This window comes from Cibotium barometz, chromosome 14, assembly GCF_041138505.1.
Source record: "Cibotium barometz isolate CiBa-2024 chromosome 14, ASM4113850v1, whole genome shotgun sequence".
In the NCBI taxonomy this organism is placed as follows: domain Eukaryota; kingdom Viridiplantae; phylum Streptophyta; class Polypodiopsida; order Cyatheales; family Cibotiaceae; genus Cibotium; species Cibotium barometz.
In genome coordinates, this window is record NC_141059.1 from 5,812,588 (window position 1) to 5,956,766 (window position 144,179).

Sequence of the window (144,179 nt, forward strand, 5' to 3'; positions counted from 1 at the left end):
CTTTATCGCAAAAAATTCTCAAATGAAAATAACTAGATGGTCGAAATTGCATTGAACACCAACTATAACTAAGAATATACATGGTGCACTTAGAAGAGGACTTATGAATATGGGTCTTCCTTGTTCATGAAGCTCTCAAGAGCTTCATTGCGTCATATGTGATTGTGAATACATAAAGGATAAGCAATTTAGAAGAGGACTTATGAATATGGGTCTTCCTTATTCATTTCATGAAGCTCTCAAGAGCTTCATTGCGTCATATGTGATTGTGAATACATAAAGGATAATCAATTTCAAAAATAGATCTCATGAGATAGATATTATATTTTTAATAGTCTAATAGCACTTATAATAGTTTTATATTTATGCATTAGCTACCTTCAGATGATTGTGAGCACATAAAGAATAACCAACTTAAAAAATAGATCTCAAGTGATAGAAAACATGTTTTTAATTATTAGCTAGATCCTTCTATGGTAGATGGGGGATGCCTGAAATACCATTGCATCATGCTAGTAGTAGTTGGTATCGTGGGTGATTCCATTATTAAATACAAACAAGCTAGTGTTATTAGTGTATATAAAGACAATGCGGGGGAGAGGGAGAGCTTGAGGTCCTTGCAAGCAAAAACACACACACAAGATAGAGATGGATGGCTAAAGTTTCTTCTATCTCCTTCTCTTCTCTACAACCATAAACTAAAGAGATAAGAGTACATACTATATGGGAAAGTACTCTCCTACCATAATTTACAATGGTTGGTCCATAGTGTGAACATGACTATATGAGCTGGTGTTATAATTGGGGCCATACTCTAGTAATCTAAATGTGGCTGTCATAGCCTGTCATCTATTGGAGCAGCATAATATCAACCATAACCTCACCAACATTGCCAGTGACATAAGTGCGGAAGCTATCACCTAGGTGGGTCATCAATGTCCGCACAAGCATTAGCTGAGCTCAATGTCTCAATACCCCCCCTTGACCTCAACTCCACACACTATACTCCAAGTAAGCTCCTAATCCTGCGGAGCTTACGCAATGCCTTTGTGTGAAGATGTCAGCCACCTGATCCTCTATGCTAACATATACCAGATTTACATCACCTGTTAAAACCTTCTCCATCAGAAAGTGATAATGCACCTCAATGTGCTTCATCCTAGCATGATAGAATGGGTTACTAGCCTAATTGTATGCTACTCATGTTGTCACAATAAATGACAATAGCCCTATCCACGGGCTCACCTATATCACCAAGTAGCTTTTGAAACCAAGCTACTTGACAAGCTACCATAGCAGTGCCCCTATACTCTACCTCTGTTCGACAAGCAACTGTCGAGTGTTTCTTGCTGCTTTAACTCACAACAACACTCCCAAAAGAAGACATGATTCTACTGGTAGATCTCCTATTTGCAACACTACAAGCCTAATCAACATCTATGTACCCATGTAGTTGTATCTCAGTGCTAGATAGAAAAATCCATAATCAATTGTGGACTTTATGTACCTAAGAATCTATCTAGTCACATCTAAGTGTGGCTTCCTGTGGGGGCCTATATAAACTGGCTTTCACAAGTCTAATAGCATAGCTAAAGTCTGGCCTAGTGGTCATATAGATCAAGATACTCACTATGTGTATGTACATAGCGGGATCCTCCAAAAGCTCACCTATATCTATAGAAATCTTTGTGTTGGCATACTCTAATGGCACTGAAATAGGCTTATGGCCTATCATACCATACTTGGACAACATGTCTAAGCTATACTGCCTATGTAACAACAAAATTCCATGAGGTGATCTCACCACCTCTTTAATAGCATGATCCCTCTATCTGTCTTTTTTAGATAAACTGAAAAATCTGCATTCATTGGATATTTGAGATCTAATGGTAACAAGATACTCCCTGATCTTGTTTGACCATGCTCGGGGTGGTGCCTGTTTCAAGCCATACAAGGCTTTGCGTAGCCCCTGCACACAAAATTTGGGCATGCATCACTGTCATAACCCGATAGCTACATCACTGTCATAACCCGATAGCTACATCATGTATACTTCTTCTTGCAAATCACCATGCAAGAAAGCATTCTTTACATCCATCTAATGTAAAGAATCACCCTTCGTTGAGCCATATCTCTGGTTCACCTATGATGAACTCCCAATATCCTTTTCCCATAAGGAAATTTGTCATCCTGAACTTCCATGCTTGAAAGTTATTCTTTTCTAGCTTCTCGCTCTCACAATCTGAGATAGACTATCAGATAAGATTATCTACAGCAACTTACTAAATAGTGCTTTTAAAAACCTTATACACTTGCAACAAAACTGCAATCTCTAACAAAATTGCAATCTCCAACTGTTAATACTGCCAAAATTAGAAATTTGCCATTTTGGGCTTTTTGGGCCAACTAGGCAGAAGAGAGCTACTATAAATAGTAAGGGGGAATCCAAATCAAGAATTTAGGGTGCCAAGCCTATTGACAATAGGGTGGACTACAACCATGCCTAGCCACGTGCGGATTAGAGCCTTTAAGACCTTCGCTTAGTGCACTCCAAAAACGGACCTTACACGCTTACTTGGCTGAAAATTTAGTTCAGACCCATTTTTAGCCCATGTTCACTTGATTGTTGTTCCCGGATAAAGTATTGTGAGGTAGCTTGGTTAAGAAAGCTACTTGCAGATTTGGGTCTATCTGTGGATAGACAAGTTGTCATTTTCTGTGACAACATTAGCAGTATACAACTGGCCAGGAACCCATTTTTTCATACTCGCACGAAGCATATAGAGGTCCACTACCATTTTGTCAGAGAGCAGGTTTTGGTAGGGGAAGTTGACCTTGTTTATGTCAGCACACAGGATCAGGTCGCTGACATCTTCACCAAAGCATTGGGTACACAGAGATGCTCCGCAGATTCAGGGCTTTGCTTAGTGTACATGAGATGGAGTTGAGCTCGAGGGGGAGTGTTGAGATATCGAGCTCATCTAGTGAGGCGGTGGACACTGATGACCCGCCTGGGGGATAAGCCCCACACTTACACCACTGGCATGGTTGGTGAGATCATGGGTGATATGCGGCCAGTGGGATGACAGGCTGTGTGATAGCCATTCTAGAGATTGGCATAGTTATAGCGCCAGCTCATTTTAGTTGGTTTCACACTATAGAGGACCCTAGTATGTATTTGGTTGAGTACGTTTTCATATGGTGTGTACTCTTATCTTTGTATATGGTGTGTTGAGTGTTGTGTGAAGAAGAAGAAGATTTTCAGCCTCTCACCTTGTGTGTTCTTTTTTAGGATTTTGTGAGTGTGTGTGTGCTTGCAAGAGCTCAAGCTCTCTTCTCCCTTGCATCTTTTCATCCTTTGATGAATTAACTGAAGCCTTAGGTGATGACCTAAACCAGCTCATTTCAATTCATAAAATAGAGGTGGCACCTCTTATTCTAATAGCTAGTTCTAAGTCTGAAGACTAAACTTCACAAAAATTATCCAGGTATGCTAGAAAGAGAAGGAATAAATGTCTCAAGGAAGCTGAAATAGAAATGAAACGAAAGGCCTAAGAAGAAGAACAGTTGAAGAAGATGCTTCCAAGATTCTTGATTATTTCAAGAATTATAATTTGGATGAATGCTTCGTGCAATGTGAGGAAGCTTGACGAACAAAAGACGAGGGCTCTGAACCATCATTTGAAGGCCCCGCCCGAGATTAAGAAAGTGTGGACATTGCAGACCTTGGTGAAGATCCCAGATCGGTCTAAGAACCATCATTTGAAGGCCCCGCTGAGGTTAAGAAAGTGTGGACATTGCATACCTTGGTGAAGATCCAGATCGGTCTACATCACCACCAGACTTGACTAAATAGGAAGAGAAGGATCTCATTGATCTTCTCAAGGAATTCAAAGATATTTTTGCTTGGAAATACTCAGGCATGAAATGGGTTCCTCCTAAAGTCTACAAGCATACTATTCCAATCATGGATGACACACGATCAGTGCGGCAACGATCTCATCCTATAAATCCAAATTATGCCAAATTGGTTAGAGATGAGATTGATAAATTGATCAATGCGTGTTTTATTTATGAGATAGAACACACTAAGTGGGTTTCTCCTGTTGTGGTTATACCTAAAAAGAATGGAAAACTCTGAGTGTGTGTTGACATGAATAAGGTCAATGCTACGATGGTTAAGGATCATTATCCTTTTCCATTTCTTGAACAAGTATTATAAAACGAGTAGCAAGAAAAGAAGGCTATAGCTTCTTGGATGGTTTCTTGGGCTATAATCAGGTACAAATAGATCATGTTGATCAGCATAAGACAACATTTATCACCCCATGGGGGGAACTTATGCCTATAGGGTCGTGCCTTTCGGTTTGACCAATGCTCCGGCCACATTTGAAAGACTTATGTGTATGGCTTTTAAGAACTACCTAGAGAAATTTCTTGAAATCTTTATGGATGACCTTGGGGTGCACTCATCTTGGAAGGAGCATTTGAATTGTTTATGTAAAGTTTTCCTAAGGTGTAGAATTTATCGAATCTCTCTCAACCCTGAAAAGTGTTAGTTTATGGTCAAACATGGCATAATCCTTGGACATATTGTGTCTAAGAGAGGGATCTCCACTAACCTCAGCAATATCAAAGTAATTCTAGAATCACCTCCTCTTACAAATTCCAAAGGAGTACAAAGGTTTATGGGTGCCCTATTGCTTAGAAAGCGTTAGCTATGGATTGCATAATGATACACGTGGATGCTTTTATTGTGGTAAGCCTGGACATGTGCAGGCAGATTGTTATAAGAAGGAGGCTGACATGCAAATGGAAAATTGCAGCAAAACAACTATGCATTCTCGAGCAGAAACAATGAGGATAATGAAAGGTTGTTTGTTATGCAGCATGTCGTTAATGCCATGTCTGAAAATGTTGAAGCAGCACATAAAGATAATGTATGGTATGTTGATCAAGTGCTTCAAACCACATGACAAGTCATGGGGAGTGGTTCAAGGAGATGAAAAACCTTGAAAGACCAGGTTTTGTGGAAACAGGGGATGACACTGCTCATCCAATTGCCCATGTTGGAGATGTGCCATTGTCTATGCAGGATGGCAAAGTGAAGTACCTTGCAGACGTACTTCATGTTTCGAACATAACAAAGAATCTGGTTTGAGTTGGCCAGATGATTGAGCAGGGTTTGCAGGTTCGGTTTAACCCAGATGGTTGTTATGTTGAAGACTTTAAAGACAAGTGCAGGTTGGTTGCAAAAGGCAAAGTGAAGTACCTTGCAGATGTACTTCATGTTCCGAACATAACAAAGAATCTGGTTTCAGTTGGCCAGATGATTGAGCAGGGTTTGCAGGTTTGGTTTAACCCTGATGGTTGTTATGTTGAAGACTTTAAAGACAAGTGCAGGTTGGTTGCAAAAGGTCACAGAGTGGGCAGAATGTTTACATTGAATGTAAACATGCCTGAAGTGAGTACTGCGATGTTTGCAAATGGTTCAGGAATTGTTGCAAACACAGACATTTGGCATAAAAGAATTGGACATGTGAATGTGCAGAGAATGAAGTCTATGCAGACTAAAGGAATTGTGACAGGGCATGTGAATGTGCAGAGAATGAAGTCTATGCAGACTAAAGGAATTGTGACAGGGCTGCCAAAGTTTAAAGTTGAAGGTATGTAGAAAATATGTAAAGCATGCCAATTTGGAAAGCAGACAAAGCATGTATTTCCACGTGACAGAAATGTGAGCAGAAATGCACTAGATGTTGTGCATTAAGATATATGGGATCCTACGAAGACCATGTCTATGGGAGGCTGCAGGTATTATGTGACATTTATTGATGACCACACAAGGAAAGTGTGGGTATACTTCATGAAGGAGAAGGGTGAGGTGTTCACTTATTTTCAGAATTTCAGAGTTATGGGTTGAAAAGCAAACAGGGAAACATGTAAAGTGCCTAAGGTCAGATGGAGGGGGAGAGTACTTCTCCAATGAGTTCTCTGAATTTTTGAAGAAGAATGGAATTCGGAGACAGTTTACATGCAGATACAGTCCGCAGCAAAATGGAGTTACTGTGCAAAAAAACAGGCACATTGCTGAGATTGCGCGAGCATTGATGGGAGAGAAGAATATGCCGCATAGCTATTGGGCTGAGGCTGTTTCTACATCAATTTACATCATGAACAGGACTCCAATTGCAGCCATACATGATGTAACTCCAGAGGAGAGGTTTACTGGTGGCAGAAAACCAGATTTGTCTCATTTGAAAGTCTTTGGATGCATTGCACATGTGCATGTGCGAGATGAGTTGAGATCTAAGTTGGATCCAAAAGCTGAAAAATGTGTGTTTATTGGGTATTCCCTTGAGAAAAAGGGATACAGGTGTTATAACCCTGCTACACATGAGCTGAGGGTAAGCAGGGATGTTGTTTTTTATGAGATGAGCAGCTGGTATGCTGCTGAAAAAGAAGCTGTTGGGGCTGATGTGAGTGGAAATGTGGTTGCACATAATGCAAGTCAGCAATCACAGTCTTTGAGTGGACCAGGAGAGTCCTCATCTAGTGGTTCAGTTGGAGTGGCAGGCTACGTCATAATACCAGTCCTGCAAATGTGATTAGTACATCACATAAAGGCAAAGAGAAAGTGGTTGAGCCCCTTAGTATGCTTGACATTTCTGCAGGGCATTCTCATGGTGATGGAGAGTCTAGTGGCTCAGAGATGAGCCTTGATGAGGATCTTGGGATACCAGCTATGAGAACACCTAGTGTAAAGAAGGCTATGGAAGCCATGAATGCAAAGCTGCGAAGATCTGGGAGAGTGAAGAATCACATGCATTGATGAGGCTATTGGAAATGTGTGTTAGGAGAAAGCTATGGATGAGGAGATGGATGCACTATATGGAAATGAGACTTGGGATTTAGTGACATTGCCTGAAGGCAAGAAAGCCATTGGATGCAAGTGGGTGTACAAAGTAAAACATAACAGTGATGGAAGCATAAGCAGGTACAAGGCTAGATTGGTAGCCAAAGGATATGTGCAGATATATGGCATTGATTATGAGGAAACTTTCAGCCCAGTTGCCAAGATGGCAACAGTGAGAGTTGTGATAGCAGTGACTATGTCAAAGCAATGGTCTTTACATCAGATGGATGTAAAGAATGCATTCTTGCATGGAGATTTGCAGGAAGAGGTGTATATGTTACAGCCACCTAGTTATGAGGATGTGAGTCACCCCGAGCATGTTTGTTGGTTGAAGAAAGCCTTGTATGGCTTAAAACAAGACCAAGAGCATGGTCTGACAAGATTTCTGAATATCTTATCACTATTGGCTTTCATGTAGCCAATGTAGATTTTTAGCTGTATGTGAGACATAGTGATAGAGGGGTTGTGCTTGTTGTCATGTATGTAGATGACTTGATCATTACGGGGGACCATGATGCAGAGATCTTTGATGTAAAGATCTTGCTTAGACAGAAGTTTGAGATGAAGGATCTGAGGGAGCTCAGATATTTCTTGGGCATTGAGGTGATTAGGTCACGACATGGTATTGGATTACTACAGAGATAGTATGGCTTGGACATGTTGTCTAAGTATGGTATGACAGGCTGTAAGCCTATCTCAGTGCCATTGGATCAGAATGGCAAGTTGAGTGCAGATTCAGAAGAGATTTTGGAGGATCCTACTATGTATAGGCGCATAATAGGAAGCTTGATCTACATGACGATCACCAGGCCAGATTTGAGCTATGTTGTTGGGTTGGTGAGTCAATTTATGCAGGTTCCTCGGAAGCCGCATTTGGATGCATTTAGACGCATACTGAGGTATGTGAGGTCTACTTTGCATTGTGGACTATTTTATGAAATTGGGACAGAGATATGTGTACATGGGTACATAGATGCTGATTGGGCTAGTAGTATCTCAGATAGAAGATCTACTAGTGGCTTCATGTTTTCTTTGGGGAGTGTTGCTGTGGTGGGGGTACACAAAGCTAGAACCGAGTCTATGAAAGCCAGTTCCAAAGACATAAATAGTAAAACAACTGTTTAACAATGGAAGCCAACATGCAAGCTCAGAGCAAATACATGGGATAACAAGGAACAAATGTGTCTAGGAAATCAAAATGACAAGGGAAAAACAGTAGTGGATCAAGAGTTATTGGTAGATGACATGAAGATAATTGATGAGCTATCCGCAAGCTACCCTCCAGTTCAATGCCTCTTTTGGGTATAGACAATAGAACTAGACCTCTTGTTGGCTTATTTTCAAAGGTTGGTGGCAAACTAATTCTTGTCCAAAGGTTCTTGGTCACTTAGTTCAAGTTAAAAGCTCAACAGGTAACTATATGCCTAGATACTCCACTATATTTTACCTGAACAGCTATAAATTTTGATGGAGTGACCAGTTCTACAAAGTTCTTCCACATTTGGAATCCTTGTTTTTAGTAGATAAATTTTGACTGTTTGATCGCCCCAATCAGAGTTGTGGATCAAAAGCTATGGCCCTAACAAGCAAGGGGTCTTTTCTTCACAGTTGTCCAGAGATAAGGGGTAAAAGGATCCACGTTTGGCATTTAGTAGTACTTCCTGATGTTAGTTGGCTGTGGGGTCTTACATGCATGAAGTTTACCTATTTTCTTTTCTTGGTATAAAATCTTGACTCATTCCCAAAAAAATTTGCCCTGTTCCCGGCTCATAAAATCATAAATTGATGCAAGAAATTGAAAATGGGGCAAGGCTTTGCCAGCTGAACTAAAATTTCTTTTGAGTGGCTATAATTCTTGCTATGAAACTTTGATGGATATGATACTTTCAAATATGATTTCCTTGTTTTTGGAAAATAACTTTTGACTATTTGGTCAACCGGATTAGAACTATAGGTCAAAAGTTATGTCTTCTAGAAGTCAAGGCTATTTCTAGAGATAGTAGGCACTCAGGTCAAGTCATGGATCCACGTTTGGTATTTAGGCCTATTTAATGATGATAGATGCCTATGTGCTCACTCATGTGATTATTCCACATATTTAACTAGCCACATATCAAATCTTGACCCATTTTGGTAAAATTTGCCCTATTTTCAGGCTATTCCATGGAGGATGTGGTTAACTAGTCAAAATTGCTCCATGGATCATTGTTTATCATTCTTTTACTTGAACATCTATAACTTTTGATGGAGTGCCCAGTTCTGAAAAGTTCTTTCACATTTGGAATCCTTGTTTTTATTAGATAACTTTTGACTTACGGCTCTGATTATGGTGATCAAATAGTCAAAAGATACGGCTTGAACAAGACAAGGGTGCCTCGAGGATGAAGTGGCACACATGCCCACATAGGGGGTCCACGTTTGGTAAAATAGGGTTCCTATGCTTGTCATATGGCAACAAGGTTTTGCATGAAGGTAGAAAGTCCTATGTACTACATGCATATTAAAGGCCAAGTTGTTTCGGGTACAAATCTATGTTTTTTATTACTCCAATACGGTCCCGGACAAAGATTTGACTGTTTGGTCAAACACAGGCAGAAAAGCTCCACGTTTGGCAGTTTAGGGGTCTTCCACCTTCTTTCAATTTTCAGTATGCCTTTACAAGACTCTCAGCTACATCTAGTTTCATAGGACTATGAAGTTTGATGACCAACAGACATCATATGGGGGTTCAATGGCATCAACAACTGCTTCAAGTCTCTTGTCAGACCTCTGGTGTGACCCTATTCTATAGGGGGTCCACGTTTGGTAAAAACATGACCTTATCTTCACTAGTTTGCAAAGTCCTCTTGCATATAAGTAGTCTTATATATGTACTAGATGATTACCAGGTCAAACAGTTTTCTGATAGGCTGAAGGGCATATTCTGGCGGCGGCTAAACATGCCCTAGACATCATTTTTAGCCCCAGCTCTATAAAAGCCCACATTTGGTGAATATTTGACCATAGTCTAGTCAGATTTCCTCATGCACATACGTGGTAGAAAAAAACAACTATGAATATAGGCTCATGTTGCGTGATGAGCGGTGATCAAGGCAAGGATGCAACACAAAGATGGAAGCAGGAAAACAAGAGACTTGACATTCTTATTTAGGGCTCTTGTAGAGAGTTCCAAGTTGTAGGTGACAAGAGTTCCAAGTTGTAGGTGAGTGTGGGAGTGGGCTTGAGAATAATCCCACATGGGAAGTTTTGGGAGTTTTAGGAGTTTTAGTATAAATAGTGGCTCATTTGAGAGCTCACAGACACTTTTGGGCTGAACTCATGCTTGAGCTCTCTTGAGACTAGCTCTCCCTCTTGTTCATAGAGGTGCAAGCTCTTCTCTCTCCCCATCTACACTATTGTATGAGCAATGCTCTTCTAATTCAATGCAATGAGATGATGTTTTTCTCTCTTCTCATTTCTATTCTCTAGTGTACATGCTTCTTTGTTGATGCTTGTGGATTCTCTATTAGGCTTTGTGTGGTAGTGGATTCAAGCTTAAGCTTCTTCATAGCTTGTAGCTTATCCATGGGCAAGGCATTGCTTGAGTAGTGAATGAGAATGCATGTTTATTTCAAGTTCCATTAAGCTTCAAGGTTTGTGTGCAGGCTAGGGAAGTAAGTGCTTGAGAATGAAGTGTGCTTTGAGCTTGTGTGCTTATGAATGAGCTTGTGTGTGCATTAGCTTAGCCTTCTTCTTGTATTGGATGCATGAATGAGTGGGATGATGAGTGAATGAGCTATGGCAAGATTGAGCTTGTGTGTGTAAAGTCTATGTCAAGGTAGTGGTGTTCATAGCATTCTCTCCCGAAAGGGATAAGCTTCCATGCACCTAACCGGGTTGAATCCTCTAGCGATGAAAGGAGTGTTTATCATTCCATTGGTGAGCTAGGAGCGTAGTCTACTTGCCCATATTGCATACGTAGGGAGACGACCGTCTTTCCATTGGCGCCGCTGCCGGGGAGACGACCTACGGTTGGTTGAGGAACCTTGGCAGCCATTACAATCTAAACAATACTAGGAGTAGGATAATTAAGCTCTAGCAGGCGAAGGAGGGCGAAGGGCTGCATCGCTGAACGCAGCAGAGAGGAGAAGTTGCCGGTGGCGTCAGCAGAGAGCGGAGGGGCCAAATAAGGCCGCAGGGGTTTTTTTTTAATTCAAAAAACGTGAAAGACTAGTTACCCCCCGACTCTGCTCACTGGCTCAGTGCCCACTGGTCTGATCTGCTCGGCTGGCCTAGCCAACGGATCCGTACAGCCGTCGACCTGTCACACTCTCTGCGTTACAAGTTGCCGATGGCGTCAGTGGAGAGCGGAGGCGCCGGTGGGGTCGGCAGCTGCTGGAGGAGAAGGCGAGGAGGCGAAGTGAAGGCGGCAGCTGCTGGAGGCGAAGGCGGCACCTGAGGAGGCGAAGGGCCAGGAGCAGAAGGACCGCAGCAGAGAGGAGGAGGCGCCGGTGGCGTCAGAAGGTGAGGAGGAGAAGGCGACAGTTGCTGGAGGCGAAGGCGGCAGCAGAGAAGGCGAAGGCGACCGCAGCAACAGAGGAGGAGAAGGCGATAAGGTGGCCGCATGATTCGGAAGCGATAAGGTAAGGTTAGTATTTTGTTTTTTGTTTTTTTTAATTAATCTTTAATTTTTCAAGATCTGTAATTTTCGCATACCAATTTTCATGTTTTTTGCATTTTTTTAAATAAAAATAAAATAAAATAAAATATGTATTTACACACATATTCATGTTAGTTGCATTTAGTGGTTAGGTAGGGTTTAAATATATATATATATATATATATATATATATATTAGACAGCAAGTTGTGAACCATGAGAGAACCTTAGTTGCTCAAGAGCAAGCACGGCCGGTGCTAGGAGCTCAACCTCCTCCACCTGGCACAGCTTCCTTTAGATATGTGGAATATGAGAATCGTGAATTAGGAATGGAGATGGTTAGCTCTCAACCATACTACATCAAAATGGAGCATCCTCTTGTCGAACCCTACTTTGAGAACCCAACCGGACCAAGCCTAGTTCATGGCTTTAATGGAGACCCAAGCTCTTTGATGCTTATAGGATCTCAGCCAACCAAGACTCAAGGTTATCCAGGACCATATCCTACAAAGAGACTATACCCCACGCAACAAACAGGACCATGCTATGAATGTGGTGGACCACATTGGGCGAGAGAATGTCCAAACAAGAAACGACCCCTCTTAGCTAACATAGGCACAACATCTACGTTTCCACCTATAGAGAGGTTTTGCCAAGGGTGTAGCATTGACCATCTACCAAAGGATTGCTTGTTGAAGCCTGCGGATCCGGCAGCACAAAAAGCTAAAGCGCCCCTCAACTATGTTGAAGTGATTCCATCACCCACGACATCTGAGAGGAGGAGAACGAACTAGTGTCACTAAGAGTAGTGACTAGAGCCCAAGCATAAAAGAATGTCAAAGAGGTTGTTGAGAAACCCTCTGAGATTAAGGTTCTAGCCAAAGATGGAAAAGAGAGAAAGAAATCAACTCGACGTAAACCATGCAGCAAGAGGAGTAAGAAGTTGAAGGAGCAGAAGAGCTCTGATGGAGGAAATTCTATCCCAAAAGAGATAGAAGGAATGTTGAAAACAAAACAAATAGGAGAGAAAACTCAAAATGAGCAAAAGGGACAAGCATCTGAGTCTGAGGAAAGCTCGGGAGGATCAGTCCTTGTGGACAAGGTGTACGAGCCTTTAGATGCAGCGCTTCAAGCGTATAATAGTAGGATCACAGCTCTGACCGAGCTGCCTAAGAAGCTGCAAGAATATCCCAACCCTCGTGAAGAGACAATCAACTTGGCTATCCATAAGCAGTTGATTAGGGATACTCAGACTCTAATAGACGGCCCACCACCTATGTACGCAAGAGGACCTGCTTCTCTGAAGCCTAACTTAGAGACGATACCAGAAGCCACGCCAAGCATGGAAAAGGGAAGTGAAGTTGTATCTCTACATTTCCCAGAAATGCCTGAAGGAGATGATTTACCTCATACCAATGCAGACGAGTCAAAACCATTGACTACTGCAGATTTTGGAGATGAAATTCCTGAAATAGAGGAAGCAGTAGCAAGGGAGATGTGGGAAGCGGTGCAAAAACAAGTTGAGGATCTAGCATCTTCTGACAAGTCACCACCGTTTTCTATAGTAGAATTCTCGAATCAAAGGGTTCAAGAATTTGATGCTTTATCTCTACCAGATGAAGCTCAGACTGTTGTCTCAGCTCGGAGCAACAAGCTCACTTGCAAGACACTGCCCTCATATTTAGGACTGTACGAAGCACATAGCCAAATCATGCAAGTACCATCAATGACACGACAACCTCATCAGGAACGAGACATAGGGAGTTGGCAAGCTTTAATGTCGGCACCAGTTACGTGTACCATTCCACTCGCAGAGTTCTTAAAGCTTAGGCCAAGATTGTGGGGAGAAGTGGCTACACAATTAACTGAGCAAGGATTGTGGAACCAGAACATACTTTGGTACACTTGTGTCTCACAGCTCTAAAGGGTTGCACTTTCTTGTTCGAATATGATATAGGTAAGTACTTGCGTTTGGCAAAAAGCAGGTTCATGCGCATATGGCTAAACGACTTACAGTATGACGTAGTTTAAGTTGTATTTCCCCAAATCTTGTATGGATTGTTGCTAATAGCTCCCTCCCATGTCTTGGACAGGGGGTTGGTTCCTTGAGCCACTTCGACAAGTCCTTCTATGGCCTAAACTAGGTAGTCGGGCCACCTGACAGTCATTTTGACCTTTTTCGAACCTTAAAGACTGATTTTGGCCTAAATGGACTACCTACACTCCTAATTTCACAATTCTTCCTCTCATGGTAGTTTACCACTTTTTTGTCTTGTATTGACCTATCAATTTAGAATCTGCATTACTATTGCCTATTTTTAATAACTTCCCTATTTTTAAGGAGATTGGACACTTCATAAGCTTTATTCAATCCCCTCGAGTCTGATACATTCAAAAACTTGAGTATTATTGTCCATGGAAACCATGTCTAATTTAGTCTGGTAATTACTACTGGTACCCACCCTCTTTGGCTGTAATGATTGCATTCACTTAGGCATCCACACCTGTGGAAGAGTGTACTGGGTCTAGGAAGGGGGAGGGACATCTTGTGGGTCTTTAGCCTCCAGGATTTTGACCACTACTTTCAAAAGCAAGGAAGTGGGAAAAGGGCCATTGGAACCCGCCCCTAATGGGGGATATTATTATTTTTCCAATCGAAAGTTCATGTCCTGTTCGAAAGGGTATAGCATAGTTCACTAGGACACACGGGGTCCCTGCACTGTAATAGTGATATATAGAAAAAACAAACCAAATAAAATTCACTCACTAATACAGTGTTTTGTTTGTAGAAGAAATGCCTATAAGGACTCAAGTAAGTACTAAATCACCAATGCAAAAATGATGAGGAAATGAGGTGCTACTTCCAAGGAGTCAAAGTAGCAGGAAGAGCCCAAGGAATTAAAGATAATACCAAAGGTACCAAATAGGTCGTTACATGATGCTGAAGGGTGGGTAACTAAGCATAGTTATTCATCTAGTTGGCTAGGCGATGCTGGAAAACATGGAGAACACATACTAGTTCGAGTGCTCCAAAGGAATATAGATAAGGAGCCGTGGTTGTTTACCTACCATGCGCCATAATGCTACTCAGTTCTTAAGGAAGATGGTGTGATGGAGAGGTTAAAAGCAACTAGCTTGGAACAAATGGTAGCTTCCTGGAATCCTATGACCCTATTCTCATAACTGAATCCTAAACTCTTATGATGCAATCAAAGGGGGTGGGTGTAGTAACCATAGGAGAGTGTGAGGTTGAGATTAAGCTGCACATAAAGTTAATCATTGAAGCATTCGGCCTACCTTCAGAGGTGTCATATTTAAAAGTAAAAACATACACCATAGATATAAGTAAGCACATGAAAAAATGGAGTAAGTCACCGCATGGAGAATTCTTTACACACATCCGAAATCCTACAATAGAAATGGCTTGTAGGGGAGACGGTCTTCTCACTCACGTGAAATACATTGATGGACAAAATAGGATAAACTCTTGGGCTGTCTTTATGGTTACAGAAGCAAGCAAGGAAGATTGGGCAAATATAATCTTTAACAACCTCACTGCTTATTGTGCAAACTATAAGTATACAATTGGTAATCCCAATCTTCTACATCAAGTTCTAGATTATGGGGCTAGAAAGATCCTTAAAGAAGAGGGTTTCAACATTCCTACTCTCCTTGGACAAGAAGCTCAAAGGCAAGGCCAGGGAGATCAAGGCTCTCAGGGGAGAAGCAGCCAACATATGCAAGGTGAATATTCATCCATGTGTAGAGAAACCCCTATTGTAATATCTCCACAAGCACAGTCCACATCAGTGACAACAGCAATAGCTGATCCTAAAGGTAAGGGAAAAATTAATTCAGGGATAACCACTCAAATGCTTGAAGAAGTGTCAAAACCCTTGAACCTCTGACAAAGAAGCAAAGTATTGAAAAGGAATTCCTAAACCCTAAAGTGCAACAAGTACAGAAGTAGGTAGTCACTCTGTTTGGACTGGACACAGAACAAGCAGAGGAGGAATCATGGCTGGCAGCTTTTAGAGTTGACAAGGGTAATAAACCAAATGGTTGTAAAGTTTTACAAACAAAAGGCACTAGACAAGCAACAAGTCATTGACCAATAGAATACGCTCAAAGACCAACTCTAGGAATTGGCCAACCAAGTAGAGAAAATCAGTGAATTGGTGGCTCTTGAAGCGGAAAAAATGTTGCCTTTAAAATGGGCTACAAATGCTAACATGCTTAAGGGTCATTATGAAAAGGTTAAAAAAATTCAGGTTCACAGCAAGGTTGTTGAGGAAACGACTAAGGTAAAAGACTTGACATCACAATGTAGTGACTTGGAGTGTAGACTACAGGAAGCCAAGGAAAGTTTGGTACAAAAACTTCAAAAGTAGAATGAAGAGGAACTCATGCTAAATCTCGAGCATAAGGCAAAAAAGGATAGTTTATTCCAACAGCTTAAAAGGGCACAAGAGGACTACACAAAGTATCATGATGAAGCTATGGACAAAGCAAGAGAATTGGAGTCTACTCTCCAGAAGTAGAATCAACATGAAGAGGAGGAGTCTTTTCCAGTGGCACAAGGGGTAGGTACATTACTTGATACCATTTCTAACCATGCCTCTAATCTAGCTACCTTAGCTGTTTCCCTGAGAACTCCTGAAAAAACCCAGAACTTTTACACCTCTACCCTTTTACTGTCTATGACTGTGAAAGACATAGACTTTGAGACTCCTTTGAACATCGAGGTAGTGCAGTGGGTTTTTAAAAAGATGTCCAGACAAAATGCCCCAAAATTTTTAATGGCCATTCTTCATGGGGATAATAGTCTAGAAAGCCCTAGTGATCTCTTCTATGTCCCATTGCATCCTATAGTTATCAATTTTGAGGGCCCGGGTTAGGGTGCTTCTAAGTTCTCGATATTTCTCTGAAGAGGGTGAACTCATCAATTTAGGTTCGGTTGAAGATTTAACCTTTGAAGCCCAAACATTTGGAGACTACTTACAGCAAAGCCAAACTTGGACGCAACTTTATGGACCTTATGAGGCTAGGGACTGCTCCTTGTATTTAAGTGTTAGGTAGATCAATCTTTATCACTCCTTGGGCATATGGAAATTATTTCGGCTCATTACATTGCATTAGGAAAGACTAAAATAAGGGGAAAATTCTGTAGAAATTGATTTGCCTCACATCAATTACCCCTCCATTGATGAAACTGAAGTCATTCAATGGGAAAATGATTTTAAACAACAATTCAATAGCAAGCCACCTAGCCCAGAAGAAGATGAAGGGCCGGGCAAAGCTTTAGACAGATTAACATTCCCATATGTTACTGCATTCCTTGTGAATACTCAGCCACAACTGTTAAGAGAGGGAGGTTCTAAAGGTAATAGTGAAGGTAATAGTAAAGAAGCTGAAGCTACACTAATGCTCAGTCATGCATGAGAACTTGACCTACCTTTACAAGATTTACACAATAAGACTATGAAATGGGCCTATGCAGTCCAATGGGAAAGAATGGGGCTCACAAACATTTTAAGAATTCTTATGATGCAAATAGTGGAAGGTCACTCTCATGAAGCTATGGAACAAGTGGTTTAGTAGTGTCAAGGATATTGTTGCTTAGTCTCTAACTCAATTGACCAAGGTGGAAGGGGAAGTTAATCAGCTCTCTTCTAGGTACTTCCAGTATCTACAAGCAATTCAAGAATCTATGGATAGTGATAAGGAAATGTGGGATACACAAAAGGAAATTGTTGCCAAGGAGATAGTAAGCTCAGAGCATACTTTGGAAACCATGAGGAGAGAAAGACCATGTTCAGTTTGGGACATTGGCCTTTTAGATCATTATTTTTTAACCAAAGCACCTCTAGCACCACGAAATCTACTTACTATAATCAAAATGGTGATATGTTGCCTAAATTTATCAATGGTAATTTTAAATTTGCAGTATGACTTCAAGCAGCTGAAGAGGGATGATTTAAATTTGATACTATCTTTTTTACCCCATTATGCAATTCCCACTCTGACCTTTGGAATTTTCAGCCAAGAATATGGGATAAGGGATCCAAGGGATCTTTTACTAGATAATGCACCCATTTGTTCTGAATTTCTGAGCATGAGTGAGATTTATTACTCTTACACAAATATGGGATGATGAGGAAGGGTTGATAGAGCTACAAGCCCCTATGGTGTTGCCATAGTTTTAGAAGTTCCTCGTAGTGGCTAAAGGACAGTGTCTAGTGGCTAGAAGCTGATGGCATGTAGGAAGTTAGGCAAGTCTATGAACACTTGAAGGATGCAGATAGTGTTCTCTATCACCCTTTGGGAATAGTGAAGTTATTTTATGAAATTTATCGATTCCTAAAAGGAATGCTAAACAAGAGAAGACCAAGGGTTAGATTGGAAAGTGGACTTAATTAACCACCCCAAGGTAGAATCTGTGGAGGTTCCTCATCTGAATTCCTTGTATAATATATTGGGAGAGCTAAAGCAGGAATCTTAGGCAGATAACCAAAGACTCATGGAGCTTACTTACCCTTGCATTGAGGTAGGAAATAGCATTGAGATTATGCCTATAGTGAAAGAAGGACTACAGATAGTATCTTATGAGGGTCCACCACCTACAACAACCGATAATGTTGGGCATCAAGATAACACAACTTGGTGGAGGGAAGCATATCAAATTCCTATGGAAGAACAGGTTTATCCAGAGATGGATTTTCCCAATCTTGCAGATGATACAACATCAGCAACATGAGGAACAACCGAGGTATAATATCTCACTCTGAGTAAGCAATTCGTGATACTATTGCAGAACTTTTTGCAAAAGAAGATGTGTTCACTCGGATGCTAGAGGACACTTACTTGGAATTAATCAAAGAAGGAAACCCTTGTTTGTGGCTGTAGCTTTTCTTTGAGGCACTTATGCAGGTAAGCACATTTGATCCTCAATGCCCATATGACCCTACTTTAGGAGTCAAATTACCCACAATAGAATTGATGGACAACAAGCCTTATTTGTCCTATCCTTCTAAGGGTGATATGGAAAAGCATGTAAAAAAGCATAGATGGAAAGCCAGAGACCTATCGAAGCCCATAGGAAAAAACACACAATTTAAGAACCCTCACCTGGCGCGCGGATCTTCTTGATGTACAGGTGGTTGCTTTCTTAATAGAATATTCTTTTGAAAAATGGAAGCAGGAACATCCAATGGAGGAAAGAGGTGGTTATAAACTACCTCCAAGTACAGTGAAAGGCCAACGGGATGGGAGGGTGCACAACCAAAATGGAGACGGAGCTACCTACAAGTGGATCATTATGCCTATGCCTATTATTATTCACCAAGGAACCTTCATGTCAATCCATGCTTCATTTTATACCCTAGAAGGTTGACCAGGGAATTCTTCAAAGCTAAATGAGGAAGGAATCCCCGCTGTATCTTTAACTATCCTACGTTCCACCCGTCAACCTTCGCAGATATACACGCAATGAGGAGCCACGAAAGTGTACTATGCATGGAGGTAGATACCTGATCCTGCTTTTATGACAATTGTTAGATTTATACAACTTATTATAACACTTTTAGATGTTCCACAAACAGGCACAAGATGGGGCATAGAGTAGTTACTATATGATCTCAATGAAGGACCTAATGAGGATGTGGTGGCTTTCTACTTCCATCGTCTCTCAGGTTTCTACCCGGGTACACGCTTTGTGATTTTGAGACAATGGTAGATACAGAATTCTGGCCTCCTTACAAAGATTTCAGAAGAACCCAATACTCCCTAGAGTTAAGGCATTTTTTTGGCAGCATGTTGCCAAAATTTTTTTATAATATGCAGTCGCCTACCTAAAAGTGGTAGGCACAAGAGTTCAAGTCTAGTCACCCGCCAGTAGGTTTTCTGCCCACACTGGCATAGTCTTGCAAGTGCGTCAAGTCACTAGTTGGCTAGAGATGTGGTGTTTGATGAATTGGCAAGTTGGTACAAAAACAATGATGTTATGGTGGATGACATAGATGTAGATGTGCATGTGAACTTGAGTCGTACCAAACACCGAGCAACCTTTTTCGAGCTATTTGAAAATTAGAGCGAAACTTGGCAACAAATCCCAAAAAATTAAAACTTACTCGATAAACTTTCACAATAGAAAATAATACACAATGAGCCCACGAGATATGTGAAAAGGTAATATCCCCCATAAGGGTGAATCAAGCCCAACCCACAGTGGATATAGGAGACATTTGGAGAAGGGAGGAGAAGGGATCTATAGAAGATAGATACATTGACAAAGGACAAAGAAAACATAAGAAGTGACAAAAGCAAGTAGCGAAAGGGTTGAAGAAGACGAGGAAAAGGAGTTCTTTTTCTTTACATGGATCTAAGGAATTTGAGGATGGGGAAAAAGAAATAGTACTTAATTTCTTGATGGTGGAATTAATGGAGGCGTAGGAAGAGGAGTTTTATGAGTATCGTGAGATTGTGCCTTATGCGCCTGTGTCCATCATCATGAAAGATGAAGACAAAGAGATGGTTAACTCAAATCCACACGATCTTTTAGAAGACGTACCAATGCGTATCTCTCAAGAGATTCCTAGAGTAAAACCTAGAGAAGCTTGGTCTAATTATGCAGGTGATTTTGGTGTCGAATTGACAAAATTTGAGATAACCAAAGGGAAATCTATGCTAATTGGCTCTTCATTGGTGGATCTCATTTGGAAAATCTTCAAAATGTCTTAGTTAAACACCTAGGTGTGTTTGCATGGACTTAAGGACTTGACATGAATTAAACCAGAATTATGCCAACTCTATACTGACTTAGAGCCCGATGCACATCATGTTTGTCAACAACAGTGTCGGACGAACCCAATTTATGTGGAGCTAGTTAAAGCAAAAATCACTAAGTTATAGATGCAGGGTTCATCTATCCAGTGTCTTATAGTGAGTGGGTCTCACCTATTGTGATAGTTCCCAAAAAGAATAAGAAGATTCATATTTGTGTGGATTATTGGCAATTAAATAATTAGACAAAGAAGGACCACTTTCCCTTGCCATTCACTGATCAAGTTCTAGACAAAGTAGCAAGCTATGAGCTTTATTCTTTCATGGATGGCTTTAGTGGATACAATCAAGTGTTGATTCATCCTAAAGACCAACCTAAGACTACGTTTAACACAGAATCAGGGACATTTTCTTATAGAGTGATGCCTTTTGGGTTATGCAATGCCCCTGCCATATTTCAACATGTTGTGATATCTGCTTATCAAGAGTTTATAAGGAAATGGATAGAGATCTTCTTAGATGACTTTTGTGTTTGTGGTACTTGTAAGGATATGCCCAAAAAGTTGGATCAAGCATTTGATAGGAGTACAAAGGTGGGTATATCTCTAAACCCAGATAAATGAGTGTTTGGAGTGAGTAAAGGTACTCTTTTAGGTCAGCGGTATCCAAAGACAGTATTTCCATGGATACTAGTAAGATACAGAAAATTAGTGAGTTACCACTGCCTCAAACCCTTAAACAGTTGTGTGGGTTCCTAGGCCATGTGAATTATTATCGACGTTTTATTGCAAACTTTGCAGTTATAGCCTTGCCTTTGACTACGTTGTTACGAAAGGACAATCCATATGTGTGGATAGATACCTCTCAAGGGGCCTTTGAACTTCTGAAATAGAAGTTAGTGGAAGCTCTAATCTTGGTACCTCCATATCGGAAGAAGGAATTCCATATCCATGTGGATGCTTCCATGACACCAGTGGGTGTTGTTTTATGCCAATCTGATGATAATAAAGTGGATCATCCTATATATTATGGGAGTATGAATCTAAGTGATGTGAAACTATATAATGATAGAAAAGGAATGTTTCAATGGTGTTCTCAATAGCTGAGAAGTTTCGTCATTATCTACTAGGAAATAAATTTATATTTTATGTCGATCATTAGGCTTTGAAATACCTCTTGAATAAGCCGGAGTTAACGGGATGAGTGATTCGTTGGATGCTCTTATTTTAAGAGTTTGATTTCCAAGTAGTGATGAAAGTGGGAAAGACGCACGTGTTAGCGGATCATTTATCTAGATTATTTGATATGACCAAGAGGTAGGTGTAGAGGATGATCTTCTCGATGCTCAATTATTTTTAGCAAAAACACAAGTTCATTGGTATGCGGACATCGCTAACTTTTTGAGCATCGCTCAATATCCAATCACCATGGATAAGCGAGAAAAGAAAAATATTTTGTTAAAATCTAGGTCTAAAAGCTTGTTGGGTGGGCAACTTTATAAATATTTCCTGTGGGAAGGAATTTATTGTCGATGTGCACGTGAGGATGAAGTCCCAACTATTTTGAAAGCTTTACATAACGAGCCATGTGGAGGACATTTTGCAAGTGAGATGACCGCTCATAAGGTTCTCCTTGTAGGATATTGGTATGCCAACTTTATATAAAGATTGTTATCATTATTACCGAAAATGTGATAAATGTCAGCGAGTTGGTAGACCAACAAAACAATTCGCTACTCAATTAACACCAATCTTAGTGATGAGTCCTTTTGAGGAGTGGGGAAGATTTTGTAGGACCGATAGATTCCCCATCGAGATATCAATCTGATCGATATATATTGGTGTGCATAGATTATATGACAAAGTGGGTAGAGGCAAAACCTCTGAAGATGGACAGGGAAGTAGATGTTGCCAAGTTTTTATATGAGAATATTATTACACAATTTGGGTGCCCATTAGAGCTGGTAAGTGATCACGGTTCTCATTTTCTAAATGAGACAATTAAGGAATTAACCGAACTCTATAAGATTAAACATCGTAAATCTATGACGTACTATCCGACGAGCAAACGGTCAAGTGGAAGTTACTAATCGCATACTTTGTGGGATATTGACTAAAACAGTAGCTGAGAATAGATGGGATTGGGATGAGCGATTATATGAAGCGTTATGGGCTTACCGTACAGCCTGTAAAGTTACTACGCAAAATACTCCATTTAATTTAGTCTATGGGACAGATGCAATATTTCACATTGAACAAGAAATTCCTACATTGAGAATAGCATTAGCTATGCGGTTGGGTGCGCTTCATTGAATGATCGATTGTCAAAGTTAGTAAAATTATATGAGGAATGATTGATAGCTCTTCAAAGTTTAGAGGCTATGCAGAAACGTAGAAATAGAAAATCTTGGCATGATCGCATCATAAAAATTCGTAAGTTTAATGAAGGAGAACTTAGTGCCAGCACAATTGGAAGATATAGGAGAGTAAGGGTGGCCCAAAAGAGTGGTCTACATTCATTCAGCCCAATTGGAAGATATAGGGGAGTAAGGGCCTCATTAGATGCATACACAATCTAGGAGAGTAAGAGCATTTTTCATGGCCTAGTTAATAGGGGTGTTAGGCATTTTTCATGGCCTAGTTAACAGGGGTGTTAGGCATTTAAATGTAGTAAATGCTAAACTACTCTACATTACCATGCTATGAAGATTGTGTCACATCCATGTGGTGGCTGGTCAAGTTTGTGAAGAGATTTGTTGCTATGTTTATTTTAAATTGATTAAATGACTAACAAAATAAAAAGGGAGATTTTTTAATATCACTTTCTATTTAAACCCATGGCTTCTCAATTTGCTAATTTGTTCTCTTAGGTTTTTTCATATACCTAGCTAGTGTTACATTTATTTTTAGCTGGTTTGTAGTGTTTGTTCTCTTGGGTTTTTTCATAGATCTAATGTTACATTTATTTTAAGGTAGTTTGTAGTGATTATTCTCAGACGAGTGGCTCAAGGTTGGTACTTACACAATAAAGTAATGGTCGCTTGGGCTAATATAGTAATATGATGAATATGATAGAGACATTATTTTGTTGTCTTATGCTATTGACTAAAGAGAATATGGGAGAGAGGGAGAGCTTGAGTTCCTTATTACAACCAACCATACACACATACACAAGAGAGCAAGACATAAGAGAGAGATGGATGGCTGAATTTTCTTCTATCTTCTTCTCTTCTTTATAATGATATACTGAAAAGATAAGAATACATACTATACAGGAAGCCCTCTCTTACTATAACATATAATGGTCGGGCCATAGTTTGAACCTATCTACATAAGTTGGCGTTATAACTATGCCATACTTTAGTAATCCAAATATGGTTATCACATAACCTCTCTCGTCCACACTGGGAGCATATCAACCATAATCTCACCAATCGATAAGGTTGGTGAGATTATGGTTGATATGTGGCACCCCTAGACTCTACCTTTGCACTCGATAAGGTAACGGTTGGCTGCAGTAGCACTCCCAAAGATCTCTTATCTGGGACACTACCACCCTAATCAACATCTATGTACCCATGTAGGTGTATCTCTGTGCCAACCTCATAGAAAAGTCCACAATCAAATGTGGACTTATGTACTTGAGAATCCATCTAGCCACATTCAAGTGTGGCTTTCTGGGGGCCTACATAAACCGACTCACAAGTCTAACAAACAATGCTCAATCTAGCCTAGTAATGATTATGTAGATCAAGCGTCAAAACAAGTGGGCTCTAACTCTTGGATTCCTTTAACCATGTAAGCATAGTGGTGGGTAGTATATCCATCTTACCTTAACCTGTCAATAGGATATCTAACCCTTGTAGACCTGTGTACACCTAGATCACTGTTAGATGTCCTAAAATAGTCCTTGTTCATTGCACTAAGAGTAACCAGTGACAAAATGCCATGCTCCTCATCAAGGCTCTGCTCGGAGCCACTAGAATCACCATCTAGATATGAGTGACCTACTGATGATAAGTCAAAACATAAAAGATTGATCTACCTTTTCCTTCCCTTTATACCTACATCTATTCTCAACCTATCTGACCATGTACTACCACTAGATACACTATTAGAGGACTCTCCAAGTCCACTAAGAACCTATGATTTCTACTCTACATGTGGGATATCATCATTACTTCTTACATTTGCATCTCATGAGTGACAATAACCTATGGCTCTTGTACCATCCTTCCCTCTTTCTCACACTCTCTCTTTCTCTCTCTATTTGCATTTTGATTCATGAGCTGCAAAAGGGCATGGGTTGTGCTTGACCTTCCCTTCTCTCTCATGCCTCTCTGTTTGTCTATTGTACGAGAAATCAACGCAACCATGGTGGGTGGGAGCTTTGCTATGGAGATGGTGATGAGTTGAGCGACTCCATTGAAGCTTACATTGCACTACAGACCCAACACTATAGAAGGCTCTGAGATTTATCACATCAGTCGAGGAGGTGTGACTAAGGCTAGGATTTTCACCAAGCTGTGTTTGGCTATGCTAGGGTGCTTTGATTGGAAGGGGATACCTTCTTTGCCAGCTTGAGTTATGATGTTGCTTTGACAAATATATATGAAATGTCTAGCTGGGCGAGGGGGTGAAATGTCTAGCTGGGCGAAGGGGTGTACACTAGAGCAAGAGAAAGAGGCGCGAAAGGATGTGACAGTTGATGTACTAAGGTTGTATTAATTAAATGCCACTTCATGAATTAATATGTACTACTTTTTTCGCTTGGGATCTTTAATACAACTCCCTCTTTCTCTCTCTCTCTCTCATGGAAGGTGGGGTCACAGGGCTGTGGTCTCTCTCTCGCACTAATCAGAGAGCTCTGTCCCTCTTTCTGCGCGTGTAAATGGAAGGAGGTGACACCGATTAGAGAGCTCTGATCACTCAGAGTCTCTCTCTCTCTCTCTGCGTCTTTATGCCGTTCATCTCAGAAAGCTCTAGGCGAGTGGATGGGGGGAACACTGAGGTAGGAACTGAAGGAAGCGTTCGAGGCTTTCGACGTAGACTGAGATGGGTAAAACTTGGCGGGAAAGCTGGCAGGGTGCTGGCCTCACTCGACAACGATGCACTTACACAAGAGGACGCCTGCAAAGGCAACGATGCGAAAGGGGGATTCTTCGTTGTCTCTCCATGCGCTTCAGAACCCAGAAGCGACTGGCTCTCTCTCCATCCGCTGCAGAACCCAGAGGCGACTCTCTCTCTCTCTCTGGGTATGCATTTCCATCACTAAATGATTATACTTTGTTTCTCTTATTATCATTATGTTATATACTCATCAAGAGCTTTGGATGTTCATTCACTCCCTACCATTTTCCATATGATTGCAAAAAGAAAATGGCTAAGTTGCAACATAAATGATAGGGATTCTTTTAGTTATTAAGAAGAACCACAGCCCCCCTTGCAACTTAAATGGCAGCGACAATACTTTTATAACTATTAAGAAAAACCATTGCCCCCCAGTGCTTTGCTAACTTTATCAAGCAATGCCCTCTAGTAAGTCCCATTCAATAAAAAAAGTCACAGCAATCAAGACTTCCAAATATACAAGTAGATACATATGATTTGCTTAGATATTACAAGCAGAAAATTTAACACACTTAGGACTCTCATTTGGCTTCGAGCACTAGTCACACAATGCATGGTACAATCGTGTTTTCTTGTATTACCTCCTTGAGTGTCTTGGCCGTTCCTCTGTCACTTCAAATATTCCACCTACACAAGAGATAAGCAAGTCAAGGTGGTTAAAAGAGAAATAATGGACAGAGACAATATATATTCATGTGCTTTGCAAAATAATGAGCCTATTTTATTCCAATTCTTGTATACAAGGCTAGAAAAGTTCCATGTGATCAAGATACATGATGCATAATGCATTGGGTTAATACTCTTCTACAATCTTTGAATCATCCGTGTGGGTACCTTTAAACCAACGTATCACGAGTTCGTCACCTTGCCATCTTTTGCCTCCCCAAAAGTCAAATTCATTCCATTCTTTGGAGGCCTACATGAATATAAAAACTCTTTCATTGATTACTCGCTGTGCAAGGTAACTCCAAGTGGTCGAGGTGGGCCATGGATCAGTGCAGTATGGCAGCTGGTCCTCTTGGGTGGGTCTGTCATCTCAAGTACCTTTCTTGGCCGTTGACTAATGCTGCTATCTTGCATCTAGAAAAAGCTAGTAATAGTCAGTTGTGAGGTATCCCGAGGTTGGGCTCCACTTTCTGAGGAGAGTGTCTCTCTACCTGCTCAGGTAAACTTGCAGGCATCACTGGTCGGGAAAAATCAATATCCTGGACAATGGACCAAATCCCTTTCCAAAGAGGCGGTGGAATCTCCCCCGGATCTCTATGCATCTGCAAATGTAGTGCTCCACCATAGAGCAAAGTCTAAAAGTCCTATCCTCTCTAGCAATGCCATCCCCTCTCTTTCTCCACTCGGAGGTGGTGAGATGAAACGCAAATCTGAATGATTGCGATTGTAATATGCGGAAGCTTCGGAGAAGGATCGGTACTTCAAAACTCAAAAAACAGCACTCTTTTCGCGACGGAATTAACGCACAAACTGAAAGACGATGTGCAGAAAATAGAGAGAGAAGGGGGAGATGGAGAGGACACAGTATTGGGTCCCAATTACCCTCTGTAGGGCCCCCACCACGGATGGTGTATTTGCTTTATTAGAATGATGTAAATCTGAAAACAAATACAAAGTACTTGACCTTTTCTTGGCTGGAAAACTTGCCCTTGACCTTCAGTCCTTCACCCCTTTGCTTTAGCAATGTTCTTGGCTGTCCTGACCCTTGTTTGCTTGGAGCACTTGGTGAATTATGAGATGGATTCATGGATTATGGGCTGGGGTATTTATACTTCTCATAGCATCCAGTCGGCCTGCTTCATGAAGTCCCACGACTGTGTCTTTTCCAATAAAGTGTTTTCACACTATATTCCATGCTGTCCAGCCTGCGCATGCTTCTGGGGCAGCATCCTGGCTGCTGGGCAATCAACGCATGGGTGTGGGACTGCTCCCTACACCTGGCCGACTAGCTGGGTAGGGTATTAGACCCAATCGGCTGCCTGTCCAGCAGCAGTACAGCTGGCCGACAGCCCCTCCAGCCCATGCCTTGGCTGGTGGGCAAATCTTGGGCTCTCCTGGCCCCTTGGGGGTGGTTCTACACCTCCCCCATGCCCATACTACAAGTGCAAGTGCAAGTTCTTCTCACTGGGGTAGCCCTATGGGCTGGCCCCATCTCTACATGCAAACCTACATGCCTACAGAGGCCTGGCATCCAGTTGCAAACCAGATACACAGCACATCTGACATCATTCCAGAGGGAGACTCACAGCGCGGACTGGCACTGCTTCATGTGCAGGACAGTGCACACCTGACCTTGGACTCATGTGCAGGACAATGCACACCTGACCTCGGACGACTGAGATGGATCCCTGGCTGACTCGTCCCGGACTGGGCTCACATGGGACCAGTTCACCATCCCAGGTCCTGCACCTTCTGTACAGAAATGTCTACGTGGCATCCAAGTGCGGGATGCACGTGACATCCCCTTCTGCTTAACTTGACGGAAGTTGCATAGCCTCCAAATAATCCGTCAATAATGCCGGATAGTCTTCGAAAAATTCTTTGTCGAGCCATACCGCTTCATGAGTTTCTCGGTCCTGAAACTTCGTGAGGAACTGTCGTAGTCTTCGGCCTGAGCCATGCTTGAAACGGTGCAGAAGGATCTGTTCTGGAACCATTACTTCTGCTTCATCAATGATGTCTGGTTCCGCTTCGTCTTTGACCTTTGAAGGGGGTGGACCTGCATATGGCTTTAACCAACTGACATGAAATACATCGTGCATAGTCCAACTCGGAGGTAGCTTTAACTGCATAGACACCTCATTAATCTTTTTCCGGATGGGGAATGGTCCGAAGCTCTTGAAAGACAACTTTGGGCATCGCTTGCCCACCTGCTTCAATCTTTGCTTCATAATCCGGAGATACACCCAATCTCCTTCCGAAAACTTCATGTCCCTTCGGTCTTTATTGGCCTCTCGAGTGTAGGCCTCTTGCGCTTTAGCCAATCTGTCTTTAACGGACTCTAGGATCTCCTGGTAAGACTCCGTCACTCTGTTCGCCTCCGGTACGGAAGACGAAGTCCTGGTTAACAACGACTGGAAAGGCCTTCCAAACGCTGCCTCATATGGAGTCCTGCCAATAGCTGAAGAAAAAGAGTTATTCAAAACAGCTTGAACTAAAGGCAAAAACGATTCCCACTTACCTTGCTGATCGTGGACATAACACTTCAGCACATCAAAGGCCAACTGGTTGTATATCTCTGTCTGGCCATCTGTCTGTGGGTGGAATGCACTGGAAAAATTTAACTTAGTACCAAAATTATCAAACAATGCCCTCCAAAAATGACTGGTAAACTTGGCATCTCGGTCTGACACTATGGTCCTAGGAATCCCACCAATCGGGTACCAATGCCGAATGAATAGCTGGGCAACATCCTCGGCGGTCACATTGGCCCTGCAAGGAATAAGCATAACAAATTTGCTGAACCTGTCAACAATAGTTAAACACTGGGTATTACGCTTACTCGGACTGGGAGGCAGATTTGTGACAAAGTCCATCGAAATGTCCTGGAAAGGACCCTCAGGAATCGGCAAAGGCTGTAACAACCCTATCTTCTTTCCACGAGGAGCTTTCACCTTTTGACAAATGTCACAGCGTTGTACATATGTAAACACATCACGCCTCATCTTTGGCCAATAGTATTGCCGTTCTAATTTCTCCAGAGTCGAATTCATGCCCCTATGACCACCTGTAATGGCGTCATGGGCATCATGGAGAAGAGCTGCCCGGAATGATTTCATGACACACAGTCGGCCTTTGTAGAAAAGCCAACCATCGCGTATCAGAAAATGGCATGGTCCTGTGGCATCCAATGCCTGTTCCCACTGAGTACCGAATTCCTCGGAATCCGCGTACGTGTGCTTCATGTCTTCTAGTCCTGTACCAACAAGGTCCAGTCTAGTGGTCTGAATCGCAGATACTTGTCCCTTCCTGCTCAAAGCATCGGCCACTGGATTGGCCTTTCCTGGAAGGTACTCAATCATGCCACCGAACTGCTGGAATATCCGACTCCAACGGTGTTGTCGATCACGCACTTGGCATCGTCTGAATCCAGCGCAATGCCTGATGGTCAGTGCGAACCTCGAAGTCACGGCCATACAGGAAATGTTTCCAATGTTTCAAGGCCTGTATAACTGCTAGGAGTTCACGATCATAGACTGAGTAGTTCTTTTCGGCGGGCAGTAACTTACGAGACATGTAAGCTACTTGATGACCATTCTATTGCAATACACCTCCAATTGCGATGTTACTCGCATCGGTGATCACTTGAAATGGTTCGTCCCACGAGGCAAGGGCTAAACAAGGCGCTTCAGACAAAGCCACCTTGAGGTTCTGGAATGCCTCCAACGCTCGTGGAGTCATTCGAATCTTTTGCCTCCTGGTTTTCACTCCCTTTAGCAGATCGGTGAGGTCTGCCGAGAGATCAGAAAACTTGTCAATGTGGGTGGAATATGCTTGGCATATACCCACAAATGATCTAATGTCATAAGCAGTCTGAGGTACTTCCCAGTTAACAATCTCGGCTACTTTAGCCAGATCAAGTTGAATGCCTTCGGCACTGATTATATATCCCAAGTAATGTACCTGGAACAGATAAAATTCTGACTTCTTTTTATTGACATAGAGCTCGTTGCTTTCCAGCAACTTAAGGACTTTCTCCACATCAATGTCATGCTGCTCAACTGTAGCTGAAAATATGAGTATGTCGTCCAGAAATATGAACACACACACTCCAATCAACTCCCGGAAAATACGCATCATCATGCGGTTAAATGTAGCTGGGGCGTTCGTCAATCCAAATGGCATAACCACAAATTCATAGTGGGCCCGTTCTGTACGGAAGGCTGTCTTGGGGATGTCCCCCTCTACAATCCGTACTTGGTGGTACCCACTCTTTAAATCCAGTTTTGAGAACACCTTAGCTCCATTCAGCAAAAATCTTCTGGAACTTTTCATGGAGAACCGAGTACTTCTCGGAAGCACTGGCCACCGTCTGGGCTGTCTGGATGTAAATCATCGCACACTGTGCGCCTTTCTTGACTGCTCGCTTAGCCTGCAAGTGGCTTATGAGCGGAAAGTTTGGAATACCTGGCTCACACTTAATGGTTATCGGGGTGTTTGACACATTCCGATCAATCTGGAACGTGTGCTTGTCCCACTTGACATCAGGAAGAAACTTGTGAAACCACTGGATATCCAAAATTATGTCTGCTCCTACAAGAGGGGCAACCATAAAGTCACGCACAAACTCTATGCCCTGAATGACTAACTTAGCACCTAGAGCTTCATACTTGACGCTTGTTGTCATACCTGTGCCAAAACCCTCAACCTGTTTGTTCACCGGAGTCAGCTCGAAACGGGCACGCCTAGCGGCCTCTTCCGTGATCACATCCTCCATGCTGCCGTTGTCAAACAAGACAACGACTCTCTGGCCACCTATGTAGCCAAAGGACTTGAGCAATTCGTTGCGCTCATACTCTTGGTCATGGCCGCCCTTCTGCTTATCTTCGAGCTCCCGGCTAATAATTGCTCCAACTGAAGCACCGGGGGTTGAAGAACTAGGGGTAGCCGCTGGGGTCTGTGTGGGAGCTGTGCTCACCACAGAAGCTGTGGAGGCGGCGGCGGCCTTTGGAGGCTTCTTCGGGCAATCCCGAGAAGTATGTCCTTTTGTGTGACAAAAGTAACATCTACCCTCCTTCCTGTACTGAGCAAGCTCCTCAGCACTCAACTTGCCACCTGTCTTGCCTACCTCCGCTTTCTGGTCTGGAGTAAGCTTAGACGCATTGTTCGAGTTCTTGGAGCCAGAGGCTCCCGGGCTCTGTCCTGGGGAAGAACTTGTCTGGTTCTGGCTTTTGCTCCCCGAGGCGTTAGCCTTGGGAGAAGCCGGCTGGGAAGTTTTGGGCTTGCCACCATTGTGTTTCATTTCTGCACTCTGCGCAAGCGAGAGTGCGTCCTCAAAGGTGGCTGGCCTAAACATACGCACCTCCCATTGGATTTGCGTGTCCAGGCCATACAAAAACTGCCCTTTCTTGTCCATATCAGATAAGCCTAATTGCAGACACAAGGTGGAAATTTTATTGGCAAACTGAAGGACTGGTTGCGCGTTCTGACGCGCTCCCCTGAACTCGTCTTCGAGTCGCTCAAGGTAGTGGGGCGGTAGAAACCGCTGCTTAAGGTCGCGAACGAACTCGTCCCACACATAAGCTGCCATACCTGCTCTGGTGTGGGCATGAGCCCACTGAGTCCACCAAGGAATGGCCTCACCTTCCAAGTACTAACTAGCTAAGATCACTTTGTCAGTATCTGTTTTCCTAACTGCGGCAAAGTAAGCTTCAAATTGATGTAACCATGAATACAGAGTAGTGGGATCGAGTTTACCATTATACTTACTGAAGTTCATTTTCTCGGGAAAATGATTCGAGGGCGCCGCCGGTGTCAATCTGGCGTCCAAAGCTTGGAGGTAACGCTCGTGTTCCACTTGTCGGATGGCGTCGTCTTCTCGTTGTCGAATCTCCAATGCACGCATCTGCATCTCAAGCAAGGAGCTTGGCTGCAGCTGTGACCCCGCGAGAGGGTCCCTGTGACGAGGATCTGGTATCTGGGATACGGAAGGAGAGGGAGGAGGAGATGGAAAACGCGACGCTGGAGAGCGAGAACGCTCCTCCAGAGCCAAAATCCGCGCCTTCTGCTCATCCAACTTGGTTGTCTGGTCTGCGATTGCTCGCATCATCTGCTGGAACATGTCTGTGACACTCAAGCCGGGTGCCCTAGCTGGGCTGCCTGGTGCACTCTGGTCCCATGGTTCTGGTTCTCTCTCGTCGCCAAAGCTCGCGGAAAATGCAATTCCTTTCCGGAACGCAATCTGACCATCCACTATCTGTGTGGGAGACTTCCGGAGGCTTCCGGAGGCTAAAAACCAACCGTCCTTCGAGGGACAGGAGTCACTCCGAAAGGGGTAGTCCACCGGCGTCTAAAAACCAACCACACGAGCGAAAAAATTTTCTGGTTTTCTTTGCTGAATCTTTGTCCTTGAAGTGAGCTCTGATACCACTGTAATATGCGGAAGCTTCGGAGAAGGATCGGTACTTCAAAACTCAGAAAACAGCACTCTTTTCGCGACGGAATCAACGCACAAACTGAAAGACGATGTGCAGAAAATAGAGAGAGAAGGGGGAGATGGAGAGGACACAGTATTGGGTCCCAATTACCCTCTGTAGGGCCCCCACCACGGATGGTGTATTTGCTTTATTAGAATGATGTAAATCTGAAAACAAATACAAAGTACTTGACCTTTTCTTGGCTGGAAAACCTGCCCTTGACCTTCAGTCCTTCACCCCTTTGCTTTAGCAATGTTCTTGGCTGTCCTGGCCCTTGTTTGCTTGGAGCACTTGGTGAATTATGAGATGGATTCATGGATTATGGGCTGGGGTATTTATACTTCTCATAGCATCCAGTCGGCCTGCTTCATGAAGTCCCACGACTGTGTCTTTTCCAATAAAGTGTTTTCACACTATATTCCATGCTGTCCAGCCTGCGCATGCTTCTGGGGCAGCATCCTGGCTGCTGGGCAATCAACGCATGGGTGTGGGACTGCTCCCTACACCTGGCCGACTAGCTGGGTAGGGTATTAGACCCAATCGGCTGCCTGTCCAGCAGCAGTACAGCTGGCCGACAGCCCCTCCAGCCCATGCCTTGGCTGGTGGGCAAATCTTGGGCTCTCCTGGCCCCTTGGGGGTGGTTCTACACCTCCCCCATGCCCATACTACAAGTGCAAGTGCAAGTTCTTCTCACTGGGGTAGCCCTATGGGCTGGCCCCATCTCTACATGCAAACCTACATGCCTACAGAGGCCTGGCATCCAGTTGCAAACCAGATACATAGCACATCTGACATCATTCCAGAGGGAGACTCACAGCGCGGACTGGCACTGCTTCATGTGCAGGACAGTGCACACCTGACCTTGGACTCATGTGCAGGACAATGCACACCTGACCTCGGACGACTGAGATGGATCCCTGGCTGACTCGTCCCGGACTGGGCTCACATGGGACCAGTTCACCATCCCAGGTCCTGCACCTTCTGTACAGAAATGTCTACGTGGCATCCAAGTGCGGGATGCACGTGACAGCGATCCACATGGCATGTGACATGTCTATGAAGGTATCTTGCCCTCTAGGTGAATCCATCTACTATGACCATCAGGAAAAGATATCTGTAGAACAGAAATTTCATGGGTAGCTCCAGGGGTGTGAGCCATGAAGAGTGGGTGTGAAGGTCCAGGAGATCAAATCCAATGATCCCATTGGTATCCTAGTGGGTGAGACTGACAGAGGGAGCATCTAGGCTGTACTTGAAAGCTGGTAAGCAATCCATATGGAGCCCTTGTGTGAGAAACTAGCAGGTGACTTTAGCATATGTGCCCTTGGAGATACCACTGTTACATGCGGAAGCTCTAAGAGTCTTCTTTCAGCCCTAAACACCACTTAGAACATGCTAATGCAAAAACGCAGACAGAAGGGAGAGTAGAGAGAGAGAGAGAGAGAGAGAGCCTCGAATGACCCTTATTGACTCGTACTCAAGATTTTCAAATGGGTCTCATGTAATGATACATATATCATTTCATGAAAGAGCTCACAATTGTAGATTGTGCTAATGAACCATTCATAATTTTGGTAAGTTTGTTGACAAAGTTGTATTTGCATATATATCATAGAGTCACAGCATATCAGCCTCAGCAGCATATTCAGCAAACGCAGCCTCCTCTGGAGCATCATGCGTTTCAGCCCACCATCAGCATCAGATAAGTTAACGCATCACTTTCAGTAGCATCTTCAGTTAACGCATCTTCATCAGCAGTCGTCCTCAGCAAACGCAGCCCCATTCAGTTCAGTCCAGCCCATCAGTGCTGCGTTTCATCATCAGGACAGCATTCAGCATCATAATCAGCAGTTCATCCCGCATTTCCAGCATATAGTCAGCATATTCAGCAGCACAGATCCAGTTGGATCTCATTGTAACCGCATTCATTCATTTAATATAGCTGCACTGCATTGACACAGACTTGTCTATCTCTTGTATATCTGTTTGTCTCTTAAATATCATTAAGTGCAGTTAAGCCAGACTAAGGTTGTGATTACTACGGTCTTCATCCCTCTCATGTTACATTGGTATCAGAGCGTTACAGGGTAACCAGCCTTAGAGCATGTTCATTCCAGCAGTCATTCAGTCAGCCATCATTTTTATCGCTTCCGCACAGTTAAACCCAGTTCTGAAAATTTTGCAAGCCACCCTTAGGGATTTTCCCTTAGGTCTGCATCAGTAACCCATCCATCTGCATTCTTGCACAGCATATAGGGTTGCACATGGTTTGCATAGCAGTCATCTTAGCAGTCAGTCCTGCATACATGTTGCCCATGAACTCTCAGGGAAGAATGACATCCATCATCAAAGGAGCACATAAGTTTTGGCTTCAACTGGCAGCAGGGAGTTTCTCTTCCACAGAAGACGGAAGTTTGCTCCAACATTCGCCTCAGGAGGTTCAGAGCTTCAGGTACGACGGAGATGGTAGGTGAAAGGTTTCCAGGAACAGGTCAGGGGTGACTCAGGTAGTTGCCATTCAGTTCCCACAGTACATAGCGTCTTGGCTCAAGGATTTTTACTCCTACAGACGGCCTCAGTCCCAGCAGAAGACAGAAGGGGGCAGTGGTTCGGAGGAGAAGGATCGCAGACGACGAGTCGAAGGTTGCGAGGTATCCACCCAGCAACAGTTTAGCAGCGGGGAATGTCACGTGCACACCAGTCAGGTGTACAGTGACATGGCTTCATTCTAGCATCATTAGCATCACAGATTCATCAGGTATTTTTACCAGCATTTAATCAGCATTTTACAGGCATTTTTAGGCATTTTATGAGGCAGCCGACTGGTATTTTATGAGTATTTTATGGGGATATGAGCTGGCCGACTGCATTAGTGCTGGCCGACCAGCCCTCTCAGACACATATATATAGGCGCCTCTCCATTCAGTAGTTCATCAGCCACTCAGCCATCAGGAGGCTCATCAGAGTGAAGCGCATCATCCTTTGGATCATCTGGCGTTTCAGCATATCAGCCTCAGCAGCATATTCAGCAAACGCAGCCTCCTCTGGAGCATCATGCGTTTCAGCCCACCATCAGCATCAGATAAGTTAACGCATCACTTTCAGTAGCATCTTCAGTTAACGCATCTTTATCAGCAGTCGTCCTCAGCAAACGCAGCCCCATTCAGTTCAGTCCAGCCCATCAGTGCTGCGTTTCATCATCAGGACAGCATTCAGCATCATAATCAGCAGTTCATCCCGCATTTCCAGCATATAGTCAGCATATTCAGCAGCACAGATCCAGTTGGATCTCATTGTAACCGCATTCATTCATTTAATATAGCTGCACTGCATTGACACAGACTTGTCTATCTCTTGTATATCTGTTTGTCTCTTAAATATCATTAAGTGCAGTTAAGCCAGACTAAGGTTGTGATTACTACGGTCTTCATCCCTCTCATGTTACAGCAAGGACAGCATATTGCCAATCGTGGGATTGGGTAATTCCTCGTATGAGAACCACAAAACTATCAGATATCGAAATACTCTCGTCATAAATGACCTTTGAAAGTGTTCCTATCAAGATTGTGTCCAAACCAAAACACCCATGATATAAGTCTCCTTCTATACCGTATCCTCTGCCAAATGCACAACGGTGCAATTGGCTATACAACAGGGCAATTCTTTCTAGGGATATTTGCACCTAGAACTATATCTTCAAGTTCTAATTCTCAAGGGAAACTTGGATAGACACCCCTACTTTAGTATTATCATAGGCAGATCATGACCAATCAAATGATCTCTCAATGTGTTTCAATAGAATTGATTTATCCTCTTTGCTGCTTGACAGAATGAGGACAATTATCATGAGTAGGAACCTATGTCGGTCAGCCCTAATGTAACATGCGGAAGCTTCGGAGAAGAATCGGTAACTTCAATACTCAGAATTCAGCACTCTTTTCGCGACAGAAATTAACGCACAAACTGAAAGGAGATGTGCAGAAAATAGAGAGAGAGAGGGAGAGATGGAGAGGACACAGTATTGGGTCCCAATTACCCTCTGTAGGGCCCCCACCACGGATGGTGTATTTGCTTTATTAGAATGATGTGAATCTGAAAAGAAAATACAGAATTCTTGACCTTTCTTGGCTGGGAAATCCCTGCCCTTGACCTTCAGTACTCCACCCCTTAGCTTAGCAACTCCCTTGGCTTGTCTAGCCCTTGATTTGCTTGAGCTCTTGGTGAATAATGAGATGATTGAATGGGAACATGGGCTCTCCCTTTTATACTAGCCCAACTACAGTAGTCGGCCAGCATAGAACCAAGCGGCCAGCACAAATGTCCCACGACTTGTGCAAATTCAGCAATAAATGCTAAAGTAAATCACCTAAAATGCTGCGCATTATTCCAAACTGGCTGGGAGGTGATGCGCCTGCTTCCAGAGTGCTGGGCACAGCCTTTGTCCACATTCCAAGGGCTGGGCAGCCTGTATGGGCTGCCCCATACTTGCCCTACAGCCATGTAAAGGCTGTAAACTCCTGGAATCTGCCTTATTCTTGCCCTAGGGCTGTCCTACAGCCCCTCCATGGCTGGTGGGTTCAGCCTGGGCCTTCCTGGCCCTCATGGGGGTGGTTCCACACCATTCCCATGCCCACACTAAGATCCGGGGTAGCCCTATGGGCTGGCCCCTTGTTCTAAACACTAACTACTCAGTGATTTGGCATCCGGTACTATACCCGATACACAGAATCATTGACATCATTCTAGAGGGAGACTCACAGCGCGGACTGGCACTGTTTCATGTGCAGGACAGTGCACACTTGACCTTAGACTCCTGTGCAGGACAATGCACGCCTGACCTCGGACAACTGAGATGGATCCCTTGTTGACTCGTCCCGAACTAGGCGTGATCACATGGGACCAGTTCACCATCCCAAGTCCTGCACCTTCTGTACAGAAAATGTCTACGTGGCATCCAAGTGCGGGATGCACGTGACACCTAAACACCATCTTGGAACATGTTAATGCAAAACGCATATAGAAGAGAGAGAGAGAGAGAGAGAGAGAGAGAGATGAGTATTCAGTATATTCATATGGTACAAAAAGGATGTACGAGTCTTGCAACCCTTGGCTGCCTTCATGAAAAGGTGTAAAACCAAATCTATGCCTAAGTCTAAGACCCAATCCAAGAAGGATTGAATGAATCAAAACGATGAGCATCTTTGCCTTAAATAGGCCTTTTGAATATACTAGTGGACTGGTCCTGGCAAAACCAAGTAGATTTGTTATAGCCAGCTGAACCTTTTTCCCTTCACGCGCTGGCTGACAGCCACTCTTGTCCACCACCAGTCCTCTTCCCTATACCAGCAACTTATGCTCTTGATCTGGTTCTAAGCTAATTCTTTATCTTGTTGCCCTTCAGTTGTAGTCCTCGGATCAGCCCTGCACCTGTCTTTCACATGACAAGATGCAAAAGAAATCTGCCAACATCAACACTCTACTGGAACCAAGTTGATCTAGAATAACTCCAACATTCAAAACCCTGCTACACAGCCCAAGATATCAGCCATAATAAAAACTAATAATCAGGATATCTGCCACATCACAGGTGTGGCCCATAAACCATACATCTGCCACATCTAAGGTGTAGCTAATGAACCAAACAGGTGTCATATCAGAGTGTAGTTCACTCATCCCATGAACTAGGCATCCACCAATCTTGAGTTCTCGATAACTATCTCATCAGAAGCTACCTGGACGGAACCTGTAAACCCACACATGCGATACATTGTAGCGTCCCATACCACTAGAACATACCCCATATGCATCTTACAAATCCATTGTTGGGTATTTTGGAATTAGTATGTACTATGGAGTCTGTTCAAGGGTCCTTAGTAGTGGTGAAACCGATCCCGTCAAGTGGGGGTAGATTCCGTTGGACACCCACACACGTAATAGCACAACTTAAATATCACAATATGAATGTACAACTGAAAAACTGAAATGAAATGACGATCAATGGACACCAGCACTGGGGCTAGAACGGGCCGACCCCCCCCTCAATATATGATATATTATTGGGAGTATTTAAGTGATACAATGCTCCATGGGTTCAATGAACCAGATGATGTCCATGTACAACTGAAATGAAAAAACAGTTACCAAATAATAAACTTGAAGTAGACGTTCGTAGTAGAGCGACCCACTTGATGAAGTCTAGTCTCTATGGTCCTGCGCCTTCACTAGAATCCGCAGAGAGCGCCCCACTGGTGTTCCAGGACCACACATAAATAGGCGTTACCGTACTAACGCCTGGCTCTCCCGATCTCGGCACCCACGGACCGTGGTTCTCCAAAAGCTTGGACTACCCGGCACCGAACGGGTGGGCAAGAGAGGGAGGCCCTGTGCGCAACCGTTTCAGGGGAAGAGTAGGACGCCTGGGCAAAGGTGGCTGAGCCATGTACAGCTGGCCGACTCACCCTTTGCATGGGGGGCGGCCAGTTTGAAGGCTTCCAAGGGAGGGTGGTTAGGTGACCATGCACCCACCACCACACACGGTTAAGGGAGGGCTTCTCTCCCCACCATGGCCCAAGTGTGGGTGCCCATAAAGGGTGCCCACCCTAGAAAAGGGCACCATGAGGTATTGGGGAGGCCGCCCACTCATTAATGAGTGTGAACCTGCAACCTTATAAAAACAAAGGTTAGAAATAATGCCATAAAATAAACAAATGGAATACACTTACCACATGTTCACACGCAACAAAACTCGTCAAAAGACAGAGCAAACTTCACGACTCAGTGGCAGGCGTCCCCGCTCAGTAAGTGGCACGTCAAACAGGCAAACACAAGAATACAAGTCACGCGACGACAATTCCAGGCATGCAAACATGAATGCATGTGCAAACAGTATCATGGACATATCTCCCGTTCATGGAACAAGTACTTGACATTCCTGTCGGGCACAATGATGGCACGACAGAAAGTATAAATCCTGGTCTTCCTATGGAGTGACAGTCCCATAGGTAAGACACAGATCCAGGCACGAGCCTCCCTATGGAGTGACAGTCCCATAGGCAAGACACGGCACAAATACTGGCTCTTCCATGGCGTGACAATCCCTTGGATAGAACACAGTCCAGGTCATACACGGGTGGCACCACTCTGGCTCCCGTCCATACGACACCATCTTGCTAACACATGGGTGGCACCAGTTTGGCTCCCGTCCATGTTATGCAAAATACTGGCCCCTTCACATGAGACACCGGCCTGGCCTCAAGTGAACAAGACACAAATCTGGAAATGGACCAAATGGTCGGCCAATTGGTGACATCCCCCCGGGTTTCTAAAGAGTTGTCCTCAACTGAAAAGCCTCAAGATATGCCTGCAACAACTGTGGGTAGTCAACAAAATAATCCTCATTTATCCACTTTGCATCAATGGACAAATAATTCTTGAACTTCACAAGGTATCTCTTGGAAAGTTTTCCTGCAGGTAGCCTTATCTCCTTGTGAAAGACAATCTGTTCTGGTTGGAGGATCTCCTCAAGCTCATCAATCTCTGGCGGATCTTCTGTGACAGGCTCGTTAGGATTTGGCCCGACATACTTCCGCAAAAGACTCACATGAAATGCATTGTGAATCTTCCAATGACTAGGTAAAGCAAGCCTGTATGACACTTCATTGATCTTTTGAATCACCTTGAAGGGTCCATAATAGCGAGGAGAAAGCTTAGGATATGATCCTTCTCGTCCTGGCCTCTTTCGAAGCCTAGCTTTCTCAAATTTCAGCAAAACCCAATCACCTTCTTTAACTTGCATGTCCCTTCTATGCTTGTCAGCAGCCATTTTATGCTTATCTTGTGACCTTGCAATGGCTGTCCGTACCTGAGCAAAGGCTACATCCAAGTCACGTACATACTCATCAGCTGCAAAAATCTCATCCTTTGTATGAAGGATGGGTGGCAAGACCACTCTGCCATAAATAATCTCAAACGGGGCCTTTCCCGTGGAGGCATGGACCGTATTGTTGTAGGCAAACTCAACAAGTGGAAGATACTTCTCCCATGCAGTCTTTTGATCTGCCACATAACACTTCAACAAATCCAACACGGCTGAATTTGCAGCTTCACTCTCGCCATCCGTTTGGGGATGATAAGCTGATGAAAACTCAAGTTTAGTGCCCATGTTATCAAATAAAGCCCTCTAGAAGAGGCTCGTAGTCCTAGGATCTCTATCCCCAATAATGGACTTAGGCATACCATGATGCTTGAAGATGTTAGCAAGAAAAAGCTTGACCATATGATCAACTTTAATGGTTTTCTTGACGGGCAAGAAATGAGCTTGCTTGCTAAACCTGTCCACAATGGTCCAAATAGCATCATTCCCATGCTGGGATCTAGGCAAGTCCATAATAAAGTCCATAGTAATACTTTCCCATGGCTACAAGGGAATAGGTAATGGCTGAAGCAAACCTGGAGGTTTTTGCCTGTCAAATTTCACTTTTTGGCAAGTAATACATGCACGTACATATGTCTCAATGTCTTTACGCATGCTTGGCCAAAAGAAATATCTCTCAATCATGTGTGTAGTAGGCATGATACCTCTATGACCAGCATAAGGTGGAGCGTGACATTCCTCCATAACCTTTAGACGCATATCCTTCAGCACACATAAGCAGTTATCCTTCATAAGATAACCCTCTTTGATCACATAAGAGGCATGTGAGTGACCAGCCATCAAATCAGTCCATATATGGCAAAAATCAGCATCCAAATGATACAGATCTCGCATGGCAGATAAGTCCCCATGTGAGGCCATTGAAACTGCAGCCACATAAGGCCTCCTGGATAATGCATCTGCCACCACATTTTTCTTTCCCGGAGTATGTACACTGAAAATGAAACATGGAAAGAAAGTTTGCCATTCTCATCTGCTTCTCCGAAAGCTTTGTTTGAGATAGAAAGTATCTCAGGCTTTGATGATCTGTCTTGACTACAAATTCAGCCCCAAGAAGATAATGTTTCCATATCTTTAAGGCATGAATTACAGCCAAGAGCTCTTTCTCATAGATATCCATATGAAGCTCAGCATCATGCAAACGACAGCTCTCATATGCTACTGCATGACCTTCTTGATTTAGGACAGTCCCTATACAATCACCACAAGCATCACATTCCACTATGAATGACCTTTGCAAGTCGGGAACAACCAATACGGGTCCACATATGATAGCATGCTTGAGTTTCAAGAAGGCATCCTGCTCCTTTGTAGTCCATTTGAAAGTGGCTTTCTTCTTTGTGAGATCATGTAGAGGGGTGGTTATCATAGCAAAATGCCTTATGAAACGCCTATAGTATGAACATAATCCCAGAAAACTACGTACTTGATGTACATTTTGCAACTCTGGCCAATTCCGAATGGTTTCTATCTTTGCAGGATCCATTCTTACTCCATCCTTGGATACAATGTGACCCAAATAATGTATCTCTGAAAGAAAGAACTCACTTTTCTTGGCATTAGTGAAAAGTTTATGCTTCCGCAACTCTTCGAACACTGTGACCAAATGAGTTCTATGTTCCTACTCATTCTTGGAGAAAACCAAGATGTCATCAAAGTATACACCTGTGAATTTGTGATGGGGTCAGAATATCCTATCCATCATACGATTGAATGTGGCTGGGACATTGGTGAGACCAAAAGGCATCACCAAAAATTCATATAATCCAAAAGCTGTTCTGAATGCAGTTTTGTGGACATCTTGTGGCACCACTCGTATTTGGTGATAACCACTCTTCAAATCAAGACGGCTGAAACAAGCCGAGCCATCAAGCTTATCCAAAATGTCATCAATACGCGGAATTGGAAATCTATTCTTGATGGTGAGCTTATTTAGAGCTCTATAATCCACACACATGCGGAATGACTCGTCTTTCTTTTGAACAAGAAGCACGGGAGAGCAATAAGGTAAGGAACTTGGCTGAACCAAACCTTTCTCTAAAAGCTCATTAACCTGCTTCATGATCTTGTGCGGCACTCACACGGTATGCGGGTTTGTTAGGTGGAGAACTGCCTGGCACAAGATCTATGCGATGATCCTCGGGCCTTTGAGGAGGTAATTCACTTGGCAATGCATCAGCAAAACAATCTTTGTATGCATGAAGAAAATTCAGCCTATCCTGAGTCAAAGCATCCACAATTTGATGACTTGGTTCAATGCTATCACGAACAAAAACCAAGTACGCAGAAAGACTCTTTTTCATTGCTTTATTAATCTGGATGTGAGATACAAGTGGTATAGAATCTCCTTCCTTACCGGCATCAATGACATGCATGCGGCCTCTATGCATAAAATAAATCATGTTTGTCTTGTACTCTTTGCGGGGCTCAAGCCTATGATGCCATGGCTTGCCAAGGAATACATCACATCCATTAAGTGGTGCAACCAAGAAATGCTCATGATCAAGGTAACCCTGGATATGTATACGCAACTTCCCTATAAGTGGGGTAACTTGCACCTCTTTACCAACAAAGGCAGCTTTTGCTTCAATTTGAGGCCCCATGTTCTCAACCTCAATACCCAAGGCGGCTGCCATCTGAATAGAGATGAAGTTATCTGTTGCACAATCATCAAACATAAATAAGGCGGGCTGATCCTTGATTTGTCCCCATGCTTTGCATACCATCCTCTCTTTTCCATCATGTTTTGTGTTTCCCTGCACATCGGGAACTGCATGCACATTTGCCTTGGTTTGCTTGTCCTCATGCTTTGGTTTGCCGTCAGGGCATTGTCTAAACATGTGCTCTTTACTGCCACAAGAAAAACATTTCCCCTCCTTGGCATATTGCTCCCTTTGCTCGGGGGTCAAGCCAAATTTGTTCTTCTTTGGCCCATGATCTTTAGATGAGGTATTTTCAGCTTTACCTCCCTTCTGGATCTCCCGGAAGCTCTTTTTAGGTGGCTGTCCACCTTTTTGCAGGTTTGGGACAGCCTTATCTTTGCCCTTAGAACCCCCTTGATCTTGCTTAATTTTGAGCACCAATTGCTCCGTAACAAGAGCAGAGGCTATAAGCTGTTGCAAAGTGTGTTTCGGGTGCAATTCAATGCCCGAACGATAAGTTGGTTGCAATCCGGAGCGAAACTTCCTCTTTCTTTCATCCTCAGTGATTTGCATAAAGGGAGTTACCTCAAGCAACACTTTCCAAAACTTATTGACATGCTGCTGCACACTTTCATTATCTCTTTGCTCAAGTCTATCCCACTTTTGGGTGAGAGTTTGCTCCGCATTAGGTTGGCAAGAACTGGGCATAAAATCTGTCCTTAAACTCTTTCCAAGTGCAAATGGGGTCTTTGGTGGTCTTTTCAGTGATCCACCAATGAGCGGCTGTCCACTTCAAGAACATGCTAGCATGGCGTACTTTAGACTTCTCAGTGAAGTCCTCATCACTAAAAGCAATATCAAACTGTGCTTCAAATGCTAACACCTTGGAAGCATCATGCTCTCCATGAAAAACATCAAACTTAACGGACTTGTCACTTGCTTTGAATTCCTTGAGCTTTCTGGCATGAGGCTCATGGTCCTCTCTTTTTATTTTCCCCTTATCCAACGGGGAAGTACGGTGGCATGTGCTCCATGGGCCATCATGGAAGTTTCATGAAGCACGGTGGCATGTGCTCCACGAACCTGAAAATCAGATGCATGTGACCTTCCTGCATAAGGCAATGTCTCTCCATGAGACAACTTAGTAGGCAAAGCTCTTCTAGTTGCAGACCTGTCACCCCCTCCATGGGATACATGCCTTGAATACATGTGACCATCATGCCCTCCACGAACTAGCATACATATACCTGTCACCCTTTGTGCCTTGTGGAGAAGATGCATGACGAGAGGTGGCTGTCACCTCTTTCCTTTGCATAAATGACCTCAACCTTTGAGATGCGGGATCTCCATGCTTCAAGCGAGGTGGATTTTTGAATTTCAGCTCTCCATCTTCCCCCTCTTTGATGTCACCTTTGCAGAGGAGGTAGGAAAGTGCCAACTCCCTTGGCTTCTTGCCCACTTCTCGTGCCATGGACTCAAAAGTCATGTCCACCATTGCATCGGCTTTCCTTGCTTCAATGGCACTTTGTACATGGGGATCTTCATGCAAGAATTTCAGCTCTTGCTCTTTTGCCTGCAAAAGCTTTCTCATATGCTCCAATTCAGCCCTCATTGCATTAGGCTCCTCTTCTTGCATAACTGTCTTTCCATGAGACGGTTGTCCCCTCGAATCGCTATCATTCACCCTCTCAAGGGGCTTGTGCCTTCCCTGCAAAGCATCAGAATCACGCGAGGCACTTGATGGGCCCCTCGAATCAGGCACTTCCAAAGGGTTGCCTTGGCTGTCCATTGTGTTAAGTGTGCTAGAAGCGGGGTGTCCAAAACATAGGTTCGTTTCCCCACTAAGAAGAGGGAAATGAACGTGCTCTGATACCAATGAAACCAATCCCGTCAAGTGAGGGTAGATTCCGTTGGACACCCACATGCGTAATAGCACAACTTAAATATCACAATATGAATGTACAACTCAATAACAACTGAAAAACTGAAATGAAATGATGATCAATGGACACTAGCACTGGGCCAGAACGGGCCGACCCCCCCCTCAATATATGATATATTATTGGGAGTATTTAAGTGATACAATGTTCCATGGGTTCAATGAACCAAATGATGTCCATGTACAACTGAAATGAAAAAATAGTTACCAAACAATAAACTTGAAGTAGACGTTCGTAGTAGAGCGACCCACTTGATGAAGTCTAGTCTCTACGGTCCCGTGCCTTCACTGGAATCCGTAGAGAGCGTCCCACTGGTGTTCCAAGACCACGCACAAACAGGCGCTCCCGTACTAACGCCTGGCTCTCCCGATCTCGGCACCCACGGACCGTGGTTCTCCAAAAGCTTGGACTACCCGGCACCGAACGGGTATTAGCAGCAGTGAATATCCCTCGAAAGATTTACACCAAAGACCTTTGCTTGAATCTCAATCAATGTACCTTGTAAAACAATGAGTATGGCCTCTAGTAGAACTAGGCACCCACGCATGAGAGGGAAAGGCTCTATTACTACTGTTGCTGCCCGCCCGTAAGTGAGTGTCGCCTGTAGCTCGCTAGTGGGAGAACAAGAATCAGAGGCGCCTGAGTGCAGTTGCATAGGGACAAGGGAAGGACCTAGGCCCTGTGTGTAGCTTGCTAGTGGGCAAGAGAAAAGTGACACCTGGTTGCAGCCGCCTGCGGGCAAGAGAAGAGCGACCTGTGCGCAGCCGCCTGCGGGCAAGATAAGGCGACCTCTGCGCAGCTGCCTGCGGGCAAGATAAGAGAGGGTCTCTTGCCCGCAGTCGCTTGCGGGCAAGAGAAGAGAGGCCCTGTGCGCAGCCGTTTCAGGGGAAGAGTAGGACGCCTGGGCAAAGGTGGCCGAGCCACGTACAGCTGGCCGACTCACCCTTTGCATGAGGGGCGGCCAGTTTGAAGACACTTCCAAGGGAGGGTGGTTAGGTGACCATGCACCCACCACCACACACGGTTAAGGGAGGGCTTCTCTCCCCACCATGGCCCAAGTGTGGGTGCCCATAAAGGGTGCCCACCCTAGAAAAGGGCACCATGAGGTATTGGGGAGGCCGCCCACTCATTAATGAGTGTGAACCTGCAACCTTATAAAAACAAAGGTTAGAAATAATGCCATAAAATAAACAAATGGAATACACTTACCACCTGTTCACACGCAACAAAACTCATCAGAAGACAGAGCAAACTTCACGACTCAGTGGCAGGCGTCCCCGCTCAGCAAGTGGCACGTCAAACAGGCAAACACAAGAATACAAGTCACGCGAAGACAGTTCCAGGCATGCAAACATGAATGCATGTGCAAACAGTATCATGGACATATCTCCCGTTCATGGAACAAGTACTAGACATTCCTGTCGGGCACAATGATGGCACGACAGAAAGTATAAATCCCGGTCTTCCTATGGAGTGACAGTCCCATAGGTAAGACAGAGATCCAGGCACGAGCCTCCCTATGGAGTGTATAAATCCCGGTCTTCCTATGGAGTGACAGTCCCATAGGTAAGACACAGATCCAGGCACGAGCCTCCCTATGGAGTGATAGTCCCATAGGCAAGACACGGCACAAATACTGGCTCTTCCATGGTGTGACAATCCCATGGATAGAACACAGTCCAGGTCATACACGGGTGGCACCAGTTTGGCTCCCGTCCATGTTATGCAAAATACTGGCCCCTTCACATGGGCCTGGCCTCAAGTGAACAAGACACAAATCTGGAGATGGACCAAATGGTTGGCCAATTGGTGACAAGTGGTGTGAATGCGCTAGGTTTGAACACCCTCTTATTTAGGGTTGGAAGATAAGGCCTTGGTGCCTATCAAAGCATGTATTTGGGTGGATCCATTATCAACGTGAATATCATTTGAGTTGAGCAATCTTGCTCTCTTGGTTAACACCTCTCTCTCCCTCTTACTCTCTCTCTCTATCTCTTCATCTTGTACAACCATTGCCATGGCTTAAACCTTCTTCACTCCCCTTGCTTCATCTCCCTTTTACATACTCCACCATGAATCCATGATGATGATACTTCATCCTCCATAGCTGCATATGTGTGATCTCCTAGATACCAACATGGCATCAAGGCTAGGGTGAACCACCATCATCATAATTGCATTTTAAATCACCACCTCTGCATTTTTCTTCTCTTATGCCATGACACATTTTCTCATGCCATAATGTTTTTTTCCTGAGCTACACCTCCGTACCTACGTGGCTCCAGCACTGATGTCGCTCCACAGCCAACCATCATCTTGCATAGCCCCCAACGGCCCAGATCTGTCGACATCCACCTTTGGACTGCCCCTTCCGCTGGCTGCAATTGGCGGCGCTAGTGGCCAGCCGGCCACCAACACCGACACGCTTCCCTGCAGCGCTACCAACTACCCTCCTCCGATAGGCCCGGAGACTAGTGACCTGCTTGTGCTCGGGGCCCTCCAGCCACGCTGCTGACAACTGAGGCCTCCACGATCCCACGTTTGTGCCACCCTCCTCAAGCTGTAGTGGCCTACTCGACCTGCTGCATTTTTATCTTCAGGCCACTCCTCTCCTGATGCCTGTCAGCTCCTGCCAACAACAACAGCCCCTGTGCCACGTCTTCAGCAACTGCACTTCCGCTTGCCCTCACGTCATGCTGCCGTTGTTCACCTACTCTGCCCCAGCAAGCAGTTCTCAACACCGCAGTCCATACCCAGTGCATCTTTGACTCACCATCTACACTACCTGTGTCTTCAATCTGCGACTTGCCATCTGTGCCAGCTCTGCCTGCTCACCTTGACTCCTCCAGCGCAGCGTTCTTTTCCACATTTCATCAACCTTCTGCACATCTACATTAGCTGCTACATCGTCAACAAAGCCTTTGTGTTTTTGTCAAATCACTGCGTTTCTCTTCAGTCTTGCGATTATTATCAATCCACGTCATCTCTGCAAAGTTTGGTATGAAGTAAAATTTCAAAGCTTAGCCAAATTTCAAAGCTTTTCTTGTACTCGGTGCTCCTCTGCTTCACCAGTTCAACAACTTGCCCATGTCCTTAGTGATCATATCAGTTTGAGTTAAAATATTATGGAAATGTTCATGCATTCTCTCGGGTTCTTTGCCCTGGCTTTTACGCCGAAAACGATTATAACCATCGGTAGTGCAAGCACCATCACAAAGTATCTTCTCCTTGCAAGTACACATCCCACACTTGACCATCAAGTTGAAGCGTCGACGCAAGAAGAAAACATTAGATCATCATCGACGTTCTACCATACGGGAAGTTTGGTAACTTTCAAAAATCCATCTTTTTTGTTGTATGTGTTTGGTTCTCTGCCCGGGTAGTCCCCCAATGTCCGAGTTATATTTTTTGGATCCTTTTGGATTTTGTAATGCCTTGGTTCTACAAAAAGACTCCTCTCCATCATTCCCCTTTTTGCCCTTGCTTAGAGGGGGGGGGGTGGTAATATGCTGATGTAAGCGGTCTTTTTCCCTCGAGCAAGACTTGACCTTTGAGCCCTTTGCACTAGGCCATGCTTTATGAACCTCTGAGCCATGCTTTTAGCCTCTAAGCCATGTTCATGAGCCACTGAGCCAGTTGCGGGGTCCATGTTTGGTCTTTGCTTGTGTTGGAGTACGGGACTACTAAAGGTTATGCATGCAACTCCACCATCACTCCAAAGGGAGATTTGTTGGGTATTTCGGAGTTAGTTTGGAGTCTGGTCAAGTGTCCTTGATGGTGTGAACACCCTCTTATTTAGGGTCAAAAGATAAGGCCTTGGTGCCTATAAAAGCATGTATTTGGGTGGATTCATTATCACCATGAATATCATTTCAGTTGTACAATCTTGCTCTCTCTTGGTTGTTAACACATCTCTCTCTCTCTCTCTCTCTCTCTCTCTCTTTTCATCTTGTACAACCATTGCCATGGCTTAAACCTTCTTCTCACTCCTTGCTTCATCTCTCTTTTACACACTCCACCATGATGATGATATTTCATCCTCCATAGCTACATATGTGTCAAATCCCCAAAGGATCTCCTCGCGGAACGCTACTGGTACATGACTCAAAACCTGCAACAAACAAACAAACGAGAAGGGGGTGCAGGCATGACTCACCTCCCAACCACGACAGCCGTGGGCAAGCCCACAAGATTTGGATGTCCCCATCGAGCCACGAGCTGAGCTAACTAGATGGACGTACCGACCAATCCCTTCCTCGTGACGTCCCATACCGCCACGAAGCTACCCTCGCAGGCCTCGGCTGCATGAAGCATGTGCACGTCTGCACTAGATCCAGGCTCTTGACCATAGAGCTCTCACAAATCACGCGAGACTCTATATGACTAATGACCAAACTTGGCCATCTTTTTATAGGCTCTTGGCCGGTCATCGGGCGTCCACACTTGGGTGCCCGCCCGTCCATACTTGGGTGCCCGCCCGTTAGTCTATCCCTAACTTAGCTCGCTAATCAGCCTGCCTAGCTCCAAGCTTCCCCAAACCTCGAAGCTAGACTTGTGTGCGTGTAGCACACGGTAGATACACACTGTGCACATGACATACTCCCCTTTCTCTAAGAGCTCACTCCTGAGCTCACTAAAAAGCCAGGGTAATCTCTCTGAAGAGTAGTCAATGTCTTCCATGTAGCGTCCTCCTCAACACGATCGTTCCACTTGATCTTGTATTCCGTGATAAGCGTATTACGCAATCTTCTTTCACGAAATCCAAGAATCTTTTCAGGTTCGTGTGGAACAAATGTCATGTCCTCGACATCTATGATTTCTTGAGGAGTAACTAATTGGTCTGTTCCACCCAGTACTTCCTTAAGTCTACTGACATGAAATACAGGATGAACTTTCACATGGGAAGGCAAATCCAATTCATATGCAACTGAACCAATCCGTCGTGTAATACGAAATGGTCCACAGTATCTAGGGGATAATTTCGGAGATCGACCTGTCCGTAAAGTCTTGGAATCTTTCGGAACTCGCAAATACACCATCGTTCCTTCAGAGAACTCTCTGGGTGAACGATGTCTATTAGAATAAAATCTGTCTCGGTCTTGAGCACTTCTAATAGATTCCTTCGCAACTTGTAACATTTCTTGCATATCTTGCAAAAAATTACGTGCTGCATCATGCTGAAGTCTTGAAAATTCCATTGTAACAGGTGATCTGGGTTGAAAACCATACATAAGCATGAAAGAACTAAAACCTGTACTCGTATGCTTAGTACTGTTATATGTAAATTCTAACATAGGAAGATAATCCTCCCATGAACTCTGTCTTTTGGATACATATGCCCAAAGCATATCCTCCAAAATCTGATTCACTCTTTTAGTCTGGCCATCAGATTGAGGATGATTAGAGAAACTCAAATTCAAAGTTGTTTCCAACTTCTCAAAAACAAGTTTCCAAAAATCACTCGTAAACTTAGAGTCCCTATCACTGACAACCCGTACAGTCTAAACAATTGCTCGATAAACTGCCATGCTAATTGCGTAGCTGTAATGGTCTTCCGAGTCGGTAAAAATTTCGCCATTTTTGTCAAACGATCTACCACAATCCAAATAGAATCGTGGCCTTGATGCGTTCTTGGCAATCCGGTAATAAAATCCATGGAAATACTTTCCCATTTATTACCTGGGATTTGCAAAGGATGCAACAACCCAGCTTGTCTAAAGCGTTCAGGTTTATTTGCTTGACAAACTTGACACTTGAGAACATAATCTTCTACATACCCTTTCATCTTTGGCCAATAAAAAGTGTGTTTCACTAACGATAGTGTCCTGTGTACCCTAGGGTGTCCAATAGAAGGGGCGTCGTGACACTCCTTAAGAATCGTAGACCTAATGTCCGGGATCTGTGGTACACAAATTTTGTCATTACGGAATAGTAAACCATTCCGAATCATCCACTAGCCTCCTGCAGCCTGAATGGTAGGCTGCTTAGTCATTGAGCCTTGGACCAAAATAACTATCAATTCTGCTAAGCCCTCTCAATGACTGAAATAAGTCAGTAGAAATCTCGGTGAACGACTAAGTTCACCTCTCTAATTCGACTAAGTGCAACTGCATGGACCCTTTTCGATAACGAATCTCAAAATCAAAATCTTGCATTAACTCAGCCCAACGAGCTTTCCTTCCTGTCAAGTCATCCGCATCACACACATACTTGATTGACTGATGATCAGTCAATACCATAAACTTGGAGCCATATAAATAATGTCTCCAAACCTTGAGAGCGTGAATCACAGCATAAAGCTCCTTCGCAAGGGTTGGCCAACGAGATTGAGTGTTGTCTCGATTTTTACTTTCAAAAGCAACAGGTCTACCATCTTGAAATAGGGCAGTCCCGATGGCATAGTCACTGGCATCTGTTTCAAGAACATACGGCCGACTAGGATCGGGTAATGCTAAGATAGGTGCTTCCTTGACTTTATCTTTCAAAAGTCTGAAGGCCATATCCAGATCGTTATTCCAAGTGATAGGCTGATTTGACTTACGTCCACGACCTTTCAACAAGTCGGTCATCGGTAGTGTGAGCTGAGAGTACTCCTGCACAGATTTCCGAAGAAAAACAACAAAATCGAGAAAAGAGCGAAGTTGTTTCACTGTTCGTGGTATAGGCCAGTCCAGAATCTTTTGAACTCGGTCATAGTCAATGCTCAATCCATCTCTAGTGATCTTGTGTCCCAAGTAAATGATGTCTGTCATAAAAAACTCACATTTACTTAATTTAGCATATAGTCGCTTCTGTCTTAAAATAGATAAGACAATCGTGAGGTGTCTAACGTGATCCTCAAGAGTACGACTATATATCAAAATATCATCCAGGAACACAACCACAAATTTTCCCAAATGATCATGAAAAAGATCGTTCATCATTTGCTGGAAAGTGGTTGGAGCATTGGTTAACCCAAAAGGTAATACGAGAAATTCGTAATGGCCATACCTAGTCCAAAAGACGGTTCTTTCGACATGCCTTTCATGAATACGTATCTGGTGATAGCCAGTACGTAAATCTATCTTCGTGAAATATTTCGCTCCTGCTAATCGGTCAATCAGATCATCTGATCTAGGGAGAGGATAACGGTTCTTAATTGTCAGCTTGTTCAATCTTTTGTAATCTATACACATTCGCCAGGTGTTGTCCTTCTTTCACCTAAGCAACACAGGTGCACTCCAAGGTGATTTACTTGGACGGATCTTGTCCATCCTCAGATAATCTTCGAGTTGTTTAGCCAACTCATCTTCTTCAACTTGGCTCATCCTGTAAGGTGGAATACTGACAGGATGAGCACCAGGGATGAGGTCAATACGATGATCTACTGTCCTTTCAGGTGGTAAGCCCGATGGCAGTTCCTTACGAAATACATCTTGAAACGAATCAAGTATCTTCTGTAATTCTTTGCTTTCAAATACACTTAATTCATTGACATCCATAGAAGGTATGAGAAATGAAGAAAGTGGAATCTTTGTAGTCCTGAATCCGGATTGGTAGCATCTCCACCTTTCGATCCCATACTTGTCGACCCGCAGGTAGGCGTACCTCATAGGTATGATCGCCACATTCGGTAAGGGGCTCCAACTCGGATTCTTGGGTTGACATCTTGAAGGGGGCAAGGGGAGAGAAAATTCGATCTTGCACAAGAAAAGTGCTAGAGAACTTGAGAGCTTGAGAGCTTGAAAACTTGAGAGATGTGTGGCAAGAAGCCCGCTTAAGGGGAATATATAGACTTCCCCAAAAGCATTCTTGAGTTTTTGCTTTTGTGTTTATATATATATATATATTCTGTTTTCTTAAAAAAAAACACTTTTAAGCATTAAGTGGGTCTTTAAACCCTTTACTAAGGTTTAATCCAAAAAAAAACGAAAGCAAAGCGTATGTTTTGTTTTGTTTTGTTTTTTTCAAAAAAAACAAAAGCTAAAATCGGACGCTGGTATGCTTTCACGTTTTTTTTTGGATTAAACCTTAGTAAAGGGTTTAAAGACCCACTTAATGCTTAAAAGTGTTTTTTTTAAAGAAAACAGAATATATATATATATATATATATATATATTCTGTTTTCTTAAAAAAAAACACTTATATATATATATATATATATATATATATATATTCTGTTTTCTTAAAAAAAACACTTTTAAGCATTAAGTGGGTCTTTAAACCCTTTACTAAGGTTTAATCCAAAAAAAAACGAAAGCAAAGCGTATGTTTTGTTTTGTTTTGTTTTTTTCAAAAAAAACAAAAGCTAAAATCGGACGCTGGTATGCTTTCACGTTTTTTCCTTCGCCCATCTGAATTTAGTGCAACCCGTCGCCTGCGTGGGCCTGAAGTCGCCGCCGAATGCTGCGTGTGCCTTCGGCTGCTTGCGCCTGCCTGCGCCTAGGCTTGGCCGCCTGTCTGCCTGCGCTGCCCACGTCGACTGCACATGTGCGCTTGCGTCCACCTGGTTGGCGCTGTCGCCTGCGCACTGGTGATGCCCGCCTATACCGCTTACGCCCACTGCCCGTGTGCAAGACCCGGCCAACAGCACCCGACCCTGCGCATACAACAGTGGATGACCCTCTCTCTCACTCTCTCTCTCTTTCTCTTACAATAGCCAACTGGCTTTTTTTTTCTCTCTCTCTCTCAACAGTTCATACGACTGCAAAAACGCATCTAGCCTTCTTCTTGCTAAACAAATCAACCCTACCCGACCACCTTCTCCATCATCACGGGTTTCTTTGATGAAAAAGCAACATACTAATCTGAAAAACAGTAGTATGCATAGACAAAAACAACAAGCTTCTTGATCGCATACCTTTCTTCGACCTCATCTTCTCTACCTACCGACTTGCTCGTTCACGAGGTATGCTCTGATACCACTGTCAAATCCCCAAAGGATCTCCTCGTGGAACGCTCCTGGTACATGACTCAAAACTTGCAACAAACAAACAAACAAGAAGGGGGTGCAGGCATGACTCACCTCCCAACCATGACAGCCATAAGCAAGCCCACAAGACTTGGTTGTCCCCACCGAGCCACGAGCTGAGCTAACTAGATGGACGTACCGACCAATCCCTTCCTCGTGACGTTCCATACCGCCACGAACACGTCTGCACTAGATCCAGGCTCCTGACCATAGAGCTCTCACAAATCACGCGAGACTCTATATGACTAATGACTAAACTTGGCCACCCTTTTATAGGCTCTTGGCCGGTCATCGGGCGTCCACACTTGGGCGCCTGTCCGTCCATACTTGGGTGCCCGCCCGTTAGTCTATCCCTAACTCAGCTCACCAATCAGCCTACCTAGCTCCAAGCTTCCCGAAACCTCGAAGCTAGTCTTGTGTGCGTGTAGCACACGGTAGATACACACTGTGCACATGACAATGTGTGTGATCACTTGGATACCAACATCCATCACTTCTCAACTTGCAAGTCTTCCGAAGATTACTAAAGGTTGCTAGCAGTCTCTTTCAGCATACAAATTGAACCTTCTCGAGAGCATAAATATATCCAAGAAACCTATTGATTTCAATATCAACAAAATCTGCTCTGAATCTGGACCTCTACAAAATATATGTTCGTGTGCCAAGATCCCTCAAAACCGTCTCTACAAAGCAAAGAAGCTTCACCTAGCATCTAGCAAAGCATAACCGCTTTACCCAAAAACACATAGACCCTATCATAGTTGCAAATGCCAAGCAACTACATAACACTCTCTCCAATCATCTGCAATCCACAGTCTCATTCTTCCTTCCTTCTATGTCATACAATTGATATCTCTTTGAAGCATTGTCTTTCTCTCTCTTTGAAGCATGGTCCTGCCCACACTTGCGTCACCAATGGAGGATCAGAGCCATCGTTTCCCACCACCACAAGACTTTCTCCCGCCGGCTCAGCTTTACTACATTGGGTACCATGATGTAGCGCCCTATGCGGGATATTTTAGGGTGATGTGAGAGCTTGATGCTCTTTGAATTGGGATCAGCTCTTGTTCTTTTCTTTATTTTTAGTACCCATGATGATGTATTCCATGAACATGATGTAATTTTTTGGTCTCATAGGTCATTTTGGCCTTTTGTAGACGTTGATATAACTTTCCTTCTTTCTTTCTAACTCTCTCACTCTCCCCTATTTCTCTTCTCATCAAATGCCATAGCCATGTTTGCCTTCAAGCCTCCATAGCTTCCATTAAGGATTGCAAGATGTTTCCCTCTCTGCTCTCAATGTTACATTAAGGATGAAATGCTGGTTGAAGGCTGAAACCAACCTTCTTATGCGGGTTAGTTGTCGGTGCCTAGCTGAAGAATATGCTAAGTGAAATTGTGATGAAATTGGACCAAACCACATAAGAACTAAAACTACAGCGTAGATGAGAGTGTAGAGGAAAGTACACAAGACACCCATAATGGGTCCCAACAATGACCTCCTTCCCCACAACACCTTTCCCACCAAACCCCCCCAGCCGACCTTCTCCCTTTTCTTCTCCATTTTCAAGATTTTGCACACATCTATCTGAAAAAAGATGAGCACTCACAAGATTAAGAGCCAGAAAATTGTCCTGGAAAACGGCTTGAACTTCTGAAACTAGCCTTGACCCGGAAGATGATGGCTTAACAACCCATCAAAAGCAGAGTACAAATCCTCATTATCGGGACCAAATATTTCACTTGCCTTCCTCAAAGTCTCCTGTCATACAAAGTCAGAAGCATCAAATCACCAGTAAAAGGTTCTCAATTTTCTCATAATCCTTGCCAAATTATCACATTTTCACAGAAAAGTGACGTGAAAGGACCGAATGTGTGATGTTATCTAGCAAGAGTTAACAAATGATCTAACTAACATCATATGGGAAGCACCTCTCTTGTCTGGTTGTGTGCGTTTAGCTCCTTGATATTAGCGAGAAATGCACTAAACTGCTCATAAGAGAGACGATTTCTGCAAAAACCAAGCTAGCGTCAACCAACCAAATCTTTGGTAAGCAGCTTGATAAGATAAAAGCTCCATTTTGAGCCTTCTATTTTAGAAGGCTTCAAGTTGAGCCATAATTCACTTTATCAATATTTCTGAACCTGGCTTGACGGAAAAACTCTTTCCCATCAATTCGAGCTGTCCTAGCTGCGCCATTCACAAAAAGAAAATGCTCAGTTTTGTTTTAAAAAAATACATGCATACATATATAAATCCATCCATCCATGTGCATATGCACACGCGGATGCACGTGAGCACGAACACACACATACGCATACATACAAACAAAACATACATACATACACACAAACACACATACATTCACATACACATACATATGCATATGCATACAAATGTCTCACACACACATAGATATACCAAGAAGAGACCACTTTAATTTCAAATTGCTTCCACTTTAAGCCAAAATCAGTTGTGGATTAAAGCCCATGCATGATGCAAAGAGTTCAAGAGTCCAAGGCCTTCAGGATCTGATCATTTTGAGAATAAAAGAATGAGATGCTGAGCATGCAATAGAACCTGGATGTGACCCTGCATGAGGAGGAGAGTTAGGTGCTGTCGAGTGCTTGCTTGTTGGTAGAGATGATGGCAGAGAAAACCTGCCATCTCCAATAGAGTGCCACTTCGAGGAGCCTTTCACTGATTGTCCCTTTGGAGAAACTGATTGTCCTTTTGGTGAAACTGCCATTGATCTTGCCTTGGGTGAAGTTGCAGCCGAGTGTCTCATAGGTGACCCACTTGGGGACAGATGCGGCGTGAGATTTGGTGGTGTTGACGAAAACATCTCTTGATGGGTGCTCCTGCTTTTAGAATCTGCAATAATTACGTAAATATGTCTCCCTTTCAGCCTTTGTGCCAGTGAGTAGCTTTTTGACCCATTGCAAAATGACATCAAACGCACCTCTTTGGGGCACCACTGAGGAAACTAATGAATCAATGGCTGAAAGCCTACTACTTGATTGCTTGTCATCACCACCTTGCTGCCATAAATGGGAATCAAAAAATAACCCATAAAAGTAAACGAGGTTTAGTAACCTTCAAAACAAGTCCCACAAAACCCATTATAGTCCTTAAAAGTGTTGCAAAAGCATTGCTCAATGTTTCACCCTCGTAATGTTTCTGCGGGTGTGACGGATGTGCTCTATTTTGTAAGTATGAGAAGTAGCCGTTGTGAGCAGCACCCAGGCACACCTAGCAATTCCAATTGGGACATTGGATGGTAGCCAAGTGTGGCCAGATGGTAAGGAGACGGCTTAAGTAGGCTTGGCACTCTGCCAAGTAGGATGCATGCTTGTGTGAGCTATGTGACCGCATTAGTGAGTGCTAGATAAAAAATTGAGGACACATTGTTCTCGGGTTGCGAAGCCCATTTAAGAGTCCAAACGGTCTCAGATGGCTGTGGGAGCTGCGTTAGATCCCTACGTGACTATGTTGTTGTCTAATATGGTCCCAGTCGGATAATGTGGTCAGTTGGTCATTCTAGACCAAGTCATGAGTTGGCCGACGTGGCCGACCTACATCCATGCTGACCTTAGGTACTATATATAAACTAGTTTGGCAACAGCCTTAGTTCATCATTGAGTTCACTATGTTCAAGCTCTCTTGTAAGTAAGATATCATCCGTCCGAGAGTCTATCTAGATCGCCATCAAAGCTCCTTACCTGGAGCGTAGGGATGGGTGGACGCCATCAGTTTGTAATCAAGTTTTTGCAGGCAGTAATATTGTTTACTCTCCACAACTTTCTGCGATTCAGTACTTTGTATTGTGGTAATCCTGCTTCTGCTATTGTGTATTCTTACACAAAGAAGGGCACTTCATGATAAATCCAAGAATTGATAGAAGTGTAAGTGAAGCATCTTACTGCTTGGTTCTCATCTTCTTCTTGTAAGGAATGCATAAGAGTTTTTTTGAAGGTCTCCAACTGCAAAATGTATAAAGACATCATCAAAAACAAAAGTCCAAATGCAAAAAGAAACTGAACATTTACCATAACTAACTCTTGATATGTTCACCAATCAAGGGCTTTCTACTCCACATGCCTTCACCACATCACGGGTAAGCTTCTTCACTGAAGCTGCAAGGGTATTCTTCTCTGTCGTAAGCTTCGCCTGTCAACCCAAAGTCAAAATCCATGTCCAGTTAGTCAAAACCAGCTATCGAATGCATGCCGTTTGAAACGACCCAAAAAAAACACTCTTGAATGTTCACTCACATGTCATATACATAGCATAGACTAGTCACACTCTCTTTAAATTTACTGCCTAGGTAGACTCCATGGGCTCTTGATTTAGGTACCTTCAAGCTCACCTTGGCTTTTAATCCTCTTTTTCCATAAGTCTATAGATCTTGATGCCTTGTATCCTAACCCTAATCTTATAACTTGCACTCACACAGTACTGGAGCGCAAGCTTAGCAGCCTCTCTGCTTAGCTCATCCCGTCATGTAGCAATCCAGTGTCGAGTCTTCTTAGCCTACATCCAACTCAACATAGACTCAGAAACATGAAGCTGATCCAAGCAGCTGTCATGCCCAGCCTATCAAAAGCAGCAGCCATACATACACTCAAAATTAATCTTTTGATTAGGTCCCTAATCCTTCATCACTTGGTAGAAGTGCACTTGTACCACAAATTACAATATGCTCCTCCAGAAGGCATCATAGGATAGCATATCCATAAACCAGATATGGGCAACCTGTTTCAAGTTGCAGTCTGGTCTACAGTGTGGGCTTGCTTATTGCTGATCCAAAGCAGTAGAAGGTGCACTCGAGTCGAACTTGGTTTGCCACACTTGGCCTGCCTGCCTTCTGAGCTCCTTGGACCAGGATGATTGCAGCATAGTAAGAGTGTTTCTGCAATTGACCAAGTGCTACCGTGCTGGGCAGAGGGCAAGAGATGGGCTGGAATTTCATGGTTGGTGTGTGGATTGGATGCTTTGTAAGTCAAGTGATCGAGGCTGTGGCTGGACCGTCACCTGTTGTGGAGCTTCTTGGTCATTCCGGCTGAGCCCTACTGGGCTTCAGCTATACAAGCAGATCAGCTGGCGAGCAGGCGGGCTAAATGAGATCTGCTGCTTGGTTGGACTGTGCCTGGGTGCTGCACATGACCAAACAGAGCCACGGGGTGTACTATACGGAAGCTCGGAGAAGAATCGGTAACTTCAAAACTCAGAATTCAGCACTCTTTTCTCGACGGAAATTAACGCACAAACTGAAAGGAGATGTGCAGAAATAGAGAGAGAGAGAGGGAGAGATGGAGAGGACACAGTTTTGGGTCCCAATTACCCTCTGTAGGGCCCCCACCACGGATGGTGTATTTGCTTTATTAGAATGATGAGAAATCTGAAAGAAAATACAGCAATCTTGGACCTTTTCTTGGCTGGGAATACCCTGCCCTTGACCTTCAGTTCTCCACCCCTTTGCTTAGCAATTCCCTTGGCTTGTCTAGCCCTTGATTTGCTTGAGCTCTTGGTGAATAATGAGATGGTGAATGGGATTGTGGCCTCCACTATTTATACTACCCCATCAGGAGCAGTCGGTTGGTTCACTTTCCCTCCACGACTTGTTTTAATATCATTTAATACTGAAAATCCCACATTTTCACACTGGACTGTCTTGGCCGCCTCTGTGGGCTGCTGTCCAGGCCAGCGCAGGCTGTTGGGCAGCACCTGGGCACTGGCCGCCTGCAGTCTAGGCTGCCCTATGGGCTAGCCAGCTGGCTGGGCTGGCCCAAAAGCCATTCGGCTGCTTGGCCAAGCCCTGCTGACAGCCTGCCCAGCCGCTCTTTGGGCTGGTGGGCAAGTCCTTGGGCTGCCTGGCCCCCCTGGGGTGGCCCATAGCCTTCCCCGTGTCCAAACTTGCTGCATACCTACATCTACACATCTGTCTGACATCTGGTGGCAGACCAAACATACAGAACAACTGACATCATTCCAGAGGGAGACTCACAGCGCGGACTGGCACTGTTTCATGTGCAGGACAGTGCACACCTGACCTTGGACTCCTGTGCAGGACAATGCACACCTGACCTCGGACATCTGAGATGGATCCATGGCTGACTCGTCCCGGACAGGGCTCACATGGGACCAGTTCACCATCCCAGGTCCTGCACCTTCTGTACAGAAATGTCTATGTGGCATCCAAGTGCGCGATGCACGTGACATCCCCTTCTGCTTAACTTGACGGAAGCTGCATAGCCTCCAAATAATCCGTCAATAATGCCGGATAGTCTTCGAAAAACTCTTTGTCGAGCCATACCGCTTCATGGGTTCCCCGGTCCTGAAACTTTGTGAGGAACTGTCGTAGTCTTCGGCCTGAGCCATGCTTGAAACGGTGTAGAAGGATCTGTTCTGGAACCATTACCTCTGCTTCATCCACAATGTCTGGTTCCGCTTCGTCTTTGACCTCTGAAGGGGGTGGACCTGCATATGGTTTTAACCAATTGACATGAAGTACATCGTGCATAGTCCAACTCGGAGGTAGCTTTAACTGCATAGACACCTCATTAATCTTTTTCCGGATGTAAAAAGGTCCGAAGCTCCTGAAAGAAGACAACTTTGGGCATCGCTTGCCCACCTGCTTCAATCATTGCTTTATTATCCGAAGATAAACCCAATCTCCTTCCGAAAACTTCATATCCCTTCGGTCTTTATTGGCCTGTTGAGTGTAGGCCTCTTGCGCGTTAGCCAATCTGTCTTTTACTGACTCTAAGATCTCCTGGTAAGACTCCGTCACTCTGTTCACCTCCGGTACTGAAGACGAAGTCCTGGTTAACAACGACTGGAAAGGTCTTCCAAACGCTGCCTCATATGGAGTCCTGCCAATAGCTGAAGAAAAAGAGTCATTCAAAACAGCTTGAACTAAAGGCAAATACGATTCCCACTTACCTTGTGTTGATCGTGGACATAACACTTCAGCACATCAAAGGCCAACTGGTTGTATATCTCTGTCTGGCCGTCTGTCTGTGAGTGGAATGCACTGGAAAAATTCAACTTAGTACCAAAATTATCAAACAATGCCCTCCAAAAATGACTGGTAAACTTGGCATCTCGGTCTGACACTATGGTTCTAGGAATCCCGCCAATCGGGTACCGATGCCGAATGAATAGCTGGGCAACATTCTCGGCGGTCACATTGGCCCTGCAAGGAACAAGCATAACAAATTTGCTAAACCTATCAACAATAGTTAAGCACTACGTATTAAGCTTACTCGGACTGGGAGGCAGGTTTGTGACAAAGTCCATCGAAATGTCTTGGAAAGGACCCTCAGGAATTGGTAAGGGCTGTAACAACCCTATCTTCTTTCCACGAGGAGCTTTCACCTTTTGACAAATGTCACAGTGTTGCACATATGTAAACACATCACGCCTCATCTTTGGCGAATAGTATTGCCGTTCTAATTTCTCCAGAGTCGAATTCATGCCCCTATGACCACCTGTAATGGCGTCATGGGCATCATGGAGAAGAGCTGTCCTGAATGACTTCATGACACATAGTCGGCCTTTGTAGAAAAGCCAACCATCGCGTATCAGAAAATGGCATGGTCCTGTGGCATCCAATGCCTGTTCCCACTGAGTACCGAATTCCTCGGAATCCGCGTACGTGTGCTTCATGTCCTCTAGTCCTATACCAACAAGGTCAAGTCTAGTGGTCTGAATCATAGACACTTGTCCCTTCCTGCTCAAAGCGTCGGCCACTGGATTGGCCTTTCCTGGAAGGTACTCAATCATTCCACCGAATTGCTGGAATATCTGACTCCAGCGGTGTTGTCGATCACTCCACTGTGCACTTGGCATCGTCTGAATCCAGCGCAATGCCTGATGGTCAGTGCGAACCTCGAAATCACGGCCATACAGGAAATATTTCCAATGTTTCAAGGCCTGTATAATTGCTAGGAGTTCACGATCATAGACTGACTAGTTCTTCTCGACGGGCAGTAACTTACGGGACATGTAAGCTACTGGATGACCATTCTGTTGCTATACACCTCCAATTGCGATGTTACTCGCATCAGTGATCACCTGAAATGGGTCGTCCCACGAGGCAAGTGCTAAACAAGGCGCTTCTGACAAAGCCACCTTGAGGTTCTGGAATGCCTCCAATGCTCGTGGAGTCATTCGAATCTTTTGCCTTCTTGTTTTCACTCCCTTTAGCAGATCGGTGAGATCTGCCGAGAGGCCAGAAAACTTGTCGATGTGGGTGGAATATGCCTGGCATATACCCACAAATGATCTAATGTCATAGGCTGTCTGAGGTACTTCCCAGTTGACAATCTCGGCCACTTTAGCCGGATCAAGTCGAATGCCTTCAGCACTAATTATATATCCCAAGTAATGCACCTGGAACAGATAAAATTCTGACTTCTTTTCATTGACGTAGAGCTCGTTGCTTTCCAACAACTTAAGGACTTTCTCCACATCAATGTCATGCTGCTCAACCGTAGCTGAAAATGAGTATGTCGTCCAGAAATATGAACACACACTTTCCAATCAAATCCCGGAAAACACGCATCATCATGCGGTTAAATGTAGCTGGGGAGTTCGTCAAGCCAAATGGCATGACCACAAATTCATAGTGGGCCCGTTCTGTACGGAATGCGGTCTTGGGGATGTCCCCCTCCACAATCCGTACCTGGTGGTACCCACTCTTTAAATCCAGTTTTGAGAACACCTTTGCTCCATTCACCCTCTCGAGAATATAGTCAATTCGAGGTATCGGGAATCTGCTCTTGATAGTCAGCTTGTTGAGTGCACGATAATCGACACACAAATGGGAAGACCCATCTCTCTTCTTGACAAATAAGATCGGTGCTGCAAATGGTGACACATTGGGGCGGATAAAGACAGCTTGCAACAATTCTTGGAGTTGGCGGTCCAACTCCGATTCCATTGCCTTGGAAAGGCGATACGGAAACTTGCTTGGGGGTTCCGAGCCTGGGAGGAGGTCAATCTTGTGATCCTCCGGTCTGGACGGGGGGAGCTGGGGAGGGAGGTTGTCTCGAAGAAAAATCTTCTGGAACATTTCATGGAGAACCGAGTACTTCTCGGAAGCACTGGCCACCGTCTGGGCTGTCTAGATGTAAATCATCGCACACTGTGCGCCTTTCCTGACTGCTCGCTTAGCCTGCAAGTGGCTTATGAGCGGAAAGTTCGGAATTCCTGGCTCACATTTAATGGTCACCGGGGCGTTTGACACATTCCGATTGATCTGGAACGTGTGCTTGTCCCACTTGACATCAGGGAGAAACTTGTGAAACCACTGAATACCCAAAATGATGTCTGCTCCTACAAGAGGGACAACCATAAAGTCACGCACAAACTCTATGCCCTGAATCACTAACTTAGCACCTAGAGCTTCATACTTGACGCTCGTTGTCATACCTGTGCTAAAACCCTCAACCTGTTTGTCCACCGAAGTCAGATCGAAACGGGCACGCCTAGCGGCCTGTTCCGTGACCACATCCTCCGTGCTGCCGTTGTCAAACAAGACAACGACTCTCTGGCCACCTATGTAGCCAAAGGACTTGAGCAATTCGTTGCGCTTATACTCCTGGTCATGGGCGTCCTTCTGCTTATCTTCGAGCTCCCGGCTAATAATTGCTCCAACTGAAGCACCGGGGTTTGAAGAACTAGGGTTAGCCGCTGGGGTCTGTGTGGGAGCTGAGCTCACCACGGAAGCTGTGGAGGCGGCGGCGGGCTTTGGAGGCTTCTTAGGACAATCCCGAGAAGTATGTCCTTTTGTATGACAAAAGAAACATCTACCCTCCTTCTTGTACTGAGAAAGCTCCTCAGCACTCAACTTGCCACATGTCTTGCCTGCCTCCGCTTTCTGGTCCGGAGTAAGCTTTGACGCATTATTCGAGTTCTTGGAGCCAGAGGCTCCCGGGCTCTGTCCTGGGGAAGACCCCGTTTGGTTTTGGCTTTTGCTCCCCCGAGGCGTTAGCCCTGGGAGAAGCCGGCTGGGAAGTCTTGGGCTTGCCACCATTGTGTTTCATTTCTGCACTCTGCGCAAGCGAGAGTGCGTCCTCAAAGGTGGCTGGCCTAAACATACGCACCTCCCATTGGATTTGTGTGTCTAGGCCATAGCGCGTTCTGACGCGCTCCCCTGAACTTGTCTTCGAGTCGCTCAAGGTAGTGGGGCGGTAGAAACCGCTGCTTAAGGTCGTGGACGAATTCGTCCCACACATAAGCTGCTATACCTGCTCTGGTGTGGGCATGAGCCCACTGAGTCCACCAAGGAATGGCCCCACCTTCCAAGTACCAACTGGCTAAGATCACTCTGTCAGTATCTGTTTTCCTAACTGCGGCAAAGTAAGCTTCAAATTGATGTAACCATGAATAAAGAGTTGTGGGATCGAGTTTACCATTATACTTACTGAAGTTCATTTTCTCGGGAAAATGATTCGAGGGCGCCGCCGGTGTCAATCTGGCGTCCAAGGCTCTGAGGTAACGCTCGTGCTCCACGCGTCGCATGGCTTCGTCTTCTCGTTCTCGAATCTCCAATGCACGCATCTGCAACTCAAGCAAAGAGCTTGGCTGCGGCTGTGACCCCGCGAGAGGGTCCCTGTGTCGAGGATCTGGTATCTGGGATACGGAAGGAGAGGGAGGAGGAGATGGAAAACGCGACGCTGGAGAGTGGGTACGCTCCTCCAGAGCCAAGATCCGCGCCTTCTACTCATCCAACTTGGTTGTGTGTTTTGCGATTGCTCGCATCATCTGCTGGAACATGTCTGTGACACTCAAGCCTGGTGCCCTAGCTGGGTTGCCTGGTGCACTCTGGTCCCATGGTTCTTGGTCTCTCTCGTCGTCGAAGCTCGCCATAGCAAGAAAATGCAATTCCTTTCCGGAACGCAATCTGACCATCCACTATCTGTGTGGGAGACTTCCGGAGGCAAAACCAACCGTCCTTCGAGGGACAGGAGTCACTCCGAAAGGGATAGTCCACCGGCGTCTAAAAACCAACCACACGAGCGAGAAAAAATTCTGGTTTCTTTGCTGAATCTTTGTGCTTGAAGTAGGCTCTAATACCACTGTAATATGCGGAAGCTTCGGAGAAGAATCGGTAACTTCAAAACTCAGAATTCAGCACTCTTTTCTCGATGGAAATCAACGCACAAACTGAAAGGAGATGTGCAGAAATAGAGAGAGAGAGAGGGAGAGATGGAGAGGACACAGTATTGGGTCCCAATTACCCTCTATAGGGCCCCCACCACGGATGGTGTATTTGCTTTATTAGAATGATGAGAAATCTGAAAGAAAATACAGCAATCTTGTACCTTTTCTTAGCTGGGAATACCGTGCCCTTGACCTTCAGTTCTCCACCCCTTTGCTTAGCACTTCCCTTGGCTTGTCTAGCCCTTGATTTGCTTGAGCTCTTGGTGAATAATGAGATGGTGAATGGGATTGTGGCCTCCACTATTTATACTACCCCATCAGGAGCAGTCGGCTGGTTCACTTTCCCTCCACGACTTGTTTTAATATCATTTAATACTGAAAATCCCACGTTTTCACACTGGACTGTCCTGGCCGCCTCTGTGGGCTGCTGGGCAGCACCTGGGCACTGGCCGCCTGCAGTCTAGGCTGCCCTATGGGCTAGCCAACTGGCTGGGCTGCACCTGGGCACTGGCCGTCTGCAGTCCAGGCTGCCCTATGGGCTAGCCAACTAGCTGGGCTGGCCCAAAAGCCAGTCGGCTGCTTGGCCAAGCCCTCTTGGGCTGGCCGACGGCCTGCCCAGCCCCTCTTTGGGCTGGTGGGCAAGTCCTGGGGCTGCATGGGCCCCCTGGGGTGGCCCATAGCATCTGTGTTTTGTAACATCAGAAACAATTGTGGAGTTGTAAAGAAGACTCTTAGATGCAACCTTCCAGAGTAAGTGACCCCATTTGATGAAATAACGGATAAGGTGGGTGGACTGGGTTGTTTCTTGGCCTTTGCATTTTCTCCACTCCAATTGCTAAGTGGATAGGTGAAGTAAGTTGTGGTTCAAGCAAAAGTAGTTTGTAGACAAGCTTTCTGGCATAATCTAGTAGGTTTGTTGGAAAACGTCCTGTCACAAAGCGCACAGGGAAGTTTGAGAGTTCAAACAATGATTGCATTGAGGACTTCAAGAAGAGTCATAATGCAAGCTCAATGGAAAAAGCCATAAGCTGGGGCGGACCAGATGTACTATACTGGCAGAAGCATAGCATCCAACTGAGAAGGGAATGTGCTGGGAAGGACCAAAAACAATGGTCGAAAGCCGAAAAAGTGGGTTGTGACAATCTGGAAAGGACCAAAAGAGAGAGAGTCTTCATCTTCTAGATGTGTTGGGTTTGGTTGTATTGGTAATGAGTGGTTAGCCACCCACATGCTGAGTAGATTGTATATGTTGGGGGCTGAGATGACAAAGCGCTAGCCAGTGGGCCACCATTTTGTTTTCCAATGGAGAGATCCTTCAATTAAATTAGTAGAAAAAAGAAAAACATTCATTCAAGAACGGACTACAACCTCCGAGGTGAAATATGTAGTTAGGGGGTTGTTTGAAACGGGTTTCCTAAAAGTTTTAAACGGGTTTCGTAAAATCAGCCCAAAGTTTCCTACAAGTTTCCTACCTACAGGTTTTTGCATGTACAAAATTTCAAATATATATATTATACTGTATAAAATATGTAAAAATAACACTAAATGCATAGAATACATGGAAACATCAATTTGAAGCCTACAGTCTTTGAATCACAAATAATAGCTGCCGACAAGTCATCCAGACCCTCGTGATGATGATGTTGCTGCTGGTGATGCTGATACTACTGATGATGGTGCTAATACTGATGCTGATGGTAATGCTTCTAGTGCTAATGATGCTCTAAATCCTGTCCTAATCAAAGATTGATGATGTTCATGCTGGAGATTTGTAACACGCGGAAGCTCTGGGAGTCTTCTTTCAGCCCTAAACACTCCTGGAAACCATCTGATGCAAAATGCAGATTTAAAGAGAGAGTAGAAAGAGAGAGAGAGAGGTGCTGGAAATTCAGTATATTTCATATAGTACAAAAAGGGTACTTTGCTACAACCCTAGGCTGCCTTCTTCTAAAAGGTGAATAACACCCAAAAAGTGTCCCCCTATGGGACTCCTAGAGACCCAATCCCTAGAGGATTGAATGGTCTTGACAATGAGCACATGGTCCCTTTTATAGGGCCTCTTAAATGCTTGGCCAACTGGCCGACTGCTAGTCGGCCAGTACACATTCTCTAAAACCACTTCAGCGCTGCCCGACCTGTTGCTTTTCCTTTTCGCATTTGATGCGCCGGCTCTTGCCTTCCTCTGGTTCAGCCGACCCCCTGTCCTGGCTTCTAACGCATGGTCAAGAAGCCCCTCCAAGCCTTGCTCTGAATCCACCTTTGTCCTCTTGTGCTCCTATCTGGTTCATAGTCTTTATCTGGCTGCCTCCTCTAGATCAGCACCTGAGGATTGTCCATGGCATTGATCATGCACATGACAAGATTAGCCATGGCACGAGCATACACGTGACACCTACTCTTATGTGACACATCCAGAACAACACCATTCCTCCACCACATATTGGGGTTGATCACGCATACCTCACTTTCACTATCTCTTGTGCACCTTTGCCACTCACCCCTAACCTCCCCATATCCACCTTCACCCCATAATCCATTCATTTCCCACATAATAGCTCTCTTCCGCCGCCAATGAGGTGATAGCTCAAATGGTGAAGGTGGACCAAGAGGTATTGGGTTCAAAACTCCCCTTGGTGCTTCCTCGGTGGCATCACCTATGGGTGGATGATTAAGCACCTACGAGCGGTGAAAAATTGGTAACTACAGGAGGATCTTGGGCCAAAGGCTAGCCGAAAAAAAAAATAGCTCTGCTACCCCAATGAATTGATAGCTCAAGTGGTGAAGGTGTTTGCGGACCAAGAGGCCCTAGGTTCAAAACCCCCGTTGGTGCTTCCTCGGTGGCATCGCTTACAGGCGGATAATTAAGCGCCTACATGTGGTGAAAAATCAACAACTATAGGAGGATCTTGGGCCTAAGGCCAATCACGGGGAAAAAAATAGGTCTCTTCCATCCTAAATGATAAGCCTGTTGGAGTATGCACAAGCGGAAGCGTAGACAAAACAAGAGAGAGAAGAGGGAGAAAAGGAGAGAGAGCTTGTGGACAAGATCACCTTTTATAATAGCAAGAAGCTTTACAATGGCAATGGCCAGCAAGTAGTGTTGAACAAAGTGCAGGGATTGGATTGACTTTTATAGTGCAGTGTGGGAGTTGGCTGATTGCTCATAGAGTTGGCCGACAGCTCCACGACCTACTAAAATAGGAGAAATAGGATAAAAGCCCATAAACAGGCACAACCCAAATTACACTAAGATGCATAATTCTAACACCCCCTCTATAGCTCATGGTGTGCAAGAGTCTGAAGAAGATAAGTTGATGAAGATGCAACCATGGACCCTCTAGTACTGCAGATGCCAGAATCACCTCGGAGAGAGCACCCGCCAACCTGTTTTCTCGAAACAAAATGCCACCACGAACAGCAAGGAACTTTGCTTGGCTCTAATTCCCACACAAGTGTGTGGTGAACTCCAAGAATAAGATGATGAGTTGCTAGATACACCGCGCCCATAATCCCCAACAGTGGACTGTGAACACATTACGTCCCAAAAGCCTCGAACAATGATCTCGGAACTGCAGATCCTGCCCATAATCTTTACTAACCAAAGATGACCATGTCTTGCCACATTTTAAAGCTTGGAACTCCGACTCACAGTTCCCATGCACTAGCAAATGGAGCTGCTACCAACCCCCTCCCGCCCACAAGCCTCCTTTGGCTAGAAGCACATGAGGGAAACTGCATGTATACTAGAGAAGTACACCATCTTGGTCCTACCGAGCCGGAAGCACCCTGGGAGCCCTAGATATGTTACTAGAAGTATCTATATCACTATCGTGTGTCGTGTCGTGTCTTTGCCCTTCTTTTGAGATGAAGACTTGCCTTTGGTCTTGTCCTTCTTCTTGGACAAACAATCCTTGGATAGATGTCCTCTCTTCCCACATGAGAAGCGACGACTCCGACCTTTCTTTTGTACTGAAGTAAGTGCCTGATCAGAATTGTTAAGAGACACCTTCATCTTACCCTGAGAAACGAGAACGGAATCTTCTTCCAAGAGAAGGGAGCTAAGGTCATCAAAATCCAACTAAGTTGTTATGACCTAGCACCACAAAGCTCGAGAAACCACATCATACTCCGGGAAGGATAAGTACGGCTAGCTGAGCAGAGGACAAAGCAGCACCCATTGCCAGTAAAACTAATCATGGATAACTTTGACCTTCATGAGAAATGACTGCATAGAACTGCTAGCGGGAAATAACAAACCGTAGGTTGCCCTTGCAAAGTAACTGCCCGCATCGACGAATCTTGAGCAAACAGATCCTCCAATTTGGACCATACTTGATGAGCACTAGTAAGAGTTTGATGGCCAGTGAGACCTCCTTTGTGATGGTCCGCACAATCACTGAATGCGCCTTCGAATCACGATTCTCCTAGTCTTGTAATTCCGCAAGGGATTCATTCTCTTGATCTTGGGTCCACCTCCTCCAGTTTTAAGGATGCTCGGGCTTCTTCTCAGTGCCCTGAAAAATCTCCCACAAACCCTTGTGGATGAACCAAATCCGCATATTTAGCTTCCAATGGGCATAGTTGGTTCTGTCCAACTTGTCATCTTTGTTCATACAAGGGGGAGCCATATCCACAGCAACAAATTACACAAATCTCAGCACACCAAGACTCCTCTTGAGCACACCAAGACTCCTCTTGAGCACTCTCCAACGAAGCAAGGCACCAGGACCAATCAGCCCCCTCTCAAATCTGAGAGAGAGAGGCTGGACAGCAACAAAACAGTCCACCAAAACTCACCGGAAACAACAAACCGGACGGAGGGGAAGCCGGGGGAAGAAGCAGAGATGTCGGGGCCGCTTGGCGGGATGCACCAAACATGAAGAAACATCTTCCACTACAGTCCACGCTGTAAAAACAGCCTGTAGATCTCACACAACTGCTCGGAATGCTTGTAGAAGAAAAAAACGCAGCCAACAGAAGCTTGCAATAGATGCTTGGAAACAAAACACAAGAGCAGGGCAGCCTGAAGAGTAAAACGCAGAAGTGAGAAGCCTCCGGGAGAAGGAAAACGCAGCTATGATGAGAAAACTGTCACGTGCATCCCGCACTTGGATGCCACGTACACATATCTGCATAGAAGGTGCAGGACCTGGAATGGAAAACTGCAGGACCTGGAATGGAAAACTGGTCCCATGTGAGTCCAGTCCGGGATGAGTCAGCCAGGGTTCCATCCTGGTCGTCCGAGGTCAGGTGTGCATTGTCCTGCACATGAGTCCAAGGTCAGGTGTGCATTGTCCTGCACATGAAACAGTGCCAGTCCGCGCTGTGAGTCTCCCTCTGGAATGATGTCAGTGAGTCTGTGTATCTGGTAAGATATTGGATGCCGGACAGTTGTGTAGACAGTAGGGTTTGCATTTAGGAAAAGGGGCCAGCCCATAGGGCTACCCCAGGAACTCATGTGGGCATGGGAAAAGTGTAAGACAACCCCCATAAGGGCCAAGAAGGCCCTGGCTATACCCACCAACCATGGGTAGGTCATGGGAGGGCTGTAGGACAGCCCTAGGGGCTTTGCAAGGGTAGCCGACTGGTTATCGAGCCCTAGGAGGGCTGTAGGGCAAGTGTGGGGCAGCCCATACAGGCTGCCCAGCCTCCAGGATGTCAGACGTACAATGCCCAGCCTCTTTTTCCCATGCGCCTAGGTGCCCAGTCACATATTCAGTCATGCGCAGCATTTATTAGGCTGTGCGCTGTATTTTATCAGTTGTGGAGCATATTTGAGACAGCCGACTGCTCTTTAGCCAGCCGACTGCTGTCCAGAAGGGGTAAAAATACCCAGCCCACAAATTATTCCATTCATCTCATCTTTTGCCAAGTGCTAAAGCTAAAGCAAGGGCCAGGACAGCCTAGATCAAGCTAACGTAGAAGGGGTGAAGGATTGAAGGTCAAGGGCAGAGATTCATCTCAGCCAAGAAGGTTCAGTCAGTCTTTTATTTCAATATTTTACATCATTCTAACAAAAGCAAATACACCATTCGTGGTGGGGGCCCTACAGAGGGTATTCGGGACCCAATATTGTGTCCTCTTCTCCCTCTCTCTCTCTCTCTCGCTATTTTTCTACACATCTATATTCAGTTTTGTGCGTTAATTTCGTTGCAACAAGTGTGTTGTTTTTCTAAGCATTGAAGTTACCGATCTCCCCCGAAGCTTCCGCATGTTATAGTGGTATCAAAGCCTACTTCAAGTGTAAAGATTCAGCAAGAATCGAGAAATTTTTTCTCGCTCGTGTGGTTGGTTTTCAGACTCCGTTGTACTACCCCTTTCAGAGTGACTCCTGTCCCTCGAAGGACGGTTGGTTTTCAGCCTTCGGAAGTCTCCCACACACATAGTGGATGGTCAGATTGCGCTCCGGAAGGAAGTGCGTTTGCGTGCTATGGCGACCAAGAACCTTGGGACCAGAGTGCAATGGGCAGCCCAGCTAGGGCAACAAGCTTGAGTGTTATAGAGATGTTCCAGCAGATGATGCGAGCAATCATAGACCAGACGACCAAGTTGGAAGAGCAAAAGGCGCAGATCTTGGCTCTAAAAGAGCGTACCCGTTCTCCAACGCCGTGTTTTCCATCTCCTCCTCTCTCTCCTTCCGTATCCCAGATTCCAGATCCTCTACATAGGGACCCTCTCGCAGGGTCACGACCGCAGCCGAGTTCTTTGCTTGAGTTGCAGATGCATGCATTGGAGATCCGACAACGTGAAGACGAATCCATGCGACGCGTGGAACATGAGCGTTACCTTGCAGCTTTGGACGCCAGATTGACACTAGCGGCCCCCTCAAATCATTTTCCCGAGAAAATGAACTTCAGTAAGTATAATGGTAAACTCGATCCCACAACTCTTTATTCATGGTTGCATCAGTTTCAAGCTTACTTTGCCGCAGTTAGAAAGACAAATACTCACAGAGTGATCTTAGCCGGTTGGTACTTGGAAGGTGAGGCCATTCCTTGGTGGACTCAGCGGACTCATGCCCACACCAGATTAGGTATGGCAAGTTATGTGTGGGACGAGTTTGTCCGCGACCTTAAGCAGCGGTTTCTACCGCCCCATTACCTTGAGCGACTCGAAGACGAGTTCAGGGGAGCGCATCAGAACGCGCAACTAGGCCTTCAGTTTGCCAATAGAATTTTGACTTTATGTTTGCAATTAGGCTTATCTGATTCGAACAACAAAGAGCAGTTTTTGTACGGCCTTGACACGCAAATTCAGTAGGAGGTGCGTATGTTTAGGCCAGCCACCTTCGAAGATGCACTCTCGCTTGCACAGAGTGCAAAAATGAAGCATAATGGTGGCAAGCCTAAGACTTCCCAGCCGGCTACTCCCAAGTCTACCGCCTCGAGGAGACAAGGCCAGAACCAGACGGGGTCTTCCCTAGGACAGAGCACAGGAGCCTCTAGCTCCAAGAACTCGAACAATGCGTCCAAGCTTACTTCAGACCAAAAAGCGAAGGCAAGCACACAGGTGGCAAGTTAAGTGCTGAGGAGATTCAGTACAAGAAGGAGGGTAGGTGTTTCTTTTGTCATACAAAAGGCCACACTTCTCGGGAGTGTCCTAAGAAGACCACCACTCCAAAGACAGCCGCCGCAGCCTCCATAGCTTCCGTGGTGAGCCCAGCTCCCACAGACCCCAGTGGCTGCCCCTAGTCCTTCAAGTCCCAATGCTTCAGTTGGAGCAATCATTAGCTGGGAGCTCGAAGATAAGCAGAAGGGCGCCCATGACCAGGAGTATGAGTGCAACGAATTGCTCAAGACCTTTGGCTACATAGGTGGCCAGAGAGTCGTTGTCTTGTTCGACAGCGGCAGCATGGAGGACGTGGTCACGGAACAGGCCGCTCAGCGTGCCTGTTTCGTCCTGACTTCGGTGGACAAACAAGTTGAGGGTTTTAGCACAGGCATGACAATGAGCGTCAAGTATGAAGCTCTAGGTGCTAAATTAGTTATTCAAGGCAGAGTATGTGCGTGATTTTATGGTTGCCCCTCTTGTAGGAGCAGACATAATTTTGGACATTCAGTGGTTTCACAAGTTCCTTCCTGATGTCCAGTGGGACAAGCACACTTTCCAGATTAATCGGAATGTGTCAAACGCCCCAGTGACCATTAAGTGTGAGCCAAGAATTCTGAACTTTCTGCTTATAAGCCACTTACAGGCTAAGTGAGCAGTCAGGAAAGGCGCACATTGTGCGATGATATACATCTAGACTGCCTAGACGGTGGCCAGTGCTTCCGAGAAGTATTTGGCTCTCCATGAAAAGTTCCAGAAGATTTTTCTTCGGGACAATCTCCCTCCCCAGCTCCCCCCATCTGAAAGGATCGGGGAGCATGCACAAGCAAGGAGAGAGGGAGAGAGAAGGAAGAACACACAGCACGTAGGTGGGGAGACTCCCAAGTGGTAGCTCCCCCTATACAGTATAATCACTATATGTATAGGGTACAGTGGGCGGGCGCCCGTGACTCGGGCGGCCGGGCAAGGCACATACGCCTTTACCCCAACAACCTCCCACCTAAAGGCCAATGTGCCGATAAGTGAAAGTCTACTAGCCTAGAACTAGTGTATGTACAATGGATGAGAGATATGACTGACTCTCAACCAACGCCCACGCTCTCTCTCGAGCTATATGCATGCATCTGTATCCGCTCTAGTGATAACCATACGTGTGTATCCCTGCTAGAGCATGCACGCACATCCTGCAGGTATCTCGTAAGGACCTGCACTACTCCCCCATGCTCAATGCCAGTGTCAGTCACCGTATGACTAACAACTCCCACTGCAAATGCTCCCACTGCAGCTGCTATGTCGGGCCTTGAGATCAACATCTCGTACATGAGGGCACCGAACGCTGATGCAACCCTGGCAATCTCTGCCAACCTGACAAGATCTGTCAAATGTGACTCAGAACTCCACTCAAGGTAATCCATGATCTCCGGGGAACTGGCCACCTCCCCCCTGAACTGGAGATCATGGCACTCTAACTCCGAAACCTGGAGTGTCTCGTCGTGCCTCCTGCATGTCACATGCATACCAAGAGTATCTCCCTGTCCTGAATCCTGTATGTCCACATCAAGCTCTGGCATAAGCATATCAAGAAATGACTGTATCACTACTGTATCCTCAGCATCTACACCAGTCATCTCCGCCATCACAAGTGATGACTCGCCCCGCTGTGACTCACTAGAGCACTCCCGCTCTACCTGTCTATGTGAAGACGTCTGCACAGTCTCTAACTGTGGCTCACTAGAGCTAACTTGCTCTACCTGACTGTCTATAGACTACACCCGCACAACTGGCTCAACCTGCTCGACCAATGTCTGAGCGTCCTGTGACTCGTCTGACATAAGCATGTCAAAGAACTCCATGTCACTCATCTCCATCATAGGAGGCATCTCCATCATAGGAGGGTAGATCTAGCTGTGCAGGATATGTCTGCGTATGGACATGTAGAGCGGGAGTACTCTAGTAGCTGTCTCACTGAAAATGGTCCAAATGGACAGCCAGAGATGGCAGAAGATATCCCTATGGATATACCACAGTTGGAGGAGATACCGGGCATGATATTTCAGCCTTATGGCATGGAACAGGAGCCACCAATGGGTGATATGCAGGCTGGACAGCAACCTGCAAATGATGGTCATTGGGTACGGAGGTCCACTAGACCCTCCAGAGCCCCTGACAGGTTTGTTCCAGGGGTTGACTATTTGATGCTTACTGACTGTGGAGAGCCCTCATGTTATAAAGAGGCTTTACAGAGGGCAGACAAAGCTCTATGGGAGCGTGCCATGAAGTCAGAGATGGATTCTCTGCATAAAAATGGAACTTGGAAGTTGGTGCCTTTGCCTGCAGGCAAGAAGGTTTTGCCATGCAAGTGGGTATACAGGCTCAAAGTTGCATCAGATGCAAAGCCAAGATACAAAGCCAGGTTAGTGGCTAAGGGCTTCAAGCAGGAATATGGTGTGGACTTTGATGAGATCTTCTCTCCAGTGGTCAAAATGACCACACTTAGAGCTGTGTTGGCTTTGGTTGCGCATGATGATCTGGACTTGATTCAGATGGATGTGAAGACTGCTTTTCTTCATGGTGATCTCCATGAGGAGATATATATGCAGCAGCCAGAGGCTTATGCAGTAAGTGGAAAGGAGAAGCTTGTATGCAAGCTGAAAAAGAGTCTTTATGGGCTCAAACAGGCACCAAGGGAATGGTATCATAAATTTGATACATTCATGAAATCTCAGAAATTCAGGAGAAGTGACATAGATCACTGCTTGTACACCAAGAAAGCTTTGGATGGCAGTCTCTTGATTCTCATTTTGTATGTTGATGATATGTTGATTGCCGGGAAATCTCGTAAAGAGATGGATGCTTTGAAGCAGAGGCTGCATCAAACCTTTGATATGAAGGATTTGGGTGATGCTAATCACATCTTGGGTATGCGGATACTTCGGGACAGAAATCAGCATGTGTTGTATTTGTCTCAGAAGGAATACATTGGCAAAGTCTTGCAGAGGTTCAATATGGACGGGGGGAAGAAAGCTAGTACTCCTTTGCCTCCATATGTGAAACTCAGTGCTATGGACAGCCCACAGTCAGATAGAGACAGGGCTGATATGGCCAAGATTCCGTATGCTTCAGCTTGTGGCAGTCTCATGTATGCCATGGTTGCTACTAGGCCGGACATTGCATTTGCAGTGGGAGTGGTTTCTAGATACATGGCCAACCCTGGCAAGAAGCATTGGGAAGCAGTGAAAGGTGTCATGAGATACCTGAAGGGCACACAGGATTTGTGCATTTGCTTTGGCAAACAGGATGCATTAGTGCATGGTTACACGGATTCGGATTATGCCGGTCATCCAGATAACCGGAAGTCTACTACCGGTTATGTGTTTACATTCACAGGAGGTGCTGTGTCATGGATATCCAGGATGCAGAAGTGCACTGCGTTATCTACTACAGAGGCCGAGTATATTGCAGCCACAGAGGCTTGCAAGGAGGCATTATGGCTATCTCGGTTAGTGGTTGATTTGGGCTATACAGGGGATATTCCATTGTTGCATTGTGACAGTCAGAGTGCCATCCAGTTGGCAAAGAACCCTGTCTTTCATGCAAAGACGAAGCATGTGGATGTGAAGTATCACTTCATCAGAGAGGTGATAGAGAACAAGCAAATTCAGCTTGTTAAGATTCATACGGATGACAACCCGGCTGATCTGTTGACGAAGAGTTTGCCTCCGGAGCGGTTTGCTCATTGCAGACACTTGATGGGCATTGGATGAGGCCATTTTCAGCCTTGATATGGCCTTGTATATTATCATGTACATGCTGATTTTTTCTTTTCCTTTACTTAAGGGCACATTGCCTTTAAGTGGGAGGTTGTTGGGGTAAAGGCGTTATGCCCACCCTTATAGTGTGTACAAGCCCATAAGTTATAGTACATAGTACACTTAGTACATTTAATGTACTAAGTGCACTATGTGTACTAGTGCAATATACATGTGTGATAGGGGAGTCACACACTCATGTTTTTCATGAGTTGACTTATCCCCACAACTCTCTCTCTCTCTCTCTCTCTTGCTTCTCTGTGTATGTCTCCCATGAATGAACTGTAAACCCTAAGTCTGGTTTTCTTCCATCAACACCATCTAGACCGGAGGACCATAAGATTGACCTCCTCCTAGGCTCAGAACCCTCGAGCAAGTTTCTATATCGCCTTTCCAAGGCAATGGAATCGGAGTTGGACCGCCAACTCCAAGAATTGTTGCAATCTGGCTTAATCCACCCCAGCGTGTCGCCATTTACAGCACCGATCTTGTTTGTCAAGAAAAAAGATGGATCTTCTCGTTTGTGTTTCGATTATCGTGCACTCAATAAGCTGACTATCAAGAGTAGATTCCCGATGCCTCGAATAGATTATATTCTTGAGAGGCTGAATGGAGCTAAGGTGTTCTCGAAACTTGATTTAAAGAGTGGGTACCACCAGGTGAGGATTGTAGAGGCGGACATCCCCAAGACAGCCTTCCATATGAAATGGGCCCACTTTGAGTTTGTGGTCATGCCGTTTGGCTTGATGAACGCCCAAGCTACATTCAACCGCATGATGATGCGTGTTTTCTGGGATTTAATTGGAAAGTGTGTTCATATTTCTGGACGACATACTGGTATTTTCAACTACGGTTGAGCAGCATGACATTGATGTGGAGAAAGTCCTTAAGTTGCTGGAAAGCAATGAGCTCTACGTCAATGAGAAGAAGTCGGAATTTTATTTGTTCCAGGTGCATTATCTTGGATACATAATTAGTGTAGAAGGCATTTGACTTGATCCGGCTAAAGTGGCCAAGATTGTCAATTGGGAAGTACCTCAGACAGCTTATGACATCAAATCCTTTGTGGGTATATGCTAGGCTTACTCCACCCACATAGACAAGTTTTCTAACCTCTCGGCGGATCTCACCGATCTGCTAAAGGGTGTCAAGACAAGAAGGCAACGGATTCGAATGACTCCACGAGCGTTGGAGACATTCAAGAACCTCAAGGTGGCTTTATTAGAAGCTTCTTGTTTAGCACTTACCTCGTGGGATGAGCCATTTCAGGTGATCACCGATGCGAGTAGCATTGCAATTGGCGGTGTATTACAACAGAATGGTCATCCGATAGTTTACATGTCTCGTAAGTTACTGTCCGCAGAGAAAAATTACTCAGTCTACGATTGTGAACTCCTTGCAGTTATACAAGCCTTGAAACATTGAAAACATTTTGTTTATGGCCGTGACTTTGAGGTTCGCACAGACCATTAGGCATTACGCTGGATTCAGACAATGCCTCGTGCACAGTGGAGTGAGCGACAACGGCGAGATGTGTTTTCATATGTACAACGCTGTGATATTTGTCAAAAGGTGAAAGCTCCTTGTGGAAAGAAGATAGGGTTATTATAGCTCTTGCCAATTCTTGGGGGACCTTTCCAAGATATTTCGATGGACTTTGTCACAAATCTGCCTCCCAGCCCAAGTAAGCGGAATACTCAGTGCTTAACTATTGTTGATAGATTTAGTAAATTTGTTATACTTATTCCATGCAAGGCCAATGTGACCGCCGAGGACATTGTCCATTTGCTCATTCGGCATTGGTACCATAGTGTCATTTCAGCCACAGACGGACGGCCAGACAGCGATCTACAACCAATTGGCCTTTGATGTGTTGAAGTATTATGTCCACGATCAGCAAGGTAAGTGGGAATCATATTTGCCTTTAGTTCAAGCTGTTTTGAATGATTCTTTCTCTTCAGCTACTGGCATGACTCCATATGAGGCAGCGTTTGGAAGACCATTCCAGTCGTTTTTGACCAGGACCTCGTCTTTAGTACTTGAAGCGAACAAAGTGACGGAGTTTTACCAGGAGATTTTAGAGTCAGTAAAAGACAGGTTGGCTAAAGCGCAAGAGGCCTACACTCGACATGCCAATAAAGACCGAAGGGATATGACGTTTTTGGAAGGGGATTGGGTTTATCTTCTGATTATGAAGCAAAGGTTGAAGCACGTGGGCAAGCAATGCCCAAAGTTGTCCTTCAGGAGCTTCGGACCTTTTTCCATCCAGAGAAAGATTAATGAGCTTTCAATGCATTGGAAGCTACCTCCGAGTTGGACTATGCATGATGTGTTTCACGTCAGTTGGTTAAAGCCATATGCAGGTCCGATCCCTTCAGAAGTTAAAGACGAGGCAGAACCAGATATTATTGATGAAGTAGAGATTATGGTTCCAGAACAGATCCTTTTACACCGTTTCAAGCATGGCTCAGGCCAAAGGCAAAGACAGTTCCTCACGAAGTTTTAGAACTAAAGGATGCACGAAACAGTATGGCTTGACACAGAGTTTTTCGACGACTATCCGGCGTTATTGACGGATTGGAGGCTATGCAGCTTCTATCAAGTTAAGCAGAAGGGCTTCCGTCAAGTTAAGCAGAAGGGAATGTCACGTGCATCCCGCACTTGGATGCCACGTAGACATATCTTTACAGAAGGTGCAGGACCTGGGATGGAAAACTGGTCCTATGTGAACCCAGTCCAGGACGAGTCACCGAGGGTTCCATCCCAGTCGTCCGAGGTCAGGTGTGCATTGTCCTGCACATGAGTCCAAGGTTAGGTGTGCATTGTTCTGCACATGAAACAGTGCCAGTCCGCGTTGTGAGTCTCCCTCTGGAATGATGTCAGTGAGTCTGTGCATCTGGTAAGATATTGGATGCCGGATAACTGTGTAGACAATAGGGTTTGCATTTAGAAAAAGGGGCCAGCCCATAGGGCTACCCCAAGAACTCATGTGGGCGTGGGGAAAGTGTAACACGCGGACGCTCTGGGGGTCTTCTTTCAGCCCTAAACACCATCTAGAACATGCTGATGTAGAAACGCAGACAATGTAACACACGGAAGTTGTGGGGGTCTTCTTTCAGCCCTAAACACCATCTAGAACATGCTGATGCAAAAACGCAGACAGAAGGGAGAGTAGAGAGAAATGAAATGAAATGAAATGTTATATTAACGTCTTCAAAAGGCCATAATGACCTATGAGACCAAAAGTTACATCATGGTGGATCTGATACAATGTCTGGATAAAAAAACCCAGAAAATGAAAAAATAAAGATGATACTACTGGCACCTAAAAAATGAAACTGGAACTGGAAGGTACACTATGGAGGTACCTCCATCTCATAATATGTGCCGCATCGGACACTGGCGGATCTCCTCAATATCCTGTGTGGTCAGCACCCTGACTGGGTGTCTCGCATGCCTCGCAAGAATAATCCGAATCTGCCGCTGCAACATCCGTCTATGCTGGGATGCCCTCCTCCGTGGTCGTGGGCGTCTGGACCACCCAAGCTCAATCGCACGATCAATCAGTGTACCTCTGGTGTGGGCGGTATCCATGTCCTGCTGCTGCTGTGGTCCATCTGGCGCAGTGATGGCCGGACTAAAGAAGTCTGTAATGTGCCTCTGAGTCTGGCTCTCTGTGCGCCTAAGCAGGCTATCTCTATGTCTCCGCAGCTCAAGCAAGAACAATCCCAAACACCTCTGGTCCTGGTACCCCATGACTCTGGAAAGTGGTCCAAAACCCTCTCTGAATAAACAGTGGAAACGACCACGTATCTCATAGTATGCAGTACAATGGCATATATAATGCAGCTCTGTCTCTGGCTCCCCATGGCATACTCGGCATATCCTGGCCTCAGCTGGTATACCTCTATATCGGCCAATCTCAATCTCAAGCTGGTGTGAGGATGTGCGAATCTGACCAATAGCACATCGTACTGCATGAGACAAGTGGCTGGAAATTCAGTATTTTCTTATGGTACAAAAAGGTACCCTAATCTACAGCCATAGGCTGCCTTACATAAAAGGTGAAACACACCAAAATCTGTCCTAAACTTGGACCCAACTCATAAGGAGTTGAATGAATAATACAATGAGTACATGTGCCTTTTATAGGGCTCTTGGACCAAAGGAGAACTGGCCGACCAGCAGTCGGCTGGCCAACTGGACAACCTCCTCAAGCATTGATGCGCCTGCAGCCGAGAGCCCTCTGGTACAACCGACTATCCTGCAATGTCTTCCATTGTCCTTCTCCAAGTCCACACTCGCTAACTCTGCACAACACGCTCCTAAATTCTGGTTCTAACTGATCTTTTCTGGCTGCCCCTTCTGGACTAGCTTCAGGATATGTCCATGGGCAATCATGCACATGACAGTAAGACAACCCCCATAAGGGCCAGGAAGGCCTTGGCTGTACCCACCAGCCATGGGTAGGTCATGGGAGGGCTGTAGGACAGCCCTAGGGGCTTTGCAAGGGTAGCCGACTGGTTATCCAGCCCTAGGAGGGCCGTAGGGCAAGGGTGGGGCAGCCCATACAGGCTGCCCAGCCTCCGGGATGTCAGGCGCACAATGCCCAGCCTCTTTTTCCCATGCCCCTAGGTGCCCAATCACATATTCAGTCATGCGCAGCATGTATTAGGCTGTGTGCTGTATTTTATCAGTTGTGGAGCATATTTGAGACAGCCGACTGCTTTTTAGCCAGTCAACTGCTGTCCAGAAGGGGTATAAATACCCAGCCCACAAATCATTCCATTCATCTCATCTTTTGCCAAGTGCTGAAGCTAAAGCAAGGGCCAGGACAGCCTAGATCAAGCTAACGCAGAAGGGGTGAAGGATTGAAGGTCAAGGGCAGAGATTCATCTCAGCCAAGAAGGTTCAATCAGTCTTTTATTTCAGTATTTTGTATCATTCTAATAAATACACCATTCGTGGTGGGGGCCCTACAGAGGGTATTCCGGACCCAATACTGTGTCCTCGTGCGTTAATTTCGTCGCGGGACAAGTGTGCTGTTTTCTGAGCATTGAAGTTACCAATCTCCCCCGAAGCTTCCACATGTTACAAAAACGTAGCCACAGGGTTGAACTCCAGAAAACGCAGCTACTGTTGTGAAATCCAGGAAATGCAGTAGTTGGAAGGGGAAGATACACTCGCCTTCAGAAGCTAGAAACGCAGCCAGCAGAGAAGGAGACACAGTCGCAATGTAGAAGCAGCCGGGTACCTAAGCGAATGATACCATGTTGGAGTATGCACAGGCGGAAGCGTAGACAAAACAAGAGAGAAGAGGGAGCAACGGAGAGAGCTTGTGGACAAGATCACCTTTTATAATAGCAAGAAGCTTTACAATGGCAATAGCCAGCAAATAGTGTTGAACAAAGTGCAGGGATTGGATTGACTGAAGTGAACCATGGGAGGCCCCCTTTTATAGTGCAATGTGGGAGCTGGCTGACAGCTCCACGACCTACTAAAATAGGAGAAATAGGATCAAAGCCCATAAATACGCACAGCCCAAATTACACTGAGATGCACAATTCTAACACAGCCCAACCAATTTCCTGCACACCATTTGCTCAACCACCAAGCCCCTATGGTCTCACGGCCAAAAAAACAAGTGGTATGATGATGAAGGCAAGAACACACGACTTCACCTCCTCCAGGCACGAGCGTGCAAGCCGCTCTCCACATGCAAAATGCATGCTTTCGCCATCTTACCCATCTGAAAAAGTGTGAATTCTTGGCCAGCCAGTTGTACCAACTCTTCTTCAGTGCAGACAACGTGGATGCCTGGCGCATTGTTGAAGAAAGGAGACCACCCACGCGCATCACAGAACCACCCACGCCCATCACAGATCCTCTATCGCGGGAATCTTGTGTGCAACATCTATGTACATCCCTCGCAAGAGGGGGGGAGAAGAAAAAAGAGAGGGCTCCCTATCTAGCTGGCTGCTCTCGTAGGGAGACTACATCTGGGGAATGTTGGGGTAAAGGCATTATGCCCACCCTTATAGTGTGTACAAGCCCATAAGTTATAGTACATAGTACACTTAGTACTTTTAATGTACTAAGTGCACTATGTGTACTAGTGCAATATACATGTGTGATAGGGGAGTCACACACTCATTCCCATGAGTTGACTTATCCCCACATATGTCTCTCTCTCTCTCTCCCTTGTTTCTCTGTGTATGTCTCCCACATGAACTCTAACCCTAATTTAATTCTCCCATTCAACTGGTATCAGAGCATTCTTGATCCCCTCCCTCTTCTTATGATGGCTGCAACCTGTTTTTCTCTTACAGAATTGTAGAGATTCCCTTCTTCACTCCTTTGCCCAGCTGCTAGGCAACAAAGTACAGTGCGTTGGCTAATGGCAAAGCTCCACGAAGAAGCCAGATAGCAGGAAGGCGCAGGTGGAGAAGAAGGCGAAGAGCTGGACTTTGGCGTGAGCAAAGCACAGGGCAGAGCTGCATCGCTTTATCTGCAGCAGCGCTCGCAGCAATCGCAGGCAGGTGAGCGGAAAGAGAAGGTGGCGGGTGTCCATACTCAGGCGATGAACCAGTCGCAGGTAGTCGAGCGAACACGTCTATGAGTCAGCATACGCAGGTGAAGGCGGCGGCAACCGGCGTTGGAGTGTTGCGAGACGGCCACTAGGCGGAGGCGGCATTCAACTGGCGGGCGGCGCTCAGTTCCAACTTCCCGTCACGTGTAACGCTGGCCAAGGCGTAACGCTTACGTGTCCCCGTTGTTGCCCACGAGGAGAGCTACGCAGCCCACACGCTGCCTGTTGAGGCAGCTTTACCTGGCCGCCTACACGCTGCCCTGCAATACTGGATGCAGCCGTGGGGCAGCGTCAACAGCAAACGTGAATAGGCATCAACACACGCTTCAGCAGCAGCAACTCCCGATTCAGCAACATCAGCAAGAAGCGCCCCCTCCCCTTTCTGCAACAGCATCAACTGAAATTCAGCCTGCAAATCAGAGAAAAAATTCAGAAATTTACGAGGTACATGCTTCAATTTTTTTTTGGGATTTGCAATTGAGCAGATACAATCATCAATTGAGCAGGTACAGGTGCCGAATTGCTCAATTTTTGAGCAAAATTGGGTGACATTGGTCACAATCAGGATCAATTTGCAGGAAATTGGATGTCAAAATTTGGGGCTTTTGATGTAATTGTGCAATTAAGCATTCATACATGCTGTATGATGTAAGAAATCGCACATTCGGGCAAAATTGCAGCAAATTGCAGTGCAAATCAAGGGGCTTTTGTGCCGATTGGATTGATTTGCATGCAGGCACTCGCATTTGATGCTTTGGGCAAGGTGTTGATGCCTGACAAGCACTCAATGTGCCTGTAAATCAAGGGGCTTTCATGTATTGGATGTATATGTGGCCAGGGGGAAGCATCGCGAAGACTCTGGATGCCTTCATGTGCGTTAATGTACCATGTATGATCAAAAATTGATCTTAAATCAAGGGCCTTTTCAAGATTTTATGCTTGTTAAGCTTGGCAAAGCAGCAGGCAAGACTTTTATGCCTTGAATCCTCAGAAATCAGCTTGCAGTCAAGGGGCTTTTGTCCAATTTCTTTTCGGGACTGTTGTATGCAGTGTTCGGGACTGTAAAAGTCTGATTTTCACTCATTTGGACAGCCAGGAGAGCATTTATTGCTAATGTACCTGCTGGTACAGATTTGGTACAGCTTTGTACAAGTTTTTGGCATGGCTGCACATTGATTTGAGTGAGCAAAAATCTCAATTTCAGCTGCTGTACTTGCCGGTACAGGTTTGGTACATCATTGGTGAGCACTTGGTACTGTTGTACAGTACTTTGGAAGGGCAACAAAGCACATTTAAGGTGCTGTCCTAAATCTGCAGCAACCAGATTTTGGTGATTTCATCACATACAGTGGGAGTAGAGTTGCATTTGTGCTTCCGCAGTGGGAGATAAAGCTTGGGAGAACAACTGTGAGCACTTTGTGTGCCTTTTGGTGCAGTGTTTGCACATTTTGCAGGGAGTCAGGCATTGACAGGTTGCATATTGCTATGGCAACCACAGGTGAGAGCTCTTCATTGCTTCACATCAAGAAGCTTGAAGGCTCACATAACTATGATATTTGGCAAACCCAGTGCTATAATGTGTTGCTCCAGAAGAAGGAGCACAAGCCCATCAAAGAAAGGGGTGTAATGCCCGCTTCTCTTACTGCTGAAGAGTGGGAAGATATGGATGAGCTGGCAAGATCTACTATCATGTTGTCTGTGTCAGACTCTTTACTTTTCAACATTCGTGAAGAGAAGACAGCTTGGGGAATGTGGCAGAGATTGCAGGACTTGTATGCCCAGCAAAGTGCCTCAAGCAAAGTGTATTGGTTGAAGAAACTCATAGGTCTTTAAATGAAGCAAGGGGCGTCTATGGCAGCTCATCTCAATGAGTTTAATGGTATTGTCAGCCAAGTTATTAATCAAAAGTTGGCAATGGACGATGAGTTCAAAGCCACCTTTCTCTTATGCACTTTGCCAGAGAGTTGGGACACATTCAAGACAGCCACTAGCAATTCGAATGCTATGCTGTCATATGCAGATGTGGAAGGTGCTCTTCTTCAAGAAGAGATGAACAGGAAGAACAATTCTGTTGGAAAGTCCAATGCAATGAATGCACGTGGGAGATCCCAGCAAAGAGGTAAAAGCCAAGAACGGGGAAGGAGCAAGTCTCGCTCCAAAAAGGACTTGGAATGCCATTATTGTGGCAAGAAGGGACACATCAAAAAGCAATGCTACAAATGGAAAAATGATCAAAAGGAAAAGGGAAAAGGCAAAGACAAAAACAAAGATGAAGCCAAAGATGTAAAGCCAAAGGGCAAAAGTGGAGTCAAGATTGAAGAAATCAATGTGTCACATGTAGGTGACAGTGAGGATGAGGTCCTATTCACGTCTTCACTTGATGCCCATTCACTTCTTACAGGAGATGGTCATGGTATGCACTCATGGATCATTGATTCAGGTGCCTTCTTTCATGTCACAGGTTGCAGAGACTTGTTTGTCAGGTATACTGCTGGCAATGAAGGAGTAGTTTATTTGCGTGATAACCATGTATGCAAGATTCTTGGCAGAGGTGATGTGTTTTCAGATGGCTCACAGCTTATGCTCCATGATGTCAGGCATGTGCCTGAGATCAAGAAGAACCTGCTTTCTACTGGACAGCTTGATGATGCTGATTATGTTACCACATTTGGTCGTGGAAAGTGGAAGATTAGTAAGGGCTCACTGGTTGTTGCCAGAGGCTCTAAGGTGGACACTCTTTACTTCATGCATGCAGGTGTTTGTCACCATGCTAATGTAAATGTAACCGAGCTGTCGGAAATCTCTATGTGGCATAGCCGGTTGGGACACATGAGTGTCAAAGGAATGGAGCAATTGTCTCGTTTGGGTTACTTGCCTTCTCTAAAGTTTTCAAGTTTTCAGTTTTGTGAGCATTGTATATATGGCAGGCAACTACAGTGCCTCCACAAGAAAGCTCTTGGACAGAAAGATGCTCAGTTAGAGCTTGTGCATACAGATGTATGTGAGATGCCTCAGCTTTCTTTGGGAGGGGCAAAATATTTTGTGTCTTTTATAGATGATGCCACACGCAAGGTGTGGGTCTATCCTCTTCGTTTGAAGAGTGATACATTCTCAGTGTTTGAGAAGTTTGTTGCTCATGTTGAGAATCAAACTGGCAAAACACTGAAGGCTTTGCGTTCCGACAATGGTGGAGAGTATATTTCCAAACAGTTTCAGGACTTTTGTGATGCTAAAGGCATCAAGAGGGAGCTCTCTACTCCTTATGATCCTCCACAAAACGGGACAGCAGAGAGGATGAACAGGACCATTCAGGAGAAGGTCCGTTCTATGTTGTCACATGCTGCATTACCTCATGGTTTTTGGGTTGAAGCTGTTATGACAGCCGTTCATCTTATATAAACAGGTCACCTAACACGAGGCTTGGTGGGAAAGTGCCAGAGGAAGTATGGACAGGAAAGCCTCCGTCATACAAGCACTTGAGAGTGTTTGGTTGCGTTGCGTACGTGCACATACGCAGGGAAATGCGCACCAAACTTGATCCTAAGTCTCATAAATGCATATTCCTAGGATATGGTGACAGAGGTGAAATGGGGTATAGACTTTGGGATCCCGTGAATAGAAAGATTATACGCAGCAATGATGTCATTTTTGATGAAACATGCATGTATAAGGAGCCTGCAAGGCAACAGGAGCCTGGCAGAGTCATCTTTGATGATGATGGACATCATGGACAACAACAAAGGTCTGTAAATCAGCCATTACAGCAGCAAAACCAGCCCTTAAATGGTGCTGAAAATGGTCCAAATGGACAGCCAGAGATGGCAGAAGATATCCCTATGGATATACCACAGTTAGAGGAGATACTGGGCATGATTTTTCAGCCTTATGGGATGGAACAGGAGCCACCAATAGGTGATATGCAGGCTGGACAGCAACCTGCAAATGATGGTCATTGGGTACGGAGGTCCACAAGACCCTCCAGAGCCCCTGACAGGTTTGTTCCAGGGGTTGACTACTTGATGCTCATTGACTGTGGGGAGCCCTCATGTTATAAGGAGCCTTTACAGAGGGCAGATAAGGCTCTTTGGGAGCGTGCCATGAAGTCAGAGATGGATTCTCTGCACAAAAATGGAACATGGAAGTTGGTGCATTTGCCTACAGGCAAGAAGGTTTTGCCTTGCAAGTGGGTTTACAGGCTCAAAGTTGCACCAGATGCAAAGCCAAGATACAAAGCCAGGTTAGTGGCTAAGGGCTTTAAGCAGGAATATGGTGTGGACTTTGATGAGATCTTCTCTCCAGTGGTCAAAATGACCACACTTCGAGCTGTATCAGCTTTGGTTGCTCATGATGCCAGAGGGTTATGCAGTGAGTGGAAAGGAGAAGCTTGTATGCAAGCTGAAAAAGAGTCTTTATGGGCTCAAACAGGCACCAAGGGAATGGTATCATAAATTTGATACATTCATGAAATCCCAGAATTTCAGGAGAAGTGACATAGATCACTGCTTATACACCAAGAAAGCTTTGGATGGCAGTCTATTGATCCTCATCTTGTATGTTGATGATATGTTGATTGTTGGAGAATCTCGTAAAGAGATGGATGCCTTGAAAAAGAGGCTGCATCAGACCTTTGATATGAAGGATTTGGGTGATGCAAATCACATTTTGGGTATGCGGATACTTCGGGACAGAAATCAGCATGTGTTGTATTTGTCTCAGAAGGAATACATTGGCAAATTTTTGCAGAGGATGCCTTGAAAAAGAGGCTGCATCAGACCTTTGATATGAAGGATTTGGGTGATGCAAATCACATTTTGGGTATGCGGATACTTCGGGACAGAAATCAGCATGTGTTGTATTTATCTCAGATGGATGCCTTGAAAAAGAGGCTGCATCAGACCTTTGATATGAAGGATTTGGGTGATGCAAATCACATTTTGGGTATGCGGATACTTCGGGACATAAATCAGCATGTGTTGTATTTGTCTCAGAAGGAATACATTGGCAAAGTTTTGCAGAGGTTCAATATGGACGGGGGGAAGTAGACTAGTACTCCTTTGCCTCCATATGTGAAACTCAGTGCTATGGACAGCCCACAGTCGGATAGTGACAGGGCTGATATGGCCAAGATTCCGTATGCTTCAGCTTGTGGCAGTCTCATGTATGCCATGGTTGCTACTAGGCCGGACATTGCATTTGCAGTGGGAGTGGTTTCTAGATACATGGCCAAACCTGGCAAGAAGCATTGGGAAGCAGTGAAAGGTGTCATGAGATACTTGAAGGGCACACAGGATATGTGCATTTGCTTTGGCAAACAGGGTGCATTAGTGCATGGTTACACGGATTCGGATTATGCCGGTCATCCAGATAATCGGAAGTCTACTACCGGTTATGTGTTTACATTCACAGGAGGTGCTGTGTCATGGATATCCAGGATGCAGAAGTGCACAGCCTTATCTACTACAGAGGCCGAGTATATTGCAGCCACAGAGGCTTGCAAGGAGGCATTATGGCTATCTCGGTTAGTGGTTGATTTGGGTTATACAGGGGATATTCCATTGTGACAGTCAGAGTGCCATCCAGTTGGCAAAGAACCCTGTCTTTCATGCAAAGACGATGTATGTGGATGTGAAGTATCACTTCATCAGAGAGGTGATAGAGAACAAGCAAATTCAGCTTGTTAAGATTCATACGGATGACAACCCGGCTGATCTGTTGACAAAGAGTTTGCCTCCGGAGCGGTTTGCTCATTGCAGACACTTGATGGGCATTGGATGAGGCCAGTTTCAGCCTTGATATGGCCTTGTATATTATCATGTACATGCTGATTTTTCTTTTCCTTCATTTAAGGGCACTTTGCCTTTAAGTGGGAGGTTGTTGGGGTAAAGGCATTATGCCCACCCTTATAGTGTGTACAAGCCCATAAGTTATAGTACATAGTACACTTAGTACTTTTAATGTACTAAGTGCACTATGTGTACTAGTGCAATATACATGTGTGATAGGGGAGTCACACACTCATTCCCATGAGTTGACTTATCCCCACATATGTCTCTCTCTCTCTCTCCCTTGTTTCTCTGTGTATGTCTCCCACATGAACTCTAACCCTAATTTAATTCTCCCATTCAGGGAAGGGGAGGAAAAAGCCACACTGGGGGCCTGTAGTGCCCAATCGGTCTGACACCCTCTCTAGTGAGGAAAAATAGCGCCTCTGCATCTAGCCCACCAGATATGTAAAGCAGTAATAATGAGCTCTCATCTCTAGCAAACTCCAACCTCAGGGTCCACTAGGTAACTGGAACCGCTAAGGTTGGGATGGCCGAATTCAGAAAGTAGGGGAGCAGCAAGGCAAGGCCAGTACCGTCCTCTTAAAGTGGGGTTGCACCCTCCTCTGTAGCCCAAATGTGAAAAGCCCGAGGACCCTCCACCAAACCTACTGGCCGGCTCGCCATTCCGGAATGATCCTCCTTGTGCAGCCGCTGCAGCGCCTTCCTGAGGAAATTCAATGTCTTTGCCTTTGGGATTGCCCAACGGGTGCCAACCATGAGGCTACGATGTGTCAAAGCCGAAGCTGCCAACGTGATGCAGCCTCCGGGGTAGGAGAATGTGCCGACCCATGCGAACCTAATACTGTAAGAAGGATATCAACCGCCCCATTGGGAACGTAAATGTTGAGGAGGCACACATAGTCCTCCCCAATAGAAAGAACAACCCATATTGCTCTGCCACAGGCAATGGTGCCAGAATCAACCACCTGGGTGAGGAGCCAATGGAGATGCACACCCCTCCTTGGTTCCCCTGAGGACCAAAAGTTAGGAACCAAAGGATGTGACTGCAGCCCGGAAGAAACTTTCCGCAATGTGTAGACCCACCTGCAGTCAAACGATGGTCCTTAATCATGAGGACATCCAGCCCCCTATGAGGGCTCGCTAAAGTTCCTCACATACTATCCTTTTAAGCTGAGTGCAAAATGCACCTCCAAGACCCCGAAAGTTCCAAGAGACGATCCGCATGGCTATGGGCTCTCAAGGGCCTCTCCTTGGCTCACGAGGTTTCGGGGCTGGTTTGGACTGGAAGTAGTCACAGTCTGTCCTAGGGCACAAGAGCTCCTGGTGTGCCCGGATGCAAGTAGACAATAATGTCCACTTGGCGCTCCCACTGGCACGAGCCTCTCTTGGGTGGATCCTGTCACTGTGAATGTGCCTGAATAGCTCCCTCTCCGCAGCAAAGCTGAGGTGGAAGAAAACGAACGAGTAGACCTCGCGGGCTGCAGCCATAAAGGGTTCAAGATCCATATGGCATGTCGACCAAGCTGTCTTGATAGCCTCTGAGATTCTGAGATCATAGTAACAAAAAAACGTGTTTTGTCAAAACAAAACATCTAAAATGTTTCTAGGATGAAAAGTCTCAAAACAGGGACTGAAACTCTTAATAAAACATCTTTCAGACAATTTTCAAAAAAAAAAAAAGAGCCTTTTGTGCATGAAATGATCCTTATTTGTACCTTTTATTTTGCCCTCAATAGCTCTTTGATTGTGCCTCCATTTGTCCCTTCAAGAGCTCCCAATTTGCTGTTAATTGCACCCGAATTTGGGCTGACATCCATTTATTTCACCCCTTCTTTCTCTTTTCCTCTAACTCCATTCACGAGGAGGGTGACATAGGATGAATTTCGTCCATTTCCCACATAGTAAGCAAACCTCGTCTGCTATGTTTTTCATTTTCATGTTTTTTTAACATCCAATTTACTCATGGACTACATGTATCACTTTTTCCATCTCATAGACCCTTTGGGTCTTTTGTAAATGTTTTATACAATCAGTAGCACACCACCACACGAAATTGGGAATCACTTCATTGCCAATCACTTAAGTAATTACCAATCAACTAAGCAAAGGTTGTTGTTTTGACGTGCTTTTTATTTATTTACAAATTATAAAAATACTAAATTTTCAAGATCTTGCAATTTTTTGCCCAAGGACAACTTGAAACAAAACCCCAAAAACCTCAAAATGTTTCTTGTGAGTATGCCTGAGCTCACCCAAAGAGTGTGTGGCCACACCCACATCTGGAAGTAAAGTCTGAGAGTGGTGAAGAACCACGCAAACAAGGAGAGGTGCCACCACTTCCACTAGAGAACTGGCCTCCAGGGGAAGGCATCTACAAAGGAGTAGTCCACTGGGTGTCCCATGAATCATGATGTGAGGGGGAGCACCCTTGGACGCTGGAGAGAAGATGGAGACTCGCGAAGAGCAGATGATAGTCTCCACTAGGTTAGAGTACTCTTGCCACGATTGGATCCAGGGCTGAGGCAGATCAGGCGCCACTGGAGGGCAGCCACTACTCTGCTAAAAAGAGACCCGCCTGCAGGAGGAGGAAGGGGGGGGGTGGTTTGGGGCGGGTGGGGGGGGGTGGGGGGGGGGGTGGAGGCCACAGGTACAGCCTGTGGGGATAGTGGAGGATGAGGCCGAAATTACCTTTTTGGCAAAGAGACGGGGACAAAAAGCCCCAACTTCCAAGCCAGGCAGCAGACTTCAGAAAGAACTACTCTACTCTAGACCATTTCTTTCCTCTCCAAGCCAATATTGAGAAGGCAAAGATATAATCCTGTTTCGTGGATTTCATGAAGACTTTTGACTGTCCCTTGATTTTGGTTTTGGGACCATCTACAGGAGCATGTTTAATTTGTGCAGTGTTGATTGCAGCACATAATCAGCATGCTTCTGCTTAGCATGTAACATGGACGGCTTTAGTGGAGTAAAGTGTCCAAAGATGCATGGACCTTTCCTTACATGAGATTCAGACAGAGAGAGATTATTGTGTCTGTACACTTGCCAAGTGTTGGACACTGCAAAGACACTCCTTGCCTCCAAGTTGGGGAAGGCAGGACACCCAAAATGGACTGCTCACTCGCAAGACCATCATGTCTGAACCAGACTAACATCACAGGGACCCGCCCTGAGATGTGTCGACGTAGTCCCATGGCAGCACCAAGACCAAGGATGAGTCATTCTACATGCATCACATACAAAGCCATAAGGGCAGACAGATCTCAGACCTCCTTGGCAGATATGGGAGAGATTCCATATTTGAACCCATAAAAGAAGAGATCATCAGCCAGCTATGTAACCTTGTACACTTGACACAAAGCAAGTACACAGCTCTGGTAGAGTAGCACCTATACATCTCATTAGTTCCATAGACTACTGGACTTGGCTTCCATGCTCATTTGTTTTCATTTGACCCTAAATTTTTAGGCATAATACATTGATATGAGTTTTAGGCATCACCCGCTAAAGCACTTCATCAAACATTATACCATATCTCATGGTCAGTTCTTGCCTCTTCGCAAATGTTAATGCATCTCTCTCTCTCTCTCTCTCTCTCTCTCTCATCTGATCCCTATTGTCCAAACAGAGGGCTTGTACTCTTAAAGGTTAGACAGCTTCTACTACTGTCATTACATCCTACAGTAACTCACTCTAACACCTTTTGGTCTCATGGATTCTCTTTCTTTTACTATACTGCCTTTTCATATCAACATGATATAGTTACTTCATGGATACATTGTAACACTTTTGGTCTCATAGACCATTTGGTCTTTTGCATGCATTAACTTAACACTCTCTCTCTCTCTCTCTCTCTCTCTCTCTCTCTCTCTCTCTCTTTTATCCATTTCATTTCATCTGTTACCAGATTCCGTAACACAACTTTGTAACTTTTTGTCTCATAGACCTTTATGGTCTTTTGAACACAAAAAAGCTCTCTCTCTCTCTCTCTCTCTCTCTCTCTCTCTCTCTCCTGAGATTGGTACCAGCTGAGGAGGGATCATAGGATAACCATCTGCTATCTGGACATATACACACATTGGTGTTTTTTCTAATTTTTCATTTCCTTCCATGGCTCAGTATATCCATGTTACCATTGTATTAATTATGCCTTGGGATCTTCCGTACACATTTTCTTTTTTTCTTCATCTCTCTCTCTCTCTCTCTCTCTCTCTCTCTCTCTCACACACTTACAGTAGGCATCAAAGAAGGTTTAAATAAGAACTTTACAATAAGAGCTTTTAAAGCCATCAACACCTTACACCTGTCCCTCCTCCTCTTCTCTAATTGCTAGTTGTAATGTTCCAGTGCTTACACTCTTGTCATAAGATATAATGTGAAATTGTTCACGTGACAAGCTACTTATGCATCTTACCCACACCCATGATCTGGACAATGCACATGAACGGGAAAAATCAGTATCCATGATATGCTCAGGGCCCACAAGATGGGCAAGGAGGTGATGTGTAATGGGTCTCGTTATGTGGTAAGAACAAAGGGCAAAGCCAGAATGCATGTAAAACTTGATACAAAGAGCAACCTGCTCATCAAGGGCGCTCGAGAGGCTAGCAGTGGTCTGCTGCAACGCGTGTTGAAGCTCACCAACACGTGCTTGAAGGGTTGAAATGACAAGCTCCTTTTCTGCCACTTTCTGCCTTAAGCTTCCTGCTTCTGCCTCCAAATCACCTACCCTTGATGTGACAGCCATGGAGGTAATCTTCCTGGCAATGTCAAGCTGGTCATAGGGGTCCAGGGGAAGCACGGCCAGCATTTCCGGTGGCAAAGTGGAGTCTGACCCGTGTCCCATGTCTGGGTGGACAATCATAGACCTGTCAAATTGAGGGCAAGCGATGGTGGTGAGCTCAAACGCGATAGCGCAGAGGCAAAAGAGATTCATTCAAGTGTTTCACCTTGTGAAGCGGGCGATGGAGATATGGGCTTTGCAGCAATAGATTCAAACACAGATTTGGTTTGGCTGCAGGCCTAACATGGCGCCGGTGGCGAGAAGAAACAAAGGCGCGACAACGAGCAAGGACGCCCTGAAAGCTGCCACCCAAGAAATATTTTTTGTTTTTGAAAATGTAAGAAATGGAGAGATAAAAGCATTCAATACACATAGATACCTTTCCACAACCACACGCACAATTTGAGCTCAATTATTCCCTCTCGAACCTTGAACCACATTAAGTCAGCTCTAGTTAAATAATAGTGATTTTTATGGACAGAGCAGCGCGTGCAAGCAATGGATAAGGCAAGGTCCAAGCACCTTGTAAACGAAAATGTGTTTGTGAGCGGTCATGTGCATGTGTATGGGCGCGCGTGTGTGTGCGCGCGCGCCCGTGAGAGAGAGAGAGAGAGAGGAGAGATAATTTCATTCCTTCACACGTGACACAAGTCTTGGTCTATTTTCTTCTTCTCTTCTTCGCCCTGTGTCCACCTCATGCATAGTTTTACCAATTGTTTGGTAAAAACCATGCTCTTCACCCTCCCTGAAGATTTAACAGAAGAGGCCCAACACAAATTTGGATGCATGTGATCTAACCACATCCTCAGTGCTATCCTACCCCGCACCTCATCAATTAATTGGTGCAAGTTTGCATTTTATCCTTGTGCTTGCTATATCCACACATCCTAGATAGATGAGCACTCAACTCGTATGCATAGATAGTCTAATAACATCACAAGTTCATGATAAAGAGTTGCATTGCAAATTCGAAACGGGACCACTCATCATTTTATCCTTGTGCTATCCACACACCTTGGATATATGAGCATTTAACTCAATTGCATAAATAGTTGGATAAGATTTACAAGCTTGTGGATAAAGAATGGCATTGAAGGGGTAGACTTGTATCCAACCAATTCTTTGAGTAATGAGAAGAAGATTCCTTTAAAATTGTTATATCATATTGCTTTCTTTTGCATCTTTCCCTCACTATACTTTTTGAAAAAAAGTTTTTTTTGTTTCTTTAAAAATCACTTTCTTCATTATAAAATGTAGAAACCTTTCTCTTTATTTCTTAAACTAAATATTTGGATGAAAGACAAGGCTACTATGTAAGTGCTCAAAGTAATTATTGTACGCCATTTTGTATTGTCATGGTATTTTGCCATCTTTAAAAAGTCGCACGCAACAAAGAACCATCATCATATGCACATTCATTTTGCATATTGGTAGCATCATGATGGGTATGGTTGTTGAATCTATATAAGGAAAACATAAAGAGGGAACTAAAATGTATAGGTATTGAACAATCCAAAACTTATGGATCATGAACAATCCAATGGTGATAGCAAATACTTGTGAGAAGATCGCACTATGCATGGGAGACAATGAAGAGAGCACCCTGAATGGCCTAGCTCAAAAAATACTATTGTCCCTGTTTTGTTGGTAACAAAAAGGACACTTTGCCTTCTTCGAATGATGATGGTTTAACATTTGTTTATATTTCATGGAAAAAAACACATCAAAGATATTGTGGCTTTGTGCACTTATCAGTGGCATTTCAAAGCACAAAAACATTGAGTCAAGATCAAATTTGAACAAACTTAAGATCAACATGACATGCAAGTGGCTCATTTATTATCTCATGTTTCTAGGATATTGCATGAGAATGAACTCTCAAACGTAAGATGTGAAGTTCACTCAAACTTTAGTCAGCCATATCAAAAAACCAATATGTGCAATTGCACATTGAAACACCCTATTGCTATTTGTTAAAACATTTTAAGTAAAACACATCAAAAGATAGTGCACTTAGCAATGGCTTTTCAAAAAGGAGCCTAAGATCAACATGACATGGAAGTGGCCCATTTATCATCTCATGTTTCTAGGATATTGCATGAGAATCAAATGTAAGATGTAGAGTTCACTCAAACCTCAATCAAGCATATCAAAATACCACTATATGCAATTACACATTAAAACACCTTGTTTAAAGTTTAGTAATGGCTTTTCAAAGCACTAAGGATCTTCACACACTATATCCATGCATGTTCACATGTACCTGGCCAGTGAAGCCACGTAGGTCCACACCTTATACACGTACATTCACACACCGTGTCCACACACGTTCACTTCTACCTAGCCAATCTCTATGAACGCACATTCCTAGATGAAGCCACATACATTCGCATCACCGAATCCACGTGCAATACACACCGTATTCACATATTCTTTTGCACATGGATAGTTTATGAATGCACACCTTCCTAGAGGAAGCTACTTGTGTTCACACACCGTATCCACTCACATGTTCATCTTGTGCATGCAAGTTCCCATACTAAACTATGTCTATTCACATGGTTTCAAACACCCACACACATTCTTAAAAGACCATGCACATTCCTTCATGCGCATTCCCACCGCAAGACCACTCCTTTGTGTACATGCACGTTCTCATTTACCCATGCACGTTCCTACAAGACCATGCATATTCCCACAAGAACACACCTTTGTGTGCGTGCATATTCCTTTATGCGCATTCCCACAAGACCACTCCTTTGTGTGCATGCACGTTCTCATGTACCCATGCACGTTTTTACATCCATCTTCGAATGCACACTCCTACAATCCCACTCATGTTCCTATGTGAGAGCATATCTTCTCATGTAGGAATGTATGTTCCTATATGAGAACATTAGTTCTCGTTCTGCATACACCTGCTACCAGACCCCAGTTACTCGCGCGGGCATTTCCAAGCATATCCACGCATGTTCTCATCATGAGATCTCCCAAGGATGCATGTTCCCACAACTCCACATACGTACTTATAGTCAATTGGGAAGGGTAGAGAAGAGGATCAATGTGAAAGAGGAAGAGAGGCCAAGCGTACCCTTACCGATGCCAGTTATAGGAGCACATCTTGACAAGGATGCCACTCCTAGTAGACCCAACCAATGGCTTGGAAAAGAACCAATGCTCTTCAAGTGAGAGAGGAACTAGAGGCAGGGGTTTTTGAGAACTTCCCTAGAATTAGAGCTTGAATCAAAACACAAGGAGAGGTTGGTAGGTATTCCACCTCCTATTTTAGATCCATCTAAGGTGATCTCAATTAATCCTTTTGCCACCTATCCCTTGGTGGAAGGGAATATACCCGAGACCCCATCAATCAAACCCATGCTTGTGAAACCCACCAAGTACCTTCCACAAGTGCCTGAAGCCATTCTCAAGGAGTCCAATAGCGAATCTAATATGGAGTCCAATGATAAATGCGGCAAGGATTCAATAGGTGCATACATGAGGTATGAAAAAACATTCCATACAAGCACAACATCTCTCCTTCTAAAAAGAAGGAATAGATATTCATTTCCCTACAAATTGGCCTAAGTTATTTGCCTAGGAATATAAACCCAGAGACATTAATGGTTTCTCATCTTTCCTATCCTCTAAAATTGGCAATTTGATACATGCAAGTCTAAGCCTATGGAGGGATCTATACGACTAGATGGAAAGATGAAATTAACCAAAGGTGGAAGGGTCAAGAGAACCCATGCCACATCATGAACGAGACCCATAGTGCTGCATCAAGTACTAAGAAAATCAAGGTGTGCAAAGTACTAATCAATAAACTAGGGAACAATTTTGAAAGTGGTGCCACAAATACAATCTTGCTCATAGTTTATATTGGCTAAGAATACCAAGCCATATTTGGATGGTGGTGTTTGAAAGTGATGCAACAAATGAAATCTTGCCCATAGTTTATAATGGTGGAGAATGCCAAGCCATATTGAATGGCGATGTAGGAGAGATCATCATAACAAAACAATTTTAGGAACCATGGCATAGGTAACCTGGTGATGAAATTAGCAGGTGGAACAACCACAAAACCCTTGGGTCTTATTTGAGATCAAAACCATGGGGTTAAGTTTTAGACAAACTTTTGTAGTAGTAAGCTTTAGTAGCTAACCAAGTGTGTTTGACATCATCCTATGACGTCCCTTCACATGGGAGTCTTGACTAATCTGTGATTGGGGAACTAACCACATCTATATTAAAAACAAGCATGAAACTTTAAAGGTTAATCCCTGCACATGGAAAGCACAGCCCATGGGTAAACCACTTCCCACCCAGCAAGTCTATCACAACTACACTTATCACCAAGACCTAGAGTATGGAGAAGGATCCATAAGTACTTCCTTGCTCGATGAAAATGATACCAATGATTGGATGAATCATAACAATGATGGCCATCCCCATTTCTAGAGCCATAGTCACTCAATATATGGATTTAATCCACAACACATACCACCCATACACATCACTCAATAATACCACCCCCATATGCATCACTCAACAATACCACCCCCATACACATCACTCAACACCTCCTTGCCAAGAAACCCCACCTCTTAAAGTGTGGATTGACTTTCCATTTGGAAAAACATGAAAAGAAAGTGAGCTCTGATTAGCTCTAAAGCTATCCGCAACCTTGTATTATGGGAATCCCAACCCTCTTTAGGTGCGGACACACCAATGTGCAAGTGGCTGATAAGCAAAAAAATTCAAAGCTTGGGGTGTTTCACATAAATTTTTCACGCTATAGCTAACCCCTTGGTTTGAAAATTCCATGTACTCCCTACAAGTATAATCAAAGAGGAATTAATCCTTGAAGGAATATTGGTGAGAAAAGCTAAATACACGGTCAACAACACGACAATCTTAGAGCTCCCAAAAGACAAGGTAATAATGCTTCTCCAAGAAGGGGAGATCATAACATTGCCGATACCTACAATCGCTTTAGTAGCATGTATGCTCTTAACATCGACAACTAGTAAACCTACTTTTTTCCTCACATCATCAAAAAATTGTCAACAAATCATTGCACCTTTGAGACTGTGGCTTTGCTACACCCAATCAATGACACCCTACAAAGGCGGCAAGCTCCCCTACATCTAGGAGCTAGCTTTATATTTGTAGGAGCATGGAAATCACTAGGTTAACCGTACACTTGGAAAACATTACATTTCCATTTCTAGTGAAATAATGCAAGTAAAAAGTGTTGGATTCTTTAATCAAACGTTCTACAATAATCTTGTGCAGTGTGGATTTCATGTGATTGATGCAGATGCACTCCAAGGGTGGGAGAGAGAGAGGATAGATGCCACTCTCAATGCCACATTTATTGGCAAGAATGCAAAGCTTGAAACCAAGGAGGTGACAATCCTCCTACATGTGACAAAGAAGAGCCAATGCATATGAACCCTCACCACCAATTTCCCCTTCACACATTAAAGTCACATTTTCTACATTGGCAATTCTTCCAAAAAAAGAGGAACCCCTCCATGGACCCCAAAGAGCCTTGCCAAAGAAGTTTGGAGCTTCACTAGTGATAACCCTTCTCACTAAAACTCTAACCTCATCGTTTGATAGCTATCTCCATGAGGGGAAACCCAACTATGGCTCTCCCAAGGACACCAGTACAAACTCATCCCTAACTGGCCACATAAGAACTTAAAGAGAAACCCAAAAGAAAGGCTAGCAAACCTCACCAACAAAAAACATGCATTATGTGTCAATAGTGGTTGCCCAAGAATTTCTTACAAGCTTAAGGCTTCTATGATAGTAACTATATTATTTGGGTTGCCGAGAACAAGGCCCCAAAGTCTTCACCAGTAACACAAGCCTTGTAGAATTTACTTCACCAATCCAAATAGTGTGTCAGCCTAAGGAAGTGTAAGCAAACCATAAGAACCTCTCCTTACAATTGGGGAAGATGCTAGAATCTACACGTGAAGTTCTACATAAGGGTAAACAAAAGCTAGAACTACACTCATAAAAGTGGAGTTTCCTTCTTCAAGAAAACCTTACCACCCCTTCCATGTGTGGAACAACCCAAAAGAGCATGCATCCCAAAAAGATGTATTACCATAAGAACCCGTCTCACTTAAGCAACGCTTTGACCTCGTCCATGTGCCCCATAATTTCACCATCAAGACCTACCACCTACAACCTATTTTAAGAGAAAACTCGTACTTTAAAAGAGCCCTGACCTAGCATAATTGCTCTTGCCACTCGTCAATGGTGGGCTTAGGACCAACAAACCTAGACACATGCCCCTCAAATTATAGCTAATCAAAGAAGATGGGATTCTAATGATACACAAGCTTTGGCATTAATTGCTTTGTCTATCAAAGGTCAATTGTTCTGCATATTCATTCTTCCAAAATATCTAAACTTGCTTGGGACACTTTAGAGACTACAGGTATCAGTTAGAAATGATGCATGAGTTGTTTTCTCAAAAGGTAGCTTGATAATGAGAAAATGCAAGAGAAGAAGGGGTCCATGAATGAACACTTGACCAAGTTACATGACTTAAGAGAATAGCTTATCAACTCGGATGAGTTCATTCCTAACAAGGAGATGGTTAACATTACTCTTAATTCTTTACATGAATCTTATCTGGGTTTCAACATGTTATCAACATTGAGGAGATCATTCCCAACAAGGAAATGGTTAACATTACTCTTAATTCTTTGCATGAATCTTATATGGGTTTCAATAATTCCCTTCAGCTTTCTTCGAGAGGTAATGTAGCCCCTCTTACCTCCAAGATCTTGTTAGCCTATTATTACAAGATCAATCCAGAAAGAATGCATCTAGCTATCAATTCTAGTAGTGATCAGGATCTTATCACCACCAAGGACAAAGGTAAGAAGTTATAGCACAAGAACCATATTCAAATAAAGCTTATGAGGCTAAGGATGATTCCAAGAAGCCAAAGGAGGTTACTTGACATTATTACAAGAAGCCTAGCCATGTGCTTAAATAGTGCTATAAATTATAGGCTAAAGAAGAAGAAGAAAAATCTAACAAAGGTTCTTTCAGCTCTGCTCGCCCCCGAGACAACTAGAGTGTTAAGAAAGAGGACTCTACAAATGTTTTCCTTGAAGACTTCTCACTTATGGTTATTTGTAGGTTTAATCCTGACCAATATTCATGTCTCAGTGCTGCTCAAAGAAATTTGATCAATAATATGGAATATATGTGCAAGATATTCACACTGCTATGTGTACCAACAATGCTATCTAGTTAAAGGTATTCATGAGATTTTCCTTACTACTGCTAGTGGTAAGGATCTTTTTCATCAAAACGTACTTTTTGTTCCAGATATAAAGAAGAATTTTCTTTCAATGCCCAATCTAGCAATAAATGCCTTGTCTGTGATAGAGAGCAGGACATGCAAATGTTCTTACTAGAACTCTCAGCCATGGTTTATACAAATTGGACATTATGACAAGTGTGATGATGCTTATATGAGACAATTCAAATGTAATGAAAGATGCCTAGTTGTGGCATGCTAGGTTTGGCCATACATTGATTGGTGGATTAATGCTTTTGTAGAAACATGGGATGTTACAGGACCTGCCTTAAGTTGATCCCCCACCTAGATATATTTCCTTGGTAAACTTTCCTATTGAACTTTCCCAAAGGATGAAATGGATAGAGCAGTCCACAAATTATTCTTCATACACAGTGATGGGTGTTGTCCAATGCGGACTCTGTATTTGGAAGGAAATCTCTACTTTGTGACCTTCATTCAGATTTGGCTGGTCTTACCCCATGAAAGAAAAATCAAAGGTATTTTCTCATTTTCAACACTTTCTTGATATGGTTAAGAATGGAATGAAGCTGGCTTAAAATTCCAAACCCTCCGTACAGATAGAAGGGGGGGGGGAATATTTGTCTAATGCTTTCAAATTCTTTTTTGGCAAAACAGGCATTAAAAATCAATGCACAACTCCTTATACACTAAAGCAAAATGGTGTTACTGAGAGAAGAAACATAACTCTCATTGAGATGGTTAGATGCATGGTTAAATGCCCACAGTTTCCACATAAATTTTTGGATGGAAGTAGTTCTTTGTACTACCTATGTGCTAAATAGTGCCCCACTAAAGCTTTGAAAACCATCACTCCTTATTAAGCTTGTTTCAATAGAAAACCTAAGGTTTAACATGTGTGTTTTTGGTTATTTGGCATATGTACACGTGCTATCTCAGATCCGGACTAAGCTTGATGTAAGAAAGTGAAATGCATTTTTATTGGTTGTAGTGTAGAAACCAAAGGCTATTGTCTCCACACTCCTCTTAACAAGAAAATCATTGTCAGTAGGGATGTTCTTTTTTTCTGAGAATTTTGCCTATCCTATGATGAAATTCAATAAACATAATAATTAGGAGAAACTTGGACTCAATTTTGGTCTCTAAGAAGTGCCAACTCAGCTTAGAGAGAGAGATAATTGGAAAGGTCTAAAAAATATCCAAAATTATATTTTGGCTCATTTTTATTTTTAAATATTATAATAAATATTTTTCATGCATTAAAATACAGATAGAATACTACAACTTTCAATTTGTTTTTTGATGTGGCTGCATTGATAATGTAAAAATGTAGCTTCAATGATTCAATTTTCTTGAATATTTGATTGGATGCATGTAAACCTTGTCAGAATGAGATTTTGTAGATTTGAGGTAGTTGTATATGGAAGCTTCAATGATTCAAAAAACGTCACACCCATTTGAGGTAGTTGTATATGGAAGCTTCAATGATTCAAAAAATGTCACACCCATTGAGGTTTTTTTTTCAAAAAACATCACTGATCGAGCTAATTCCCTTTTCACTGATCGAGCTAATTCCCATGGAAACCACACGTCCTAGGCGTCCTTGCTCCTCTACTAGAGCTATTATAATATACAACAATTTTGATATGGATAATCAAAGGTGGATTCCTACCACAATCTCTATTGGTAGTTGGATTATGTTGCAGACGAGGAAGCGAAAAAAAAACAAAGAATGAGTTCACCACACTTACAAAAGAAGAGTTCAAGATTTCAAACTCTCTGACACAGGTAGGAGCATTAAGGAAGTCCTTATACAACATGCCTACATGCACTTCTTAGAACTGCGTCTGCAACATTTGCCTAATGGAATTCCACTCCATAGACCAAACTGTAAGTAAATGTTTTTACATTATGTTTATGTAATGTGTTTCATTTCTATACTTATGCTTCTCTTGTATTCGTCTGTATAGATATATATCCTTCAAACTTGGTTGACTGGCTGCCTATAGATAGTATTGTGGGAATCTTCGATGTTTTTTATGCATCTATTGGTGAGAAGCTATACAAAGAAACATCAAGCAAGTCTTTGGCAGAGAGAGGAGTTTTCTTTTATAATGAATTTTACACGGCACCCCACATTTCCTATTGGTGACAAAGAATGTTTGTTAACTACAGATATTCAAGCTGTGTTTGATATAAGGGAAGACTACTGTCTGGCCATCATTGCACATAATCTTGAGGAAGATGAAGATTTTATCGATCCAGATTTGGATAAGTATCTCTTATTGGATTCAAATTCAAGGACAGTGAGTTCCATTCTGCTGCCGACACATTATCTATGATGTACAAGGATGCAAAAATCTATGAATCCGACCTTCCCACCACTGAAGAGGAATTTCAGGCTATTCAGCAAAAAGACTTAATATTTCACACATGGGAAGGGAAGGGTCATTCTCATCAGCAGTCCAGGACACCAACTCAACAATCAATATATGGACAGATGATTTACTTGTTAATAAACAAAAATTAGAAGGTGTGTTTACTTGTTAATGACTTTTTATCTGTAACGTACCCATCTTCACTAATAAAGAAATGTCCATGTAATTATGAGTTTTTATGGTATAAATATCAATAATTTTATTGTTTGAGTCATTTCCACTTAGAATCTTCAAATTCTGAGCCCAAATTTGGAATCTGCGCGCGATTTTACCCTAATATTGGATTTTACAGCATCCAAAACGGACACCGGATCAAGTCTATACGCTAATTTTAATCATTTTAGTTAAAAAACGGCGACCTTTAAACCTTAATAAATGCACGACCGCACGTCCGATTGACGAACGGTCTGAACCCCTGCGACCAGGAGAACCTCCCGGACAAAAAATTTTTTCGCCCCCCGGGGCGGTCTGGCACGCAAATCGAGGCGGGCGTCCCAAATTTGGGTACCCCGCCCCAAAATTTGGTCCGTACACACTTACTAGGGCGCCCGTACAATGGCCGCCCAAGAACCAAAGGACGGCCGCCCACTGTTTGGTCCACGCATACCCTTGGGCGGATACCCACAGACCGGATAAGGCACATGCGTACCACTCCTTTCCCAGACAACCGACACCGTACCTTTCCGGTAGACCCATGCAGGCCACTGATCCATAGCCTTTGAAGGTACACCGTCCTTTCGTGCCTGCTTTGCGCAGCGCCCGTACCCTCACCCCTCAGCTATATAAACCCCCGGGGTGCTCCTCAGTCGGCACGCACTTCTGTGTAGCGTATGCCCTGTTGAGCTGCCGTCCGTACCGCCGTAGCGTACTTGCTGCAAGTACAGCCGCCCTTGCAGCCACCCCTCTCACAGCCCCCCATTTGGCTCTTTTCAGATAAGCCAATTTTCCTCCATCCTCCTCTTGCCGTGGACCAGTGTCCTTAACTCTTCTCCCTCCCCCCCCCCGTGTGAATAGACTTACAGAGAGGCTTGCAGCAACCCCTCCTAGCCCTCTCCACGTTTTTGCCTTTGGCCTTAAGGACATCTCACAATTCCCCCTCCCCCCCCCATTTGCGTAGACTTTAGTAAGGGATTTTTGGCTCAAGCGAGGGTTCGTGCGCCATATTCTTTTGCTCATACGGTGAGCAAACGAGCTCGGAATTCAGATCCGACTGAAGCATTTCGATCGCAGCAGCGAGCTCTACAAGGTGACGCCTAAGATGGCCTCATCCCGGAGACGGCAAAATATTGCCTCAAGAGGCGCACGTAACAACGAGATGGAGGGAGATGCGCCCAATGCGGCTCCAGTGCGGCTCCAGTCCTCCCTTTTCAAGTCCCTAAAGGAAACGGTGGCCAGGTTAGCTTGGTTAATTTTCAAAAGAAGAGAATTTTCCTTAAATTAGTATTAATGAATGGTGTCTTTTTCTTTTAAAACAAGGACATAAAAGTTATATGAAATTACGAATTATGTGATGTTGTTTTCGATAAATTGCATTGAAATTGCTATCTTCATGAATTGTGAATGCTATACTTAGAAAATTGCATTGAAGTTGTTATCTTTGGAATTCAAGATTTCTTTTGGCTTCAACGCTAACTCCGTTCCGTGCTTGTGTAGCCGGGCGGCGTCATTAGCAAAGCCCGGGAATGGCCCAAGGTATCCCTCATACCTTTGGGAGAATAAGGATCGCCGATTGAGGTGAGAGATTATGAGACTGCCTAGTTCTGAGGGCCCAGGCTAGTGCGGTAAATAAGCCCACCCTAGTGCGCAGACATCCCTCTGAGGGGCGGGAGGATCGAGCGATGGAGCCTGAGAGAGCGACAGGCCGGCTTGAGTCCTCGCCAGCGGCCGACGATGAGGTGTATGGTCCCGTAGGGTTTGGCCCAGCATGTAGAGGCTGGAAGGCCGAATTCTAGATCATCGGCAGAATAAGAATAAGAGAGCCGGATTGGCTTGTATGGAAATGGATTCATGTATAAACTTTTTATATAATTGCATCTTGTCTTTGGTATGATTGTATTGTGTAAGAAGGCTGTTATAACGAACCTTGTGAAGAAGGGCCCTAATTAAGGAATATGCTTATTTATGTCAAACAGTGTGGTAGTATTAATTAGAAAACAAATTGATGCGTGAGTAGGGTGGAAAGTGGGAGGATGGAATGCCCTGACGGCACCATCCTACGGATGGGTGGACCCGATTAGTCGGGTAGCTTTCCAACAAATTAAGTGAAAGCCCTACGTTAGATAGTTAGGTTCTTGGGCAACTCTATTCAAGAAGACTAGGCCAGCGGCTGTGCCTTGCATAAGATGAGGAAAAAAGCGTTGTCCCTAGAAATCAAGTCTAGTAGTTGCCCAATTTTTGATCAATTGCCCTATGGGTGATTTGACGTTTAGGAAATCACGCTCCCCCTGCGAGATAGAGCTAGGTCATACCTATAAATCGTATCCTTGAATCTCTACAGGGTCAAGGTGTCGATGAATAGGAAATTTTTCCCAAGATAAGACTTAGCGGACTATCTTAAGTGTTTCTCCCATTTTTAAAGGGAGGAACCTTACAATTGGTATCAGAGCAAGTTTGGCTCCTAGGAATTGCAGTTTAAGGACTGTTTTGTAATAAATGTTTTACCTAACATAATTAGTAAAGACATCCTACTAAAACAAATAAATTAAATTGATGTTTGAATGATTGTAGGAAGAGGAAGATGCCTACTCCAAATTTCTAGTTTTCCAATGCATCTTCGAGACTGCTAGTCACTCCTCGAATTTCGAGTTCCGCGACACCATGGTGCAGATATTAGAGAAGATATCCCTCCCTCATTTCTCTCGTATTCAGAGAGGATGGGGTAGAGATTTCTGGAGTCGTGGGCCGAGATACTTCATCATCCGAGCAGATCAGATTGGGAACCTCACCACCGACCTTAAGTGGATTCGTTGGATTGAGAAGCTGAAGATGGTCCGCTTATTTTGGTTCGTTGGTACCCCCAGGGACGACACCTCGGTGACTATAGATGGGGTTCGCATACCTCAGGATCGTTGGGTGTATGACAAAGTGATGCAGGTCTTACCTGCTGATAGAGTAGCAGTGTTGGGACCCACCCCAATCCAGAGTTTACCACCCTTACCATCAGTTTTTAGTCTTAGAAACTACAGCGGAACCCCCATATTTCACATATGTGGACCGCTCTACCCTTATGTCACAGTGAAGCCTAGGAATTTCCCTTGATGTCAAATAAGACTAATTATATTAGTCTCAGATCTTTGTAATAAAACTTGTCCTTGTAAATATTTGGAAATAAAATAATTTCAATGGTTTTGCTCTCCAAAATTTAAGCGTTGTGCAAATATGAATCTTGTAATCTTAAAAATTGTTTTTACGATGATGGCCAGGATGACCACCCTCCACTTCCCAATGCGCTTTATACCGATACCCAGGAGAAGAAGCTCCTGCTCAAGCAAATGCAACCTCCCTCCTTTAAAGGAGAAGGTTCAAAGGTTGACAAGGATGCTGAAGTCTGGATTGAGGCGATGGACGATTATTTCTCTGCTGCCGGTACTGGAGTAGCAAATCAGTCTATGCTCGCACGGTTTCGCCTCACTGGAGATGCTAAACTCTGGTGGAAACAGTGGTGCCGTGACAAGGAAGTCACCGAGTATTCTCAAACGTGGGAAGACATCAAGCAGGCAGTGAAGGAAAGATATCTTCCTCCATCCCATGAATCCATAAAGATGAATGAGTTCTTTAGTCTTAGACAGTGCAGCTTAACTCTTGAGGACTACTATTCCAAATTCATTACCCTTCGGAAGTATGCCCCAGCTATGACTACTTCCCAGCAAGTGGCTCGTTTTTGCCAAGGGCTAAATGAACCCCTAGATTCCCGCCTTGAAGCAATGAGGCCAACCACTTTACAGGATGCTCTCATACGAGCAAAGCCCCTTGTGAAAGAAATGAAGGCTAACAAACCGAAGAATCAAAAGAGATCTTACCCTGAGGCAAACCTTAGAGATCAACCCTACAAGAAACCTCAACAGAATTTCCCCTACTACAACAGAGGGCGACAAGGCAACTCTTTTGCCCCCCGCTCGTATGCTGCAGAGAAGGCCCTCTATGTTTTGAGTGCAATGAGCCGGGACACTTTAGAGCCAACTGTCCCAAGATGGCAACATCATTCCCCCAAGGTAACAGAGGAAATCAAGGCCGTGGAACCCCTACCCACCAAGGTGAAAGAGGCAGTGGTCGTGGGGCAGAGGCCGCGGAGGAACAGTTGCTAGAACTGCCTGTGTTATAAGTGAAGAACCAACCTTGGAAGAGGCTGAAGAAGAGCGCGCCACCGTCCATGCGGCAGTAGAACACCAAGGTCCGAATAAACAATTTGGTGTAATCCAAGCCCCCACCACTCATCACGGTAAGCCATTTCAGCTTTTGATTGATTGTGGCAGTACCCATTCATTCCTTTCTCCTAGGTGCTTGCAAAAATTAAACTTGAGTCAAAAATCAGCTAGAAAAATGATTGTAGAGTTAGCCAGTGGGAAAGAAGTAGTATCTCGCCACTCTATAGGAAACCTTGATTTTGAGCTGGGTAATGAGCAAACTCATGGTCACTTTAGAGTCTTGCCATTAGGAATTTATGATGGAATCCTTGGGATGGATTGGTTAATTGCAAACAAAGCTAGCATTCATTGTAACCAGGGGAGTATCACTTTTGAAAATGAGCATGGCCAAGTAATATCTGTTCAAGGAATCACAGGAAAACCTAAGTCCAGGGTAGTCAAGGCAAAACATCTTCTCAAGGGGACACGTAAGGGTCAGCAAGTTTTCTTAGTCAAACTCAACAAAGTCATTGAACCTAGTATGGAGACAGAACCCTCTTGGCTCCAAGAATTCTCTGACATCTTCCCTGACGAGCTTACAGGGTTACCGCCTCCTCGAGAAGTCGACCATGAAATCGAGGTGATCCCTGGAGCTCAACCCGTCTCAAAAACTCCCTATAAAATGTCCCTTCCTGAAGCCATTGAACTTAAGGAGCAACTTTCCCAACTCATTGAACAAGGATTTGTACGCCCCAGTAGCTCTCCGTGGGGAGCACCTGTTCTTTTCCAAAAAAAGAAGGACGGGACTCTCCGCCTCTGCATAGATTATCGAGGGCTAAATCAAGTCACTGTCAAGAATAAGTATCCTATCCCTCGTATCGATGAACTTCTTGACAGGCTTCATGGGGCCAAAGTCTTCTCAAAAATAGATTTGAGGTCTGGTTACTATCAGATCAAAGTCAAGGAAGCAGATATACCCAAAACAGCCTTTAATACCCGTTATGGCCACTATGAGTTTACTGTAATGTCATTCGGGTTAACCAATGCTCCTGCAACCTTCAACCGCCTAATGCAAGATATATTCCGCCCGTACTTGGATGAGTTTGTGCTTGTTTTCTTTGATGACATCCTAATCTACTCCAAATCAATGGAAGAGCATGAGGAGCATGTGCGTAGAGTTCTGCAATTGCTGCGCAGACACAAACTCTATGCCAAGAAGAGCAAATGTACCTTCTTTACTCATCAAATTGAGTATCTTGGATTCATCGTCTCCAAAGATGGCATCTCAGTAGACCCTGCCAAAGTCAAGGATATTCTAGAATGGCCACCCCCTAAATCAGTTCGTGAAGTTCGTGGATTCTTGGGAATCACGGGTTGGTATAGGATTTTTATCAAAGATTATGCCTTGGTAGCTGCACCCTTGACAGATCTTCTTAAGAAGGATTACAAAATAGTGTGGCTGCCAATCCATCAAAACAGCTTTGATCAGCTGAAAGTCATTATTACTTCTGCCCCAGTCTTAAAGCTTCCTGATTTCTCCAAGGAATTTGAAGTGGTTACCGATGCTAGTAGTCTAGCACTTGGTGGTGTCTTAGGCCAAGAAGGAAGACCAGTCGCTTATACTTCCCGCAAGCTGAAGCAATATGAAGCAAACTATGCCACCCATGATTTGGAACTCTTAGCAGTTGTTCATTGCCTCAAATTATGGAGACATTATCTCTTGGGAGGCAAATTCCAGCTTGTAACTGACCACAAAAGTCTAAAGTGGATCTTCACCCAGCCTAACCTCAACATGCGGCAAAGGAGATGGATTGAAATTCTACAAGAATATGATTTCGACATCAAATTCCGCCCTGGGAAAGATAATGTGGTAGCTGATGCACTTAGCCGCAAATCTTTCTTGAATGCAATTTCAATGCCAAATAATCCCATACTGGTCAAGGTAGAAGAAGTCTCATCTCATGACCCAGATTATCAGAGGATGATAAAGTTAGTAGAAGAAGGGGGACATTCGGAGAAAGAGAAGAATCTAATCAAGGGATACTCCACTCATGAAGGAAGCCTCTACTTCAATCACAGGCTATGTATCCTTAAGGATCCTGCTTTAAAGAAACTAATCCTCCATGAAGCTCATGATAGCCCTGTTGCAGGACACCCAGGTTATGCAAAAACATTAAATGCGGTAAGAAGGAGCTTTCATTGGGCAGGCTTGAAAAATGATGTGCTTCGGTACTTGAAACAATGTATCTCATGCCAAAGGATCAAGGCTGAAAGGGTCAAGATGCCTGGAAAGCTTCAACCCTTAGATATTCCCCAAATGAAGTGGGAGTGCATTAGTATGGATTTTGTCACAAGTCTCCCCACTGTTCAAGGAGGATATGACTCCATTCTAGTAGTAGTGGACTTACTTACCAAAGTAGCTCACCTTATACCAGCAAAAAAGACCTTCAAAGCTTCTGATGTTGCTCGAATATTCATCAAGGAAGTCCTCAAACTTCATGGTCTCCCAAAAAGGATAGTAAGTGATCGGGATTCTGACTTCACCTCAAAATTCCGGCAGTCTCTATTTCAAGCTCTGGGGACTCAACTTTGCTTTAGCACAGCTTATCATCCAGAGACCGATGGCCAGACTGAAAGAGTCAATCAAGTAATTGAAGACATTCTCAGAGCATACTGTGGACGGGAACCCAGAAGGTGGATTCAATACCTTCCTCTGGTAGAATTTGCCTATAATGCGTCTTATCATCAAAGCATAGGAATGTCACCATTCAAAGCACTTTATGGGCAAGAATGCTTGTCTCCTCTAAATTTCTCTGATCCGACCATAAGAGTTGAGGCATCCAGGAAAATGCTCGAAGAGATGGAGGAACAAACCAAAGCTATCCAAAGGGATATTAAAGCTGCTCAAGATCGACAAAAGCATTATGCTGACAACAAGAGGTCTGACATAATTTAAACATAGAATTTAAGAGAATTCTAATTTTAATATAAATATTCTTTACGCATCTATTTATGCATAAAAATCACTTCAGTGGGAATAACACTTTTATAAAAATCCTTTTATACATCTATTTATGCATAAAAATCAACTTTAATGAGAATAATGCTTTTGAAATAAAAATAAATCCTTTATGCATCTTTCTATGCAAAAAATCAATTTCAGAGAATAACACTTTTGAAATAAAAACAAATCCTTTATGCATCTTTCTATGCATAAAATCAATTTCAATGAGAATAACACTTTTGCAATAAAAATAAATCCTTTATGCATCTTTCTATGCATAAAATCAATTTTAATGAGAATAACACTTTTGAAATTAAAAAAAATCCTTTATGCATAAAATCAATTTTAATGATTAATATCAGTGATATCCATGCATATTCATAGGTGAATATGTACATGGAGTAAATTAGAATATTTCTTTTAGAATGCACAAACGGTGGGAATTACTCTTTTGGAATAATATAAAAATGAACTTTACCATAACCTCCTTTGTATGGTTGACCATTTCTCATTTTTAACATTCTATTTTCAATTTAAATATTAACCCCAGTTAGATGTAAAGGACTCTAATCTACACAATTTTCAATTTCCAAGAGAGTAAACAATAAGAAAAGTTTAATTAATCTTTTTGCTAATCATACTAGGATAAAGAAAGACTGAATTGTAAAGAAGAGAAGGGGGTGGCCTTTTCATCAAGGCATAGCATTAGAATTTACTTTAATCAACTATAAAACAAGAAAATCAAGAAAACCATAGATTTAAAATTAAAAGTAAGAAAAATTTAGCTTACATGGATTTGCAAGCATTCCTTTGGCTTGAGGGATTGAGGGTTCTACTCTTGTTTGAAGCAAGAGTGGCCACCAATTACTTTGGAGAGGATTAAACCCAAAACAATTGAATTATCAAGAAAATTCAATGTAAATGACTCTGGGTAGGAGTAGAGTAACAGTGCATAAACACTATTAACCTTTTACAAAGGAGGAGGCTTCTATTTATAGGAAAAAGTGAGTCTCTAACCAAGCAAACTGATTCTAGAATTTTCCAGATTAGTTTGGTCAATTTTTGACCATTTTTTAGTCAGTTTAGCTTACTTTTTGGATCTAGTTGAAACAGGAGAGAGGAGAGATGAAAATATCTCATTATTTTTGAGTTTAAAACTCCTCCACACATGTGAAATAGGTGCCTCCTTCATGAGGGGAGATCCCTACACTGAGGTGTCAAAAATATATCATTTCTTCTAAATATCTCTTCTTTTTTTTAACTAATAAACCTTGTCCTTAGTCAACTCTTTATCTTATGTGAGCATTTACTCATTTTTGGGAGATTTTCTTTTATTCTTCAATTTATCTCCTCCCTACATTTGGATTAATCTTATTGGTCCATAGGAACCTTCATTGGACCATAATCTAATTTTTTTAAAAAAAATTTGGACCCTTAGGCTAATGCGAGCCAATTGTGGTGGTGTCGGTCTTGACCTTGCTGCCATGAACGATGATTTCCTGTAGGCTTCCATTGGTCCTAGTAGCTTTCACTCCAGAAAGGGTGTGTGATGAAGGCAGAAACCCTTGTAGATATCCATGACTGACAAGCGTGGTCTGGTGGAGAAGTATTAAAGTTTGAGATTTTTTGCTGCAGCCATCAAGCTCCCACTCAAAGGTGACAGTGTACTCCATAGGGAAGGTAATACAAAGATGCAGAAAGGACAGGAGAGATGAAAATGTGAAATGAAAATATAAAAACGAAGGAACAGGTGGACTTTATGAAACAAAAATAGAAGATCAGGTATCTAGGTAGAGCAATCACGATTGAGAATGAAGGCGGTTGAAATGATAATACAAGGTGGAGCAATCACGATTGAGAATTAAGGCGGTTGAAATGATAAAACAAGGTGGAGCAATCACGATTGAGAATGGTCACGATAAATTTTTTTTAATAAAAAATATACAAATATATATGTATCTACAAATATATAAAAAATATACAAATATATACATTTATTGGTAAGTAATATTTTTATAAAAGGCTAGTCTCTTTGTAAATACACACACACACATGTCTATATTTATATATTATATTGTATATATTTTAGGCTAAGAATCTATTAGGATGTATGTATTTTAGTGTGTGTGTGTGTGTTTTACAAAGAGACTAGCCTTTTATCTATTTTAGGATATATAGATATATTAGACTATATATCTATTAGGCTACACACACACACACATTTATTAAAATACATATAGCTTAATATGTGTGTGTGTATGTGTAACCTAATAAATACCTAGACTAAAAAATATATATATACATCAATATATATATATATGTACATATATACATAGCCTAAACTATATTCTCTCTCTCTTTTGAGCCTAAATGTTTAAAAAAGTTTTAAAAGAGGATGATAATGGAGATGGTAAGAAGGTTTTCTGCAACCTTCGTATTAGAATATCCTTGAGTACATACACCTAAAATAACCTTCACATTAAACAACATCCATATAGATTGTTATGATTATAAAAAAATAATTTTATAAAATCTTAAAAATATAGACGGTATTGGATTTATGGTGATTCTAGAACCACAAGATGTCCACCAATAGTGATTCCTTTTCATGTAAATAATGCTGTTGAAGGGTTTTCCTAATATATACTATTATGCCTACTGTTAGTAAAAAATTATGAAAGCCTTAGAGAATACAAAAGGTAATTGATCTTACAACAAGAAAGTTTTAGAAAGATAATCTTACAATTGCATATCTTCCAAATGCATGCCTCTTTTTCCAAGTCCAAGCATCCCTCTAGAGTAACCTTAGAAATATGCACGATGATAAGATCACATGAATTGGGGGCTTGTTAAATCATTTGTTGGACCACCTTGTTAGGTCTCATAGTACATAAGGGTAGATGAATTGAATGATGACAATGGAGATGGTAAGAATAAAAATGGTAATAAATCTACTTTTCTAATGTACCTTCTAAGTATACATGGTCATCACAAGTGATCGAGGCTCCCACTTTCATGTTTGATGATATTGAGTTATCTAAACATTGTGCAGAATTGACTAGGACTCCCAATATATTGGAGCATGCCTGAGTACATATACTTAAGATAACCTTCAAATACATATAATAACATCCATATTGGATAATCCTTCAATACATATACCTAAGGGAGCCTTCATGAAAAACATAATAGCCTCCATATGGGATCTTATGGCTATCATAAAAGAATTGTGAAAGCCTTAAAGAGTATAGAGGTCAACTGATCTATGATAATTCAAGGACCGCAGGATGATACCCTTTCATATAAATAATGGTGTTTAAGGGTCTCCCCAATATGGATTGTTATGGCTGATAGAAAAAAATTGTGAAAGGCTCCTTAAATAATATAGAATGTAACTGATCTTACAAGGAATTTTTCTAAAAAGATGCTCTTACAATTTCATAGGACTATTTTCTATGTATCTAAATGCATGCCACTTTTTTCAAGTCCAAGCTTCCCTCTAGAGTAACCTTAGGAATATGTAAGAGCGCATGAATTGGGGGCTTGCAAGATTATGTGTGGGAACGCTTTGTTGTAGCGATCAATTAGCTAAGTCTCTTAATACTCAAGGGTAGATGGATTGAATGATGACAATGTAGATGCTAAGGATGAAAATGGTATATTGAATCCTATTTTCCAATGTATTTTCAAAGTATACATGATGACCGTAATTGATGGAGATTCCGACTTTCATGTGTGATGATATTGAGTAATCTGGTCATTGTAATCAAAGTGAAAAATTGACTAGGGTTCCCAACATATCTGAGCATTGTTGAGTACATATACCTAAGATAACCTTTACATATATACAATAACCTCCATATCAAATCATCTTTGAGAGCATCTTTAACCGGTCATGATGCCTCCCATGCCCCCGTTGTTCCAGCTACTCCAGGCTCCCGGCAGAGCCTGGAGTGGCTGGAGCAACGGGGGCAAGGGAGGCATTGTCCAAATACCACTAGGATGGAGAGCATTAAAAAGACCCTATACAAAGATAAATATAAACTTGTCTATAAAGCTCGTCTCCTAGTAGCTAGTTTGTCTTTACATTCAATTCACGATGATGCAAATTCATATTTGTGAAAAAAAACTTATGTGTGAACTTGTAAAATTTACTACTTACACTCAATACATAATTGAAGACAAATTAGATGTGTTTGCATGCCATGTAGACCTTCAATTGACCAAAAAGGGCTAAATGTGAGTAAGTACCCCCGTTGCTCCAGCCATCCCCAGGCTCTGTCGAGAGCCTGGAGTCCCTCATGCGGAGAGCGCTGAGCGCAAGGTGCTGGTGTACGTCGACCCCACCAATGAGGCCGTGCGTTCCTACGAGCAGCTTCAGCAGAGTCTTTTGGGGCTGGGATGGCGCCGGTACCCTTACGAGCAGGCGGGCAGAACGTACCTCAGCCTGAAAATCATTTTTTCCAGAAAACGCTTCGCGTTTCCTATCCTACGGGCCTTTCCCCGCCCCACGGTTAAATCTCCAGATTTTTTCTATCACCAGTCAATCGAGCTCATTATGGTACATACTTGCCAGTATCGGGGATATGTTATTCACCTGTAGAATCTCTTTTTTTTAAACTTCGAGTGGAGCTGATCTTAGTTTTTGAGACATAGGCCACAAAGAGTAAGATTGATCGGCCAGCATCTTCCAAACAAAGCTGAGCGCAAGGTGCTGGTGTACGTCGACCCCACCAATGAGGCCGTGCGTTCCTACGAGCAGCTTCAGAAGAGGCTTTTGGGGCTGGGATGGTGCCGGTACCCTTACGAGCAAGCGGGCTATACCCTTTTTCTCTTCTAAATAAAATTTCACACATAATATCCAAGGAAGGCCTAGGGGAGATAAGAGAGTAAGCGCAAATAATACGAGGAATACAATTTTCATTAAAACTAAAGTAGCTTATCTTTTAGTGCAACCAAACTCAAATTATTTGCTTTACTAGAATTACCATGCATGGCTATTTATTATCAACATGGAAAGCTTCACCACTAACATGATGTTGTCCATTCAAAATTAAGTACAATAGTCATAACCACCACTAGGATGGAGAGCATTAAAAAGACCCTATACAAAGATAAATATAAACTTGTCTATAAATCTCGTCTCCTAGTAGCTAGTTTGTCTTTACATTCAATTCACGATGATGCAAATTCATATTTGTGAAAAAAAACTTGTGTGAACTTGTAAAATTTACTACTTACACTCAATACATAATTGAAGACAAATTAGATGTGTTTGCATGCCATGTAGACCTTCAATTGACCAAAAAGGGCTAAATGTGAGTAAGTGTACCCTTTGTACTCATGCCCCCCTCATGAGGAGTCACATCCTCATGCAAAACAAACCCCAAAATGAGCATCTTCGCTCTCTAATTATGTAGATCTTAACTTCTTTATGATATTCTAAAAGCAACAAGATTCATTCCCAAAGTTGAATGGTCCAAAATCCAAAATCCAAGTGTGACAAAATAAGCTATTACATAAAGTCCTCCAGTCTCAATCCATTGTGATGTTATCTTCTACCTTTAAAGCATGACATGGCTAGCAAGCCTTGTGCTGCCTTTTTTCCAAGAACTATTATTGAAGTTCCATAAGGAGCATTGGCTTGAGCCAAGTAACCTAGTTACGTAATCATTTTATTGGACTCTAGCCTTCTTATAGCCTAATTAGAATCATTTTCTCCTATCATTCATACATGCCACATTCGTGAATGCCTTTTTATCTTATTGAAGAAAGTTTCCTTTTATCGAATGGCCCCCTTTTTTGTCTTTATTTTAATACTTCTATCATCAAATAGTTTCTTCTTTATCTCAAGGGACTCCATGTAAACTTCTTCAATCATCACCATGTGTGTCAAGTCTACCAATTTCACGTTGGACATAGAAGTTTTCTCTATCGACATAAAATGCTCTCAAAGTTTCTCTAAGATTGGGTTTATCAACCAAGTGTATACATGTCAAATAGGAATCTCAATATGAACTTGGCATCTGACCATTCCTAGATCCATTAAAGCTTCATATATAAGCATACGTGCATTCCAAATTATGAGTATTGTGCGCTTTTGCCGCACAGGTCGTAGCTGGGGACTTGCCGGACACCGTATGCGAGCCACGAATGGCTGCAAGCATACAACCAGGAAGGCAAGCTCAAAACAGAATGCAAAAGGTGTGTCACTCACCGCTTAACTGCCGCCTTGAAGGATTCCCGCGTCGCAGCCGTGAAGGAGGAGCCGCCGTCGCCGCTCTACCGCCTCTCCGCCCGCCGCCGTGCCGCTACACAGTGCTCGATCGCTCTCTCACTCACTCTCTCTCTCTCTCACAAACGCAGGAGAAGGAAACCAAAGAGATAAGGCAAGAGCACTCTTCTATTCACAACACATGAGAATGAGGATTTTAGGGTTACATTTGACTCATATAGGTGACTTGGCCGTTCACACTTGGGCGCCCATACATGGCCGGTCGACCCTAACCCTTATCCTACTGATATCCAAGGTGCGCCTCTCATCGGCGATCACCCAATCCCTTCATCCTTAACATATGGTGCCGACAAGCCCGGCCCATGACTCAGAATATTTAAATTAATGACGTAAAATATAGTATGTCGCAATGTCCGCCATGGGTTAACATGCCCCCCTTCCTGATGTAGATTCCGTCCTCGGAAGCTATGGTATGGTAAGCTCGAGAGGGTTGTTGTGGTAGACCGTCTGCAAAATAGGGAAGTAGAGTGAAGGTATGCTGGAATTCAAAAGATATAAAGTGTATAAATTCAAGCGTGTGAGACCACAATGGATGTTGCTATTAGAACTTAGTTTAAGGGTACATGAGTGAGCTAGTGTAGCAAATTAATAGGAGTTTAAAATTATTGAAAGGAATTCAAGAGTTAGCAAGGTGTCAAAGGTTAATCAAGGTTTATAACTGGCCTAAGTCAAGGAAAATAACCAAGCTTAATAAATAAACAGATGACCATACTGTGTCTACTCTAAGAACAAGTAGTTACCACGAGCCTAGGGACACAAGAAACATCAGAGTTACAGGAGCCTTTTGCCTTTTTTTTTTTTTTGCACATGACAATTTTTATACACAATGGTGACCTTCCTAAGGCAAAACTAACATCGATCCTGGTACCATGTTTAACACAAGGCATTATCCAGGAATCTATTAGCTCACTTTAGGCAAGGCTACCCCCTACCAACCAAGGCATCGGTCTGGAGTAGAATACTCCTCGCCTACCAAGTATCAATAAGGCGATAGGCCAACGTTAAAGCACATCATAGACTTGTATTGCCATTTATTGTAGGCTTTTTTTTTTTTGGTTAAAGTTTGTTTTGATCTTCGCTCCTGAACTAAAATGTGTTCTTACATCTTTTCGACAAGGGGTAAAATCTATGTCCTAGAGGTCAACACACACACAGCCAGGTGTTCAAACATTAAGATGGTTTGACCCTAGACCTAAGACAATCATATTCCAAGGTTAACTAAAGACGTCATGCTGCCTAGGAATATTTCCAATAAAGTTAAGCTCATTAATGATTTACACTAGCATGCAAGCAACTTCAAAAACTAAGTAGCACATTGATAATTTCCATGTGGTCATGCATTATAGTTTATGCAATTGATTGAACAGTAAAAACGAAAGAGAGTGGGTATGGAAGAATTACACCTGTAATTGGAGATCTCCTTGATTTGACGAGACAGCTTGCAATTTGATGTAGATATATTTTGATGAACGTTGCGGCAGTCTCTGGACTTGGAAGCGAACCCACCTCAAACTTTTTAACCTGTACAATCAACTAACAAGCACTATACCTCGAGAGGCACATGAGTGTGAAAATTCAAGACTCGTTTAAAGAATCTAAACTAGAAAAAACTTGAAAACACTAACCTACCTACCAGTCACCACACTACTACTGAGGATACGGTAAGAGGATGTTGTAGAGTCCTGGCTCTAGCCCTAAGGCTAAGCCTCTATCCGCATCATCCAAATAAATAAAATCAACCTCAGTAGTGCCATGACACGATGCGGTCCACCACACTCGTAACATTGAAGAGGTGGTCTCCTCGCCATGGTATTAAGGTTTTGCCCTCTTGTGGCAAGAGCAGCCGCTTGATATACAGGCTTGACTTGCCCGAAATGATCCTCCATGTAGTACTGGGGAATCATTTCAAACGTATCAATCCCGTATGGAGCAGTGGGGTCTATCTCCTCTTCATAATCTCCACATGCACTATGTGACTCACAACCCATCTGGTTTACAGGGGTAATCCTTGGATGTGGAGGTTGTGGTCCTAGCACTGGCGGTGGTAACGGCACAGACTGGACTACATTCGGATTCCTTGGAACTATGTGCTGTGACGGTTGCTCGATAGGTTGTGCAGGCATTAGCGCGGGTACTTGAGGTGTGTTTGACCAAGCTAGTGGTGCCTGGTTTGCCAACATTCGCTTAAGTGTTAGGCAATCTTTAGATTGATGGCCATACTTACCACATGCATTGCAATTCCCATTGAATTTGACTCTAAATGTGGGACATTCACTCGTGCTATGTGGTCCTAAGCACACCGAACACCATTGTTGCTCTCTCCTTGGGTACATATGGCTATTCTGAGGAGCTCGATTACCCCTAAAGTATTCTTGGAGAGCCTTAGTAAGGTCGGTCACAGACATTTCAGATATCTTGGGCTCCTTGGCAATAGGTTTTACCGTCATTGGCTCGTGCCCAGATACTTGCGAACTAACAGATTTTGTTTCTGAAGACACCTTTTTACCTGCAATCATCAAGTTGTCTTCTAACTGGATTGCATTGGCAGTGACTGTTTCCGACGTTGTAAGACCTCTAATGACTAGGCCATTGTAAATGTCCTCGTGGCGCAATCCTCGGATGAATCTATCGAGGAGTTGGTTGTTATTGAAGCGTTCATCGGGAGTGCAGCGAGAATTTAGATGCTTCAATCGACTTATAAAGTCTCTCACTGACTCCCCTTCCTCGCGTTCAGCTTTTTGGAGTTGAGATGCTACCCCCCAAAGCACACCCTCGCGTATGTATTCTTTCAAGAACAATCTCTTGAGAGTGGGGTAGTGAGTGCGCTCTTCAACCCTTAAGGTTCGATACCAATCTCCGGCCTTCCCACTCAAGGTTAAGCCTAAGGCTTTACACTTGTGCAGCTCATTGTGCTCTTCCAAGGAATCACACACGTGTTCAAAGACTTCAATGTGCTTCCTAACATCCTCGTTACCACCACTGAAGTTTTGAGTGAGCTTAGCCACTTGTACTGCCTTGCTTCTAGGTTCTCTCTCAGGCATACCCCGCATGTTTTCTGCAATGGATCGTCCGATCGTCTGAGCAAATGCTGCGAGATCACCTAAGTGAGCAGGCATAGTTGGTGGAGGCACTTCTGGGATAGCCTGGCTGATAGGAGTTGGCGTTGGTCTAAGTAAGTTGGCAAATGAAGTAGGATATGATATGTGGCTAGGCCTAGCTCCCCTTGGATAATGGTTATGATAAGACAGTCTTGGAGCATACGCCATTGGCATACTAGGAGGCGTAGGAGCTACATGAGCATGAGTAGCAATAGGTACATAAGGCCGATAGGCACTGCCACGCACTGTTGTAGGTACTGTTCCACTAGGTAGTGGTGTCGTACTAACTACAGTGGTAACAGGTGCGCTTTCTGTCATGCTCATCATTGGGGTAGGCATTGCGGATTCCTTAATGGAAAGTTGAGCCAAGGTTGGAAAACTAAAGTTACTACTCGTGGGCTCAACCTGCATTGAGACTCCAGGCGAAACAACATATGAAGGGTCTATGGGACTCACCGAGGGAGTCTCCAATTGTGATAGGGTTGGTTGTTTGGCCTTGCCCGTATCCAAAAACCTCATAGGGCCAGTGGAAACTAGGTCCACTCCCCTATTTTGCCTCTCAATTTGGATAATTCTATGAATCACCTCACATATCATGTGTTGTTGCTCCTCTAGATTAGTGGTGCTAGATGTAGATCGTAGGACTTCTAACCAACCTACATGGTATGTGTAACCCGTGTATAGGTCCGTTAGAGTCTCTGTGTGTAGATCATATTCCCAATTTTCATTGAGAAATATCCCATCTAGACTTGGTGTGCCAAACGGTTCTCTTGAAGTGGACGCAATGTCACTTCTTATGGATTGGCTTCTAGGGACCTCTACTTTAGGAAGAGCATCGGAATGTGGTAGCTCAGTAGGGCCCTCATTAAACGAAGTGGGTAGAATATCCACATGGACACTCTTTGGGAGGGTAGGGTCCACATAAGATGTGAATGGCGAATCTACTACCCCTCCTTCCTCATTTACTTTGCTTGTCGCATGCTCAGAGCGTGTAGCTCTACTAAAGGTCTCTATTAAACGACTAAACATGCTAGATCCGGGCTGTGGGGCCCACACTGGCATGTTTTGGCTTGTCTCCTCAGGGTTCTTGGTAGGGTGCCCTTCCATGGCTTCTGAGTCGGAGGATGAGTCACTATCCACTATTCGTGGATCTTGGGTTGCACTCCCTTGGGTTCCAGCCGAAGGCCAAGATGCCAACGTGGAGGGATGGTGTGAGCCTGCGTAGACTGAAACGCTTTCTAGTGGCTCAGACTCCAGCACCCGACCAGAGCGTAGATGCATGTGACGTGGGTACCCTACGTGCGTTGGTAACTACCCTTGAAACTCACACAAGTGGTTTCTTAGGTGTTTCGCACCCCGTTTTTACTTGTTTTTGTGTTGTTTTTAACCCGTTTTTGACCCCCTTACCTACGGTCGAACTTGGACTAGGGCGTGTGATAGTTCGAAACGAGCGTATCGTTTAAAGGGTCCTAGTGTGCTTTACAGCACCGTGTTCGCCTATCTAGAGCTCCTGTAGTCCTCAAAACAGTCCGTTTCCTTTGGGGGAAAAGGGCAAAAGCCTATTTGCTTGTGGAGGAAAGGGTGAGGGCTTTATCCCACATGCTCACTTTACTCCTTGGGGAGTGGGCTACATATAGGGCACAACTTCCCATAAGCTCTCACTTGAGAGAAAGCTATGGAGGCTCACTCTCCTATATATATATATCAAAAGACCGAGACCGAGCCCGGGGCCGGGGTCGTGGGTCAATTGGGGTTCTTTCTTTTCAAAATTTTTTTCTCCAATTAGAAAATCTTTCCTCTCCACATGTTCGGTTCTTTCTTTGAAAATAAATTTTAATTTTTTGTTTTTTATTTTTTATAATTTTTTTTATTTTTTATTTTCTGTTTTTTTTGTGAGATAAGTTTTCTAGGGTTTCCTTAGGGTTTAGCCTTGGCCGCGATGCAGTTCGCACACACAGCACAGATCTGGGGATTCAGAAATCCCTCTCACACGCGGAAACCAGATAACAGAATGCACGCCCACACGCGGAGCGAAAAAATAACAAAAAGAAACAGAAATGCAGAAGACAACTTGCAGAAACAGAGATTGAAAACCACAGAAACACCACAACAGCAACACAGACGCCTTTCCTACAGTAGTGTAAATTAAACTTCACGCAGCAGCAGCAGCCGAGCTGCAAACTGGAGCTTGGTGCAGGGCAACTCCCCGGCAGCGGCGCCAAAAATGTGCGCTTTTGCCGCACAGGTCGTAGCTGGGGACTTGCCGGACACCGTATGCGAGCCACGAATGGCTGCAAGCATACAACCAGGAAGGCAAGCTCAAAACAGAATGCAAAAGGTGTGTCACTCACCGCTTAACTGCCGCCTTGAAGGATTCCCGCGTCGCAGCCGTGAAGGAGGAGCCGCCGTCGCCGCTCTACCGCCTCTCCGCCCGCCGCCGTGCTGCTACACAGTGCTCGATCGCTCTCTCACTCACTCTCTCTCTCTCTCACAAACGCAGGAGAAGGAAACCAAAGAGATAAGGCAAGAGCACTCTTCTATTCACAACACATGAGAATGAGGATTTTAGGGTTACATTTGACTCATATAGGTGACTTGGCCGTTCACACTTGGGCGCCCATACATGGCCGGCCGACCCTAACCCTTATCCTACTGATATCCAAGGTGCGCCTCTCATCGACGATCACCCAATCCCTTCATCCTTAACATATGGTGCCGACAAGCCCTGCCCATGACTCAGAATATTTAAATTAATGACGTAAAATATAGTATGTCGCAATGTCCGCCATGGGTTAACAAGTATACTCTAGGGTACTTTGTCTATGTCACATTATCAGTTAGTGGCAAATGCTTCATTCTCAAATGCCTATGAGGACCATCCTTTACAATGCAAAGAGCTCTACATCCTAGTGCACTATTACTACTCTTCAAAGAGGGTAAACTTGCCATCCCTCACTCACATGAGTGGTGTTTCACCACTTACATATAGGATATTTGTAAATGTCACATCAATTTAATGGTGTAAATTTCTACTTGTAATGCACGACTTTGTGATCTTATATAGACGTACCTGCTTATTACATATATTTGCATGATCCCTCTTGAACAAATGAGGATTCTTAGCACCCTATAATAAATAATACTCTCTATAAAAATGGGATATCTACATGTTATCTCAAAGTCTATTATCCTTTTTTTGAAAGGAATGTAATATTCTCCGAGCTTTCTTCAAGAGAGTAATGGTGGAGCTTAACATCTTTTGTTTTGAAAGGGATGTAATGGTGTCCAAGCTTTCTCTGACCTCTACTAAAGAGTAATGGTGAAACTTGGTATCTAATTTTTTGAAACGAAGGTAATGGTCTCCAAGATTTCTTGGAGGCGGACTCTATTTTGGAGGGTTTATTGGTATATGATTATGTTATCTACATCCCACCATTTATGCAATGGGTGGTGCAAGAGGAGCGATCGAAACACATACCATGGGCCTTCCATGCAGTGTGGGCAAAGATTGAAAAAGTGAAGGGAGGCGAAAAGCAACCTGAGGTGGAGAATGCCGCAAAGAGGGTTGTCTACAAGTATATATCTTCTAATGCCATTCTATTTTTGCAAAAAATACATATACGCATTTAAAAAAATGCAAAGGAGATGCTGTCCAATTTTTTTGTAAATTTGTACATACATACATACGTACGTACATACATAGTTCATGTTACATTTAAGGTTTGGCATATCAGATTTTAAAGAAATGTTGTTAAGTTTTGATATATACATACCTACATACATATACATATAAATAGATACATATACCTACATACATATACATACACATACATATACATAGATACATACCTACATACATATACATATACATATGCATATACACATGGATATACATGTACATATACATATACATATACATTTACATACATATGTTGAAATATACAAGTGAATAGGGTGTGTGTGGGAACAAGCTCTTGGATAGAGGCTGTAAAAGAGGAGATGTAATTGTGAAAGAACCTGTGAAAAGGTTAGAAGAATCTACTGGGAGAGAATAATGGGTAGCATGAGGGAATTTAGGAGTGTGGAGATATTCTGGGAGATAATCTGGGAAAAGAGAAGAGGTGGAGAGAATCAGGCAAAAGGTGGAGATATTCTGGGAGTGAATCATGGAGAAATCAATGGGATTAGATGCTTGATGTAAACTCTATAAATTGAGGCATAGCCCTAATGAGAATTTGCTGGTTTTTGAGTATCCATGCCTACATTAATCTATCTGCTAATTATTCACTAATTACGTCTTAATCATTTCTTAATCACTTTGTTAATCATGTTGATTCTAGTGTATGATCCACCCTAGCTCATCATTATGCTCAAATTTCAACATGGTATCAGAGCCATGCCTAGAATCAACCAGATTTATGAGCCCATTAGTCAATTAATGAGGATTAGTAAGATAATTAGCAAAAAATCAATTTTTTAGTGAGTTCTTCATCTTCCCCTTCACCCCCAGCCAGTGGAGGAGCTCCCTCTCCTTGCACACATAAAATTAGGCCAAACCCTTCTAGGACATGATAGCCATCTCAGTGCTCTTCAAGCTCATCAAAAAAGAAGTGGAAACCGTCAACGGAGTTGGGAGAAATCGCTGTTTTAGCAGGCTACGTTTTTCTGCAGCAAATCACTAATTTCCACTTCATCAAATCAAATTGCTCTAATTCCTCTTAGCCCCGGGGGTTTTCAAGCATGTTCTACAAGCTGGTGAAGACAGAATTCAGTTTTATCAAGTCTACAGTGAGATCCAAGCTCCTCATCAAATCTGCAGGTGACTTTGGTAAAACAGAGATTAAGCTTTCAATATTTGGTCAAATCTTGTGTTTCTTGGCTTAATCCTCTACTAGACTCATTGCTATTGATGCCTTTGAAAGCATTTGAGCTCATTTGAAGTGGAAGGCACCAGATCTGAGCTCCCCGCATACTCTGTTTTCTGCACACAAACCAGAGCATTAATTTGCTAATCAGTGATTAATCAGTGCTAATCACTGTACTTTGGTGCAATTGAGGGTTCAAATTAACCATTAGGTATCTGATACAGATCCCTATAACTTCAGATTTCAAATCGGAGTTGGTTTGATACTCCAACCATCCCATACAAATTGGTTACCCTTAATTTAATGTAATTTCTGGTAAAATTGTGCTGATAAAATTGTGAAAATCATCATTTTGCATTTAACCCTTGGTTAATGCCTGTAAATCTCACTCAAATTCAAGATTATTCACAGCCAGAGTTGCATTTGGAATGTGCATGAGAATGAATAGAGAGAGAGAGAGAGAGAGAACCCACAACCCAATGTAACCTGCCCCAATAAAGTAAAACCACCTCTGAGCCACCGATGATGTAGGCCAAGTGGTAGATGTATGTGTGAGCACTTTAGTCAAGGTCGCGGGCACTTATAGTAGCCTTGGACACATAGAGAGAGAGAGAGTGTCAAGGACTATGGAGTTTAGGGACTTGAGGCACTGGTCGCGGGCTATCAAGTAAGAGGGAAACTTGATACAGGGTCCAGGTGTGTTAGGATTATTCACTTGAGGGGAGGTGTTGAAATATACAAGTGAATAGGGTGTGTGTGGGAACAAGCTCTTGGATAGAGGCTGTAAAAGAGGAGATGTAATTGTGAAAGAACCTGTGAAAAGGTTAGAAGAATCTACTGGGAGAGAATAATGGGTAGCATGAGGGAATTTAGGAGTGTGGAGATATTCTGGGAGATAATCTGGGAAAAGAGAAGAGGTGGAGAGAATCAGGCAAAAGGTGAAGATATTCTGGGAGTGAATCATGGAGAAATCAATGGGATTAGATGCTTGATGTAAACTCTATAAATTGAGGCATAGCCCTAATGAGAATTTGCTGGTTTTTGAGTATCCATGCCTACATAATCTATCTGCTAATTATTCACTAATTACGTCTTAATCATTTCTTAATCACTTTGTTAATCATGTTGATTCTAGTGTATGATCCACCCTAGCTCATCATTATGCTCAAATTTCAACAACATATACATATACATATACAAAAAGGTCTGGGGATTTCTACCTTTTTACTAAAATTATCTTGATCTATTTCTTGAAGAATTTAAGAATTACCAATCTAAGCTTGAAAGAGAGTCCCCAACTCAAGAAGACTCTAGAATACCTTCCCCACAGCCAACAATCTTGACCCAGTCTCCAGTAGTTTGATCCTCGCGCGTGGCCCCAAAACCATCCACACCACTGTCACGAGTGGCAAAATCACACCAAGAGCATACATCTACATCATCTCAAGTGCAACGTGAGAGGAAAACAAAGAGACGTCTTGACATTATGCATGATGTTCAAGAGAGAGACCCCACAAATGAAGATCAAGAGAGAGACCCTCAAGAGCATCTTCAAGAGGGGGAGGTGTCAGGAAAACGTGACATCATGGACATGACTAGTAAGAGTACTTTCCATCGCAAATTTATTTTGAGAAGTGTGTGCTTTCGAAATGCATCTTATTTTTTGTCTTGTTTACTTGCAGGTGAGAGATGTTCTTCACACATATTGCTGGTTGACGTCCACACTCTTTCGGAGGGCTCAGATAGGTAAAAAGAATAATTTCACCATATAATTAGTTTTCCAAGTTATACTTACCAAAACCAAATGTTATAAATCTTTTTTGTAGTGTGGAAGAATTCTTGATGAAGATTCCCAAGGCTCTATTTCATAGAGATGCTCCCTCAGATACAGTGGCTCGCCTCGTATGGGCTGACTTTCCTATAGGTTTACAAGTTGTTGATGTAGATATAGATGGGTGTCCCTCATGGAATCAAGTTTCTTCATCATTGATACGTGCCACACTTAGTTTTGTTGGTTTTTTTGTGGGCTAATGAGGGTTGGTTTGTGTGTTTGAGTCTAATGGATCAACTTCCTAAAATATATTCCATGGGAAAGTAGTTGGATTGGTCATGCATTGAACAATGTCTGTTCATGTGGAATCAAGTTATTTGTATGAGAATGGAGAACGGGTAAGTCTTAATCTCTCAAATATTTCCCTTTATGTATACATGTTATGTGGTATGGATATCCAAACATAATGTTTTCTCATTATGGTAGGTGGATACATTGGCGCTTAGTATGTTCTATCGAGTAAATTGCCATGTCCCTATTATTGATCATGAGGCTCGGCAAAATGTTTCAAAGAAGTTATTCAATGCTCAACGAAATTTCATTTTTGAGAAGAATAAGAAGCATACATTCCAACGCACGATGGTCTTGGAGCGCTACATTCGAGGTGGTGCAGAAAGATCTCCTGTGTTCTTTAGGTGAGACAATTTTCATTCTGTTCATTTTCATAGCTACTTTTTCAAAATACTTAGATGCACGTTTATGATTGCATTTCATTGTAGGTGGCTAGTGGAGACCTTCTCAAGTGAAGGAGACGTTTTTGCGGGATGTGTAGGCTTGGGACGTGCATGCCAAGAGTTAAAAAGGCACTATATGGGGATAGAGAATGACATGGAGATAGCCAAAGCATGTCTGGGAGATTTCTCATTAGGTCGGGATGACACGTAGAAGAATGCTACAATTTGCGGATCAAAAGATTTTGTAATCGAGATTGTCATGGTTTGGAAGTTTAAAGATCGATATATACATTTTTGATCTTTAAAAGATTGTGTTATATATTTAAGTAAGTAAGAAAGTATGTATGTAATGTATGTATATATGTTAGTGCTGCATAGGTAGCTCTTGTATGTATGTATGTATATGTATACGTACGAGGTGTATAAATTTAGGTAGATATATGTATATATATAATTATATCAATAAGTATGATGTGGATCAAAAGACTTTGTAATTGATATTTTCATGGTTTAAAGGATTGTTTTTTATATTTAAGTAAGTAAGAAAGTATGTATGTATGTATATATGTTAGTATGTAGGTAGCTCTTGCATGTATGTATGTATATGTATATTTTGTATGTGTATATGTATGAGGTGCATGAATTTAGATAGGTATATGTATATGTATATTTTGTATGTTGATCTTTCAAAGCTTGTTATTTATATGTAAGTAAGTTCTTGGTCCTTTACAAAGCTCATAGTAAGTTCATGGTCCTTTGCAAAGCTCGGACTCCTTGTTCATTGCTCCAAAAAGCTCGGCAAAAAAAGCTCGCAAAAAAAATCCCCCGTTGTAGTGGTAGAAAAGGTGGCGGCAGAGGTGACATGTCGTCCTGTATTCGAAACATCCCCCTAGGTAAATAGGATGGGTTTGGCTGTCCTGCAATCACCGTGATTTGCACGGGTGGTGCTGGGGTAAGGCCAGTGGTCATGGGCATCCATGGTAGACCATCCCTTAACGTGGTGTACATGGTCAAAGTGCAACCATTGTTGCCCCAAGCTACCACTTGACCTCATTCTATTCACTAAGTCAAGCCTTGAACCTAGACCAATAGTAGACATCTTGAAGACATGAGGTTGCTCATCATCTGAGAGCTGTCCAGAAAAAAGGATACTCTGTAGAAATTGATATGTGCACCACCGTTTCAAATCCAGCAATGAATCAAGCCCATAGTCCACTCCTTCTAATCCATATCTAGCCAATTGCACGGATCTTTGAATCCTCCTTCTTTGTGACAATAGTGTGATTGTCTCAAGAACTTGCTGAACACCAAGCTCATCCCAACTCCTCAGTTGCTTCCTCTTTACCAACAATCAACATGTCTATGACAATATATTTGGCAACACCAAATTCAATATTTTTGCAGGACATGAAAGGGTTCTTTCTTGCATGGTCTGATATCATTTCATCTACTTTCTTTTTTTTAACCTCAACTGCTCCCCTCATCAACAGGATGCTCATGAACTCCCACATGCACTGCACATCTTGAAGTATGTTCATGATCATGCAGAATGCAGTAGTATGTCCTATCTCCTCTTGGAGGACAATGTCGCTACTTTGTAAACCAAGGAAATCAGTGAGTTGTACCAGTGAAACCTCACGAACAGCAGTGTCGTATATCTGATTTCCAAAGTCTGAGCACCAATGGTTGATCATAAGGAAGGACGGCATTGTGAGCTGAGCAATGAGAAATCCAAAAAGATGAGGAATGGCAGGGAGACAAAGAAGAGTAGTGCTAAGGCAAGGATGGCTAGGACAAAGACACACAATGAAGAGAAACCAATAAAGAGAGATGGTATTCAGAAGTGCTGATATGGCATAGTCCAGCAGCTTGAACGTCACAAACAGATATGGTGGCCAAATATCATTGTGCCATGCATAAATTTAATAGTTTCTTTTGGTTGGAATGACCTAGATATCTCACGTACTTGAAGAGTGAAGGCAAGATTGATGACCTTCCTCAACATTACAAGGGGTGGACAGAGATTGCAACCCCTGCAACATCCATGTATCCAGTCTCCATGCATGGCTGCTCCTAGTGGGAGTTGTCCAATCGCCCTTGGTGGTTGGATTTTTCTGGTGGAAATGTGCTGACACGAGAGCTTGATCTCTATAAACGGTATTCTACCACCAAGAAGACGGATGATCCACCCAAGGGTCAAGATACTCCCGGAAGGTCAAGATCATAAGAAGGACTACAAAGAAGGTTGGTTGTTGTTCAGTGTTTGCAACATGCTACATGGAGTTCAGTATACCAAAAGAAGCATGGTTATATGGTGTTTAGCCTTTCTTTTTTGTTCTTGCTGATAGTACACCATCTCTACCACTTGGGGATTCCACTCTTGATATTCATGATGGCGGTGATGGTAATTCAACTACTCATTTTATGTCATGAGATTCGAATTGGATGTGATATGGATAGGTAGTTTGGTAGATGTATATGTTTATTGATGATTGTTGTGAATATTTCATTGAATTCAGTCATTGGGTTTTTAATCAGCTAAAAGGGTAGTGAAAGTTGTCAGTCCCTTTATCAATTATTCACCACCCTCACTGGATAGGACACTGGGCCATGGAGGATTGGCCACATTTGGATGCTTAGTAGGCGACTATATCTCCATGGGTCAGGACTTTCCTCATGGCAAAAAAAATGACATGTATGCTAGGATACATGACTTTTTTTGCTAGCATGTGACCCTACCAGGGAGTACAAGAAGAAGAGGAGAGTAGTTTGATGGGCAACAGATTTCATTTTCTTAGACTTTCCCACTAGGGAGAAGTTGGGGTGTCAGCTCTCCATTGCCTCCTTGGAACTTGCTTTCAGAGGACCATGTCAAATACGGTTTATTAGCCACAGCCACTTCTAGTTTGGGAGATAGTGGATGGCTTGCCATCATGCTTTGCCCCATCGCAAGTAATGTAGGATATTCATATGCTAATTGATAAGTGTATGCATCTTTTCTTGATTTATATGATGATTTTAAATATTGTGCTACATTGCATTGCAAGTAATGTAGGATATTCATATGCTAATTGATAAGTGTATACCTCTTTTCTTGATTTATATGATGATTTTAAATATTGTGCTACATTGCTAGGTCCTTGCTTGACATGGATCGAGAGGTACATCAAAGTCCAGGACCCCCACGTGATGAGAAGAGTGGTGGTGTTGGACAAGAATGAGTATGGCTTTGTTAAACATTATGGGGAGGACATGCCCGTACGTATATCCGCTTCATCTCTATTATTGAAAATGGTTTCTATTGGAATAGATTTCAGTGTCTGCTCTTGTGCAGCTTCGTACTTCTATGTTGGTGTTTGCATGTCACAGTGGAGCCATGCTGCCCATATTCATGGCCGAGAACCTTTCCCTATTTGAGATGCATCGTGTGCAAGTAAGCGATGACATGTGGACCCACTACATGCCAGAGGCACAGCACGCTCATGGGCTCTCATCTATGAGTGCACCACTTCAAGGTGCTAGGGGCACAGCACTAGAGCGCTCATATGGTTTTGTTTCTATGATTTTGAGTTTGCTATGTGTGCCGAGAGGTCTAGTCCTAGAGATGGGTTGCAGCATAGGCCCTCTCATGAGGTCATGTCAGGCCAGTGGTAGATCTTGTTATTCATTTGATGTGGATGCACTCATAGTGGATACGCATGTGTTACCACTAGTGCAGGCATCCGTTGGCAAGAGGACTCATAGGGATGACAAAGAGTTGGGGAGGATGATTATTAAGCAAATCCCACTTCTAATCCCTTTGATGACTAGTGACACTTTACTTTCATTTTGCAGTACTATGTACATTGTCTAGTGACATGCTTTATTTATGTTTGATTAAAAAATGGCTCTTGTTATGGCATATTTTTTCCTAAACCCATATGTTTGATTTTCCTTGTGATTACGGTATAAGAGAATGGTTGACTTAATATCATTATATTCTTGGTCGTTGTATTCCTCACTTCCCAATATGAACTTATTCTTCTTTGAATTTTGTCGCTTCTAGTGTTTTGCCTACATATGCGGAAGGAATGGCTAGAGCTATGGTGATAGACAAGAAATATGATCAACAGAGCAAGGAACATTCACGCATTCGTAGTCTAATAGTGGATGATGAGTGTGAAGACAGTGGTTGAGATGTTTTAAGGATGTTTAAATCTTTTGGAATATTGAGTACATGGAATATTGAGCTAGAACTAGCATGGAGTGTTATTATATTAAGTACATGGAATATGGAGTACATGGTCTATCCCCCATAATAACTTGCTTTTGTTCATTTTGAGGATTAATCTTTATTGAATACGTATTCAGAACTTCCATGAGTGAATGGAAAGGACCAATGATCATCCTATGTTTTTGTTTATGTGTAGACAATATGTAAAAATCAATTTGCAAATAGAGTTTTACACAACGTTTCTCAAAAGCATCGCTCAAACTCTAGGCTCGCTCGAACGCAGTCACTCGATGTTTCAACTTACTCCCACTGGATGAGGTAGTGTACTAGCAGTGTCTTGGGTGGGGACAACTCTAGGATCTAAGAAGGTGAAGCTCATGCTAGTATGCCCTTGAGTCCCTGCATGGCCTTGTGGGTTATAAGATATGGGTTGGTCCATGGTATAGTTGGGTGATACTACAAAAGTAGGATCCCCTGGGCTCACAAGAGATGTTACCATTTCGCTTATTATTGGCATTCTTTCTTTGGATGTCCCAACTTGCCCCATAGGTCTTTAGATCCTTTCATGTTCAATGATCCTATATATACAATCGCAGATATCCTACAATCGTTCCTCCTCTGTTGTGGCCCTAGGTATTGATTGGACAATCCTTTCCCAGCTAACACCATAAGCTTGGCCTGTACTAAAATCCACCAGAGTCTCTATTGATGCGTCATACCTCCAATCATCTATGATGAGAAGACGTTGATCGAAGATTTTCAAGCTTAGCTCTTTCTTTGAGGTAGACACAATGTTATTATTGCTTGTGTCAAGACTATCGGGCAGTACTTATGTAGTCCTAGCTTGGGACTCGTTTTGGGTATATTGAGTTGTTTGGGTTACTAATCATTGATATGCCACTTGCAAAGTCTCTTCTTCCTTTTCTCTAGAAGCCTGGATTAGTGCCTCTACTGCCTGCACTTCTTCTAATGTTCTACCATCATGCATAAGCACTTGTATACTAGGTGGTTTGATAGACATAGTTGCAGCATGTGCAACAAGAGTTGTATGGACAGGGATATCAATGTGAACACTCCTTGCTTATAATGATGACACTACCCCAGGTGTCTCTCTGGAGTTTACCTTAACTCCATCATGTGGTCGGTATGTAATAAGATTTGGTTCAGAGATAGCGGTTGAGGCCGAATCTTTGAGGTTGCTAGCTACGCGGTCAAAAACACTAGTAGCTGGCCAGACTGGTGAGGCCTAGTTAGGGTTCTCACTTCTTGGGAGTGGGAATCCTTCTTCTATTGACTCAAAATCAGACAAAGTATCACTGGCCCCTAGTGTAGATTATTGGACAATGCTGAATTGGGTTCCAACCGAAGGTCTTGAGCCTAGTATAGGCTAGCACATACCTAGCTCGATATATTCACTATCATCAAATAGGCCTAATACATGCCTAGATTGTAGGTGCACGTGAGTATGGAGTGTTTGAAGGCCATACAGATACCCCCCGAAGAAGTTTGAGATTTTTTTAGAAAAAAAGAGATAAATTTTGGATTGTCCAAAGTTTTTTCAAAACACATTTCTGGTGTTTCTTAAACCGTCTGGCTCAAAAAATACTATACTTTTTTCAGGTCAGTCAAGCACCACATTTCAGCTGAACTATGGATAAACGAAATTTTTAAGGGTGTTACACAAGTTTCGTCAAAACGATCACTACGGTCTAAAACATATATTAGGCAAACTTGTGCGTACACTTTTCAAAAAATCTATTTTTAAAAACCCATGGACCTTTTATCTTTTCCCTTTTCCTTTTTACCTTCTCCTTTTTTTTTGATTTTTTAACTTTTTGCTTTTTACTATTTTGTTTTTTATTTTCACTGTTTTGATTTTGGGTTTTACCAAAAAGGGATATTTTTAGAATCTTTGACTTGTAGGACTGCCAAAAAGCTTGCATACATTGAATGCACCTAGCCACTCAAAACTTACCCGAAAATGGGCATTTGACAGGCTTTTGGAGTTTTTTTGGCTAGTGGCCTAAAAGCTTGCATGCATTAAATGTGACCAGCCAATCAAGTCTAATACTACCTAGTGGCCCAAATAACACAAAGATTAAGTTGACTTAATCTATGTTAATTACACTAATACAAAAATGTAAAAAACCTGCAAAACACAGAATTTAATCCGCCTTGCAAATTCTTCCTGAATTAAAGAGTCTAAATTGGGATAAACCTTGTGTCTAAAAACCAATTTTGAGGTCTGTTTATCGTCGAGAATAATTCAATTTCATATCCAATTTATTGTTTTTCATTTTCAAAATTGAAAAAATGTATTAAAAAACTAGAAAATGTAAAAATCAACTAAAACATGAAATGCAGAATTGAAAAACACATCATTTTTGTAGAAATTGACTAAAACTAAACATAAATTTGTAAATATAACAACGAAATGCAACAAGAAACATAAATAATGCAACAAAATAGACAAATTTTTGAGATTTTTCTTATGTTCCTTTCTTGACAAAAAATAGAATTTTCATAAAAATAAACCACACGCAAGTATTCAAGATGCACTACTGTGGCTATGCGGTGGCGCTATTCTCCGGGCAGCACCACTTATGGAAGACCCTTGCGCCATGGAAAAGACGCAAGAAATAACCACTTGTCATAGGGCTTTGCCCAACCACACTCGGGAGTATAAAACAGCTCAACTGAGAAGCCAATGTTCCATGACCTAGCTCACAAATGCAGGGGTAGGGTGTGTCACTCACCTCGTGAATACTTGTGCTTGGGATCCTCGTAGGTTGTGCCCCCACAAGAGCACACTCTGCTGCCTCCGCACTCTACACGCAGCTTGACCCTCCTCGCACACTCAATCTCACACACTCACTCTCTCACACATGAGCACACAAGAGCTCAGATCGAAATAGACAAGTAACACACAAGTGAGCAAGAGAGTAGAGAAAAAGAGCACTATATTGATTATGCATAAGAGAATGACAAATTGACCCTTATCTTGTTCCCAAGCCTTCACACCTTGGCCGACCATACTTAAAATATAGGTCTATGGCTATCCAAGGTTGCCTAGGCTTGTGCAAACACTTAATCTAAGCATGCAATCTCCATAATTAACCCCGTGGCATGCCTTTCATAGACAAGAGACAATCGCACACGTAAAATATACAATATTAGCATTTCTAATGCCAATGACCAAATGAAGGGACAATTGCCAATTGATGTCGTCATCACTGGAGAGGTGTGCAATAAAGGTTAACACACACAATAACCTAATAACTCTATCCACATTAGATGCCTGGATAACATTACAAAGATCTTGCATAATAGCCCTTACAAACACATAAATCCAACCACGTACTCGACCCCTAAGCTAGCGAATGATGGGTACAAGCATGTCCATGTCACACTCGGGAGAGTGTGAACATGACATGATGTGAGGCCATGAGGCATGCAAGGGAAGCCACCAACCACATACAATAAGTGAAGGAGGATACACTGCAACATGACTGCGAAATTTGGGTTAATAAAGTAATGCAAGCAAAGAGTGACATAATCATGGAGGTAGAGCATGGAAGAAGAAGTGCAATGAAAAATATTTGAAGGCCAAGCCAAATTGGATGTGCTTATGGAAGCTTCTTTAGACCTAGTAGAAATGCTTGCAGCCCCTTGAAATATTGCAATTACGTACAAAGGCTACACGCAAAGACTATGACTTTATATGTACTACAATATGATATTATGTTTTGAGAGTCCTTGAACTCTCATCACGAGGACTTGCTGCTCAACAAAGTCACACACGTGTCATATCCCAATAAATTATGAGAAAGGATCTCTTTTAAAACAAGAAAGTGCAACAACAAAGAGGAATGCCTATGTGAGGCATGTTGCTGCTTGTTCATGGTTGAGCTACACATGGCTTCAGTGAGACAGGTTGCTACTAGGTCATGGTTGATTCAGCCGTGAGGGCTTTGGAAAAAGAGGGTACTTTGCCTTTTGAGGTGAAGATAATCAGCAACATTTGTTAATGCAATTTCTCAATGTGAAATGGGAGACAAAGTCTGCAGTTAGATGTGTAGGTAGTTCTATCTGCCACTTGTATGTAGTTTTGTTTGATGATCATGGATTCATTTGCTCTTCAAATGGGGCTTTTGTTTCCTATTAAAAGAGCTAAAGCATTCAAGGAGCTGTTGACTTTGGGAGCATGTTGACTTAATAGAATGAAATTATACCATTGTTTCCTATATGTGGAAGAATTGACCTAAAACTCCAATGTCTGAGGCCTGTATGTACTCCTGAAGGCCTCAAGGCGCCAAGCAAGGAGCTGGCCGAATAGTGGCTCATGCTGTTGGGATTAGGGGCTGAGTAGGTGTGACCACCCTCATAGCTTAGGTGTGACCACCCTCATAGCTTAGGTGTGGATAGAATAAGTTGCCTTGTGTCTTGAGCTTAATGAGTGTGTGAGATTATCATAATAGATCAAAAGATATGGCTTCAACCCTTGAAAAGCATGTCGTTAGCAAAGGCTCAACGTATCAATGAAATCATTCCCCTCTCTCTCTCTCTCTCTCTCTCTCTCTCTCTCTCTCTCTTGTCTACATGTCCCACCATAGCCTCATGTACTGCAGAATTCATGGGATTTACAAAAATCAATTCTACCCATATTTCCACTTTTGATAAATAATTCTAAAAATTTCTCTTTTCTCATTTAATTTCTTGGACCTCAATTATCATGTGAATTCCTCTTTTTGCATTGCATTCAATGTCATGGGAATTCCTCTTTTATCATCAAATGATTCTCATAGCATAAAGTTTTAGTAATTTAATATGATAGAATAACTATCATTTGGATCAATATCCAATTATGGACTTGATTCCTAAGTTTTTCATAATTTAAATAGCATAAAGGCATTAAAAAGCCACTTCTTTGGCCTCTAATTTGACAAGCATAGAAATTACTTTTAGATTTGAGAATTGCTTCATGAGAAGCATCATTTGAATATAGAATTGGTCATAGGAATGACCATTATTTGGGGGAGAGAGATATGCATAAAAAATATTTTAATTTAAGCATAAATGAAAACTTTATGTGTTTAATTACTAAAATTCATTAGAGAGCTTCAATTGCATTAAAGAGCCATTCAATTGAATACTTCTCAAGCTTGAGAGGGGTTGAGAAGTGAGAAACATTTAGAGATTAAGAAAAAGCTTTACCTCTTATTTTGCTTGATTCTTTAGTCTAAGGAGAGGACCCCAACCATTCAATTAGTTTAGTATGTTGATGAAGACTCCCAAGAAGGTTGAAGAGAGAGAGAAGCTCCAATCTCTCCAAATTGTAGATAATTTTTAAGGGATAATAAAAATATCATTATTTTAGTATAATACTGGCATGGTATAGTTCACAAATTTTTTTACAAAGGACTAAGGATCTATTTATAGGTGAGAGAGGCCTCTAACCAAGTTCAACTAGGTTCTAGAATTTTCCAAGTTTAGTTTGGCTGAATTTGAACAAGATTTGGACCTAGTTTGGCTCCCTTTTGATTTGGTTTGATCGAGGAGAGAGGTGAGATAAAAATATCACAATATTTTTGAGTTAAAAACTCCACCCCATGTGTGAAATAGGCACCTCCTTGAAGTGCCCCCTTCTCCTTACCAAGGTGTCAAAAATGTATCATTATATCCAAAATATCTCATATTTTTAGTAATAAACCTTGTACTCAATCAACTCTTCATCTTATGTGGGCATTTACTCATTTTTGGATATTTTCTTTTATTCATTGGATTTATCTCCTCCCCACACTTGGATTGATCCTATTGGCCCATAGGAACCTTAATTGGACCATAATCTAAGGTCCTTTATACCTATTTTCAATTAATTCCAATTGTATATTGGAAAGTTCTTTTTGAATTTGTATTTCAAGGGAAACCATTTTAGACACTAGGAGGATTTTTATATCAAAAAATATCTCAATTTTGGATTACCTCCCTCTAGACATTTTCTCTCTCCAGGCCAAAACAGGGTAAAACATGATCTTTCTTTTTTTCAGAGAGGGGAATAATTATAAGATTAGAAGGGGAGGTTCTTACTCCTTTGCACCTCAAAAGTTGGAGAGAGGAATCTTACACAGCCCATGGCTGCAAGGGATTATGTACCTTTTTGTACCATATGAAATAATGAATTTTCAGCTCTCTCTCTCTCTCTCTCTCTCTACTCTCTCTTCTGTCTGTGTCTTTGCATCAGCATGTTCTAGATGGTGTTTAGGGCTGAAAGAAGCATCTCAGAGCTTTCGCATGTAACACTTTTGAAGAAGGAGTGTGGGTATACAAGACTAACCCCAAAGAAGCCTGTATTGGAGGATCCACCACAAGTGGAAGAACAAGAAGAAATCTTATAGCTGACGTAGATTGTATTCCATTCCATGAGAAAACGAGGAAGGACAGTAGTCAGGAAATTCCTCTTGAAGTTTAAGAACTATTCGCCTATGGATGCGAAATGGATGTCAAAAGAGTACTTCAAGGACTACCCAAACATTCTTTGAGCTTATGAGGAAGAAGTTGGTCCAAATGTATTTGAAGTACAGGCTTGAAACGTCTTGTGAATCAAGACAGATTTAAGAGGGAGAGATTGTACCTCTAGCCCTGTTCATTGAATATATTTATACTGAAATGGAATTGATCATTATCTTGCTTATGTAATGGTCTTGATTGGATATGCTCTAGTTTGGGTGGCAACAATGCCCGAAAGCCCAAGGAGCAACATTTGTATATGGGAGGCAACGATGCCAGCAGACCCATTGGACGGCAACAATGCTAGATATTTTGGACTTTGCAGTCAGGTAGTCATTGTAACCAGATGGCCCAGATGACTGTATTGGATTTTGCAGTCGGGCAGTCATTGCGATCAGATGGCCCATATGACTGTATTGGATCTCATAGTCAGGCGGTCAATGCGACCAAATGGCCGAGATGACTATGGAAGACTTCTCAAGCAGTCCTAGTGACCAAATGGCCTTGAGGATAGTCTGAGCGGTTTCCCTCGGGAACTAGATGGTTCAGCATGGTTTCAATGAAACCAAACAAGACAATCCATGAACAGGAGGATCATTGCTTGTGCATTGCATACTAATGTATGTTTGAAATTTTGACTTTGTGTGCTGTTTTTGATGTGTGGACAATGCTTGGATTTATGACATGTGATATTCCACTGGTCTCCACACTACCTGGCCAGTACCTGGAATACCCGCCGGTAGACGCGAATGATGCATACTTGTTTGTTGACTAGCTTGTATCTAGTTTTTGCAGAAGGTGAGTATGCATTTATTATATCAAACACATGTGACAGGCTATGAAGAACATGTACCATCAAGAACAAGGACATTGGTCAAAGATAGGTATAAAGATGTTGCCAGAGGAATAGAAGGCACCACATATATGAGTGAAGACCAGATGCACAAGAGCACCACATGGGGCTAGTACCACAATCATATTGCATATTTGTACCCCACAGTTGAGAACAACTATGATATAAGAGGGAGGGAATGTAACTATTTGGTCCTCAAAGCTCTTTTTACATGATGGAACTCGTGCTCGGGCACTTGGACTAGTTGATGGACACATGGGAATAGGGATTCTCAGGTTGGCATAGGAAAAAGCACCATTCTTGGTCAAAAAGCAAGAAAAAGCAAAAAGTCAAACTATGTTGACCAAAAGCTGAGGGCACCATTGGAAAGAGGACATCAAACTGGATCAAAAAGCTAAAAGTCGCTTTTTCAAAAAGCAGCTCAGCAAGGCCAAAAAGCAAGGCCCTAAAGTTGTAAAAGCACAAATCAAGAACTTTGGCCATTATTAATATTTAATAAAGAAAAAGCAAAGCAAAAGCAAGGCAAGGCAAAAGCATGGACCTCCCATCAAGTATATAAGAAGCTTGTACGCTCATAAAGGAGCATAGAAATTCTTGGAGCTTAGCTTTGTTGGAAAGCCAGACTAATCTTGAGCATCATCATATTTCTTCTCCACCTCCGTATGACACCGAGCTCCTCCACCTCCTCCGGGGGTAGCGCCTCTGCAACGCCCACTTCCCGGCTGCTCCGCCTCCTGCCGCCGCCTCTGCACTGCCCCCAGTGAGTAGCACCGCCACTTGTGCCTCCGTCACCCTGTGCAGAATTCCCACCTCTTGCAGCCGCCCTTGCACTGCCCTGAGAAGAAGCGCCGCCACTGTACCACCTATAGCTACTTTTGTTGCTGCTGCCTTCAGTCGCTCAGCAGCCTATATGGCCCTCTGCATCGCCATCTTTGTATGCTGCCCCTGTGCAGAGACTCGAGCCATGCCTACGCCACCCTCCTGTGCAACAGCGCAGTGCCACCTCTTACTGCTGCTCGTGAGACCACCGCCTTGCACCAATAGCACTGCCCTGATCTGCCTGCATAGCCCTGGAGCGGCGCCGTGTTCTCTATTGTGCTACCACCTCTTGTTGCCCAACTGTCGACAACGGTACAGTCAGCCAACCGCCACCTTGAATGGCCTCCTGTTCTGCCCCACAGTCACCACCTTAGTGTTTGTCCTTTTGGGATTCCTTTCCATATTGGTTGCAAAGTTCTTGTGGGAGTTTGAGAGCCTCAGAATTCAGTTCAGGCATTGGATATTGGTACTAGCCCAGTATAAGACTTTTGTGGGTCATCCTCGTGGTGAGCTCGGCATCAGATATCTTGTGCCTCATCATCGACTTCAGCCCACAACTTCAACATCGGCACTCTTGTTTGATATTGTATTCATTCATTGTATTGACTCTGGCATGGAAAATCCCATGGATTGTTCCTGAAATAAATTCCTGATGAAGAGGGGGTGAGGCCCGTTCCCCATGATAGCCTTACAGCAGGACATCCACGTTTCATCAAGACCTACATGTCTGTAAAGAAAAGCTTCTTTTGGCCTGGACTAAAAAAGGATGTACTTAATCAAGTACATCAATGCCTGATATGTCAGAAAGTCAAAGTCGAGAGAGTAAAAATGCCTGGGAAGTTACATCCATTAGACATCCCCCAGATAAAGTGGGAATGTATCAGTATGGATTTTATTACTGGACTACCTTCAGTGTAATCAGGTTACAACTCCATCTTCGTGGTAGTTGACAAACTAGCTAAAGTTGCCCGTCTGATTCTAGTAAAAGAAACCTACACTGCAGTGGATGTGGCCAGAGTGTTCCTCAAGGAAATCTTCAGATTGCATGGCCTACTAAGGAGAATAGTAAGTGATCGAGATCCCAAATTCACGTCAAGATTCTGGACTGCATTCTTCAAAGCAGTAGAAACTTTCTTGGATCTCAGCACAGCTTACCACCCTGAGACCGATGGTCAAACAGAAAGGGTGAACCAAGTAATCGAAGATATACTTCGGTCATGCTGTGGCAAGGAACCCAAGAAGTGGCTAAGCTATCTGCACCTAGTCGAATTCGCCTACAATGCTTCTTATCACTGAAGTATCGAGATGAGCCCTTTCAAAGCTCTGTATGGACAAGACTGCCTAACACCATTAACTTGGTTCGATCCATTGATTAGGGTCGAGATGTCCAGACAAATGCTTGACGACATAGAGCACGTGATGCAATCAATCTGCAAGGATATAAAAGCTGCCCAGGATAGACAGAAGTAGTATGCAAAGAGGTTAAGCAAAAAATTCGAAGAAGCAGATATGGTCTTCATTCGAGTACGCCCCAAAAGAAGTTCTCTATCTCTTGGGAAGTACAAGAAGTTATCCCCCAGATACTGTGGGCCATATTTGATTACAAAGAAAGTAGGTGACTTAGTCTATGAACTTCTTTTGCCTCCTCATCTCAAAGTACATAATGTATTTCATGTCAGCCTACTTAAGAAGTATGTACCGAGCCCGAATCATGTGCTTAATGATGAACTCAACTTCTTCAATCCAAGGGCAGATGGAACTCCAACCTGAAGAAATTCTTGATGTTCGAGAGAAGGTTCTCAGGAACAGAATTCTGAGAGAATTATTAGTCAAATGGAAGTTCTATCCTTTTGAAGACGCCACCTGGGAGAAAGAAGCCGAATTGATGCGGGATCACCCCCAATTTGCGAGATGTAAGAGGACATCTCGCGTTTTTCAAGTGGGAGAGAATGTAAGATTCCTCCCCAGCCCCTTAAGATGTCCAGTTTCTTCCCTTGTAATCAATCCCCTTTTCAGAATAATAAAAGATCTTATTTCTACCTGTTTTGGCCTAGAGAGAGAAATTATTCTAGAGAGAGATAATTCAGTTTTTAGATATCTTTGGGGATGGAAAAATATCCCTTCTTTATTAAAATAAATTTTCCTAAAATAGAAATTTAAAAAGAAATTCCTAAGGTGCATTAGAAATAAATTATAATGTGCACAAAAGACCTTAGCCTAAGGGTCCCTATTTTCATAAAATTTTGGATTAAGGCCCAAACAAAGGTTTGATAGGCCAATGAGATTAATCCAAATGTAGGGAGGAGATAAATTGAAGAATAAAAGAAAAACCCCCAAAAATGAGTAAATGCTCACATAAGATGAAGAGTGGACTAAGGACCAAAGAAAAGAATTAAAAAAATTGAATTTTGACACCTCAGTGTGGGGATCTCCCCCCATGAAGTAGGCACCTTTTTCCCATCATTACCCCCAATTTTTAATCAATAAAATGAGATATTTTCATCTCTCCTCTCTCTTGTTTCAAATCTAGATCCAAAAAGTAAGCTGCTGAACTGACCCAAAAATGGTCAAAAATTGACCAAACTGATTTGGAAAATTCTAGAATCAGTTTGCTTGGTTAGAGGCTCACTTTTTCCTATAAATAGAAGCGTTCCCCTTTGTAAAAGCTTAATAGTGTTTATGCACGGTTACTCTACTCCTGTCCTGAGCCATCTACATTGAATTTTTTGATAATTCAATTGTTTTTGGCCTAATCCTCTCCAAAGTGAATTGGTGGGCCACTATTGCTTCAAACAAGAGTAGAACCCTCAATCCCTCAAGCCAAAGGAGAGCTTACAAGCTCCATGTAAGTTAATTTTCTTACTTTGTTTACGAATTTTCTTACTTTGTTTACAAATTTTAATGAAAAATCTATGGTTTTCTTGATTTTTATGTTTTGCAAATGATTGAATTAAATTCAAATGCTATGCCTTTGATGAAAAGGCCATCCCCTTCTCTTCTTTACATTCCAACCTTTCTTAATCCTAGAAAGATTAAGTAAGTTGCATAAATAGATGCATAAAAGGATTTTTTAAATAAAAGTGTTATTCCCATTGAAGTTGATTTTGATGCATAAATAGATACATAAAGAATTTTTATATCAAAATTAGAATACTCTTAAATTCTATGTTTAAATTCTATGAGTATTTGATAAATGAATAATTAAATACTCTAAGAGAGAAATTTCTATCGTTTTATATTCACACGGATTGTAAAAAGAAAATTCAAGAAATCTATCGAGATCAAAATGTTCAGATAAATGATTAATTTATTCCTCATTGGAATTTGTAACTAATTTAGAAATCAGTTAAGTGAATATTCAAAGAAAGAAATTCAGTAAAATAGTAACTGAATTATCAAACCCTTTCGAGAAAGATAGTTCAGGAAAAATCTTATCCGACTCGAACCTTGAATCAGACTATGACCAAGACCAAACTCTTTCATCAGTTTCGAGGAAAGAAGGTGTGACGAGTTTAGAAAAATACACTCAAAACTCTCGCCAAATCTGAAACTACGTTTGAGACCCTTCGAATTGATCTGTGGATCAAGGTTATAGAATTCAAGGAATTCTAGTATGAAATTTAGAATTCCGATCAAGAAGTTTTGGGGATACTGATTCAAGAAATACTCCTTGTATTCAAAAGAAAATCAAACTGAAAACTTGCTTAGAAACCCTGTTTTCTTAAAGGAATGTCTTACGCCAGAATGCTAGAGGGAGCATTTGGTATATGTTTTTCTAAGGGAAGTTCGGTTGCAAACAGCTGGGGCGGGGAGTGTTCAAAGGACGGCTTATGAGGCAAAGCCTGTCCAGGTCTTGACCAGCCTTGGTATGGTTGAAAAATGGTGCGCTTTTGGTACGATGGGCGAGGGCCGATGAAGCGGTCCTTGATTGAAGTGCCAGGACACCTAAGGAGGATCTTGGAGGGTTCTCACCAGGAGATGCACGGGCTCATGGTGCCTATGACACCCATGCATATGTCGTGGAAGATATGTATGATGGACGAAATGATTATTGTAATCTTTTATTGGATCTCGTTGTTGCTGACTAGTTGGTCTCAATGGAGAGTCCAGAGTTGAGGAACCATTGCGAGACAAACCGTCTCGATCGAAATACCCAGACCTG

At 43.3% G+C, this 144,179-nt stretch overlaps 1 protein-coding gene across 2 annotated transcripts; it reads right to left on the reverse strand.

The window, feature by feature from the left end:
• Positions 1-25,789: 25,789 nt before the first annotated feature.
• LOC147631602 (uncharacterized protein At4g15545-like) lies at positions 25,790-94,286 on the reverse strand. 2 transcript variants are annotated; one of them, XM_086808121.1, is made up of 11 exons: positions 94,139-94,286; positions 93,926-94,061; positions 93,556-93,844; positions 58,174-58,242; positions 57,996-58,055; positions 57,035-57,113; positions 56,653-56,946; positions 56,217-56,262; positions 56,004-56,082; positions 55,682-55,833; positions 25,790-26,091 (listed from the first exon to the last, which is right to left on the reverse strand). In XM_086808121.1, exons 3-10 carry the CDS (start codon positions 93,838-93,840, stop codon positions 55,732-55,734), a joined length of 1,014 nt encoding a protein of 337 aa, XP_086664247.1. In that variant the 5' UTR covers positions 93,841-93,844; positions 93,926-94,061; positions 94,139-94,286; the 3' UTR covers positions 25,790-26,091; positions 55,682-55,731. The 2 variants fall into 2 exon arrangements, with proteins under 2 accessions (XP_086664247.1, XP_086664246.1); XM_086808120.1 differs by lacking the exon at positions 94,139-94,286 and having other exon boundaries at positions 93,926-94,119.
• Positions 94,287-144,179: the final 49,893 nt, after the last annotated feature.

What these genes read in the sequence shown, in the direction of transcription:
- LOC147631602 (XM_086808121.1), bottom strand. Translation starts at nt 93,840, where the DNA reads ATGATTGTCCACCCAGACATGGGACACGGGTCAGACTCCACTTTGCCA. An exon ending in GAGTTTTTCCGTCAAGCCAG is followed by an intron (nt 56,083 to 56,216) that starts GTTCAGAAATAT and finishes TGGTTTTTGCAG; the next exon opens with AAATCGTCTCTCTTATGAGC. An exon ending in CACACAACCAGACAAGAGAG is followed by an intron (nt 55,834 to 56,003) that starts GTGCTTCCCATA and finishes TTTGTATGACAG; the next exon opens with GAGACTTTGAGGAAGGCAAG.